The sequence below is a fragment of the Fringilla coelebs genome (assembly GCF_963513975.1).
Source record: "Fringilla coelebs genome assembly, chromosome: 21".
Classification (NCBI taxonomy): domain Eukaryota; kingdom Metazoa; phylum Chordata; class Aves; order Passeriformes; family Fringillidae; genus Fringilla; species Fringilla coelebs.
The window spans coordinates 11,943,355-12,083,151 of record NC_140047.1 but is presented as its reverse complement, the minus strand read 5'-3'; the positions used below and the strand labels follow the sequence as shown (position 1 = coordinate 12,083,151).

Sequence of the window (139,797 nt, the reverse complement as noted above, 5' to 3'; positions counted from 1 at the left end):
TGTGGCAAGTGGCCCAGGGCAGAGCTGCTGGTCTGGAGGGAGAGTGAGGGTCTGGGACCTCAGCACTGGGCAGCAGCTCCACGTGAGGCAGTGCCAGGCAGCCACTGAACATCAGAGGGGCCAGACCTTGCCACGGTGTGTCACCATGTCCCCCCCAGGACAGCTGAAACCCCTCTGTGACCTCAACCTGCTGGGACCCATTTGCAGGGGATCCTTCTTCACAAACAAAACTCTGCTGCTCCTCTTTAACATTCCATTTCCAGGCTAGCTCCAAGCCAGCTCCACAGAGACCAAGCCTGGACCCAAGGGATAACATCAGCACACCTGAGCAGCACTTTGTTCCTTGCGTGCACTAACGAAAAATTAAAGGGATCTGCTTTCATCTGTCTGAAAGCAACAATTTCCTATGAAACATCTTTAGCCCTGAGGGTGCTGTGTGTGTCTATGCCCCTCCCCATCAATATTCTTTTGCCTGCGCAAATGGAAAAAATTTGGGCAGCCCCTAGGCAAGTAATACTTCTCCAAAGGTTTATCTCAAAATAAAACAAAAAACAAAACTATAAAAAAAGTCCCTAGTGGCTGCTGCAGACTGTATGCAAAATCCACAGACTTCCCAGAATCACTTCAAATTCAAAATTCCCTGGGGAAATGGGCCTTGTTTTATAACAAGGACAGGAGCAAGTGACTCCAAAGGGGTGGAGGCACAGAAGGGAGCTGGTGCTGGTGCTGGGGGAATTCACCCACAGGCTGGGATGGGGCAGAAAAGCTGTAACAGACCTGCTCTAGACCCTGCACCAGGCTGACACTGCTTCTCCTCCCCACGGGCACCATCCCTGCCGCTGCCAGGGCTGCGCCAGCCTGCGGGCAGGCGTGGAGGCAGAGTCCACTCGGAAGGATGGTGCTCATTTTGTGAGGAATTTCCAGGGAAAAAGCCACTCTGCTGGAACACAAGATGCCTGAGCCAAGCCCCAAAGCCCTGTGCTCTGGCCTGACAACAGCTATGACCACAGAGCCGTGGTGTGCCAGGGGCTGGGGACACTTCTGCCCAGGCTGCCGCGCGGGAGCAGCCGGTGCTGCCTGCCCTGCTCTGACCCATCGCAGACATCACTCGGCTCTTTAATCTGCTCCTCACTCCTCCCCGTTATTTACTGCTGCTTAAGGCACCTCTTGAGCCTTGCCTGTAAAAGGCCTGGGTGCTTTTTGATCGTGCCATGAATCTTTTCCTCGCAGACTTCTCCCGGACCTACCCAGTTTTCCTGAAGAGCCGCACACACTCCTGCTCCTTTCAGGGAGGAGTGGGGATTACGGAGCTATAAAAGCGGAAGGAGGCTGCTTGGCAGAGCATTCCTTGAGATTTGCCAGCCTAAGCACACAGATGTTTCTCAGATGGGTGAATTTGGAGATGAAGATCTACGTGGCATCTGTCAAAGGGCTGTTGTTTCTGATCTGTGACAAACACTGTGCAGGATCCCGCCTGTTCTGCCAGGCGAAGGCTGCACACAGCAGCCCATCACTGATGCTAATCCCCAGTAATTTATGAACTTTCTTGTGCACACTCGTTTGTACCTCATAATTCTCTTGTCCATAATGAAAAATTGTCTCTGGTTGCAGTTGTCCTTCCAGAGCCAAGGAGAGCTGGAACTGCACTCAAATGCTTTTTGGATGAAGGACCACGCTTTAACTGCATTTGCTCGGCAGCCCTCAGACATACCAACAAACCCTGTGCACAGAGGCTGCAAGAGCTGCAAGAGCTTTCTCTCCAATTATTTTCTTTCAGGAGCTGGTGGGAGCAGCAGTGAGCAGCCGCTCTATCTGACACCAGCATGAGGCAGGATGCTGGCAGCATGCCCTGGTGCAGCTGCTGCAGAGGAGGGAGCTTTTTAGTCTCCAACCAATCCCCAAATGCATTCCTCATGAGGCCTTTTACCTCAGCTCGCACTGAGGCTCACACCCACCCCTGCTCGGGGCTGCCAGGCACTCAGGGTCTTCCCACTGCCAAGAGATCACTGAATTGTGCGGGTTGCAAAAGCCCTCTGAGACCATGGGGTCCAATCATTGCCCCCACACCGCCCATGGGGACTGAGCCGTGTCCCCAAGTGCCACATTTAGACGACTTTAAATCCATCCAGTGATGGGGATTCCACCACTGCCCTGGGCAGTGTCTGAAGATCCACCCTTTCTGTGAAGACATTTTTCCTATTGTCTGATCCAAGCCTGCCCTGGAAGGGTCAGCAAGCCCACCCGCCTGCCTGGTGCGATGTGATGTGATGTGATGTGCAGGGGTCCCACCATGCCCAGGGCTGGCCTGCTGGGGGGATGGCTGTACCCACCAGGCTTGGCCCCACACTCAGCCCAGCACAGCTGCTGTGGGCTCAGGAGCTTCCTGCTCTGAGCAGGGCCAGCCTGGGGACACACGAGATGAAAAGGGTCTACAAACACCGGGAGGCTTTTCTCATTGTGAATCCCAAACCATAATTCTTCACTTCGGAGTTTCTAATAAAAATCTAACTGCAAAGTGCTTACAATTGGTGTAAAAATCTGTAAATCACAAAAGAAAGAGAAAAGAACTAGGCTAGGTTTCTGAGGAGTCATGAGTAATGGATTGTCAACCTCAGTTCAGACCAGTGCTAAAAATCTTTTTAACTAATGCATTAACTCTTTCACTACTCCTGCAGATAAAAGCATTGGGGTCACAAGATGTTACAATTTCAACATCCTGTTCCAATTCATCCAGAAATATTGTAGGTGCTTGTAGGACCTCATCTGCAGAGTGAGATTTTACATTCAAAGTTGCTGAGAACATTAATTAATTGTTAGAGTATTGCAGAAGACACAGGGAACTCACGTGCCTATGTAAAAAAGTCTGCCAAAAGACATCAAATAAAGAACACACGATAAAGGGAAAGGAATTACTGGTAATTTCTCATAACAAGACTCATAGCCTCTGAAATGCAGTTCTTGCACAGAGGCTAAAAAAATAAACATCTATGGCCACGATTCATTGCTTTTTGCTCAAACAGCGCTGTCACAGGACTCCTTGAACTCCTGCAGTATTCTCCAAGATGCCTTTCTACGTGCTACTGATATAAATGCCCACAAGGGAGAGAATTGCAGCACCCAAGTCCTGCCCATCATCCCACAGCCTGCTGGACCAAGCGCCAGAGCAGAGCTCAGCCGAGAGCTCTGTGTGAGGACACAGAGCATCCTGAATGCCCCAGGGCCGCTCCTCTGCCCCGCGGCTCTCCCAGATTCCCCTCGTGGGGCTTCGATGGCAGCTGGAGTTCTGTGTCTGTCCCTAGTGCAAATTATTTTACAGTTTGTAGTTCTGAAGAGCATTGGTGCTGCAGTTGTCCCCAGACCGGCGCAGAGGCAGTGCCAGGCTGCCACCAAGGGCCAGACCAGGGTGGCAGGGTGACTTCACGCCTGGCACCTGTACCCGCCAGCATCACAGTCCCGGTGCAACACACGGGGGTTCTGAAAGGGAACAGAATCCCCCCGTCCCTGCCACTGCACACACGGGCACCCGGGCCGAGCTCGGTACCGGGCCGGTGAGTCTCCCGTTGCACACACGGGTACCCCGGCACGGGCCGAGCTCGGTACCGGGCCGGTGAGTCTCCCGTTGCACACACGGGTACCCCGGGCCGAGCTCGGTACCGGGCCGGTGAGTCTCCCGTTGCACACACACGGGTACCCCGGCACGGGCCGAGCTCGGTACCGGGCCGGTGACGCCGCCCGAGCTGCGCGGCCGCGCCCCGGGCTCCGCACGGCGCCCCCGCCCGCCCCCTAGCGGCCACGCCGGGACACGGCAGGGAAGGGACGGGGCAGAGACTGGCACGGCAGAGACGGGCACAGCACGGCACGGATTGGCACGGCACGGCACGGATTGGCACGGCAGAGACTGGCACAGCACGGCACGGATTGGCACGGCACGGCACGGATTGGCACGGCAGAGACTGGCACAGCACGGCACGGATTGGCACGGCACGGCAGGGACTGGCACGGCACAGCAGGGCACGGAAGGGAGTGGCAGAGCAGGACACGGCAGGACACGGCACCCTGCTCCCCGCGGAGCAGGGCCGGCGCATTGCAGCCCTGACCAGGCAGAACATGCCCTTCAGTACCACTCGCGACCAGGTAATGAAGAGAGCAATCAGTGGGAGATGATGACGATGATGATGATGATGATTAGATGCACGGGTATCGCTTTAAAGATCAGTAAGAGGAAACACCTTGACGCAGCAGTTTGCGAGTGTAGAGCCTGAAGTGAGAATTCCTACAGCTTGTGCAGAAGTGACAATGTTATACCTGCAGCATCACTGCTATCCTACTGAGGTTGTGCTCCTTATCTCTAGGTGCAGGTACAGAAGTGTTCTGAGCCGTTATTTCCTAGAAATCCATCTGTTAGGAAGCACCAAGGAACACTCATTCCTGCGCTCGCTGGAGCTCAGTGGCACTGTGATCTTGAGGTCTGGCCAGGATCACTGTGGGCTGCCCAGGACTGGCTGGTCCAGTATCTCAGGATGGCCAAGGCCACCCTCGGTGTTTGTACAAGTTTATCAGAGGTGATATTTCACATCAGAAGCCAACAGCTAACACGGGACTCCCAGAAACATCAGACATGCATACCCAAACTGATTGAATATTCCAAAATAAACTCTGCAAGTGTCAGGAGCTGCCGGTGCAGAGTCCGACCCGCCCTGGATTTTCCTTTCCCAGTGATGCATTGGCCATTCTGATTTGTTGTGATGTTCATTAGTACCTGGGGAATTCATTACTAAACACACACAGGTCACCTCCACTGCAGCTACTGGAGGAAACAGGCACTTCTGTACACAGTCACACATTTTACAGCTGTAATGACATCAGCAAGAGGCATATTTGGATCAGACTTAAAACTGAAAAGTCCAGGCAAGCTCAGATGCTGCAGTTGTGAGGAACTTCCAGAAATACCTTTGGCAGAGCTGGATATTAAAACCTGTGAGCTTGTTTGGTCAGAGTCAAGTCATAAACCACAATGTTCAATCACATTGGAATGCGAGGGCTGCAGCGAGGCAGCAATGCCTCTGTGCTGCCATGCCCCTTCCAGCAGCTGCTGCGCACAAACCTTCAGCAAAAACTCTGAAGAAAAAGTAAATTCTGATGCAGAGAAAACACAAAACATTATTGCAAAGGGCAGCATGACTAAAAACTAATCATCATGACACTTCAGCCTGTATGACTGAAGAACAAGGGACCTGTTGCTGAGAGGCAAAGGGCAGCTGGGCTAAATTAGCCAAGCAAGTTTGAGTCTGGATAGTGTCATTAGGAGAAAAGCAGAACTATGCCATAAACTCTAATGAATGCATTAATGGATGGCTTGTGCCTCTCAAAAGGGGAAAAAACGGTTTAAATAAAGTTATTAACACAGCCCACCTGTGTTTGGCTCTTGGACTATGTTGCTTAAATAGGCCATTAACTCTTGGAGTAACTAATCTTGAAAGTGAATATGGCCTTTCTGAAGTAGACATTTAACTACATTCATATAATTCAATTAGATGGAGCATTCTCAGTCCAAAGCAGTGCTCCTGCTTTCATCTCTAATAATGGTAAAGAGCAAACTTCATTAATATGGTGCAAAAAAAAAGAATGGCAACCAAAAATAAATTCCCGGGATTGAACCCTAAAATATAACATGCAATTTCAGTAATATGAGTTAGCATTATTATAACACAGAATTTGAATGTTGCATTTAATTCTAAAATCAGTATTGCAAGAATGATCTGAGTTTTAGGACCCTGCCTTTAAACCCACAGAAAAAAAAAAAGAATTGCTTTTAAAAAAGAATGTTATTGATCTAAAGTTTCTTTTTAGAGCACCAGGGCCCACATCAGTTCATAGACAATGCCCTCTGCTTGGGTTTTGGGAGGGGATGAGGACGAAAAAACTCAAATTGCAGCCTGTATAGGTTCATCCAGTTAATAAATAGTTAAAGCAAATTCATTAGGAAACAGGAATTTTATAGATTTAGTTAAAGGTTTCTTCCTATTTATGTCACTGAGAAATGATAAAATTCCTTTTATCACTCTACAACTTGTTAATGTTTTACCCCAGGACCACTTCATCTGTAATAAACATCTTAACAAAATATGCATCCCTAGGGAGGAACCGTTAATTTCCTTAAGGCCTCACACATGTAATAGGGTTTTATTGCATGCAGGTGCTTTGTGAAATTGCATCGACTTGTAATAAACGTCCAGTAAAGAGCAGGTAGCACCTAAAAGGGGGAAGTGTTTGTGCACCTGTCTGAGGAGAGGCCGAGCACACCCCAACCCTCCGCGGGCTCCTCCGGCGGCACCCAGCACCGCTCCGAGCCTCCACCCAGGGCCCGCTGCCTCCACGCACGGCAAGGTAAACGCTCCTGTTTCTAAAGGGTCCGACCAGCCTAGCCCAGAAATGGGAGCTGAGCTTGAGATATATTTTCAGATAGACTCATAGCTGCTTTGGCTAAAACTGCAGCGTAAATTGCAATGAATGAACAGCAGGAGAAAGGACAGGGAACGGAGCATGGCATCTCCTTTTCCTCAGTAGGGAGAAATCTGGGTAAGACCTTTCATGGAATTAATATATGTTATATTAGTATATGTTATTAATCTGTTTAGAATTAAGTAAAAACAAAGTTTAATTTAATTCTTACCAGTAATAACATACCTTAGATCTGTCAGTGACTATAGCGTTGAAAATTATTTTTTAAAGCCGTCTGAACAGAGCTGTATCTATGGTTTCCCAAGGATGCTGATTGCAGAGGACTATTCTGCTCATCACAGTAATTAACACGAGTGAAACCTCCACATCCAGCAGCAGCATGGCGTGTGCTGCAGCTGCTTGTTGTTCAAGCAGCTGCTTTTGCCAGTTCCCTGTGTTCACTCAGGAGCTGGGAGTTCCTGTTCTGTGTCACTATTCATGGTGATTCAACAGAGTTTTTCTTTGAGGAATTTCTGACTTCAGTTTCAAAATCCAGAACTTACCTAAGTAAAATCTCTTTGTATTTCCTTCCTCTCCCACATCCTCTCTTTTATTTTTTCCTTTCTAAATGTGGTTTTCCAGTAAAGGGGTATCAGGGCAAAACTGCAGCCAGAAGCCAAATAAACAGCTCTGGATACCTCAAGCAGCTCAGATTAGAAACCTCTAGGATGAGATTGGATCAAATTGGTCTGAAACCCCTCAGTGTTTCTCCTGCAGGTATCAGGAGCAGCTGCCAAGGGCAGCACCACATCCCCCCAATGAGCCCCTGGCTGAAACACAGGGGAAACTGTTTCAAAAGCTCCTGCAACATTTTTAAGTTCAAGTTAAGTTAAAATTTTTACCCAAGTGCATAGGAGATCTCTTGATCTTTAACAAGCCTATCACTAAAACACCCAAGATGCTTTTTCATTTCAAATTTGTGCATTTTAAAAAAACCCTGTAATTTTATGCAAAACTAAGAACTTAAATGTTGAGCCCAGCCCAGACGGAAGGATATGCACCCAGTCCAGAGCATCACCTGAAATATTTGTAAATGGCTGTTGGAATCTGAGATGTATTTTAGTGCATGTTTAGTTAAAAACCCCCACCTTTTCCCCAACGCTTTTCTGAGCTGGGTACATAATGTAAAAAATCAGCTGTGATGTTATTGAAGTCAAGAATTATAACAAACTAAATACTGAAATGAATATTGACTTCTGGAGTGCTGAGGAGGTGAGTAATATACTTATTACTGAGGAAAAAAACTATTCCTATCAAAGTGTGTGAAAGATAGAAATTTAGAATTCTATCTGGATAAACAATAAATACTAGGGGGAAAAATTAACAAAACACCAATTTAAGAGTAAAGACTGAAATGGTGAATTCTAAAGAAAATCTCCCCGGACTTTAAAAGCAGAAGGGAAAAAAAACCACAATAAGTAACTTCACAGCTGAGCTAAGATGTCAAAGAAATAAATAGCCCCGCAGAAGCCAGGAAAGCATTTAAGGGCATCGGTCACCCGAGCGCAGCCCCATTAGGCTCCGGGGCTGAGGGATGGCGCAGCATCCGCGGATGGCGGGGGGCTTCCCCGGGCTGGGGGCGGCCGGGGGGCTGCGGCAGAGCCCTGGGAAGCGCCGGGGCACAGCCGCCCCCGCTCCCTGCCGCGGGGCACAGCCCTGTCCTGTCCCCTCTGCGCCGCTCCCCCGGGCCGAGCGAGGGACGGAGAGCGCGGCAGGGGCGGCTCCGGGGGCTGCCAGCCGGGGGGCTCATCCCCAGCCATGGGGGGCTCATCCCCAGCGAGGGGGGCTCATCCCCAGCCATGGGGGGCACATCCCCAGCCGGGGGGCTCATCCCCAGCGAGGGGGGCTGCCAGCCGGGGGGCTCATCCCCAGCGAGGGGGGCTCATCCCCAGCGAGGGGGGCTCATCCCCAGCGAGGGGGGCTGCCAGCCGGGGGGCTCATCCCCAGCCGGGGGGCACATCCCCAGCGAGGGGGGCACATCCCCAGCGAGGGGGGCTGCCAGCCGGGGGGCTCATCCCCAGCGAGGGGGGCTCATCCCCAGCGAGGGGGGCTCATCCCCAGCCGGGGGGCTCATCCCCAGCGAGGGGGGCACATCCCCAGCGAGGGGGGCTGCCAGCCGGGGGGCTCATCCCCAGCAATGGGGGGCGCATCCCCAGCGAGGGGGGCACATCCCCAGCGAGGGGGGCTCATCCCCAGCGAGGGGGGCTCATCCCCAGCCCCGGGGGGGGCACATCCCCAGCCCCGGGGGGGGCACATCCCCAGCCATGGGGGGCTGCCAGCCGGGGGGCTCATCCTCCGCCCCGGGGGCAGGAGCGGGGCGGGGGCTGTGCGGACCCTGCTGCGGACCCTGCTGCGGACCCTGCTGGCCCAGCCCCTGCAGGGCAGAGCGGAGAGAAGCCCCCCGGGCTGCAGCCACGGTCGGAGGGCGCTCGCTCTGGGCACGACGAGACCCTGACGCGGACAGGGACCCTCCCTGTCCCGCTCGGCACCGGGTGGAACGCACGGGAGAGCAGAGCCCACTGCCCTCCTCTTCCTCACGGGCTGCGGGGCCCCTGGTCAGTCTGAGAGCCGGTGCAGCGTGCGGAGCCACAACCAGGCAGAGGGATTTCATACGGGAAAAGAAGCTCATCCTGTCAGCAGCATGTGAGCAGCTTTCCCCCAAAAGAGCCACGGGTGTTTCTGGGTGCTGCTGGTCCCAGGCAGAGCTCCGCAGGCAGGCACATCCTTCACTCGTTATCACAACAATCATTACCTCTCCGTGAGCACTGAACCCCGGCCTCCCCACTGCAAACATTCCCTCAGAAAGGCTTGATGCACTGTGTCGATTTTTCAAAGGAGAGAAACAAACACAAACCAAGACAAACACTCAGCCCCTCTGTGCTGAGGGAAATACAGACAGGAGTCAGAGAGGCAAATGTAATTAGGAAACATATGAGAAGATTCAGAAAAGTTCAAAAGAATATGAGAAATGAAATGCATAAAAAGTAAATAAAACACATTGTTTAAAAATGTTTCATATTAGACTTCCCCTATAAACATTTTACTTTTTATTTTATAGATTTCATGCTATTCTAATCAACTTTATTTTTGTAACTTCACAACTGAAACTGCAAAACTTACAGCCTGTTTTCACATTTCTGGGGTGTCCTGTCAGTCTTTTATATCTCTCTAGATGGGGGAAAATAAAGCCAATGAAGTGAGCCAAGAAATTCTAATTTCAAAACTTTTATAGAAAATTCTGCTGAAGAAACTCAGGCACCACATCATGGAAAGACCATAAAGGTTTGGTGAAAACAGTTCCAACTCCCAGAGAAATCAAAGCCTAAATAGTTTACTGTTGCTCACCAAGAGTTTGTAAACTTGTAAAGGATATTAATGAAGGTGTAAACTCTTACTGCGGAAAACCAAATCTTTGCTGTAGAGGACTGGGGTATTAAAATCAAGCAAACACAACACCTCATCTATCCTAAACCACACCAGAACCTCAGAAATGAAGCAGCCATGTAATCTGAAAAACAATTTTGAGATGCAAGGCTTTGCTGGCCCCAGTCATCTGGAGGAAGGTCCCATCTCATCTTTACAATCAAAGAGTTAACTCTGATGTCCCAGCACACAAATAAGTAAATGTGGGATAATTAGGAAACAAATTCTGCAAACATCTTGAAAGGGGCTGGAGACCTTTGATCTTTATAGAAAAGAAAACATTACAATACAGTCCAGCTTTTGGGGTCTGCACACATTTTATACCAAGGCAGAGGATGGTATCTTTCTTAAAAATCAAGTAACACCTAATTCCATCATACCCTAATTATCTTAACTGATTTCATATGTCTAAAGGTATTTCACCAAAAGATTAGAGTAGAAAGAGGGACTGACAAAATAATTAAATATGCAATTTGCCAAGCTTGGACAATATGGCTTTGAAATCACCTTTTCAGGAAGTTTTACAGCTTGTTCATTGACATATATATTGCAGCCTTCAGATTCTTATTTAAGTTCTTTTGATTACTTTAATGGATTAATACCCGAGTACCATCCATGTAAAGTGTAATACTCAAGCCTGTTTCTAATTTGTCCAAAGCTGCACTACTTTCCTTTTGGTGCTACGCTATGAAAAATACTCTGTCTTGATTTTTTTTAAATAATAACATTTTTTTTCCAAAACAGTTCTGTAAACACTGAAATAAGCCTGTATCTAGTATCCTTTTTGGTAACATGAAGTGCTTTCATGTTTTCTAAAGTTTTGGTGACTCAACAAACAAACAAGCACCCCACCAGCAACACATTAGGCTGGGCTTTACCAGAGGAGTGCACAATGACTGCTTTAACCCTTCCCGACTTTTTTTGGTGAAAACACGTACTGAATTCATGCCAGAACCTGAGGACAGGAACGGCCTCGCCACGCTCCCAGGGCTGCTGTGCAGCCAGATGGGGAAGGGTATTTCTCTACTTGCAGCAACAACAAGGTTCCTACTGGTCTCTCCTGCTCTTGCCTCCTCAACGATGCAGAGTTTTCAGGAAAGCTTTCCACCTAAAACCTATGACCTGCTCATAGAACCCATGAAAAAAAGCACCAGAAGTGGAAGCAGGGCTGCTTGCTTTCCCAGACCCGAGCTCAGGCCAGGGGTGAGCGATGCCTCCGTGGGTGAGCCTCCGACCTCCGGGGCCACGGAGCTCCCTGGCACCCGGGGGTTCTGTGATTAAACCCTCCTGAGAACATCTCCTGTTCCAGCTCCGCGGCACCTGGGGGTTCTGTGACTAAACCTTCCCCGAGAACATCTCCTGTTCCAGCTCCGTGGCACTTGGGGGTTCTGTGACTAAACCTTCCTGAGAACATCTCCTGTTCCAGCTCCATGGCACCTGGGGGTTGTGGGACTAAACCCTCCTGAGAACATCTCCTGTTCCAGCTCCGTGGTACCCGGGGGTTCTGTGATTAAACCCTCCTGAGAACACCTCCTGTTCCAGCTCTCACTGCAGCCCATGGCACCACATCTCATGTAACAGCGATGGGCTGGGGGAAAACCACCACCCCGGCTCACCCCACAAACAGCTCAGCTACACACAGGCTCACTGAGCTCTGCTACTGCAGGGCTGGGGCAGCTCCGTCACCCAGCCGGAACGCAGGGAGAACATTTTACAAAATAAAGGTAAAAGACACAGCTGAAGGGGTAACTTTTGGCCACAGACACTGGAGTGTCGCTGCTCAAACGCAGCTCGGGCCCAGGCCCAACAGATGGCAGAGAAAGGGCAGCCAGCTCCTCACCCACGAGGCAGCAGAGCCCAGCTCACCCAGTTCACACACTGAGATTCTCGCTCTGCCCTGTGCAGAGACAGCCAACCACTCAAGCACCTCAGAAAATGAAGTTCCTCTTCCTAACAGTTTTGACAACCCCTTCTGGGCTGCTCAGCCCTGCCACAGACACGGTCAGTGCTGGCACAGCCACAGCCAGTTCAAACTGCACTGGGCCAGCTTCTGCTTTCACAGCCTGTGGCACCCCTCCAGCTCAGGTCAGGTTTTGTGAAAACAAAAGCAAAGACAAGCTTTGAATATTTAAATAGAAAAGAAACTCAAGTTTACAACTGCACGAGACTCTGAATACTAGAGAGGGGAAGGTCTCAGCCATCGTTTGGAAACCAGCACACATTCCTTAATGAAGAACAGTTTTTCTCAAAATTTAACAAAACAATCTAACCCAAACCAGCACGGCCTTTGCCTCTGCCTGAAGAATTCCAGCCTAATTATAAACTTCCTCTGAAAAATGAAAAAAATATAGCTGATACTCACAGTTTGGGAGAAGAGGCAGGCAGCAGCTCAAAGTCAGACATGCTGATGGACCCCAAAACTGAGGGAAATTATGAAAAAGTGCTACTGCACAGGTGTCTCCTTTCTCGTGCAGCGTTGCACGTAACGAGCTGCACCTGGTCGCACTGGCCTCAGTGCTACTCCCAGACATGCTGGGTGTCAGTGCCCTTCATCCTCCTCCACACAGTTCTGGACTGCTGTCTGAACCACTGGGAGCTGTTTCCCAGGGACTCTTTTCAAGTTTATTATTTCTCTGTTCCACGTTACCATTTGAAGTCAGCAGAAGTGACCCAGGATTGTGAAAGGGTGCTTGTGAAAGTGTGTGAGTGGTGCTGCTCAGAAAGGCTGTGGGTTCCTGGAGGTCTGGAGCAGGGTGTGCAGAAGGGCTGCTCCCGGCTTGGCTGCCCTGGGATGCTGCTCTCCCCGTGGGGGAAGCAGTGGGTGCCAGAGCATCAGTGGATGCTGACCTGACGTCTCCCCTTCCAGGGCACAGCCTCACTGGCCACGGCAGGGCCACAGCAGGGGAAGAATAGTCCTGCTCTGATGCTGAGATGTAGTTCAGGGACTTTTTGTTTATTAGTGCTCAGAAAGTTTTGCCAAGTGACACACATTAGGGTTAAAAATATTGGTAATGTTGGAAATGTTCCCTGGAAGCCACAGTTCAGCAGACTCCTTTAAAAATAACTAATTGAACCACAACAGAGAGACACCAAACTGACCCAGTCCTTCCAGTCTGTAAAACTATGCACATGCACCATATTTCAGGGTCAATTTATCACAACATGCCCCTTCCTCACTGGTGCATAGCAAAAGGGAGAGCATGGACATATTTATAGCAGGCACTGCTTATCAGATGGTATAAATATGTCCATGCTGGAATAAATCATGGCATGGGTGTGAGCTCAGTGATCCATGGTGAGGAGGAAGTGTTGCTGAGCACCTGGGAGTCCCTCCTGGGCATGGGGTGGGCTGCCCACAGCCACACAAGGCCATCCCCAGGGACTGCAGGACACGGGACACACCTTTGTGCACTCCTTCCCACGTCACCAAGGAGCAGATGGAGAGAAGTAAAGGGGCCTTCTCTGTTTCTCCTTCTCTGATCATCCCCTGGCAGCTGTTTACCTCTTGCCAATTTGGATATAATGAGGCTCCCCAAGACAAAGGTCCTTCAGCTTGTTCTTGGACCTATCTCAGGGGAGTGATTGTGGTGGCAAGGCACTATTAAGGCAAGTCATGCTCTCCTGCTTCTGTAGAAATAATAGATGCTTTCTTTCAAACTTTTACCTGTTACCAATTTAATATCAATATCACTGGTGTCCAAATTCTAAACATCCCTGCAGGTGGAAAACCCAAGTAGACTTCCAGACAGCATGGGATTAAGAGAAAAGCCAACAAAGTGGGTTCCCCATGAGCCAGTGCTACTAGAACAGAATCTAGAGGGTCTGCAGTACAGGGACAGGCTGAGTGAGGGAGGACACAGGTATGTGCAGGGAAGTGTCTAATTCAGGATATTTATGGCTCGCTTGTACAACTGGTGTCTCGTGCAGCCTTGAGAAACTGGGATTTAAGATTTGCAAAACTGCAAATACAAATATATTGATAGGAAAATCAGTTTAACTTTCAAACAGCAAAACCTAATAATTCACAGATCATCAGGAGTCTTGGAGCAGAGCTGTGGGTAATGATGCACAGAATGTTCACAAAAGAATTGCAGAAGGTGCACAGAAAAGGCTAGATAAGGAGACTAAGGGAGCAAAATGCCAGCAAACCCCACCAAGACAGAGCGGCTGTGTTCTTGTGGGATCATTTAAGATAATGTCCACTCCTGTTCACGGGCAGTTAGGGCCTTCTAAGAATAAACTGATTAAAGAACATTTTGCAACCTATAAACTTGGTGCAGTTTAAATGAAGTCTTTTAACCTTGGAGGTCTTATTTTCCTTATTAAGAAGTAGGGAAAGGCCTTGCATTCCCTAGTTTGATCAGCTCATTAACAGACTGACAATATCTCAGGAGCTGCTGATGCTCAATGCTTTAATAATAACATCTGCTGACTTCCTCAGGGCCCGTTTCAGAAGAAATTAGGTACAGGTTTGCATGCCAAAGCGAGCAGGGATGTCATGAATCTGCATCCAGCTGGGAGAAGCAGACAGGCTGAGGAATCGCTGCTGCCAGCGCCACCGCCCAGCCAACCCCGGCCGAAGGAGGCAGGATCTGCCACCAGCCCCCTCCCCAAAGAGCACAACCCCAGCTGCCCCTGCCCCAGCACCCCCCGAGCCTGGCCTGCACAGCACCGAGGCAGGCATGCCACCAAAGGGGCTGGTAACTGCTGCGGGATTTTTTTAATCTAGTTTCCTATGAAAACAAGGTTCCTGTGATCCCTGTGTGCTTGTCTGTCTGCCTGTCCTGCCCAATAACTTTGAACTCTTTTCTTTACTGATTTAAACCAGATTTCACAGAGAGGTAGAAGTCTCAGGGATAATTAAGTTCCTAAAAGGTTCATATGAGTAGGAATTTGGACAGAAAAAGGAACTTAGAGTTAGAACACGGAACACGCTCGCATTAAGGGCTTTTGAGTCCATTGACTGGCTTCTGCCACCCATGGCAGGTCATTGCTGGGGACTGTGGGAACAGGGTTATGTGCTGGTGGGAAAAGCAGGAAGTCTTGGTGTAATTCAGAGAAGTCAGTCACAGGAAGCCACCTCTGTGGCCTCCAGAGCTCATGAAACTGATCCTCACATATCCCCAAGCTGGTACTCCGTGGGTTTTGCCAGCCCTTGGCCCAGCCCATGGACATGCCAGCTTTCCCCTGACCGGCGGGGAACTCGTTTGTCACTGCAGAATAGTCACCACCATCTCCGGCACAGGGCTATCCTGAGCATTCCTGCTCTCCCTCTCTCCCCACTCTGCTCACCCCATGCTCACCAGTGAGCAGACTTACTTGCTTGGCATAGGTGTGAAAACTCCCCCAAGAGAAGAGCACAGCCCTCTCCTCCCTCTGCCAAGGAGTAGTTGAGAAACAACCAGCTTACTCGTTTTTTCAGTGATAAAACTGGCATTGCCTCTCCCTCCCCAGGAGAGTACCTGCCCTGCTCTGCAGCACCTGGAGTTCTGGGCTTCAGGTGAGACATCTGCTACTTGATTTCAGGTTTCTTCACTCAGAGGAACCTCCAAGGATATGCTTTGATCCTGTTGGACAATGGACATTAAATTTGGGCCTTAAAATCTGTAACTGGAGCCAACCTTTTCAAGCAACACTCAGTGGAGCAGATGGCAGTGACAGCCCCGTTCCCATTACAGCCCCTCAGAGAGATGCCCCAGGGTGCTTGGGCTGTGTTGGCTGGGAGCAGAGGAGCTCTCCTTCTCTCCCACAGGTACAGCTCAGGAAGCTGCAGCACTCCAACACACGAGCTGCTGGGAAGATTGTGAAATAAATCCTGGCAGAGCAGCTGGATGAATACTCAGTTTAATTTAAGATCGAACACTCACAAGTCCAACTACAAAGTGGTCTCACTTGGGGCATTCTTGTAGCTTTTGCTTTAATCAAATAAAATTCTAGAGGTCAAATTTCACCCTCAGTAGAAGGATGTCTCAAGGTTTCCAGCATTTCTAGTGGAAAAACCGCAGAGCAAAGCCCATTTGCTCTGAGAATCGCATGATGGTTCATCAGGGCTTTTTCTCCTCGACGTGCTGCCCATTTTATTAACTTCTGCTTTGCTTTAAAAAGAGGCATCTACCATTTTGCTTCCCTAAAGAAGCTCATGTTATAATTCAAGTGTCAGGACAGATTAAGTTAAATGTGCTGTGTGATTCCCAAAGGAAAACAAACTTCCAAACATCCTCTGTTTGCCTTGTTCCATGTCATGGATTGCATTAGAGCCGAACATGTAATTCTGTCGCCTAATGTGTTAAAGTTGGCAGGAATTTTACTCTCTGTGCAAGGTGAGAAATTACTGAGCTAACAAAACATTTCGTTTCCCCCTCCTTGCGTTCCTTCTTTATGAGATTCTGAATGTGACATTTTCACAAAAAATCCCTACACTTATTTGTGAAAAATGTATATTAAAACCAAAACACATCAAATGGAAAGAAATCACAGATGGTTTTATTCACAAGCAGCAGAATTAATGGCCTTCCCTACTCTTTATAAATATTGGAAGCAGATGAGTTCATTACTATTTCACTCTAATAAAGAAAACCTGCTTGATTTTGACAAGACATCTACTTATCTAGTGTTTTCTGCTGAATAATAAATCTATTTTCTTTGAAAAATAAAAGTTATCAATAAACAAAAACCTACCTGGAAAATTTGCCAATCAAAAAACCCCCAAACATCTTCATTTCTGATAGTGCTGAAATGGAATTTGAGGGATTTTGAAAATGTCACTAATTTTCAGACTAGAAAGTTTTGAAATGTTTACTTTGTGGTTGTCTTAAATTTTTACATCTTTCAACAAAGCAAGCAGAAAAGTGAAAACATCTGAAAAGGCTTTTAAAAAGAAAAGAGTCAGCACAAGCTGGATGAAGCTGTGGGCTCCTTTATCTTCCAGAAATCCGCACACATGGAGCAGAGTTTATGAGGGTTTTTTTAACCCGGCATTCAAACACTTCCCAGTTCACAATCCTGGCTCCATCATGTTTGCCAGAGCTTCAAAGTGCTGTTGGCAGCTTTTCCTGCACTGGGATAAAACATCTTACCCAGGGGAAGCAAAAGCTGAGTCATTTTTAACCCCAAACAACATTCACTGATGTGGTCATCTTGTTAGTCATGGAAATCCCGTGTTAGCTCTGTTTGTTCTTCTTTCAACACTTATTAACCAAGGAGCGAGGAGGTTTTATTTTAAACTGCAGAAGATGTTTATCCTCCCTAGGGCCATGACAATCAGTTACATGGCTTATCCATCATTCCAGAGAAAGGAAAGGATTTTGAGAAACTCCCCAGGCAAGTTAATTTTTAAAGCTGTAGGAGGGAGAGGAGAAAAGAAAACAAAACACCACCAAAGCCACCGGCTCACAAAGCCAAAAAGAACCCTCTGATGACACAGGGACTGCGCCAGCCGCCTCCAGCCCCTGCCTGCTGCTCCCCTCAGGCACTGGGAGGATTTCCTTGGGGCAGGAATGGCCACAGGACGCCTCTCCAGAGAGAAGCCACTGCTCCCATGTCTCAAAGCACTGAGCGGGGCAGAAGAAATGAGAGATTTTCCTTAGAACCCAAATTCTGTGAATGATGGAGGTAAGCCAGCTCCAGTCCCAGCGCTGGGGATGAGGGTTCCCCAGGCAGGCCCGGGGTGTGCTGTGCTCAGGACTGAGCCCACACTCACACCCAGCAGGTGAAGAGGTGCTGGCAGGCGCCCGCAGCACAGCCCTGGCTCTGCCCGGGGCGCCAGGGGCTGGCACGGGACGGGCCCACTCTGGTTTATGTCCTCCCCACACCCCTCCTCCCCAGCCAGGACATTCAATCAGGTGCCGGTGACAACTCCCACGGCAGCCACAAGATGCTGCTTCTGAGCTTTTTGTGGAACAAGTGGTACTGCTTTCCAAAGGTTATAAAAACATATGCCTGAAGAGAATGTCGGGAACTTGGGTATTAATCTCCCTTAATTCAAAGAGCACTCAAAATAAGCGAGACAGAAATACTGTCTGGGGTGAGAAGATGCCAGAGGTCAGATTGTGCACCACTAGCTTGGGTCAAGTTCAGAAGAATAATAACTTAGCACAAAGAAAAACAATTTTCAGCCTAGTGCAGTATCAGGCTCCCCTGGCTGAGCAGCCCACCTCCCTCAGGGCTTGCTGCCCCCAGCCATGCAGGTACCAGCCTGCACTGCTGCCAGAGCGGCCACTGCAGCCCAGGCTTGTGGCCACGGGCTGAGCCCAGGGGGCCAGTGCTGCACCATGGCTGGGCTGAGGATTGCTCCTGCCAGGCTTCACCCAGTCCTGCCCCATAAAACACGTCACTTGAGTTTGTTTTGACTTTGCGGCATACCTGTAGAGCAAGACATTCTGGACACATTTTCCAAGGCTTTTTACATCCAATTTCCAAGGAAAAAAGCCCACAAAGAAGAGCAGGTTCCCTATAGCACCTCTGTAGTTCACTCTTCCAATCCAGGTAGTTGTTTCAGTCAGAAAATTAAAACACAAAAGCACACAGAATTATCTGATTAAAACAAGTTTCATTTAACAAATTATATTAAGAATACAGACAGTTATCACACAATGAAACTTCCCTTTGTAAAATACAGGAGGGTCATCTAAAATAAATATAAAACATAGTAACATTCATAAGATTAATGCACAGTAAAATCACTTTCAGTAACCCAACCATCTTACAAAACCACCTTGCAACCGCACAAAAGGTTTCTCTCTGCCATTTGTATGATGACATTTAAATCTGTTGCTGTTAGGAAACAATTTCACAACAAATGACCAGAATATCCAAAGTGTTTGGTTTCCCTGTGGTGATTGAACCGAGCAGCACCTCGCAGAGCTTGTTTGTGAGCAGAGGAGCAGCCGTGCCCCCTGTGTGCCCCAGCCCGGGCAGTAAGGCTGGGCTGCCCTGCCCTGCTGCTGGGGGTTCCTGCTGCTGGGAGGATTCCAGGCTGTTCAGCAAGGCTCCAAGGCTGAGGTAATCATTTGGGTGTAGCGAGGCGTGCCTGCCTTCGGGAGGAGCAGGAACAGCTCTGCGGCTCCTGGGGGTGCCGTGGGCACAGCTGGGGAGACAGACCCCGAGTCACCCGGGGAGCGGAGGGCAGCTGAAGCCAGCATGGGACTGCCAGCTCCATCCCATTTCCCCTCCTGCCAGGAGATTCCAGGCCCCGCACAAGAGGAGGTGCCAAGGCCCGTGGAGGCATGCCCTTGCCACTAGCACCTACCTGGCACGTGCAGTGCCCACGACAGGAATTCCCCAGGCTCGGCAGCATGTGGGTTCAGTCTGGAGAGCTCAGGACACTGAGGGAGCAGTGGTGGGTGTGAAACCAAACAAGCCCAATGCTACAGACTACCAACAACCTCCCACTGCACAGGAGGCTCCCAGGAAACCTCTAACAAACGCCGTGGGGACACGCAGGGACAGTCACAGGAAAAGTCTGACACAGTTCACTCCTATGGAACTACAGATACGAGGTGCTCCCGTAAGGGAAGACACCTGCTACAACTATTCACACTTGAATTTTATCACGAAGTTCACACTCTACATCACTTTTTGGACTAACTTCTTGCCTTCCCATATCAACACAGCACAGCCTGGCCCGGGTGGCCACAAGTCACCTTGGCACATGACCAGCTTCTCGCCGTGAGGAATCCAGGAGGCAGCGTGTCACTAGGAATTCACATCAGAAGGCGTATTTTACAGTAAGCAAACCCCTCACTGCTGCTTTTCTGTCTCTGTTGCAGATGTATAATAATTTGGCAAACTAACTTCTCCATCAGCCACAAGATTAAACTACCTAGAGACCAGTTTTGTTCTACAAATTCAAGCAAGATAGCCAAGAACATCTGGTAAAGCTCTGCAAATTCACTTCTGTTGCTTTCCACTGACTCCTCCCCTCCCCTTATGCTCCAGAAGGTTTCTCCTCAGCCAGACAACATCCACATCAGATGCCCTGAACATTTATTGCCTGGGCCAATTCTTCCACAGTCACCTCTTGGACAGGGAGGGAGATGCAGAGAGATGCTGGTACTGGCCATGGCACATGCCAGCATGGAGGACTCAGTGTAAGGTTGCAAGGACCAGCCTTGCAATGAGCTGCCGTGAGTACAAACGTTATGGAGCAGCCAATAAAACCTTCCAGTGGAAATGCTGACCTGACAGTCCTGGTCTTGGGAATTCAGCAGTGCAATAAAAAAAGCTTCCTCTGATCAGTGGACTGAGAAGTTGACACAGTCAACCACCCTGCACTGTGTCTTGCTGTGCTTCCAAAGCACTGGCTCCAAGCCCTCTCCCTTTTGGAATTGCCTAGTTTTCCAGCCTGTGGTTAGCAGGCCTGAGAGCTCAGCTGGCTCTCAGCAGGTGCAGCTTTTTGTTCGAAACACCTTCATTGTGTTTGCCCCACAGGAACTGCATCTGTCCTGTCGGTGCATTTGAACCAGGCTGTCCCCGCAGCGCCGTGGTGCAGGACCACACCAAGGAGGGCAAACTCATCTCTCAAGGTTCTTTGCAGGTGAGTCCTGAAGCAGCTTTGCTGGCCCAGTGTGAGAGAGGGAGAAGTATACAAATATATCCTGAAGATGTAAATGTCTGTCCCAGCCGCGTATCCTGCCAGTGTTTCAAGTATCCAGTGTTTCCTGTAGGTCACTGCAGAGCAAGCTGAGCAAACCTCGCAGTTGGTACAAATACTAAAGCACTGATTTTCTCTTACATAAAGGACTTGAAGCTCTGCACCCATTTCCCCAGCCATATCCAGGGAGTGTGGCACTGAGCATGGGGCTCGGTGGCTCTCAGAACCTGCTCCTTGTTGAGCCCCCCGTCCGCTGCAGCCCTGCCCTCCTGGGAAGAGGAGGGTCCAGCAGGAACTGGCAGCTGTCTCTCAATCTCCCAGTGGCAGGCACTGCCCTGGAGCTCTGCAGACTGTGCTGTGCCCTGTGCTAGCCCTCGTTCCTCCACCATGAACAGGGAAGGTCAGCTCTTGTCCCAGAGCTATGAGGAACGCACTGCTGCAAATGGCTCCTGCCTACCTGCCGTGACCACTGAGCCACAGGAGGAGCTATAAACGGATGTCACAGAAAACTACAGAACAAATTACAAGCAGAAAAATAGAAAGACAAAAGATGGATGAGATGGGCACAGCACTACGGCACAGAGTGGATTTGAACTTGAAGTGAACCTGAGCCGAATGACCAAGCTGCCATGGTATGTTCATTTGTCGACGTCGGCATCATCAATCTGGCCTTTGTGAGGCCTGGCAGTGAGGTCTGGCTTTTCTTTACTGCAGGATAAATAACAACTAAAAATGGTGGTGCAAGCTCCAAGTAAATGAGCGCTTCCAGGGGGTCACCCAAGGGCTCCAGAGCTGGTGCACAGCTTTAACTCTTTTGCCCAGAAACAATGTACATGCAACCAAATTGGCCTCTGCTCTCCAACCACCAGGCCACTCTACAGACACAGCTCCAGAAAATTATTTACCTGATCGGAAGAAGCTGAAGCAAAGATCTGGACTCAGTTTGTCCCAAATGTATTTTGTGCTCTTTATCCCAGCAGTACAGTGCAGTGCCTTAAAACCAGAAATGAATCTTTGGGCAAGAATTATTTTACTTATGTACAAATAAAAAATATTAGCTGACAGTACAAATACTGCTGTTAGTTACCACTCTGTGCAACTAGCAAATGCCAGATCAATCCAAGGGAGTGCAAAGTAGGTCGGGGCACCAGACCCAGGCTGAGAGCAACAGCACTGTTACTGTTACTATGGCAATTGCATTTCAGTGGGGCCTGGGAATCAGTATTTTACAATACAAAAAAATTGTACATTTTAACTCTTACTCCAAAATTGCCATTTTGCTGCCATGTAACTTTGTTCTACAGCAGAGACTTGAAAGAGCAGCACAGAGTCAGATGGGCACTTGTAAATAACTTATTACAGCAATGGACTTCTCAAGACACGCGTTTGTCTTGGAGCAAGCCCGGTCAGCGATCACAGGGAGGCAGAGGTCAGGGTTTAATGCATCCCACTCTCATCCTGTGCCATGTCAGTGTTCAGTGCTTCCCCATGAATGCCCAGGAAACAGGCACATCTCTTTTGTTTTAGCAGCTAGCAGGGAACATGTTAGAGAACTGTCTTAATGACGGGCAGGTGATGGCATCCCAGTTGTCAGCAGGTCCACAGGCAGCTAGGCTGGGGTCAGCGGGGCACTGCCAGGGTCTGCCAGGGCGTCGCTGCCAGCATCCATCCAGAAAGAAACACAGGATGCCTGTTGCCCTAGATGCGTATGGACAGATGGACACCCTGTGCAAAGCCAAGGTGCTTCATCTCAGGATCTAAAGTGCACCTTGGGCACCCTGCCAGTGCCCAGGGAGAGCCAGGGGCCCGGCTCCCCCAGCCTAAGCAAATCCAGTGACCACAGTGGATCTGAGACTGATCCCAGCCACAGCGGAACTTCTGTGCCCAGAGCGTGGCGGAGGGATTGGCATTCACTGCAGCTGAGTTCTGCACTGGACTGGGTGCCACAGGAGCCTCCTGCTGCAAGGTGTTGAGAGCCAAGCAGCTCCGCGGCAGCTGGCGTGGCAGTACCCAGCCGTGCCTTTCACTGCTCCTTTCGGGGATAAGGTCTCTCCATGCTCCGCAAGCTCCCGGCTGCGCTCGCAGAGGTTTGCTACAGCTCTGGATTCTGTGACTGTCCTGCAGCAGGGTTACAGAGCGGGGACGAGCAAGGGGCTGCCTCAGGCTCTCAGTCCTCAGTCCTGTACTCACGTGGAGAGGGGTCTGCAGCGGGGGTAGGGGGCAGCTGCCCAGGGGCCACGGTGCCCACGGAGGAGCGGTGTGTGCAGGGGCGGTGCAGCGCGGCGTGGTGGCGGTGGCCGGACACGGGAGGCCCCGGGATGGTTCCATCGCTGTGTCCCGTGTCCTGCTCAGTAGTATGCACGCACACACGCTCCGGCCGCGGCCCTCAGGACGGCGGCACCGGCGGGCAGCGGGTGGGGCTGGGCGGCAGGCGCGCCGCCGCGCTCTGCTCCGTCCGGAAGCTGTAGTCGTACTGCGGGGCAAAGCAGAGAGAGGCAACCTGGAGCACTGACCCACACACCACGCTGCCTGGGCCGGCACAGTGCAAGAAGCAGAAGAATGAGAGAAAAACCAGGGCTGACAACAGCTGGCCCACACAGGGCCATGCCAGGTGAACCTGCTGGCACCACCCGACTCCACATCGGTGACTCCCCAGGGAGGGCTCACCCCCTCCCCCAAAACCCCACATTAACACAAACGTGACCACGCTCATCCTGTCCATAAAGCAACTAGTCAGAAACATTCCCCCTGGCAAGTTTACTCAAGCCACTACCATCAGAAATAACATTTTCGGTTGAGAAGAGGGTGAAAATCCCTTTATACAGATCCCTGTGCCCCCACGGTGTCACTGCAGACAAGGACATCCCTCGCAGCCTGGCGTGCACTGTAGCAGTGCCATCTCGTGGCACGCTGCGAGCCGCACCCGCTGGCCCGCGGCCACCCCGACCGCTGCCAGGGCACCCCAGGACAAGCCGGGGTAGCGGTGGCTTTCCCGTGGCAGGTGGGTGGCAAAACCAACACCATATGTTGGGGCTACTGAGGCAGGAGCTGCCCACGACCGTGCCACACCCACTGCAACGGCCCGTACATGGACTCTCCTGCCATGCCCCTCCCAGTGTGGCTTTTGCGGCTCTTGGAACGTCACAAACACATCCTCCTGTGTGCTCCTCACAGCCGCACTGGGACACGGGATGTGCTGCCAGCAGGGTGCTCCGGGCAACCATCAACCACGCCGGTACTTGGCCCAGCGCTGTGCCAGCTGTGCAGGGGCCGTGCCAGCTGTACCAGGGCTGTGCCACTTCCACCCCAGGCCGACCTCCTTTTGGTGCCGGCTCGGGAGGACACCGGCGCGACGCTGAGCTACGGGAGCCCCGCTCCTGCCGAGCACACAGGGCCGGCCCCGGCGAGCCCGGCCCCGGCGAGCGACCTCCGGCGAGGCGGCCACGGGCCGGCAGGGGGCGCCGCGGCTTCGTGGCGGGCCGGGCCGGGCGGGAACGGGGCACCCGGGGCTGTACCGGGGTGTATCAGGGGCTGTACCGGGGCTGTACCGGGGTGTATCAGAGCCTGTACCGGGGCTGTACCGGGGCTATGCCCGGGGTGTATCAGAGCCTGTACCGGGGCTGTGCCCAGGGTGTATCAGAGCCTGTACCGGGGCTGTACCGGGGTGTATCAGAGCCTGTACCGGGGCTGTGCCCAGGGTGTATCAGAGCCTGTACCGGGGCTGTACCGGGGCTGTGCCCGGGGTGTATCAGAGCCTGTACCGGGGCTGTACCGGGGTGTATCAGAGCCTGTACCGGGGCTGTACCGGGGCTGTGCCCGGGGTGTATCAGAGCCTGTACCGGGGCTGTACCGGGGTGTATCAGAGCCTGTACCGGGGCTGTACCGGGGTGTATCAGAGCCTGTACCGGGGCTGTACCCGGGGTGTATCAGAGCCTGTACCGGGGCTGTACCGGGGCTGTACCGGGGTGTATCAGAGCCTGTACCGGGGCTGTACCTGGGTGTATCAGAGCCTGTACCGGGGCTGTACCGGGGTGTATCAGAGCCTGTACCGGGGCTGTACCAGGGCTGTGCCCAGGGTGTATCAGAGCCTGTACCGGGGCTGTACCGGGGTGTATCAGAGCCTGTACCGGGGCTGTACCAGGGCTGTACCCGGGCTGTACCCAGGGTGTATCAGAGCCTGTACCTGGGCTGTACCAGGGCTGTGCCCAGGGCTGTGCCCAGGGCTGTGCCAGGCCTTCAGTCCCTGGGGCTGCACCTCCCTGTCGCGATGCTGCAGCCGCTGGCACGCAATAGGCCTCATTTTTCAACACCCAAACGCATAAAGATGTCAGCTCAAACTGTTTACTAATTAACACTTAAAAAGACACAAATTAGATATGCGTGGCTAAGAGCAATTATAATCAAGACGAATCTCTCCAGTCATTGGGGAACTGAGGAAACTCCTAATTGCTGGAACCAATGTTTTAAAATCTGAAATCATGCCAGTTAGCAAATATGTTCATTTAAAGAACATTTCATGTGACTGCACTCAGGAGAATTGACTACAAACATGCAAACAAGGAAAAATATTTCTGTGTAAAATTAAAATTTTAAGCTCTTCTAGATTTACAACTTCTTCATTAAATATATTTGCAAAAAGCAGCCCATGAAAACCTGTAGCAATTCAGTGGTTAAATGAACTGCCTTCCTTATCGCTTTAAAAGGAATTATGAATATTGGATGCTCCCTTTACTAATTAGACTCTCTCTAGACTTTTTACACCAAAATGAAGACAGGGTGCACTGTGCCAGTGGCCAGACTGCTGCCCTCGCTGCACAGCACCCGCCACAGAGCTGGGAACAGCGACAGTGCCACCACCGTGGCTATCGCCTGCACCTGCCCAGGGCAGTGACTCTGCCCCACCCAGGACAGGCGGGGGTAAAGGAAAAACCACCAGAGCCCTGCTGGGAGACCAGGCAGCAGCACTGTCTGTCCTACACTCTCCTCTCTGTCCTACATTCACCAAATTAGCCATGAAGTGATGGCATGTGCTGCTTACACCTGCACTTCACCGCCTCTTCATAGCCCAGCTCTCTGAGCACTCCCCCGGGCACAGCTGTGCCATCCTGGGGAAATGAGAGCAGTTCAGGTGCAGTCCAGGATTTGCACCTATTTCCATCATTTTCCTGACAGGGTAGAGTCCTGAAATTCAGCTGCCTGCAGCTTGGAGGATGGGTGCATACATCTGCAAATGTGGTGACAGAGAACAGTAATTCTTGGAATTCTTTGGGAATATTTTTTGCAAGGCATCTTGCTCCAGGGAGAATGTTCTGGCTGCTTTGGATATCCAGAAGATTTGCTGTAATGGTGCTATTGCTTGCAAGGGAAATAAAGCCATGCTGAAATTCACAATATTTATATGTGTAGCTCTCTATGTGCAGACAAGATGCTTCATCAAGGAATATGGGCTGCATAATCATACTTTTCATTACGCTGGAACGCACACAGCTTGCTCCAGAGCAGGAGCTGTGGGAGAGCAGGCAGGTCTTGGCCTCTCCTCCCCGGCCCACAGAAATTATTCCAGTGCTGGTGTCCCCACACTTCACAGGCCTGCAAGGGCACAAGCAGCCCAGCCCTCTCTAGGCAGCCCCCAAGCTGCCAGACCTCTCCCACACCAGGCAACACACAGAGATGATGCAGAAGCAAATTCAGCAGCACACGGATTCCTCTTTGGCCAAAGGGACCATCTGCTCCCTGGCCGGCTCAGGGCAAGAGTGGGAAAGCAGCCAGGCATGTGGAAGGGCTGCCAGCCCTGAGCATCCCCTGCTCCCAGGGTCCCTCCTGACAGACACAGGCAGTCCCAGACAGAGAGGTGGCATGTGTGCCACGCGGCAGACTGCAGCACCTGAGGCAGTGGGTGCATCTGTCAGCCACTGCCCCTGCCAGGCAGCATCTTCAGGTCCACTACTGCAGCCACTGCAGTCCCACGGGGCACCTGCAAAAGGCCTGGCACCTGGCCCTGACCATCTTCTTGTACTCAGACAAAACTTTCAGGCACAAGAGGGTGGATCTGGGCAACTGGACTTAACTGGAATAAAGAAGTGGAGAAGCTTTGAGGAATCTGGCAGCTTTGCAATGTCTTCTCACTGTCTCCCTTGAACCCAGCTAGATGGCACAGGAGGAGGCCTTTGTGACCAACGGTGCCTGAAGAAGCACGTGCTGCTGAGACAAGTTTCTTCCCAGTCTGAGACGTCAGATGTGAAGTGAGCTTTGCAGAGCAGACAGCTCCTCAGCACTGTGCCACACACATCATGCAGGCGCCAGAACGCCCCCTCAGAGCCACCCTCACTTTGGTGGCTGCTCCTCCCTGTGCTCCTCAAACACTCACTCCCACTCACGCGCAGCCCAGCTCTCCCAGCAACAACTTCCCAGCAAACTAAAAACTCATGAAGATGTTTATCTGACATTGCTGAGTCAAGTCCATTTGCCTCCCTGACATGCAAGAGGCACCTATGAGTGTTCTGCCATTACCATGTATTGTTAACACATGAGAAAGAAAGGCTAACCAAGACAGACATCATGGATCAGAGAGGGCACCCCTGACCCTGGGCTTACTGCTTGACTTTATCCACCCTCTGTGACTTGGGAGAGACAAGAAAGGTATTTTCCATAAGGGAAGGGTTCTTAAGAAGAAGTGAACACGGCCCTCGTGATTTGCTCAGTGCCTGGCTGGCTACTTACCTCCTTTTCAATTTCTGCAAGGGTTTTGATTGTGATACCCAAGAGATCAACCGACTGCATCTGGCAAGAAAGAAACAAAAATGTCAAATTCAGGGTCAGGGAGGGGGTGTGTGTTTGTTTGTTTGTTGTTTTGTTCTGTTTCAAGTCAGCAAACACTCCATCACTAGAGATTTAGAGGCACCATCTGTAAATGCCGGCAGAATCCTGTTCCTCATTCCAGCAGGAAAGGGAACAGCAGACAGTGGGCTGGGGCTACCAGCTCCAGCCCTGCCCTCCCTCAGCAGGACAGCTGACACTCACCTGGGCGCTGCTCCGTGCAGGACGGGTCTGTACCTGGGTGGGCTCTGCGGCTGCAGCACGAGGTGTGAGCAGCACCAGCTGCAGGAAGCCCTGACCAAACTGACCATATGGTGGCAATGGTGTCTAAAGGATCTTCGGGGACGATTAGCACGACCTAATCTCTCTGCATTTGTCCTCACAGCAGGGACTTCGGATTTCTGGGAATAATGGCCCATAAACAACCCTCTCAGAAAGCAAGGGATGTGAAAAACTGCTGTCAGCAGGAAGAGGAAAGCAAAAAGCTGGAGCACTACTGAAAAATCAGACACAGCTGATGGCCCAGTGTTTGCCTTAACAGCTTCCTGTAAATTGATTTTTAAAAAGATGCTGCTTTAGGATCAGACAGATTTGGAAACTGGTAGCGGGATGCTGAATCTTTGAGCTCTGGATCATCAACCTTAACAAGCACTGGTCCAGTGATACCCAGAGGTCATTCTGAACCAGGAGCAGTGTTTCTGTTTGGAGCAGGCACCACCCAGTGCCCTCTCCAGCTGAGCCACAGCCAGGCAGGACCCTGGTGGCAGCTGATGGCACTGGAGCGCACTGTGCCATTACCACTGCCCTGACCTTCTGCAGGGCCAACAGGAAGTAGTAAAGCTGTTTGCACTATGCCATCCTCACAGTAGGTAAATGCAGGAGAGCTCCACCTCTGCAGCTTTCTTTACAATCACTGCTAAGAAATTAGAAATGCTTTCAGCACCAGGGAGTCCCATTGCCATTCCTATTTTTCACGGTAATAAACCTTGAAATCCCAGGACAATTCAGTTTTAGAAGCAATCTGGCAAAAGCCTTTCCCATCTAATGGGCAGCTATTGGGACATGCAACTTCAGCCCATCTGAAGCACTGGGTATGTATTTGGCCCAACAACAGAATAACTCCCAGAAGGAGGAAATTTGTCTCGATGTTTTGTGATCACTGCCCATGAAACAATGGATTTCAGACACTGGAGAACAACAAACTCACCCCTTCAGGAGCGCAGGCAAACTTCTCCGAAATCATAAAAGGCACTCCATCCATTGCTGAAAGGGACAAGACATCACATGTGACGTTTCCAGCTGCCTTCTGACATGCAACTTCACACATTCCCAGTGACAGATCAAGTATTCACAGCACTGACACATGACTGATTGCTCCCAAACATTACTGCCAGCCTTTTTCTCCCTCTAAACTGCCAATGGTTTCTTTTCATTTAAGACATAGCTGGGTCAGTCCCTACCAAGCCAGAAATCCAACAAATTCTCCTTGCTTTATCCATATACGATTTCATGGCCTCAATTCTGCATTTTCCAATTTCATGCAGCTGGCAAAGCAGGACAATATTTGAAACTGGAAGGACACACTTCTATTTATCACCTCCTCACCAAACTAGTTCAGCATTCGGTGGTGTCTGAGCGAAAGAATAAGGAACAGCTGGTTCAGGGGACCTGTAGCCCCCAAAGCAGTCGACACCACCACCTGTGTACCAGGCAGTAAGTTGCCACCACCTCGGTAGGATGATGACAAACACCCGGGGCCAAGCACCCTCCCTGGCCTGGCTGTAGTTAGTGTAAACTCAACAGTGAGCAGTGTCTCAAACACTTGCAAACCACATCTAGAGGATGTAAACCAGTGGAATATGAAGACAGACATGAGTACATGACACCACATAGCAAAGCCTCGTGTCACATGGCCCAGCTTTTTCTGTAGCATACTTAATGGTACTCAGAGCACTGTTTGCCTTTATACCATCCTGTACATTCATCCTAGGGCAATGATGTTCAGCGTTTGTGTCTTGCTATCAGCATGTCACAGGAAGCCTCCCACAAGAGGTAGTACAAGGGAGAGACATTTTTAAAACACGTAACTCAGCAATTTGCACAGAAGACTGAAAAGGGCATGTTTCAAAGGCAGCTCACACCCCAGATACACCCCCTTTATTGCACTTACACCCTTAACATCTGAAGTCTTTAAATTACAACTCTGAAAGAAATAAAACTTCAAATCAGAGCAAATTTAAGCCCTGAGAGGCCCTCCACTGATCCTCAAATACGGTTTTCTTTCAGAAAGCATATGCACTCACAAACCCAGTTCTCCTCTGCTGTTTCTAACTTCTACAGCACCACTGAGTTACCATGTTGGTGACTAACAAGGGTCATTTAAGAATACTCAGCCTTTTACATTCACTTTGTCTATTTTCAATATAAAACCCCCCTCCACTGGAGTAATTTTGTTATCAAAGGTGCTGCGTGGCAGCCACAGCGCAAAGGAAAACAAAAGGAAGCAGATGAAAAGCAGCATCACCAAATCCAGTAAGTTTTAAACCTGAAAGACCATCTGCACTTGTTATCCGACAGAAACCCCCTTTGATCAGCCACACGCCAGCTTTTGTAAAGCAATCTAAAGCCTGAGCCAGGGAGAGTGTGCACCCCCAGAGCCCCAGAGCCCCAGTCCCTGGCCGCGCGCTCCAGCCCACCCGGAGCTCAGCACACACAGCAAAGCAGCAGATAAAAGCAGGGTGAGCCAAAGGCTCCGCAGCGCAATTAGCACTCTCCTAAACAAACGAGCTTCAACAGAGCTGTAATTAAGCAGGCCTGTAATTAAGTATATGCCCTTTATCATAACGATCATGCTTAAAAATGGCACGATGCATGGAAGTGTGTTATTAATGCTGCGCTCCCCGAGCGCGGGAGCGTGTGCGGAGCTGCCGTGTCAGGCCCGTCACCAGCCTGCTGCTAAAATGCATTAAAGGCAGAAAGCAGAAAACAAGGTGCTCATTCAGCGTCTCCTTTTTCAGCCAGGCACCGGTGTCACGAGGGTTTAAATACCACCAGTTCTGGGAACTTTACAGAAATGAAGCCCTGCCTGCCCCAGCACCAGGAGGGCAGCAGCCCTCACCCCTCATCCCCTGGCTCAGCCGGGCTCCAGGAGCCCTTTGGCCACCCGGGGGGCTGCAGGCAGACAGGGGGGACCCCCAAGACAAGATGCACGGGCCGCAGTGCTTCCCCCTTGCATCTGCTCCCTGGCTGAGCAAGTGCCCTGAACAAAGCAGATGCTCTGGGGGCAGGACCCTTCTGTGCCCCCCACCTCACCTGTGGGGTCCCCTGCTCACGGGACGAGACACCCACCGCTGCTGCTGCCCAAGATGGGCTTTTCCACATTCACAAGGACTTCAAGGGTGTGCACTTCTCCCTCAAAATGGAACAAATTAAAATCGTGTTCCACAAGGAAAACTGTTTCCAATGGCTGTTCGCTGCCTTCCAGGATCAGCTCCTTCCTGAGGGTCACAGCTAATTATCTCAGGCACTGCAATTAGTTAAAAGAGTTGAAAGGAGCCAGCAGCCAAAACCAACCTCGCAAAGCCCAGCCCCAAAGGACAGTGTTCCCATGCATCCCTGCCAGCAGGAAGGGGATGGATGCCTTGGTGAGGTGTAGTGGACACGTCCCCTCATTGGTGCAGGACCACCAAACACACAACCGGCTACTCCTTCACTGTAATTTACCAAGACTTGCTCTCAGGCTCTAGTGGGGAGGACACCAAAGCATGTTCTATAATTCAGCTTGCTAGCTCGCTTAGAAATCCTTTCTTTAATCTGTGAAAGTATTGTCACCCTTCTCTAAGCACTTGAGAGATGCTGCCTTCTGTGCTGCAGACTCCAACTAAATCTCAGTTGTCAAATTAGTAATTCATCTTTCTTGAATAACTATATTTTTAGCCAAGCTACCAGATTTAAATAATCAGACCTGCCAATGCTACCCTAATTTAAACATGCTGACGAACTTTCACAGGCAGCATCAGCTAACATAATGAGTTTCTGGATGACAAAGAACTTCAGACAGTAGTTCTCTACACTACCCAGCGTAATAAGCACTTGTTCTTTTCTACAATGCGCACATAAAAGAGAAATCTAAATAATAGTTGCTGTAATTATCTTGAAAAATATGTGGTGATTAATGGTGATTATGAAAATCTGTATAATTGTTCGCTAACGCTCCAAAGATCAGATGTTCTCTTGAAGCAACCATCAGTGAAGAACTTGGAAACACAAAAGCTTCCAAGCTGCTGTCCCTGTGAGAGTGGGCTGACCCTGTGCCAGCTCAGCCCTCACCCTCCCGTGACCTCTGCCAGAGGTTCCAGGATGTCCACCATGTGGCACATGTGTCATTGCGGCTGAAAGCACCAAGTTCAACCTGTTATTTATGCAAATAATTAATTACTCTTGTATCCAACTCACAGTTTGTCATGACACATTAATGACTTGATAGACTTCTATGAACTAGTGAGCACAGGACAGCAGAGCGCTTTTATCGTCATTTAATTTAAAAACGATCCTGTGTGAAATTATCTAGTTGTGAGTGATGGAAGCATAAAGAACAGACTCAGCAAAGCTTCTTTTGGATCATTGCTTTATTAATGGTAACGTCAGGGAAATGAAAAATGCTAACATTGTCATATTTAACTCCTGGGTACAGATGAATCGCTGCCTCAGAGCCTGGCAGGCTCCGTTTGCACACTGCAGCGAGCGCTAATTCCTCACACCACGACTGTGGGGATACACAGCCACGGAAGAGTTTATACACCTTAACTCCCAAGGAAATAACAGCTGTTTCTGCATTAAATTCTCACCATAAGCTTTTATAGCTTTGGATTTCGTTATTACTCTTTTTGCATAGTCTGTTACACTGAAATTTTCAATTTCTGATATTAGATTTAAATAAATAAATAAATCCCTTGCAAAATGTTTTCCTGCATGACTGAAAATGAAGAACTGCTAATCCAAACCAACAAAAACCCAACACTGAGTGTACTACTACCACCTTCAAAATTTAAATAACCTTAGACTTTAGAAAGGGCCTCCTCTAATGCTGCAGAACTGTTCCCATTTTCCCCAGACCTGAATGCTAACTGAGTGTTTATCCTTTACCAAGAAGAGTATCTCATAAACCAGCCTACAGCAACACCATAAAACCAGCAAAGCACCCCTGCTTAGAGAAAACTTGATTTTCAGTTAAATGGCACCAGAGGAATCTGAAAGCAGATTGAGAATCAGAGGCTGGCACAGATCTCCGGCACAGCAGCACTTGGGAGGGGAGCCATGGTCAGACTGAAAGGACACACGAGAGGAGCCCCTGTGTGGTGTGGGCAGCAAAGGTGCCCACCAGCAGAGCCACTGAGCCCTGCTCACGGGAGCTCTGAAGGCCATTCCCCTGCAGCAGGAAAGCACAGCCACGAGCAGCCTGTGCCCCAGCCTGGCGAGGACAAGGGATGCTCTCTCCACAGACAAGACATGCCGGTTCCTGGGGGCTGAGCAGCCACGGGGAGCTGGTGGCACAGCGTGTGCCAGCCAGGGCAGGCTGGAGCCAGGCCGGCTGCCCTTGGTGCCCTCTTGCAGCTCCTGCCAAGCACACAGCTCTGGCTCCCAGCCGTGCCCCTCTGCTTCCCGCCACACGCCCCGGCGTGAGCTCTGCACCCCTGAGCTCTGAGCCGTGCAAGGAAGGCAGCACAGCACACCCACACAAACCAGGCACTCTGTGCCCTCAGTACAGGGGAAACCATTCAGAAACATGGAGAAATGCTTTCAAACAGTTTGCAATACATCCAGAGAAGGGTGTGAGCTTCTCAAACCCAACCAGCTCTCCATAATGCTAAGCCTCCTATTCCTGTATTTCTACACACAGAGATTTAAACAGCAACCTGAACAGTAATTTTGTGTGTTCTTTGTGCTACGGTGCACCGAGGCCCATATGGAACCACACCAAATCACTGATGGCAAAACCTCAGGGCCAAAACCAAAAGCAGCCTTTCCTGACAGCTCCTGCCAAGCCAGCTGCAACAGGGAACCTGCAGCTGTCCCAGCTGTGCTCCCCAGCTGCAGACAGCAACTCCAACATGCACACAACTTCTTTGTGTCATACAAAGAAGTACAGAGGCGCAGGCAGGGGCACAGGCAGGGGTGCAGGGCTCAGCTCTGCTTGCCCAAGGCACAAGCCCAGGCTCACGAAAGCCCCAGAGCACTTCATGTGGCTGTGGGGGCAGCTGCAGGTCCTGCGGCTCCCGGGCAGCAGGAGCTGTCCCAGGGCTGTCGTGGGGCAGCGAGGCAGCAGGGGCACAGCCAGCTGGGAATGCCCAGTGCCCAGTGCCCAGTGCCCAGTGCCCAGTGCCCAGTGCCCAGGCCTGGCCAGGCAGCAGGATGGCAGCAGCACCAACCACCCAATGCTGGTGCAGTGAGTGGGACAGCAGGGGCCTCCTGGGCTAGGGAAAGAACCTCTGCTTTGGGAAAGGTTTACAGCTTTCCTGTTCCTCTTGAAATTACTTTGATTAAAAAAACAGACCTGGACTAAATTTTCATTTTTGCTAATTTGATTGTCAGCCTTGATTTTCTCAATTTCCTGCATAGCTCATGACATGGCACAATTAGTTCTTTACTGCTAAGATCAAGCCACGAAAACACTTGAAAAAGTACCCCTGGATTTGATTATTTTCTTTTTTAAATAAAGTGAAGGTTAAGTACTGCATGGTGACGCCTAAGGAGCACCTCAGCACTGTGACTCCATCAGCACCAGAGAACATGGAGAGACTTCAAACAAGCTCTTCAAATTGCAAGTGTTTAGGAGCTCTTGATTTTATTATTTTTTAATAAAATGTCCCCTTTGAAGTCTCTGCACCACACTAAACTTCAAAGATCACACCTTAGCATGTGCTGTTTCCAAGCCACAACCCCTAATTAATTAGAGCAGAGCAGATACAAACCAGGGCACTCGCATGGGGCTGAGGCAGAGCTGGGACAGGGCCTGCTTAGAGACAGGGAGGCAAAGGCAAAGGAAAGGCAGAGGAAAGGCAAAGGCAAAGGCAAAGGCAAAGGCAAAGGAAAGGCAAAGGCAAAGGCAAAGGCAAAGGCAAAGGCAAAGGCAAAGGCAAAGGCAAAGGCAAGGAAAGGCAAAGGCAGGTACTCCTCCAGCATCTGCTCATGGCTGTGTGCTGAGGAGAAACCCAGACTCTTTTCCATTCCCTTCAGCTCTGGCTGTAAGGACAGACTCCTTGGATGTCATTAAACATGTAATGTCTGTCTGCCACGGCCGGGCAGCGCAGGCTGCAGCAGCAGTTGCAAAAATCATCTCGGGCAGCCCCACAATGGCTGCAGTGTTCCCTGGCCAGCAGCTGTAAATTCCTGCTGCTTGATGAGAGAAACATCCACACGGCTTCCAGGGCTGCAGGGTAGGGGCAGGGGGTATTAAATCCACAGGCTGCATATTGTTACAGTGTCTGGCCCCGGAAGCTTTTTCCTTAGCTGAGCCACCTACGGTGCGAGGTGGGATTTGTTGCCACTGTGGCAGTCCTAGGCTCCCCAGACTCTCCGGACAGCAGCCAGGTCACTGCCAGGGGCAGATGCTCACACCTGCAATGATGCTGTGATCCTCCCCAACAGCACCCCACACTCTCCAGCAGTGCATTGAGTGACCAACATCTGTCCCACAGGGCTCCCAGGGGAGACAAAGGTGCACGGTCTTCTCTTTACATGGTTTTGGTCTAAGACAGTCTAGTTATTTTTAACACACAGCAGCTTTGTGTTTCCAATAAAAGCAGGAGAAAGAAGCTGGATCAGCTGTCCTGACAGCACCGTGCTCTCCATTCTGCAAGCATGCCTGCAAGTTAGTGGGAATGGCTAGGAAGGATGTGGGAATACCCATCTTCTGCCCTGCAGCTCACTGACGCCGAGAACACACTCCCACCATCCAGAAGAGCCTGGACACAGACCCAAAGCTGAGGGCTGCAGAGGATGGCACGGGCACAGGCACGCGGCACTGCCCGGCTGCCCACGGCCAGGCACAGAGCCACAGCCCTTCTGCAGGAGGAGATCACCGTGCCACGCGGGATCCACAGCTTCTAATGGCATTCATTTTTAGGTGCTCAAAATCATTACTGGAACCACACATTTCTATCAGGTAAATTTCATTTGCATATGCAAATGGTATCCAAATACACTGCACCATTAATATGATCAGTAATTACATAATAATAGTCACCAATCTCCACACACATCAAACTTACAGTTTTGTAGCTATTAAGGAAACTGTGCTTTGTAATTAAGATAATCCTCATTTCCAGATGCTAATTAACTATATAATAATTAGCTTCTTTTGCTAATGCAAATGAAGTATTTTCATCCTTATTGGTAAAAGAGTTGCTTATCACTTAAAAAAGAGACAACCTAGAAATAATCCCTCCTCCTCCTTAAAGGTGAAAAGGTAACTCCATTTTTATCAGTCTCATTTGTGAATGTAAATTAGCCCTGATTAATCAAATCACAGATTAATGTGCCCATCTTGTAGCACGGCCAGTGCCTGGCGTGGCCCCCAGCCCTGGGAGGATGAGGACTGCCCGTGGCCCAGAGCAGCCCCCGGCTCCTTTTTGCTGGTGCTGGCCCTGCAGAGCCCCCTGCCCCGGGCACCAGCCCCCGCAGGGACAGCGGTGCCACCCGGCCAGCCGAGGAGCGCCGGGAGCCGCGGGGTTGGTGGCTGTGCCACCACCTGGGGCGGGGGGCATGGGGGCAGGTGCCAGTGGCAGCCTGCCACGCCACCGCGGCACGGCCCGGCCCTGGCGCAGCGCATCCATCATCTGCTAAACCAATCCACCCACTCTGCAGCACCATTTGTCATTAATTATGCTAATCAGCACACCATTACTCTCCGATGACACCACGGCACTTATTAGCCAGTTATGGTTTTTCAAAAGCACAGCTCATTGTGTATGTGAGTGCTGCGCCTGCATTAGCCTACAGGGAAGAAATGTCCAATTATGAAAAGAAAAAAATTGCTATTATCTCCCTCTAACAAACCAATTTAGTAATTATAAAAGTCTCTGAACTCAGAAGGATTTGTTAAGAAGAGCTGAGTGATGAAACCAGAGAATTTTCTTTGCAATAACTTTCTGAGTTGGAATTGAAGTGACAACAGAGAATGAGCAGTTTTTATTATCTTAATTACAACTCTTGCATCTTCACTTTAAATGATCAAAAAGCAGAATTTATCTAAACACAGGCCTATATCTGGCTTTTCCCTTAACCCATCTGATTTGTTTATTTTAACAGATATGCATCCAAACATGTGTAACATGTCACAGACCCTGAGATGGGCCTGGCCAGTTCCCAACATGCAGCTCTGAAGCGTTGGATGTTGGCTGCAGCAGGCACCCCTGCAAAGGCACCCACGCAGAGGCACCCACACACTGCCCCAGGAGCGGGGAGACCACCCCAGGAGCGGGGACACCACCCAGGACACCGCCCCAGGAGCGGGGAGACCACCCCAGGAGCGGGGACACCACCCAGGACACCGCCCCAGGAGCGGGGACACCGCCCCAGGAGCAGGGACACCGCCCCAGGAGCGGGGACACCGCCCCAGGACACCGCCCCAGGAGCAGGGACACCGCCCCAGGACACCGCCCCAGGAGTGGGGACACCGCCCCAGGAGCGGGGACACCGCCCCAGGAGCGGGGACACCGCCCCAGGACACCGCCCCAGGAGCAGGGACACTGCCCGTGCTGACACAGCTGAAGGGATGGAGCCAGGCCCTGGAGTGTCCCTGGAAAACTGGCTTTGTTGGAACCTCCAATTCCTCCACAATTCCACAATGTTGATTTGCTCACTGCAAGGAGACACCACTGGTTTTAGAAGCTTAATATGTGTTAAGAGCTCATTAATATCATCAGAGTAAATGGGCCTATTAAAACATCTTTAAGCAATATCTGAACATACATCTCCCTAAACTATATTTAATGACTGTACTTAAGATACATTATATGAAAGTCTTAATGAGACATTAGATAGCATTTTGAAGATTAAAATTAGAGAATCCATATAAAGTCTGTCCACTTAATTTAGCCTTAAGCTACACTGATGAAATACATTACCACCAAATTATTACTTCATTAGAACAAATATTTTCTAATAATTTCTGATTTATGCCATTAGTTGTCTCCATATATATTATATATCTGTATCTATATGCATATATAAAAGTATACACAAAACAATTTTCTAGTTCAAGAGGAGATGGGAGAAATTCTGAGCTTTCTAACGGCTGAGTTAATTACTTGTCTTTTTTTTTTCTATTGAGTTAAAGATATGCAGTCTTCATAACAGTCCTTTTGTGGTGCCCCCACTTATCCATTACCCAAAAGGTCATTTTTTAAACATTTGCTGTTTTGCTTTTCAAGGACCAGTGAGTTGCCTTGGGCCTGGCCCCGAGTGCCCTCTGGGCGCTCGGCAGAGGTTGAGGCTGGCGGCGGCGCAGCCCCCAGGTGGGTCCCAGCCCGGGGCCGAGCAGGGCCCTTGCCCTGTGCTGCTCGTGGCCCAGCGAGGGCTGGGACCCACCACAACTACCCAGGGCCTGACAGGAGCTGTGGACAGACCTGCAGCAGTGCCCGTGGCACTGTCCCTCCCCTGCCCTACGGCAGACTGGCCATGGGACACCTCCCCCAAACAACTGAGTCCCCGCCAAAACAAACTGCAATGAACTTATTAGCAAGAGGGCTTTATGTGTGGTTTATTTTGTATAAACAGCTTTTCATTAGATAAATGAAGCCAAACAACCTTTACAAATGTTTTCAATTATGAAATGATGCCATTGAGATATCTGGAGGGTGATAATCAGGGAAAACACCAGTGACATCTCCTGCTCAGAGCTGGAACGTGCTGCCTGCATGGCTGCTCCTCCCAGTCCCATCCCACCCAGCCACACCAGGCACTTACCAACTCCTGCTTCATTTGATGGAAACTGTAGCAACAAGACTATTTACATTTATTCTGCCCAAGCCTTCTATCCAAAAGCGCAAACATCTCATTGTAACAATTTTGCATTTTTAACTGTGTGAATTAAGCATTCTTCATAAATAACAGCCTGGTTTGCTGCACTGCAACTCCTTTTTATTAGCAGCACAGAAATGCACAATGAGCAACGTGTTCTATTATTCTTTGTCAAATCACAGAATGCTACATTAGAATAATTCTGCTGGTCAATGTAATATAGTAGATTAAATTCAACTTCTGTGCAAAACCCACTGTAAAACAGCATGATAAGAAGGCTATAAAAAATTTAATTTTACTCTAAACTCCATCAAAAAAAAAAATGGTGTGAAAAGTAATTTTGCATAATCAGTACACGCCATCTGGAACAATTAACTGATTTCTATAGAACTATGAGGATCAGTCATATCTGCTTATTAAAGATCAGAAATTATACAAGTAATAAATCCTTGAAAAAACTAAGCGTACTCCTGCCTGTCAATGCTATTTTAACTTCAAATACTGAAGAACGCCTGATAAGGCTGAAAAGAAGAGATTAATATATGCAAATTACATCCAGCATTTAAAATCCCCAACAACTGTCTCTGGTTTTCTGTCCCTTATTGCTGCCTTTATGTTTTATTCATACACCAACTCACCTGTCACTTCATAAGCTATAATATTATGGGGGGTATTATTAAACAGCATAAAGCCAAGCTTTAATTGGAAAGCTTCATTGCATTTTCCAATTATTTGGAGTAAATTAAAAGCAGATGCACATAGTTTAATAAGGAGTCTAATATCAGTTCCGGGAAATCAAAATTCATTGTCATTACTATGCTGTGATAGTTTTGCAAACTGTACTCAATTTTGGAGGTTTTGAAAAGAAAATCTGTCTCTGCAATCTGTTAATTGTCATTCGGTTAATAACTGTTTAAATACCCAAACCTCTGAGCGGCTCCCTATTTAAAAAAAATTAAACTCTGGCACTCGGCAAAGCAAAACAAACACAGTGCAGGCCACCCCAAGGTTGTGCTCCACGGGAACAGCGCCAGTTCCACAAGCTCATCCTCCTCCACCACTCCTCCAGCCGCTGGCCTTCACCCAGCGCTCAAAGGGATCACCCTTCCCTCCACCACGGCACAGCGGATGTGCCACCAGCCTGTGCCCGGCACACCTGCTCATGCATAATGTATGGATCCAGGGTTACAGCCAGATAATCCTCTCAGCAGAGAGCAGCAGCCTCCCTGGAAGGTGCTGAGTGAGCTGGGGAACGCGGGAGAAGCCCACGTGCCGAGCAGAGGGGACAGGGCTCCCAGCCCGCCTGCCGCGCCGAAGGGAGCCGGACCGCGCGAGGGCAGGGCAGCAGCCAGCCGGGGCCTCCGCCTCCCCTGCCGGCACATGGCAGGAGCAGAGGAAAACAAATGGCACTTTGGACAACAGCAGGTTCATCAAAAAATTGTCTGCCTTAAAAATGTCACTTGGGAGAGAACTCATCCCCACTTGGGGTTGCTGCCCCAGCACAGCCTGGGTAACGCGAGGCACGCTGACACAGCACAGCAAACGGGTCTGTACACCGCAGATGGGATACTTTCATAAGAAACACACTTTTTGAATCTCATTAAGTATAGTATTAAGTAACACACTTCCCTTTCTGAAATATGCAGCTGCAGCATTTTACATAAGACTCCAGCCTCCCTGAACTGCTGGATATTAATAGAGTCTTTCATAGCTGGAAGATTATCCAGGTCTCTTAGTCTAAAGACTGGAAGTTGCAAAGGGGTAAAAAACAGGCTGACTTTAATCTCAGCTTCAGGAAAGAGGTTTCAGTGCAGAATAAAGCTTGTGTCACAACTTGTCTGGCTTTTGGACCATGCTGATTAAAATTCAGTGTCACAAAATATATATTTAGTTACGCTTCTACTCTTAAAAAGCACGAAGAGTGTAAATGAAGGGATGGGGACTGACAGTAGGATGCAGCACAGGACCTCCCCTTCCAAGACTGGGGGGTCCCAAAACCCATGAACATTAGAGGCAATTGCAGAACCACCAGGAGCTGTGCTAGAAGACGAAGATAAAAGCAATCCTTGTGCACTGATCCAAAGAATAGAATCTCCCCTTTTTTTCAAAATTACCGGTTTTAGTAAAGTAAACACACTGTGACAAGTGCATAATTTAATTATCTACAAAAATAATGAAGCAAAACAATAGTTTGTAGAAATAAATTATTAACCTCTGATTAAAACACCTGTCCTCCTATACACAGAAGAGAGCTACTATGTCTTTTAAAAGGAAACAGACAACTAAGGAAGTGGCACGTGTGGCCAGATAACCTGGCATTTTGCAACTAGAAGGAAGCTGACATATGGGAACTGAAATATAACAACATCTGAACTTAGAAAGACCTCTGAAAGAGACTTCTTTTGTCACTACCAAAGTAAAAAAGAAAAAAAAAATTAGGGGGATGGGGGAGTAGATACCTGAAGGCATTTCCAAGTTAGCCCCTCCTGGACAGGAGGAATCAGGAAGCAAAGTGCTGTCTCAGGAGCAGTGTGAGAAGCAAATGCTTCCCACGCCACTGCCCAGGGAGGTGACACCTGCCCCCCGCCGAGAGCCCCAGCCTGCAGTACGGAAAAGCAGCTCCGTTTCCTTCCAAGGAATCCACTGGCTTTGATATTTTTCCAGACCATTAACATCAGTTTCCACTCTCTCTGCTGCCTCCAGGGAGCTGGACTAGAAACCTGTGTGGAGTAAAGGCCAAACGTGGCTGCAGTGCCTGCAGGAACAGCCCAGGCTCCTGCAGACCAAGCCCAGCCCAGCTCCACCTCGTGCCACAGCCAGAGCCTGGCTCACCTCACCCTGGCTGGGCTGCACCAGGCTGAGACACTCTGCCCCTCCCCAGCGGGGCTCTGCCCTGGGCTTCCTGCTGGCAACACTCACCTGAGTGACCCAGCAGGTGCAACCTGGACTGCAGCCTCTGCTCACTAATGTTTCCCTTTCCAAACTCTCAGACCACAGTTTGCTCTGAGCTTTCATAGAAAGTGTCTTAAAGAGGGCAATAAATATTTAAATATCATAAAAAACTACTTCTATATAAATATAATAAATACCATTTAAGTAAATATTTACCTCCCTAAGGTAATAAATACTGGTGTGTGACTCCAAAATAAACAAGCCAGAGCTGTGGAGAAACTGGCACCTGTAAGAGCTGCCCAGGGAAACCTCCTCCTTCACGGCATGCTGGCACACACACTGCAGCCAACGCTGCGCTGGCAGCCGGCCGTGCTTCCCTTCCCTGCTCAGCCCAGCTTCTCACAGGAAAACACCTCACACCAGTAACTTGAGATGTATGTGTCTGAAGACCACAAAACAGTACCTCTAAGGTAGGAAATATGTGCAAAGGCATTTTGGCCTCAAATGACTGCTGGAAAACCCACGGCTCCTCAGCAAAGCAAGCAGCCAGTGCTGCGGTCTGGGTCACAGCACGGGCGTTCCTTTATCATAGAAGGTAAAGTGTGTTATGCTTTTTGGGATCTGACATCTAAGCTCCAACCCATGGCTTAGACATGGTTTTCCTCCTCTTACAAGGAATGAAAACCTTCACCTGCAGCTCAGAAAGGTCTTGAACTGAACTGAGAATGCTCTGGGTGGTGAGAAACGCTGCACTTCTGGATCCTGTTTTATTTCTAAGGATTAACATGACTTGAGCATGGATGCCCAGACTTATGGATGACATATTAGTACATCCAGCTAACACCATTTCTTAAGGTACTTGCACAAATATTTTGACTGTTTGGGGCTGACAGCTAGCAAGTGTTATTTGAAAATACTACCAACAAATATATATCAAAGTATGTTCTGCTTTTGTTCTACTACTTTCCCAGCACAGTTTCTATATTTAAGTGTTCAAAATATGAACCTCAGTCCTACCCAAGGGTAACTGATCATCTTGTTATCTCCAAATTTCTGCCAGAATAAATATCCTTGGAAAGGTTCATATGACTGAAGTTGGGTTTCTGCCTATACAGCAAGCTGCAGCAAGATCTGGAAGTTCATACAATTGTTTCCTGCACAAACTGGTGTAAAGAGGCTTTAATTGCTTTATGCACACATTCTGATGGGGTTGTACAGACTGATAAACTCCATACAACAGAGTTTCTATCCTAATCAGAGAACAGGCCAAGAGAGGGGGTGAGATTATTCTGTAGTCAAATTACACAAACTTGTCTGCTGCTGCCCCAAAACACATCTATCTGTAATACAATGCTGAAGATGGCTACAGGGAAATTTCAGGGGGAAAAGAAAGACAACCCTGTTCAGCAGAATGCACAGATCACTGGCAGCAAGGGCTGGAACTCACTGCTTAGTAACTTCAGTGCTGCTGTGGTGTTAGAGCCCATCCAATTAAGTGAGGCCTGCAGAATATTTATACTCCTACATCTCTTGGTTCCTGAAAGGGTTAAAGCTTATTATTAGCATATAATTTACAGGTCCTTTCTCCCAGGAAAGAAATAATGCACGGTAAATGCCACATTCGTTTTAATAATACATGTTACAGTCTGTGCCCAACATCTGCACAAAGGTAAAGCAGACAGATTTTTTTGACATGTCCCACTCTGCCATTGAAACACAGGCTTTTTGTTTTGTAAGTGATGGAAGGTTTAATCAAGAAAGCAGGCAATTCATCAATCGAAACAAGGCTGCTCACACTGCCCTGACAGCACACACATGGTTTTATACAGAAGAAACCTGGCCACCTGTCAGCAGCACCTTTTACATCAGGATATACAAATACACTGGGTGATCAATCCTCCAGCTCTTCCCATTCATTTTTTCATTTTCTTATTGTATTTTTCTTTATGCTAGATGTTGCCCTCATTCTCTGCAGGAATAGATGGGAGACAAGGCAGGCTATGGCTGTTTATACACTATCATAAAAATTTATATACCCTTAGAGTGACTTATTTCCCTTCTATTTGAATACCATTATTATAAATAATTTTTCACTTCATTGAGGAATTTTCCTGGTATATTATTATCTGTGCCTGCCTCTCCCTCACTGGGCTTGTGCCTCTGATAAGCCAAAGCAATATGCTGGCAGAAGATGCTCAAGTCTGAAATGAAGGCAGTATGTAGTCACAACAACATCTTAATTAAACCGAAGGCCAAGAGGAAAGACTGTGCTATGAAATACTGAGCCATGTCTGTCAACAGGTCTGTCTGGAGCGAGGCATTCTTCTTCCAGCAGCTGCCTGCCCCAGCATGCACATTAAACCTGGCAGCTCCTCAGCATCCTGCTCCCAGCAGCACCCACAGACATTCTGCACATCAGCTTAGAACTAATTCTGCCTTTTGCTCTGGGTGCATGGCACGGGGTGGGACGAGGGAGTCTGCTGGGCACGAGGATGATGCCAGCAGTGCCAGTGCTGCGCTGCCATGGCTCCTGACAGGCTCTGGGCACTGCTTCCCTATCTGCACCCTGCCAGGGACTCACTCAGTACTATGTGCCAAGAGGAGTCTCCTTAACTTCCAGGTCACCCAGTGTGTCATAGCCAAGACTGGCAAGGACAAAAGAATAGTTAAAAATTGTAATTACTGCTTTCAGGACCATTTTTTAATTGACTCCAGTTTTGTGCAACCAACAACTGCATTACACAGCCCAAGGGGTAACGGGCAGCTCCAGTGAGGATACAGTCATTCTGCCAAAATATATTTGAGATACAAAGTGGGATCAACGGCCAAAATTCATTTCATCTTCCCCAAACATGCTCAACCACAGCTGGAAGTGTTGTTTTCATCGAATACTGAGAAAATCTTGGATGTCTATAGAGACCCCGCTGCAGCTTTTCATCCTACCCCCACGGACAGCCCCCCCTTCCCCAGCAGCTCCTCCTGGGCCCACGGCAGACTGAGGCCGTACTGAAATGGGAAGAGACGGCTCCTAATGGCTTTTGTTTCCCTCAGCAGCCCCAGGAACCCCTCTTCTGACCTGGGAGCCAAGAGAGGGAGCCCACAGGCAGAGAGGGACCCTGTGTGTGCTGGAGGCCCAGCTTCTGCACCCACCGCACGTCCTGCAGCACCCAGGCTGGCTCGGGGAGCCCTGGCAGCAGCCCGGGCGTGGCAGCCTGCTCCTAAATCTCCTGTTGCCATGGCACTGCAGCAGCGCTGCAGATAGCCCAGACGGAACAGGAAACTCGGGAATGGCTTCCAGAGCGCGTCTGGGGGCCGATCCACCCCGGCAAGGTTGAAGCACACAAAGAGAACTGTCGCGGCACCTCGCTGCAGCTGCTGACAGGCAGCCGTGGGCAGGAGCTGTGCACCAAAATCCTGTCAGTGCACAGGATGTGTCATATGACAAGACCCTTTCTCTGGAAAGAGCTCACAGCTGCAATAGCCATTACAACACATGCGCAACTCATAACAGTGTTTCTGGAGGAGAATGTGCAATTGGAGGAAAAATAAAGAGTTATATACTTGAAAATGTGCTCAAGTAAACATGAAGAACTAATGCTCTGTCCAGTTCTACAAGGCCTTGTTTTGTGCTTTGCCTGTAAGGATCTGGTAAAGTGTTCAGGCTCTCTGTAAAGTAGGCTCCTCCTCAGGCTGCACCACGAGCAGAGGCCAGTACATCCTGTAGCAAGGGCAGTCCCACTAACACCACACATAGCTGCTGCAGTTGGTGCAGTTGGTGCTTTCCCAGGAGAGAAAGCACAGCTTCCCAACCCCTTGCAGAATTGTCTCCTTCGAACACAGGAATACACCTTCCCTTTCATCTCCAAATGTATTAGGGCAGGACAGCAACAATAAAAACAAGGACTGCAAGGATTACGTAATTGTTACATTCTATCTCTTTGGGAACCTGAAGGTGCAGTTTCAGGCAGAGATTACCTTTTAAATAACCCTTTGATTATGGTACACGAATTAATGCCATGTTCCCATGTTACCAGTGTCACTCATTATTAATAAGAGGAACCTGTGGATGGTACATTTTGCCATCTTCTCTTCCCTGATTATGCACAGCCCACCAAACCAACTGCTGAATTTCCTAATTGTCCTAAAATCTCCTTCAGTCAGATGATGGGACTAGACTTTCATTAGGCTTTGACAGAGTCAGGTTTAAATCCAGTATCTTTCTCCTCTTGCAAAAACAACATAACAGAGCAAAACCCGTGCTAAGTGTGATTCCACCATGCCTATGACAATATTTGTTCAGGTGTAACAGTACTACAAAAAAGCCCTCCCGGAGCAGCTATAGTGGCCCAGCAGGAGTGAGAGAGGTGCAGGGCAGCGTGGCACTGCAGCTCACCTGAGATGGCGTACAGGTTGGAGTGCTGGTGCTCCAGGTCCAGGCGGGTGCTGTGACTCTTGCCCCGAAAGCTGGCGGGCAGCGTCAGCGAGATGTGCCTGCGGGAAGGGAGGACACGGCAAACGTTACTACAGAGCAGAGGATGCTGCTCCTGCCACTCGCTCCAGCCCGACAACTCCAGCCACATAAAGCAGCAAACATCAATTTTAATATTGCTTCCAAAACCGTCTACCAACTGTTCAGGGCCAGCCCCTCCACCCCGTGGAGCCCTGGGCTCGGCCAACAACCAAGGACTGCAACAGCGGCCATCCATCCCCTGCAGGGCATGCAGCCCCAGGCAGGCAGAGCCAGCACCCACAAACAGCCAGCATGGCTCTGCCCCTTGACTTCAAACCTGCATTCTTCCAACGCAGAGCCCCGGTCTGTGAGAATTCTAATAAAATGTTATCATCAACCTTCTGCACCCCATTGCCGCATGTACAAAAGTCGCTCCCTCTTCACAGAGGGGCTCAGGGCAGCGTGAGGCAGAGGGAGCAGCTCCTGCCTCACCTGAGTGAGAGCTCCTGAGCTGGGCAGACACTGAGCTGCCAGGGCAACCAGGCAGCCCTTGTGCCCCCTTGGGTGCCCCGTGTGTGAGACAGGGCCCCGTGTACTCTCCAGCAGTGCACCAAACCCATGTCCTCAGCCAGCAGATTTTATCTACCACACGAACCATCTGGAAGTTATCTGCCTTCAGAAACAGGACATGTTTTGGGAAGAACAATGTATTTTTAGCTCTTGATGCAGATGATGGTGAACAGTACAGATAAAATAAGAAAATGCAAACATCGGTCTGAGTTTGCTTGTGCTTTCCAAAGCTATTTTTAACCAAAAAAAGATGGTGTGAAAACATATTTGAATTCGGCTATCAGTTTGCTGTTTAAAACACACTCCACATGAGAGTCTCTGGAGCAGAGGCATGCTTGTTATGAACACACTTTAAAACAGGAGACCACTGCCTGTGGGCATGACACACTTCTCATTTGATTTTTAATAGAAGTATTCAAAAATATTTTCCAAGGCACCAAAGGCAGCCAGTAGAAAGACTGAGTTTCTCTGCCCTGTATGGAGAACTGCTTTCTTCTCAGCAGAAACAGTTCTGGAGTAAATAAACCAGATCTACTTTAAAAGCCCATTTCTAAGGAGAGTATTTTTTAGAAGTTTGTACCAGCTTGTGCTGCAGGAGAGGCTGACCCCTGGCCTCCAGACAATAGATGGCCACTGCAGAGAGGTGACACAGACCCTCAGCCAGGGCTGAAGTGACCATCTGACTGGCTCAGGGTGGGCACTGCCCCAGTACCAGCAGGCAGGCAGCAGCCTTCCAGCACTGCTCCAAGCCAGGTGCTCGCAGGGGGCTCTGCAGCACAGCCCCTGAGCCAGGCGAGCAGGCAGCTCCTGGGAGAGGACAGCCCACGGAGAGAGGGCAGCCCAGGGAGAGAGGGCAGCCCAGGGAGAGAGGGCAGCCCAGGGAGAGAGAGGATAGCCCATGGAGAGAGAGGGCAGCCCATGGAGAGAGGACAGCTCAGGGAGAGAGGACAGCTCAGGGAGAGAGGGCAGCCCAGGGAGAGAGGGCAGCCCATGGAGAGAGGGCAGCCCATGGAGAGAGGGCAGCCCATGGAGAGAGGGCAGCTCATGGAGAGAGGGCAGCCCAGGGAGAGAGGGCAGCCCATGGAGAGAGGGCAGCCCATGGAGAGCAGGCAGCCCACGGAGAGAGGACAGCCCATGGAGAGAGGACAGCCCATGGAGAGAGGGAGGCTCAGGGAGAGCAGGCAGCCCATGGAGAGAGGGCAGCCCACGGAGAGAGGGCAGCCCACGGAGAGAGGGCAGCCCACGGAGAGAGGGCAGCCCATGGAGAGAGAGGACAGCCCACGGAGAGCAGGCAGCCCATGGAGAGCAGGCAGCCCATGGAGAGCAGGCAGCCCATGGAGAGAGGGCAGCCCATGGAGAGCAGGCAGCCCACGGAGAGCAGGCAGCCCACGGAGAGAGGACAGCCCATGGAGAGAGAGGACAGCCCACGGAGAGAGGGCAGCCCATGGAGAGATGGCAGCCCACGGCGAGCAGGCAGCCCACGGCGAGCAGGGCGCTGCAGGGTGGGCACGGGCCAGGCGTGCCATGAGGACAGACTGCTCGCCCACGAGGCACTGAGCACACACACCAGCACGGGGCCAGCCCTGGCTGCCCAGCTCCACGGGGATCTGTCTGCTCTCCCTTCCACACGGATCCACCCTAGGACACCACAGGGAATCCCGCGGTGGCAGGAGGTGACAGAGGTGACATGGAGGTGCACAGCTGCGGACCCAGCCTCAGTGGGCAGCATCCCAACACTGCCTGTGGTGGTCTGGCGCCGGGGTCTTGACTGTGGCTGTAACGAGGGTGTCTGGAAATGATGGCCTGCCTGCCTGCTCCGGGGCCACTCGCTATCCCTGAGGGAGGACAACTGGCCACTCCATTACTCTACTGCTTCAGACAGCCAGAGGGATGTCTCCAAGAAGATCATTAGCTGCACAAGACAGGGCAGTGACTGCTGGATGGAAATCAGCTCTCCCCTTCCCTCTTTCTTTTTATAAAAGATGACATTGTAGGGAGGAATGGGAAACAAAGCCTAATTTGTTTTAAATTAATGTAAACTTTGGCCAGGATCAATATACCTTATACCTACAAACTTGATTGCATAATGCATTTTCCTTATGTGTTGTGAGAGCCAAATCATTTTGCATTGTAGAAGACAAAAAAAAAAGAGGCTGCCATTGAAAAGCAAGAAAATCCCAATTACAAAGTCCCCAAGTTCCTAAACACATATCGTGAAAGTATGTGCAGTTCTGTGGCATATGGCAAATCAATTACTAGTTTAAATTTTAAAACAAAAACATGGTAAATGTGTTGCTCAAATAATCAAGAACAACGGTTTGGTTTAGATTACAGCGGCCACTAGAGTTTTGAATACAATTAATCATCATTCCAGGCACCAGGAAGCCATATTGACACTTATTCCTAATTTGAATATTTAATTAGGGTGAAGTTCTTCATCAAATTATCACAGAACTGGGAGGAAAGCCTAAAAGATTTAAACAATTACTACTTTAACCCTTACTCAACTGCTCACCTGTGAGCACAACTATCTCCTCCTGTTCTGCAAAGCTGGAATATGACGACGCAGTGTGACAAGGCAGGATGCAAAATGCACTACAAATATCCTGGGAAAGGGGAACAGACATCCCAAAGGGCCTCTCTGGAGAGACCAGGCTGGCACAGGCTTTTGCTTCTGACTGCTTGTGCTCCTTGACCTTTGCCAGGACAAACCTTTTGGGCTGTATCTCTATTTCAGCATCAAGTGTGGCTCCTTCCAGGGCTTTTTTTGTTTGGGGCTTGTTGTTGGTTTGGTTATTTTTAATTGAAGAGCCTGCCCAGAAGCACCTACCAGGCTCTTGCTGCCCACAGCTGACCTGGCACAGTCACCTGCTCCTGCCTGGGAGGTTTCCCAGCCCTGGCCCTGCACCAGGAGCTCCTGGGGTGGGGCTGGACCCCAGTGCTGCTCCAGACCTGCCGTACCTCCAGTACCCCATAGGCACCCTCCCTCTGCACAGCCCTGCCTCCAATCGCTCAAACGCCCCTCTATGTGCTGTATTAATCCATATAAGAAAATCTCTTTTAATGAGGAGTGATATACTTATGAACTCTCTAGAGTCATAATTAGAGCAAACTAATTGAAGTTGTGTTTTGACACACTTTCCAAATTCACGGGTACTGCATGACATATTCACAGCACTACTGCTGCACACCGTGGTGACAGCAAAATCATTAGGCTAATAACACTTATTTGCATTCTGATCATGCCAGCAGCGGCCGTTAAATGCTGCCTCAACCAGCACTCGTTTACTCAGAAAGTTTCCACTGAAAGATATTAACAGTAATTATTAGTACTTTAGTGACTCTCTGACGTTAAGGAATGGCAACTCGCAGAGACTATCCCCATGCCAATTACCTGCCTTTTGAACTGTCACCAGAAGCAGCTTTGCTCCTCCCCAAAGATGAGCAGCGAGGCAGTTTGGTGCACTGGGAGGACGGACAAGTCCTGGCAAGGCCAGGCCCAGGGCTCCAGCCTTCCCCTGCACAGCTGGAGTCAAACCCTGCTGCTCCAGCACTGCTCCAACACCAAACCTATTTTTCCCCAGCAGACGATAATTTCAAGACAATTTAGAGCAAGTTTAATCACCCTCTTCACTTCAGTTGCTCTTTTATTCAGCAAATCCTAGAACAAGTCAGCATGTGATGAGGGGATCCCTCATGTGCAGGCAAAGGGGATTTGAGGTCTGTGCACATTATGGCCACTTTTTGAACATTTTCGGAGAGAAACTCACATAAAACAGGCCCAGGAATGCCTGACAGTTCCAAACCTGTTATTAAGAACTGTCTGCAGGAAGGTGATGAACTGCTTTTGAAGTGAGGGGGCAAGTACTCATAAAACAGAGCAGAGGATCACAAGGGGAAGTGCCAGATATCAAAGGATGCTTCATAATTCATACAAAAATATCAACAATCTACAGCAAAAACCCAATTGGTAAGTTGGGCTTTGGACCCAGCAGTGACAGACTGGGTGGTAGAAGTGTGACACCCAGAGCAGCATGTGAACCATCAGGCAGCAAAGTTTGATTTTTTCACAACAACCTTCAGAACAGTGCTGCAAAACCTCATGGGAATACCTTTCCAAAAAAAAGAAAAAAAACTCAAAAAAACAACCTTACTTTTCATAAACAATGATCATGCAAAGATCATTCCTCATGAAAAATGGAGAACGGAACAATTACATTTCAAGCTGTAGAAAGCTGAAAACACATCTAAAATGAGTGAATATCAGACTGTAGTTCTCAAGAAATACAATCCAACACGGAAGCCTTGCTTATGAAGACCTGAGGCGCATTTCTGAGAAAGAAGCTGCTGGGGTTCTATGAACTGGCACCAGAGGACTTGGCAACCACCCTCTAGCAGGAGGCAGTCCCGGGCAGCAGCTCGCAGCCACCGCCACAGCAGGTACCTGTGGTTCCAGCACTGGCTAGATCCCAGCTACAGCATTTCTTCACAGCCCTTAACTTTGACTGTGCTGGGGCACTGAGATGCCAGAACACCTACCTCATACTCCAAAGAGCTGCAATGAAAACCTAAACTACGAGGCAAGAATCACCTCGGGTAATGGACTTCATTCCAGACAATCTATTCTAATCGTGTAAACCAAATATTTAAATACTTTTTAAAACCTCCCTGACCCTTTCCCTAAAACAAGCAACATATGGGCTTTGTAAGCATTTCATCTCATTCCAAGCTACTAAAATATCCTGTTTCCTAAGAATCAGTGAGAACTGGGGTGCCAGATTCAGAATTTATAAAAGCCCAATGGCAGGAGAGAATGAAAAAGGGAGTGAGCGATTCTTTCCACATTCAGATGTCCCTGCTCAGCTTTCCCAGCTGCACGAAGGGAGGAGGGCCCAGCGGGTGCCTCTGGCAGCCCCTCCCCAGGGGCCTGCACCCCACGGGACACGGTGCTGAGCCCCCTCTCCAGCAGGAGCGGCCGCTGCCCGAACGCACGGCCCCAGCGATGCTCACGAGGGCACGTGGTCTGCTCAGACCAGCAACCCAAAATCAAAGGCCTAATGCAGAAAGAAGCTCCCGCAGCTTCCTCTACATGGGGATTAACTCAGATCAGAGCAATTGAGTAACTAGGACAGAGCAGCTGCCAAACAATAGAAAAAACCCCAACAAGTTTAATTTACGCCGCTTGGAAATCTGAGCTGCAGCCCATTAAATCCTTACAGGCAGAGGCTGCATCAAAGAGCTGAGACCTGGCACTGCAAGCATGAAGTGCTTATGAAGTGGCTGTCTCAGCTGAGCAGCGCCGTGTCTCGGGAGGCTGCGGCGGCAAGCATGCGGCTTCCACATCCTTCACGAGCTGCTCTCCAGAGTCAGGAGTTTTCAGATAATGAAGCAGTAGGGAAAAATTGCCAAACAGCAGAAATACTCCAGAAAGATAAATTACACGTGGTGTAAGCTTCCTGGGTTAGGAGTTTAAATTCTGCCCAATTAATCAGCGCAGCACAGCCCAGGCTCCCAGGGCAGATGCAGAGCCCCTTGCTGGGGACAGTGGTGCTGCCCAGGCAGACCCCTCTGCCCTGCAGGGCTGCAGGCACAGCCTGGCCTGCAGGAACACCCACGCTTTCCCTGCAAAACCTGTTAAACAAATATTCCACATAAAGACTCATTTGGGAAGAGCACATTGTCAGCACTTTGCCAGTAATAAATAATGACAGTCCAAACACTTTACTAAAAGCAATAAACTCAAGAAGTGTTTTGGAAAATGGTGAAAGTGATTGATTTAAAGGAAATATCTGAACACAACCACATGCATTTCAGGGTGAAAGCACAGATTACAAATCAGCAGTGGCAGAGATCATATTAAATAGCAGACAACACACAAGTTTTAGGGGAAAAAAGCTCAGTTTCCCTGCAGGGCTTATTTAACAACCTAGAGCACAGCTTCTCCAAATGGATACCTCCGGTTTGGACTTAACAACCCTATGCTATGCCCCAAAGAAAACATGCCTCCAGAAATACTGCTATAGCAGGAAGAGGACTCTCTATAAAGAAAAATTACTCTAAGATTGAAGCCTCTTCACTCAGAACACTCCACAAATTTTTCAATGCATTCTCAAAATTGGCCAAATCCATCAGGCTCCTTCTAATTACAGTTCATGGCTTTCCTTCTCAGCTGTTGCAAAGGACTCTTGTGCCTGGAAACCAACCCTACTGTTTAAACATTTTTTCCTAATCATCATTTTCTACCACTAAAACACACTGGACTGTGCCCAATTTTTGCACGTCTTCATCCAGCTGAGCTGGACGCAAGCCACACAGTCAGTGCTGTTTCATAACAAATCCTTTATGGGAACCAGACTCTGGAGAAACATGTGCCAGCCCCCCTCACCCACCCCAACCATCATGTTCAGATCTGCACAGCCTAAACACATCATGGGCATTTCATCCTTACATTTTGTTCCTCACCACCCTCACCAGAGAGGATCCATGGAAACACTCCGTCCAGGCTCCAACTTACTGTTTCAGTCTCACAGCATTTTCAACCCATCACTGCTGAGATGCGACCTCAGCCCTCATGACATCCTTGGCTTTTGGTAAGCAAGCAATTTCAAAATAGGAATGTTGTGCTGTGTTTCATGATGCAAGTGATTTGAGCATTCAAGCCACATAATATTTTCAAAATAGAATAATTGGTAACTACTTTTTAACTTGATCTTATAGGTATTTTCCAATGCAAATGATTTTACAATTAGTTGCAAGTCAGAAGGTGGTTTTAAGGGAGGGATTTAGGGCAGAACCCCACTACTCTGTGTAGGCATTCTGGCCCTCACGCCACCAGCAGTGGCTGCCCCTGTGCAATGGCAGCTTTCTCAGGATTTGGCCTTTCTCTACAACACAGCAGAACAGCATTGAAGCCCTGGAACCCTTTCCCTTACAGATGCCTCATAAAAATCTATTTTAAATGACTTAAATAAATTATTATAGCTATTTCTAAATAATAGGGTAGCTACTTAAAAAATAGGAAAGGCAGAAGGCTTCCCTTCCATTACCACACTGCAGAGTCAGGTTGGTGCATCCCAGCCCCAGCTTGGGTCTCCACACTGGCTTGTTGGGGTTGCTTTATGACCTGCCTCGATTGCACATCATCAGCCTGCAGCAGAAAGCCACAGACTGATCACTTCCCAAGCTTATACCACCAATTTCAAACCCTGCTAATAAATCAATCTGAAAAATCAGGCTTCTCTGCCTAGCAAAGAAATTCCTACATTCTTCAACATGAAGCTCCACTGGGAGCGGAGAACAGGAACAAATTGTTCCCTTTTCCTAAGGAGGGGCCAGCTTAACTAGTGAAAAGGTAACTGGGAGCTCAGAAGGAAAATGCACACATCTTGCTCTTATTCCAGGTGTTTAGGTAGAGCAATTGCTATTTGTGTATCAAAGCCAGAGCTGCACTTCCCTGGGGCAGTGCTCTGGCAGAGCAGCGCTCAGAGCCCTGAGCACTTGGTAGCTCACACTGCCCTGCTCCGAGCAGGGAGGGAAGCAGGGAGCCACAGCTGCCGTGGGACCAGCCAAGGGGGTACAGAGTCCCTGCTGCCAGACATCCCGGGAAGGCAGCTGGAGGAGCTCTGCCCTTCTGAACCTGTACACCGACTGCTGCACTGACACATCACCCAAATGCAAGTGGACTGCAGCCAGCTCTTCCCTCTCCAGGTAAATCATTAACCTTCCAGATGACAGCCTCACAAACCAAACGACTGAACGATTCCAGGGTCAGTGCAAATCTACGTTTCCAAAACCTCACACCAACAAGTGAAAGTGGTGACTGAATCCTGGTCTCTCCAAGAGGAAGATTAAATGCCTGTGACACATCATCTGCAATCAGAGTGCTCCTTTCCCCAAAGTATCCGTCACAGATTGATAACATCCACACAAAAAGTTAAGTGCAATTATGGCTGTCACTGTAAAACACACTTCGACAGCGCTGACTGACATCCTGCTTGCAGCTGACGAACTCTGAGCGGGCTGCTCAAGTGACAGTGGCACAGGCTCCTGCTGCACCTTGAGGAGGGATGCTGAACTGCTCCCAAGCCACAGGAGCCAGCTGGGCTCACGGAGCACCACAGCAGGGATGGAGCCACCACGCAGGCAGCTGCGAGGCAGAATGGCTCTGTGCATAATCACAGCAGTCAGGGACTTGCTTCCAAAACACTGGAACCAGACTCCAAGAGGAGAACATCACCCATAAACCCAACAGAGCCTGAGCTGTGGCAGAGCTGAGCCCTGAGACCCTGCTGGGGTCTGGCAATCGTGGATGCATAGGCTGGGTGAAGCAAAAGTGTGCCAAAACTCAGGTGAGTTACCTGTTACCACCGCCTCCTTTGGGGGAGGATTACACCCTGCTCCCCAAAATGCTGCTGCCATGCAGCACAACCCTCGCGCACAGAGCAGAGGTACTGAGCGAAGTTACATCAAGCTCCTTCACATAACTCAAGCCTACAAAAGCCATCCTTCAGCAGCAGGATGGGAACCTGCAAGAGCATTTCTTCAGACTGCTATTAGTGCCAAGAAGCTGTTCCAAGAGTTGGAGAGAAAAGACAGTGAAGCACTTGGTGAGCCGCACACTGGCACGGCCACGCTCCAGAGCACAGCACACCACCCTCAGCGGGCCTGCCAGGGCTGCTGTTGGAGGCCACTGAGCCAGATGCCTGTAGAAGAAAACACGAAGGAGAGGAAATGGCTGAAAAATACCATATGAAGGCCAGAACAACTATCAAACAAAGCCTCCCCTTGTGCAGCCCTGACTGTGAGCCATAAGCCTGTGACACGCAGAAGCAGCACTGCTGATGGGCACCGACCTGTGGAGCTCACACCTCTGTTACATGACAACTCTGTGATGGCCACCATCCACTGCCATCAGCACCTTACACCACAGAGCAGAGGGGCTAGTGCAGAAAAAACATATCCCACAGTAAAAACTCCTTCCATTTTAGGTTTAGTTGTACATAGGGGTTTAGTTTATATCCAGTGTTAGCAATTGTTCTGAAGCTCCCTCTTGATTCAGAATTATTCTAAATGCAGACACAACTGAAGAGAGCAGCTGAGATACCTGACCAGCCCAACAGCAGACTCTCCACAGTGCTCCATGCAGCATTGCTCACCAGTGCTTCCTCACTACTGAGGCAGCTTCAGAACAACCCACTGCTATTCCTATCAGGATATATCCACATGGAAAAAACCAGCAAACTCGCTGCCAGTATAATCTCCTCTCTCTATGGTGACATGAAAATAAGAGATCACTTGTGACTACAATCTTTCACAAACACTGTGTTGAGTAACTCACCACATTGCTGACAGTGTTAGAAAAGGCCTTCAAGTTGTCTCTGTTCCCTGTAATAATTAAATATTTGCAGGATGCACCTTTATATACATTTCTATTTCTTAAAAAATATATTGGATAATAAATAACCAAAGTAAAAAAACAGACATGAAAGATGCTTTGAATGATCAGGCTGGTGGTGTAAAAGTTACCTGTAAATCACACGTAGGGTGTGAGAGTGGAGCTGGCTACAGACAGGTGGGTTTTACTACAAGGCATTAATGTAACATTCAATTATTCCACTGCATACTGGCTGGTTTAACTCAGCCAAATTAGAATACATTTTATATTGACTATTTTGACATTTGCTTTATTTGGCAAGTAAAACAAAACTGATCCAATTTCCTTGCAGCCATTGTAAACCATAAACTGCACAACAAGAGGTTATAAAATATATAAGCCTTGTAAACACTTCTTTTCAGACTGTCACTGATGCTTTGAGCTCTAATTTCGGCCCTGTTCCCAACAGCTCTGACACTGCTCTGCAGCCTTCCCTGGTCAGCTATGAAGTGACCCTTCCACATTCAGTGATTAAGCTCTGTCTTTGACATTCTTGTGCTATGATAATTTTTTTTTTCTTTATTGTGGAAATCTGCCCAGACAGAACTCTTTGCAGAATGAAAATTAAGATCTGTGAAATCAAGACATCTTTCTCTCTGATCTTCCACAGCCTGGGCTGGCATCTAGCTTATGTCCAGCAGAGCTTCAGAATAACATCTCAGGTCCTAGTGGGACAGGCTGGAATCTCTAGAAAACTGCTGGCTTTTCATCTCTTTTGCCTCCATCTCTGAGAAGCATGACAGCATGTCTGCCTGCAGTACACCTGACAGCAAGCACTGTGCCAGGGCATGGCAGCTTACCAAGCAAAACTCTCAGTGAAAGAAACACCCAAATGCTTTGGAAAGCTCAAAGAGCCACCACAGAACCGTGGATTTCAGTCTGGGTCATGGGTGAAGGCTCAAATGTACACACCTGCCTTAAGGAGGTACCTGATAGCTTTCTGGGGAACATGCTACAGCAGTTTAAAAGCATAACTCTGAAATGACCTGTAAATCAAGATTCTAAAGGACTCAAGCAATTTCCACCCATGTGATATAATGACCTTTGTACACAAACTGGGCCTTGGAACTCCTCTCTACTTCCTTTGAAATTCCAGCTCTCACTAGCTACTGTAATGTTGTAAAGTATCTGCAGTGTAGAAAATGCCTAGTGCAAAAATACATGTACACACAATAGGCAAAAGCACCAAGGGACCCGAGGAGAATGTGCTGTCCCCTGGCAACAGCCTGGCCCAGTCTGTGAGCCTCAGCAGCAGGAGCACAATTCACACTGGGTGCTGTGCTTTCAGAGTGAATGTCAGGAGTGCAAAGTTCTCCGTTTCGTCACTGTCTGGGCTGGTTTGTTGTTTAACAACATCTCTTTGTCCAGAGAAATCCAGCAAGTAAGCTGTCAGTACAGCACTACTGGTATATGAAAGTCTACACACCAGAATATCCGTTGATACACACACAGAAATATTTCCAGTAACACAGGGGGAACAGCCTGGACAGACACCACTGCCCAGCAGTGCTGCTCCCATCAGACACCACAAGATGAGCAGGCTGCTGTGCGCACTCATGTCAGCTGCATAACTGGAGCTCAGTAACTGAGTTCAAGAAAATAAAAAACCAAGAACCAGCACTTCAAACCATGAACAGACTGATCCTGGAGATGAGCAAAACCTGTTTCCCTTCTGAAGTCTGCAGAGACACTTCTCCTTCCCTCTGGTTAAGGAGAACAATCAGCCGGGCTGCAGCTCTGGCTCACCCTTCCAACATGTATATGTTGGAAGTCACAATATCCTGCATAGTTTAAAGCAAAAGAAAGGTACAGTCTGCTGTTTCCCTTCCTCTGCAGGCATTTCCTTTCTTCTGGCTTCTTCACCCATTTTTCCTTACACAACAACAGGCAAAGGAACTTCCAGCAGGCAAATACTTCAACGAACAGCCCGTTCCCTTATCAGATTGTGACACAATCATTCCATGCCGATGCAGCACCCTGGTCTTGGTTTCCCAGGCAAGGTGAGTAACCACAAGACATGCAGCATCAAGCAGAAGGAGCTGGAATGCAGAAAACCTACCTTGGCAGGTTGGGAGCGGGCGTTGAAGCCGGTGCTTGGGCGGGAGGAGCCGCAGGCTGTGCGGAGTCGTGGTTGCGCGGCACTCTGCCCATCCGATACCAGATACCCATGCTGTTCAGCTCCCTGGGAAAGCAACACACAGCACCGGTGCTGATGCTGCACACACGCACCAGCATCGGGCACTGACGTGTTTCACCAACACCTTGGTCAGTGAGAACAAGGGTAATTAAAAGAAAAGCAGGGGTGAGTTAACTCCTACATCAAACTCAGTAACACTTCTACTTACGTGGACTTTTCTAATGATAAGCTTCTCCCCTTACAAGCTACTACTTGGTAATTACAGGAGCACAGGGCCCTTGCTTTGGTATAACTGCATTCCTGACAACAGCTTCAGAGTGAGGGGTACTTACCCTATGAACGTGTACTGAGGAGGGGCTTGCTTGGATCTCCCCAGGATTCGGATATCGCAGATCGCTGCCTCTGTAGAATCTCGAGGGATGAATTTAATGCACAGCCTCTTCTTTCTGAAAGCTACTTCTTCTGCAAAAACAACCCAGGACACAGGGTGGGTTTTATGCAAGATTAGAGTATAAATGTTATTTACAGTCTCTCCAGGTACTAGGCAGGTAATTATGGCAGAACTGGTGCCAAAGAACAGACATATGTCAACAAACCAGTCAGTGCAGTGCCATTCAGAGGGGAATGTTCTATCAGATGTGCTCTTGGCACTGCAATATCAAGATCTCCTCCTACCTGCTGCAGAGATCAGCTCCCACGTGTGCCCAGTGCTGCCCCACAGAACAGAACAGCAGGTGACTCTGCCAGTTCTGCCTGCCTCTCGCACTCCCTTGCTCTTCCCCAGTACTGCATGCCTCACTGGCCTGGACAGCCATATCTAAACATTCCTCCCACAAGCACTGCCTCTAGGAATGTACCTGGAAGCTTCTGATACAACCAGTCAGTTCATTCTGCTATGTACTTCCAACCAGCCACTTCCAACCCACTGTGAGGAGGAGCAGGCAGAGCCTGCCATGCAGAGAGGCTGAGTGCAAGAGCTGTCTGTCCCAATCTCACACATCCCAAGTGTTAGTGACATCTCCTGATCAAGTCAGCAGGCACAGAAATTATACTCCCACCATGTTTGCCCTGGTTCTTTACAAGGACAAACCAAATTCACAAAGCAGTACGTGGCAGAACCTCCCACGAGGCAGGTGTGCTGCTCTGACCTGTGCGCTGAGGGTGGATGAATGCACTGCACAGCCCTTTCTGCTACGTGTCACAGAGCAATTGTTTCCATGTTATCCATCACGAAAAACTCAAGCCCATCAGAGTTAAGGCTTATCTGTATAATGAATTCACAGCTCTTCAGGCTGTTTACCAGCACACAGACAAAATCCACAACCCACAACCAGCGCTGGTGCTGTCTGTGACCACAGCTGGCACTGGCACACAGACACAGATTTGCAGTGCTTGGAAAACAATGCTCCATCTCACCCTAAGGAGTCTCAGGGTGAGCAGGGTGAGGTTCCTGTTTGGATGCAGGCACTTGGAAAGCAGGACAGAAGTCTACTGATATACTGAAAATCTAAAGAGCAGACGCTGAATGAAAATCTGGAAACAACTACAAACAAGTGCCTGCAAAATAAAAACCCTTCATCTTAATGTGAACAAATATCTCCCAACTTAAAATATGCTGTCACTTCAACAGATGGCAAGCAGCCCTGTCTCCATAGGCTCCTCCTGTTTCATAATCCACACCTTGAGAAACAGTAATCCATTCCAGCCTCTGAAATGTGCTGCTGCCCTAGCACAAATAACCATACAGACAGTGTGAGGTGTGCCAATAGAGCATCTGTGCATGCAGCTTGCAGTTACAGTGGTGTTTTTAAAGATGGTAAATACCTGCATCCCTGAAGTCTAGTCTTCCCCTGCTTTGAAAAAGTAGGGCTTCTGTTTGAAGTGCCTAAAACTCGTTTTAGGAGTCTAGGATTTAAAGCTTCTGAAAATCTTCTCAAGACCTACTAAAGAGTACTGTATTAAATGTATTAACTGCAAGTCAGCTGCCATTTTGAGAGGAGCACAGAGACACCTGTAACCATAAATCTAACTTTGAACAAAATTAGTGCCTCTTATTTGACTTTCTCTGCAAGTACAAAGCTGAGTACTTGCTTCTGTCTACGTTGTCTTTCACACCACTTCCTTAGTACAGGCAGTGCCTCTGCGTTAAAGACTGTCACAGTCACAACCCAATGCATTTCAAACTAATGGCAAAGCCCCCTTCCACCTTTCCACCAGGACTTTCACAGAAGTTGAAGCAGCACAGTAAGGTCCAGCACTCCCAGGGGTCAGCAGGATAAGCCAACAATTCTACCTCATACCACAAATGCCCAAGAATTTTCCAGAAGCAGAGAGTGACCTGGAAGACCTTTCACTTCCAGGCCACAGGTTCCAGTCAGAACCAGATGACAGTGACTGAAAAACCATCCTCATGCGCTGCAGCCCCAGAGGAATGATTCCCTGCAAAGCAGGTTGATGTAACCCCTCGGCTGGATTTCATCACTGACATACACTGGGACCAGCCCCTCTGTGACGAGCAGTTGCATGCCGGGCACCAGCACCACTCCTGCCATCCTCTCACACTCCACTCCCATGGGGCTTGTCCCCTGCCAGCCCAATGCCCTCAGTGGAGCCACCAGACGTGGCTCCAGCTGCTGCTGGCACACGTCCCAGGGGAGCTGAACACACTGTTTGGGAACTGCTCACTTGCATGTTGCAGCGAAGCAATTCTACCTTGCAGAAATGAGAATGATATTCCCCCTGGACACTGCACTCGTGCCTTGTGTCAGCCAGCACTAACATACCTGACATCCCTCAGTTGCCGGCAGGACAGGAGCCCCCGTTCTCCCACAGCAGGAGATGTACAGTGGGAGGGCACAAACACACACCCCCTTCCTTTCAGTGCATTTCTGAACACCCCTTGGCACAGCAGCTCTGCTCCTGCTAGGCCCAGTCCACTCTTCAAACTGAAAAAGGAAACTCTCCCTTCCTGCCCCAGAGATATGGGACTCTAGCAGGTGAGTGAAGACAGACAGGCGGCCCCATTAAACAGCCTGAGGAGGACAAGAAAACCAAAGGCTGTTTTACTGCAGCCCAGAGCTGCCTCTAAAAGTGCACATGCCACCCCAGAGAGCAGAAGTGCTGGGAGCAACCCTCTGCCTGGGACACAGCTCTCCTCTGCCTGTCCACACAAGCACTGGCAGAGTGGGACCGAGGAACAGATGCCAACTTACGTGTATCAATGGTCTCCTGGATGGGCATGAAGCCTACAGGTAAAGTGTCCTTGATATCAATGAGCTTCATGTCGACCAAGACGTTGCCTAAATGACTCTTTGGAGAGAGACAAGAAACAGTTGATTATGACAATGTCACCACAAATTAAACCCCAGATCTTCCCACCTGCTGAAGCCTGAGATGCCTTGTCATTGCATCTGACCAGAGCTTTAGAAATGGTAAGAATGTACCAAGGCAACCCTTGCATGCGTCCTCTCAACAGGAACCAAATAATGACTGACTATGAGATACCAGACAACTTTCAGCATTTAAAATTCTAACACCTCATCCACTGCCATATTTCCAGATCTTTGGAAGCACAGCCAATTCTTCCCCTTGTAGGCACAGCAGCCTGAAGTACTACTTTCACCAAGCCATCCACTGAGCAGGTTCCCTCAGTTCTTACACACTCTACATTTACAAGAGCAACATGACATTTCCACGACAGTAACAGCGAAAAGCATTACAGGATGATGGCTTATGCACGCAGAGCCAAAGTTATTACACGCATTAGCTAATCAGTACTGAATAGACAGGGTTCTAGCTCCAAAGGCAGTGCGCTCCAGAAGCACAGGCCATTTGGAACAACAAACTTCATTTAGAGTCCATATGAATTCTGAACTCATGCCTTGTCCTATTAATCAAGGCTTGAAGAGCTCAGAGCCCAATTCAGAGTGACAGCCTCCACAATGGTTTAGAGACCAGATTTTCTTTGCGGTTTTCAATAAAACCAGCACTGCAGCCAATAATCTGGGGTCACATATGAAAGAACACATTTGAGGTACTGCACAGCCTCTATAAACAGAAACACAACACAGCACAATTAAATTTTAATCCCAAGCTATGAAACTGTGTCACTGAGTTTTACTATTACTGGTTGCAAAGTACCTCCTTTCGTTTTTATCTGGCAAGAGTTTTTCAGACAAACCTGTACTCCCTGATTATTTCACCGAACTTCTTACAAAATATTTATATTTGCAGGTTCTGAAATAAGGGGAGGTCAGGTGTGAGTTTATTTTTGGGAGGTCCTGCATTTAATGGTCAGCTCCTCACCAGAAGGGTGAGCAGACCTGCAGCCCTGTCCCACCAGACACAAGTGCGGCACACATCCCCTGCTCACATGAAGAGGCCAAAGACAGGCAGCCCCCACACGCCTCTGACCACGAGTTCCAGGGCATCTTGGAGCAAGCAATGCTGGATGCTGCCAAGCCTGAATGTGTCACTTAACATGGTCCTGGCACAGCAAACAGCAGACAAAGCAGTTGCTGCTGATTCATCTTTCATGTTTTATTTATTTAAGCTGTCTGTGTTACATCAGCGGCAACTTTCTGCTAAGCCACCAACCAGTCCTCAATCAGCAGCAGACAGGTAGAGAGGCGTCCCCAAAGAGCTCGTTAGCTGCTGGAACCCCGGGAGTCAGCTCTGCCAGGTGCACAGCAGAAAAGGGGACAAAGCCCCGCAGCTGTGAGAGCCACCATGCAGGGCCACCCCACACTCAGATACAGCAATGTCAGGTGCTGTAAACTGCTGACAAGGATGATTCTGCTAAACAGGCACTGCAGACCGACTCTGCTCTAACCCAGATACCTGAAGTGCATTAACTCTACTAACTACAACATTGTTCTTCAGGAGAAAAGAGTTCCCAGCCTTTTGATCAACATAACAGGAATGCCCGAATGGTAACCAACCCAAAGAGCAACACATCAGTGTCCAGGGGAGAAGGAGGAGCCTCTCACCTCCCTTCCTCCCTGATGAGGGAACTGAGGCCCCTTAGCCCCCAGATGCCCCCAACAGGGAAGCACATCATATATCCCATGTGGTCAAGAGGACTGAGGGAAGGGGAAACTTTTGCTTTAATTTATGCCTCATCAAAACGAAGAAAGTACTCTCAAACCATGGTGACCCCCAGGTTCCTGCCAGAAGTCCAACAGGCACCACCTGAGCGTATTTACACCATCTCTGCAGCCAGCAGCTACTCCTGTCCTGTAATTATTTCTGACAAGTTCAAATTTTAGGCAGCCACCGATAAACCTAATACTCAAATCAGCACAAATCTATTTAATAGCCTTCCTGACTATTCCAGGGCTGCTATTCTTGCAACTGCACATACTTCAGGATGAAAAGCACAATTATTGTCCATCCACCCCAGGAAGTGATATTTCCCATAGCTCTGCAGTTTTACTTTAATCTAGACACAGGCAGGGAAGCGGATGGAGTAAAGGCCAAATGGTGGGAACTGGCAACCCCAGCTCTACTGCCGGGACCTGTGAGCAGCCCCTGAAGCTGCCATCACTTTTCTGTTCCTGTCACAGTGAAAGCACAAGTACAAAATGGTACTTCCAGACCCTGCCAGTTGAGTGGCCGAGAATATCCAAAGCGCGACCAAAAGCAGGATTACCCACTAGATGGAGTGCATTCATTGCAGAAGTCAATAGTTCCTCCAGAAAAAAGAAAGTTTTCACAGTAGCCTCAACCAAAACCACAGCAGAATGCATGAAGCTCTTGCTGCACACAGTCTCCTCTCCTCCACAGAGAGTGTGGGCAGACAACTGCTGCTAATCACGAAGTAACTCATACTTAATAGTCAGACCAGATTACAAGAATGTGGTAGCATATGCACAACGTGGGCACATTTTCAAGAATCAGCACCAAAACCAACAAAGCAAGCAAGCTACTCCTGCAATAAAATATCTGTGATGCCCCTGGATTGAGAAACCAACGTTTCCTCCACCACCACTACCTACATAGTCTGTTTCTTGAGGAATTTGGGTTAGACATCAATCAGGACCATGAGTCTGCAGCACCCATTGCTGCACCAGGTAATGAGGGTGAGAGGCTGCTAAAATGCAAACATTCCCTTTTGTGCTTCTTTTATTGCAGAAGATTTTGTCAGCAATTTCTTTCCATGAGAAACACACACAAAATGCAAATATTCTGCCATTGCACTTTGCCTCCTTACTCACCCGAACTCAGCAGAACGCCTGCTTGAATTATAATTGGCTCCATAAAATGAATCATCATATGGGTAAGCACATACCAGCACAGATGCAAATCACACAGACACTCAACAAATAGACTTACATTCTCTTTCGAAAATGATCTGGTGAAGCACAGGTACCGTGTGACCTTGGATTTAAACAAGCCATCTTTCCACAGGTCAGCATCCAAGCCATCTGCTGTTTGTGCAACCTGCAAAGAAGAGACAGGGGGAGAGAGGAGACATGTGAGCTACGATAAAGTTAATACATGTACAGTACTTCTTCCTCAGACCTCTCCTAATTAACAGCAGCCCAAACTTTCACAGCATCTCATTAGTTTCTTTGCAAGGTGCAGTGCAAAGAACTTTCATGAGGAGGTATAAAAAGAAGTTCTAAAAATGCTCTCTCTCAGGAGACCCTTGATTAAAGATGCTCTGACAAAGGCTACTCTAATGAGGAAACTGCAACTTCAGTTACAGTCTCCAAACAATAGTTTGGAAAAGTCAGCACATTGAGGCATTCATTACCACCCTGCACACAAGGGCACACCGGGCGAGCTGTGAGTCTGTGGAGACAGCAGAAAAATTGACCCATCTCAGGATGATTTTCATGGAAAGCCATGAAGGAATTCTGGCTCCCAGGTCAAAAAGCTGCTTCCAAGCAGGTTGGGGAATCCCCGGTCACTGGTGGGTTTTAGCAGCAGGGCTGTATGTGAGGACACTCCCCACAAATGTCCCTCTCCAAGGCAACCCCACATCCAGCCAAACTGATACCACACGACAGTGCTGGGTAAGGAAACAGTCCCTGGACTCTCCACAGGAGAGACAGCATGATGTGCAGGAGAAAATCTCACTTCCAGCTGATTCAAGGAGTGGGCAGGAGGCAGCACCATGCACTGGGGAAGGGCTCTACTCTCAGTAGCTGAGCACTCACTACACACAGAGCAAGCTGGTAAGAGCCCTGGCCCCAAAATGTTTTTTGTTGAGGAAGAGAGGAGGCAAGAAGGCAAACACAAGAAGGGTAGAAGAAACAAGACTGCCCCATCAGACTAACAACCAACTGGTGTCTCCAACAGGAGGCTCCAGCATGGTCTGAAGCTCCACAGAAGCTGAACTTCTGCCTAATGCCTCTCAGATGGGGCAAACTGCTCCACGGCGGCTCTTGAAATCACACCGAGTGAGCCCTTGGCCCCAGAGTGGCCTGGTAACAAAGAGCTGACACTTGTCACCTTTGCACCATGTTTAGTTGAGGAGACTGCGCCGGGCACAGGACGCCAGAGCTGTGTGCTGCCAAGGCCTCCAGTTACCCTGAGTGCAGCAGATAAAGAGACAGCCTGATCAAAGCAGCAAAGTGCACTCACTGCTCCCTGAAGTTTGGCAACTGCTGCTCACAAGGCCCAGCTCAGGCCAAGCCATTGTACAGCACACACAGCTTTTGTGTTCAGGCTCCACAAAGAAACATGCCTGATTTTTAAACAGACACATTTTAGAATAGGATTTCGGCAAAATTTTTTGCTTTTTTTGAATTCTTTGAATTCAAATCTTTTCTGAACAGATAATTTAGGAATATGTAAAATCTACATGCATCTTCCTCCGTGATGGGTAAATCAGTCCTGGTGGAAAGATATTCAGGAAACAGTCTGTTTGGGAAAACTGCTGGCATATAGGGATGGTTAGCTTGAACTCCAAGCCAGGAGAATGTAAGCATGAATGAACTTGTCAGAAAACTCACGGGGAGAGAAAACAGAGCCATATAAACAGAAACTTCTTGCATCACCTGCTGGGCTCCTGCAAGCAAGGAGAAGCCCCAGCAAATCTCAAAGCAGAGCTGTGCCTGATCAGCATGCCCCCAGGACAGGAGCCAAGTGGGAAAGGCCACAGCAGACCAGGCCAGCAGGACAGGCACCCTAGAGCCCCAGCTTGCCCAGTCTCTCCTTGGCTGAGAGGCAAGGAACGTGCGAGACAGAGGATCCGGCACCTGGCATGGGCACAAGGAACGGTCCTTCTCCTCATGAGGCGGGGGGAGACACTCCTCACTGTGTGCTACAAACAGGGACTCAGCAGAGTGACACCCTCTAAGGTGTGACCCCCCAGTACATGCAGGGTGATCTACCTGCTGCACAGCATTCAGGGTGGGGTTACTGCACCACAGTCAGGTCTTTGGCAAGCGGGTCCTTTAAACCGCCTGCCCCACAGCGTGATCTGCCCCTCTGGCAAAGTCAGGGCTGTTCCTGCTGGGTCTGCAGCTTGCTCAGGCACTGCCCCAGAGCAAACCCCACCATGGAGCTGGTGTTCAGCCTGCAGCAAAGAACACAGCTGCGCAGGAACCACACCTCCTTCCTGTCCCAGGCTCCTGCCTCCCACCTCTCCAACCCACCCACTCAGTCTTGCCAGTTTGGTTGGATTTTCAGGAATCTAAGTTCAGACACTCTGTATATTTTGGCAAAATCAAGTCTTTGGTGCTTTAGCTGGCCAGTTGTTCCAAGTGCCAATAGTGCATTTGTTTTCTAAGCAGACACAAAGGCAATAGAGATGACGGAGTAACTAAAGTACTTCAGAGAAAAAAGACCTCTGTCCCAATTGCCGAGACATCTCCCCAGGCACGGCCACCTGCCATCTCCAGCTGGGCAGTAGGCCGAGCCCTGGGCCTCCATGTTACCCTGGGAAATGGACCTGGACATCTATAGGCATTTAATTTACACCTGGGATGAAGAACCCATGCTCCTGGAGACTTCTTTAAAAGAGAATAAAAGGGAAAATGAAGTTGTTAATTGGAGGAGGTTAAAAATAAAAGGGAAACTGGTAAAACCTATAAATAACAACCGTGTCTCAGAAAGAGTCGGTTACTTCATTGCAAAACTTGAAACCATCAGTGTAACTGCATGAGAAAATACTTCCCCATGCAACTCTGAATCCACCTGTAGAACTGAATGCTGCAAGATGCAGTAGTGACACACAAAGCCATTGGATCCCTAAGGGGACTACAACATCCCAAGAAACACTGCTGTTAATGCTTCCCAAAAGATGAGTGTGGCTCTCCTTTCTAGGGTGCAGTGTGCACCTCTTACTATGAGGACTCTACGGAGCACACTTCTGGGATGCAGCTGCCACAGCTGCCTTCCTCAAGGCTTTACAGCAATCTGCTATCAGTGCCTCATTAGGGAAATTGCATACCTGCAGAAACACAGACCCCAAGACCACCCAGGGCTGCACATCGCCCATGTCTCAGAACACAATTTCTCTGCTGCGCTGAGCACTGTGCTTGTGCATTCAGCTTCACGCTTTTGGGGGGCCAGACCAGGTTCCAGAGAAGTCATGGAGAAGTGGCAACCCAGCACATCACACAATGCTCCGGTGCACTGACTCACAGACCAGCCACCTTCACAAACACCCAGGCAAGAGCAGCACACTCATGCGTGCCACTGTCCCCTGTCACATCAGTGTGGCACCCAGCATGGCCCCTCGACAGCAGGTACTGCACAGGGGACAGGACACCAAGGGGGGCTGGCAGCACCCAGGCACACTGCTGGGGGCGTAAGCTGACGTGGTAAGCTGACGTGGCAGCAGTGCTGGGGGAAGGACAGCACACAGCAGGCACTGCCCCACGCCTGCTCCAAGGGCAGACAGTGCTCCTTGGGAACAGACAGGGAGGCAGCAGAGCCAGAGCAAAGGCAGCTCCTCACTGTGCCCTGAGGAGACAGCGACCCACATTCACCAGCATTACACCACCACCATAATTGGATTACGCCACAGGAAGACTCTTTTATCTTGTTTAGTTTAAACTGCCTTAGCGCTGCAACTCCCCATTAAGCCACAGGCAGGCTATCTGGGGTGAGCGTGCTCTCTGCCCGGCCATTTAGGCAAAATGCAATTCTGTTATCAGAAGTCTCACACTGTCCCGTGCTTCTTTATCAGGGCAAGCAGCTAATTACACAGCCTGGCTCACACAGGTAATGAGCACTTGGAAAAACACAGTAAATGTAAAAACCTCCCAGGTCTTTAAGGAGCCTTTTCACAATGCCCCCCTTGTGTCCTTACTTCAGCCTGATCCATTTTGTTTCTTCACACTGAACAAGGCATGAAATCATCCAGAGCTGGAGAGGTGTGAGCAAAGCCTCAAGTCAGCTGGCTTCCACTCCTACCACACAAGCTGTGTTGTGTGGCTGGAGCAGGATACATAGAAAGGCGAGCAGATGAACTACAGACCAAATCTTTCTCTAGATCTCTGCAAGGTCAGTATTTTATATTCCACAGTTTAGGACACTGATCCTGCTGAAACATCCTGCTGTTGGTTACACAGCAACTAATCCAAGGAACAAGCAGCTGTTGAACAGCAACCTCCCCGTTCACACATTCATCTACACTGTATCCAGCTGCCTTTTCCTGCTGCCAGTCTCCTGCCAAATCTTAGTTTAGAGGTTTGCATTCTGTCTGTCAAAATCATCCTTGCAATTTCAGCTGGATGCAAAACTCTTTGATTCCCTTTCCAGAGCTTCTCATCATCACTGCGCAGTGCTGATATGTGGGATTAAACAGCTGATGCAGGATCCATTTATTTAGAGATATAATTTGTACAATACTTAGGACTCCTTTAGGATGAATGTTACTAGGATTATTAAATTTGCTTGCTATAGTGGCCAGCTGTTTCAGTAAACCCCTTCTCCAGGAAACTAAGCTCCTCTGGAGTGGCAAAGATGAAGTAGCATATTTGCACCCACAACCCTCTGCTGAAGGAAAGCACTAAGTGCTGTGGGCCGAAAGGTGGGCAGCTGACTACCAAATGACTCCTCACAGCACAGTTCAAAGGCATGTTCTCTCTGGAAGAGATGCTGCTCCCAACACAGTAAAGGCTCATTAGTGCAGAACCAAAGCATTAAGTGCAGCAGCTCAAACAGCTCTACTTACAACATCATATCCAGTGGGTGCTCGGCTGCGGGATGCCAGCACGCCGACGCCGGTGATGGGATCCATCGGCAGCTCGGGCAAGGCATCCGAGAGGTCCCGCACCTCAGGCATCATGGACTGGTCCTGGAAGAAAGGAGCAAAATTAAAGGGCTGCCTGCTGGGCACCACACCCCAGCAGAAGCCAGAGAACCAAGAGCACACATGCATGCCACAGTGCCTGTGCTGACACACCACAGACGGCCAAGGTAAACACAGGATTAAGCCAGACACACCTTCTGCACTTTGCTTTTGATAAGAGGGTATACTTGTAGGCATTACTTTGCAATGCCAAATAGGTTTGAAATTTGGGCTGCGAGCCTCTGAGACTCATTTTGTTGCTTCCATGGGCTGGTCTCCATCCAGCAATGACAGGAAAACCAAAGTTTAATCCCTTGTCTTCCAAAAAGAGAACAAATTTCATCCCCAAGCCAGGCTGGTTGAAGCAGCTCTGTCATTTTAAACAGCTAGAAATCTGCTCCTAATGGCTTTAGGGGGAGGTTCCCCATCCACTGTGGGTGTTAAGACATGCTGGGGGTTCCCCTTGAGTCCTCAGTCCCATCACACCCCCGTCAGCCAGACTGATTTCAAGGAGCAGCACAGATGTCTCTGGCGCTGGATGCAGAACCGCACTGGCTGCAGGGAGCCCCAACACCAGGGAACACAGAGGAAGCACAGGGTGGGCTGGCACAAAGCAGAGAGGCCTTGAGGAGGCCCGAGCATCTTCCAGAAGAGACACGTCACCGAGAACGTCAAGGGAGGGAGATATGCAAAAAGGACAGAAGCAGGAAAGACCAACTAATTTTGGAGGGATGCTGCTGCAGAAAGCAGGAGGAGAGGACAAGAAAGGGGCTGAAACAACCGAGGTGAAGGATGGGTAAAGGTGCCACTGCCTCAGCATGTGATCTCCTGCAGAGACAGCCAGTAAAAGCCAGTCTTCTCTGGCTTTCAGGCAGGAATGCCCCAGGAAACCACCCCCCACGCACCCCAAGACAAAGGACAGAGCTTTGTGTAAACAAGCATCACTGCTGCACAGCCAGACAAGCCGTGAACCAGAGCTGCCTAATTCAATTCCCTCCTCAGAGCAATCAAACCCCAGCATTTCTAGGCCATTTAGATGTCTGGTTACTTACTGCTTCTAGAAAAGGTAGAGGTGAGTACTGGTGCCAGTGGAATTGGGTTTACACTTCACAATGCCCAGTCTGAACAAACATCGTGCTGCAGGCAATAAAAAAGAGCAAGTCTGGGCCCTAAGTAAATAATAATAATGTCACATGAACAGCCAGACTACTTGAGGAGTCCAAAACAGGTGCTAGTGACCAGTGGTGGAGCAAGCACTATTGCTGATGAACCAAACAGGAGAGAGGTCTGCTTTAGCGCCAGTGTGCTGGACACGTATCCAGCACACAGAGCAAAGTGAACCCTCTTCACTCCCACAGCAGCTCAAACCTTCGAGCATGACGGCAAGTGCAGCCTGAGCCCCAGCAGGCTCCCTGTCCTCGGGGTGGGCGAGGAGCACAGGACGCTGCTACAGGAATGCTGGAGGCACTGGCACAGCCATGACAGCCCTGTGCCAATGTGTGTGCCACCCCACAGCTCATCCAGAAGCTTCACAAATAATGCAGAACCTCAAACATACATCATGGAAGAAACATAACGTGAATTTAACCAAGAGCTTACAATCTGTTCTTCATGAATGTTTTCTGAAACTTCAAGTCACTCAATAGTGTGGTGACTTCTTACTACATATTGGGAGGAGCTGGGAGGTAATGAATGCTGATGTAAGCTTCTCTTAGGCCATTTTGAACTGAAATCCCGGTAAGTGATGATATTCCCCAGCGTGTTAAGAACACCACACGGCAGGCTCCCACCCAGCTGCAGCAGCACTGCAGGGAAGCAGGTCTGCTCACACGGTGCCTCTGGCCCCCACAAATGTGCCCTGATGAAGTGCCTGCTGCTGAGCGCTGCCCAGGCCGTGTCTCACCATGCTGGGGCCTGTGGAGGGAGGCCCAGCTGCCCCAGCAGGAACCTGAGCAGCTGCCAGCTCAGCCTGGGCAAGGCTGAGGACGAGGGGGTCCCTGACACCAGCACAGAAGGAGGGGTGGGTGCTCCAACCCGCAGCGTGGTGCCCCCCTTCAGCCTGCTGGCACCCTGTCCGCAGCCAGGGAAGAAGGGCACCTTTGTGGGCGCCATTTGCAGCCCTGCTCGCACGCAGGGGGAGGGGAAACGGCATCAATCCTCACTTTGTGCCGGCTCACACAAAGCCCCTCTATGGCGGCAGCGCTGGGCGTGGGGCTGCCCGCCCGGCCGCGGTGAACGCCGCGGGGTAACGCGGCACAGCACCGGCACGGGGCCCCGAGCAGCACCTGCCGCAGCAAGGGCACGAGCTGCCCCTGCCCAGAGAGCCCAGCACCTTCCTCTGCCCCTGCCTGCAGCCGACAGGGACGGCAGGCACAGCACCTGCCCGGCAAGCAAACCTGCTGTGGCCACTGCAGCACGGCCAGGCTCTGCCACACAGGGCTCTGCCCCGCACAGACAGGCTCTGCAGTCGCTGGGCAGCTGCCTGCTGTGCAGGGCAGGCGGCACTGACGTCGCATCTGGAACAGACATGGAGCAGCAGAAGTCAGTTGCACACTGGGGTAAATGTTTCTGTGAACTCTGCACAGCTCAGAGGGGAGTCTCTGGCTGGGCAATCGCGCAGATCATTAATTACACTGCACTTCTCCGTGAGAGCATCAACAAAGTTTGGTTTCTCTTCTACTGAACCTTTTAACTTAAAAATGAAAAAATAAACAGGCAAAGAGGAGATTAAACTAAGGAGCAGGATTCTATAAATACCTCTAGTAGGCAGCTTGTTACTTTAATTCTCTTTAGCAACGTGAATTTGACCTGCATGCCCAGCTACCATCACAGTAGCCCAGAACTCAGCCCAGGATATGGCTCTCAGCATCCTGCAGTAAGCTGCTTGTGCCCGCCCGCTCACTGCAGGGCTATTCCAGGAACAGGCCAAAACAATGAGAAGAACATTTTTCCCATTAGCTGGGAGCATGCTCCCTGGAAGTTGCTCTCAGCTGTGGGGCCACATCCAGTCCCCAGCACACCCCAGCAGCCAAAGGAAGCCGGATGTGAGCTCTGGGGCAGGAAGAAGCTTCAGAACACTGCAGGGCTGCCCAGACAAAGCCAGTGGGGAAAGAATGTGTTTTCAAGGAGAAAATCCCTGTGCATCCTGGCGGCACCAGCCCCAAGCAGCACGCAGCAGAGCAGGGTGGGATGGCTGCAGGGCAAGATGGACAGGATGCACTCCTGGACAAGCAGCCACCATGCTGCTGGCTCTATCCCGAATGCTTCCCAACCCTCGAACCAGACATGCTCAAGACAGGAGGCACAGTGTCCCTGGGATCTTGATGCCCAGCTGTAGCAGAGGCCTTCTGGGACTCCACTGGTTTCTGGCACAGCCTTCTTCCCACAACCCATGCCCACAGTCACACACACCACCCTGTCTGCCAGCACTGCCAAGTTTGTCTGTTTATAGCCTTTTTGCTTGTTCTGTCCCATTTCCTTGTTAGCTCATCTGCCTTTTTAAGTTTATCCTAGGCATACTTTTCTGCTGGCTCCACTGAGGTGACTGACCACACACACTGCTGGGGCTCTGGCTGGGACACATACACAGCAGAAGAACCCACTTTCAGAAATGAATGCGTTATTGTGAGTTTCTAGACCATTTTCTGCTCTCAGTGTTCCTTTTCAACAAGTTCAGCAAGTTCAAGAGCTGGTGGGTACATGACCAGATCAGGTCTTTCAATGAGTTTGCTACAGAAACACCATGCTGCCAGCAAAGCGGGTCAAGCTCTGAAGTTAAATAGCCAGGGACCTAGATGGAGAATGGTGTTATTGTTTCTTCCTCCAACTACAAGCCCTGCACTTTGACATTGGCTTGCTCTTCCCACAGGCAGAAAAGTACGAGCTAAGGCAAAACTGGAAAAAAACCCAACTACCTCACTGCGTCTCCGCAGTCTGTGGGAAATGGTCCCATAAACCCAGCAGGCACGGTGCTCAGAGGCTGTCCCCCACGCCTGCAGGAAGGCACTGCCGGCACGGCGCGCGGCTCTCCGCACCGCACACGGCCCAGCCAGCCTTCTGCTTCTGCTCATGGAACGCGGCACCGTCTCCAGCAGGAAAACAGGAACCCGCAGTGGCCATCAGCAGCGGGCCTTGGAGGCAACCATCACAAACAGGAAGAATTTCAGTTTCACGTTTCACCACCATCGAAGGCATGCCTGGAATCACCACTGCACACAGGCTCCCTTAGGAGACAGTTGCCCTGCACCAGCTGCAAAATCTACACTTTGTGACTGAATGGGATGGAAACAGGAACTTAAGTGACAGAATGAGCAAAATCGAGACCCTGTATTGCTTCACAGCGCTTCTAACTACGGACACACATTTCTGAAGTGTCCTGTTTTGAATCAAAATAGGTTTCCATACACGGATGACCATGCACCAGGACAGCAAAACTGAAATGACATTCAGTTCAGTTGGCAGACGTATGAACAGGTCCCTGGGGGCTACCAGCACCTTTAAGCCTGGGATTCGCTTTGTCAGTGATGCACATGGTACAAGAGTCAGATGTTGTCTGTTTCATCTCACACCTCCAGAAGTCAAGTTATGCCTTCGTCTAGAACGGAAGGCCATATCAGCTAAAAATTATAGGGATGACACTGCCAACCTGCTGCACAATACACAGGCTCCTTAAAGAATAGCTGAGCACGTTCTCACTCAGTTAAAATAAAATACAAAATGGAGAAACCAAAGCTTTAGCCTGAGCAGCTACACACCTGCTGATACCCAGCCTGTCTGGTTTCAGTGTTACTATGACCAAACGGAAAATGACCCAGCTCTGGGAACCTGCAGACAACACTGAAGACTGGTGGACCTTTGAAAATAGCTCCAGAAACCTCCGAGAAAGCTTGTAAGCCTCCATGATGCAAGGCGCGCGTACTTAAGACACAGGCAGCTCTGCGTCGCTGCTGCAGCCAGGCTGTATGTAAGAAGTCAGCCAGTGCCACACCTCCAGCCACGCACTGACACAGGTAAGAAACGGGCAGTCAGGTAGGCCCGTGCTACAAACGCAGCAAAAGACCACATGGAACAGAGAGGGTTTCGTTAATTCCTCTACCCGCCATCAAGAAGAATTTACAATAAATGCCGGAGCAGGTCAAGGTCACCGGGGCTGTACCCCGAGGCTGGTACCCGAGGCCGTTCCTGCAGCTACCCCAGCCTCGGAGGAACCGCCGGGTCTCACGGAGGCCCCGGGGCGCTCTAGCCCCGGCCCAAGCGCGAGGTCCCCGCGACAGCCGGCCGCGACAGCCCCCGGCGGCGCCCGGCAGGCCCCGGCCCGGGCTCAGCCCGCCCGCCCCGCCCGGCGCCGCGGCCGTGTGAGCGCCCCCGCCTCCTCCCGCCGCGCCGGGCCGGCCCGCAGGGGCTGCGGGAGGCGGCGGGCCCGGCCCGGCCCGGCCGCGGCGGCTGCAGGGACACTTAACTGTTGCCCGTGCGGCGGGCGGCGGGTCGCGGCTCCCCCGGCGCAGGCAGAAGCAGCTCCTCATCGCCCGGCGGAGCCGGCGCGGCGCGGCCCGGCGGGAGGAGCGGCGGCGGGGGAGCGGCCTGCGGGCCCGGGCGGAGCGGCGCGGGGCGGGGAGCGGAGCGGAGCAGACGCCGGGCAGGCCCAGGCCCGGGGCTCGGGCTCCGGCGCCGCCGCTCCGCGCCCACCGCGGCCGGACCGCGGCGCGCAGGGCCCGGATCCCGCCCCGCCCGGCCCGGCCCCCGCGCCGCCCCGCGCCCCCCGCCCCAGCCCCGCGGCCCGGCCCGGCCCGTCCCTCGGGACACTCACCGCGGCTGCCGCGCTGCGCTGCCGCCCGCCGCTCCGCCCGGCCCGGCCCGGCCCCGCCCGCGCCCCCGGGCACCGGGCTCGGCCCCGCCGCGGCCCCGCGGCGCCCGGAGCCACACCTCGCCCGAACCGCCCTTCCTCGGGAGCAGGGCAGTGCCCGGCCGAGCTCCGAGCAGCTTCCCCGACCCGGAGTACACCGGAGGTGCCGGGTGCAAATGGGTGAATAATTGTGATTTGGACAATGTAACCTCCTGCTTACTTCTGAAACGGGCTGCCTCGAGAAGAAGGGCAAATGGTGTCAAATAAGCTGGTTATCTTCTCAAGAATTCCCTGGGGTTGGGAGGGATGAGCAGTTTCAACACCTACCTTCAATTCATTAAGATATTTGATGTTTCACCGTGGCCTGGAAAACCAAGATCTGGCCCAAAGTAGTCAGGCTTTGCCCGGCTGGCTGGGTGTCCAGCAGCCTTCGGGTCCGCTCACAGCACAGAAAACATCCTGAACAGAGGGTCTGCAAAGGTCTGGTTCTGCTCAACCTCAACACGTGTCAGTGTTGAGGCTGACAACGCACTCAGTGAATTAGCAGATGATGTGAATCGCAGCAGCTCGTGGGACAGCAGCATGGTCCATAGCCATCGTTACACGAACCAATCCTGCAGCTGTCCTGCGCTGCCTTTTGAGCACCTTACCTGAGGCAAGGTCAACAACAATCGTCTGGAGAGCCGCGAGATGGGTGTGGGGGCTGACATCAGCGGCCTCCGGGGCCAGACAGAGAATAGGGGCTGCTAATCTAAAGCAAAAGAAAAAAAATCCTGGGGTGAAGAACTAAATAAGGGAGGGAAGGAAACACGTTAATGTGTATGTGAATTAAAAAGAAGGGCAGAACCCTGTTCCCCTTTGTGAGAGGCCGAGAAATGATGTGTGTGAAGTGCAGCAAGAGATGCTGTGAAGATAACGGTGAAAACTACAATACCAAAGAGTTAAGAACAGCTTGGTGAATTTTTTGTTAATGGTCAAGTCGCAAGCCATCCTGAAAGCTCCTATCAGGCATTATTCAGTCATTCCCTCGGAGCAGATGGTATCCCCCATCCTTTATAGAGCTGGTTTACTCTGTTTCTCATGACGCCAGAGTTTTCTTTGTGTGGGGAACCTGTCTTTGTGACTTAGAAGAGGAGAAGGCTGTCAGACACCCAAATTTGCTCCCATTGACTAATCAGAGGGTCCATCTCCATGGTCACAGGGTGTTTCCTTGTCTGATATTCTGCTCTTAACTAAAATACTAATTCCCTTTTTTTTTTTTTTCTCCTCCCCCACAAAAGATTTGGCCATCTTTTGAGGAGTTCTGTTCAGCCTGTTCTTTTCTCACCTAGATGATGATTCGTGCCTTCCATCCTGTTTGGACTGTCTCTACATTGCTTTAGCCACTCTGAGCCAACAGCCCTGCTCTTTCCTTCCGTGGGAGTCTCCAGGCTGGCTTTGCACCGCTCTGGCTCTCTCTGAGGTGGGCAAGAGCTCGGCTGCCCAGGCGATTCCCACTGGCCCAGCCCTGTCTGGGCTGTAGGTGCTGATGTGCCTGCAGGGCTGAGGAGCAGGGGAGCTCTTGGGTTTGATCCTCAGGGCTGTTTCAGCTCCTTGCTCTTCATCCTGCTGTGGTCAGCCTTCCTACCAAGCAAAACACTGCGAGCTGTGATTAGTCAGTGTTTGAGAGGCTTGTCTGGAAGGCAACGTACACATTAGTGGTTTTGTGTTCCTGTGCATAAAGCAAACAACAGAAACTGGAGTCCTGCTTCATCCTGGACGTAGTCCTGGGCTGGGACTAAGCCTTCCTCCTGTCCTGACTGGTGCTTCTCTCCAGTAAAGCGTTTTAGACTGGGGCTTGCTGAACCGTGGTAATAGGTGTTTTGAACGGTGACTCCGTTCCCTCCTCCCTGTTTGACCAAGGCTCTCTGGCTCTTACTGGTACAGCCTTGGTGGCTGTTAGTGGCTTCTGCATCCAAAGATTTAAAAATATATATATTTTGAGCGATAAGGAATACAATGCATTTTTTTGATTTGGAGAGTAATTTAGAGAGAAGAAAAGATGATGCCTGGTGGAAATGAGAAATATATGTCCCATACATAATATATGCCCCAAATGTCCTATTACAAATACAAGAAGATTTCCTGAACTGGAGAAGTTGTTACACATTACAGTGTGCTAATGCTCCCCCGTGGAGATGCTGATACTGAGAGAGTCTTTAGTGTAATAATATTAAAAATCCGAGAGTTTCAATAAGATCCTCCCTGCTACCATGGTGGTAGGAAATGAATTGATTCCAAAGGAAGACTGTAATTGCTGCTTAGTATCCACAAAATATTCAAAGATTCACTGGAAGTGTATAGCCCAATGTGTCTGTGGCATGATCTGCAGTAAGAGACTCACTTCCCAGCACGGTTTGGCTGCTGCCCTCAGAGTGGCTGCAGCACAGCCCAGGGCAGTGCTGGCACCCCTGCCCACAGGCACCTTTAAACCTCGCCAGGTTTGGTGGCTGGGAAAAGCCCTATTGTTCTCTTCCACGGGGCACTGCACGGGCTCTGAATCAGCAAATACTGCGTGTTGGGTGCATGAATCATAGCTGCACTGGAGTTGGTTAATCTATCTGTGTAAAGTTACTCAAAAGCATAAATATTTGCAAGTATAATGCTTTCCTATGAATATTTTACATCCATCTTTTTCAAAATCCATTTATTAACTCCTCTTTATTTCAGAGCACGTCTTTTCTCACGAGTTCTGCAGTCCTGTACATGCTGTCCAGTTCATGCCAGTGTTGTCTTTTCAGGACACCTAATGGGGGGAATTTTGGTCAGTCTCAGCTCCGATACTGTTGCTGTGGCTGAACAGACATGGCTTGCTTATCCTGGGTGGATGGCTGCCAGAGCTCAGATCTTCCAGAGCCCTGTTCCAAAGAGTGGTGCATGCAAGCTGGGTCTGTCAGCTGTGCACTGTTTGTGCCACCCTGCTCCGTGTGGCTGCCGCAGCACGGCAGGGCTGCAAGGGTGGTGACTGCTGGTGCCGCTCCTCAGGGCTTAGTACTGGCCAAGCACAGCTTTGCACCTCACAGTGGTTTGCTGGCAGCATTTGTGGGGTGAAGAAGGTGCCTGGGGAGCCAGTCACACAGTCATTCCAGAGGAAGCTCAGGGCTGGGGCCAGAGATTGCTGCCCACCACCCTGCAGCTCCCACTCTCCATGGGGAAAGAGAGGAAGGGGCTGTGGCTGGCCATGCTGGAGGGCAGGGCCCCTGTCCTGGCATCTCCAGCCTCAGAGCTCCTCAGCTGAGCAGCCAGATCTGCTCCTCAGTCAGAGGCTGCACCAAGATAGGAGACAGTGATCGATCTCCACCACCCTCTTTAGGTTTTGTAAAGATTTCAAGCATTTTATAACAGCAAAATCTGTCCATGTCCACACAGCACCTCTAAAGAACAACAGTGCACAGGTTTCTGCACCTTCAGCTGAGAACAGACAATATACAGAGTGCTGTGGCTAGCACAAGGACACTGGCCCAGTGCTGCTGCACATGCTTCTCCCAAGGGCAGCAGGAATTCCCGGCAGGCCCTGGTCAGACCTCACCACCAAAAAGGATCCCAGTTTTCAAGGGGAAACAAGCTCTAAAGGATCCTGCATCTGCATTCTGCCTGTAAGCTAAAGTCTTTTAAAATCCTTTGTGCTGCAGGAATTAATCTCCCCATAGCCACATTTAGCCTAGTAGTGCAAGAGTGCTGCACATTCCATGTTTTCCATTCTTGTCTTTGGAGGAAAATCAGCCTGGAGTTTCATTTCATGCTGGAGTTGCTGCAGGTCACAGCTCAGCTGCTGCCTGGTTTTAAGGTTTTTTGAAGGTAACCTGCTGCCTCTAATTTGGTGCACCAAAATATCTCTTTGCAGTAAGAACTTCCCTTTTATATTTCTATTTTACAGCCTGATTATTCTAAAAAAAGTGAGGAGGTCCTAATCTCCTTTAACTCAGACACCCACTCGGAAACAGATGAAGCAATTTTGAAAAAGCAGTTTCTTGATCTATTTCCCATTAACTTTCTCTCCCCTACTTGTTGCTAAGCACTAGATAAGTTGTCCCATATGTATTTCAGTTATGATGTACAGGACACCAATGTACAGCAATCCTACCAGAGATAACTGATTTATTTAGCACCCAGTTGTGGCTTTGGCCAGGACAGGGTTCAGCCCCAAAAGAGGTTCAGGGCATCCCTCACATGAAGGCATGGTCCAGGAGGAGAGACTGTCACCAGTTGCCCCCACAACAAGGGAAGCAGGGCCAAAGCATCCCGTCACCTGCCAGGGTCACAGGGAGCCTCTGGCCCAGGGTGCACAGGCACCGGCACTGTTTGGTGGTACAGGGATGCAATCTGGCCTCATGAGTCATGTTTCAAGGCCCCACAGCCAGGACCAGCCCTGTTTGTTCTGTGGAGACACCCTGGGACCAAAGCACAACTGCTGTTCCACCAAATGGAGGGCAGAGAGAACACTGTGCAGCTAATTACCAAGGAGAGCCACGCATCCAGATCCTCAGATTATGAGTAATGGCCACAGCACGATGGAAACCTTTGCTTGAACAATTTTGAATGATGAACACATTTGAGGAAATAATGTTTTCTTTGCAGGCCTCCTCTGATGAAATGCTACTGCTTGCTTTGCTTTCTCAGTTGGGGTGGGTGCTGCCCCCACAGCGCCCAGCCACCCGCTTCTTACTGCCCGTCCATGGCCTTCCCTGTGGGTATGTGCAGGGGAAACCCATGGATGTGGCTGTCAGTGCTGCAAAGCTGCTGACCCAGGAGCAGGCTGGCAGCAGACAGCATTCCAGTGCTGGGTGTTTGCACAAAGGAATGCCAGGCAGTCAGTTAATAGGTGACCATTTGGCAGAGGTACTGGGAAGTTTGTCACAGTTCGGCTGCCTCTGTGAGACTTTGTTTGGGGGCAGCCCCTTCTCCATTTAGCTATGCAGTACCTCAGCTCTGGTCTTCTAGCTCCTGAAAGCAGGGCCACAGGCAGCACCTCTTGTTCCTCTTAAACCGAAAGAAGTAATTCACACACTGGTTAAATTGCAGCAGCCAAGGATTTTGCACCCCTGTCTAGCCCCAAGCTGTTCCCCTGTGCAGCAGCACCAGGGGCCCCATCCCCTCCTTCAAGAGCACACTGACTCCCTTCCATGGCAATTCCCAGGCCAGCTGGCATCTTTAGACACTGCTGTTTGGCTCCTTGGCTACTGCAACTTGTACATATTAGCACCCCAGCAAGCTTCCCATCCATCTGACAGGACCTGGTGTGGATAACAATGCCAGAGTCACTCATAACTGGACAATTACTGTATCACTGGGAGACCAGAAAAACTGCAATCCCAATATCCTTAATGAACGGTCCTCAGGAACAGCCAGATGTTCCCCATTCTCACCTGGCTGTCCCCAGACAGAAGGCCACTGACCCAAGGGCATCACAACACCCTTGGGCAAGGGCAGAAACCAGCCAAATCAGTCCTACAGCTGAGAAATTTCAATTTCTTCTGGCCAGAGATGGGGCTACAAGCTCAGATATGGGGTCTTCATGGGAATACCTATATCCACCATGGCCAACTGTTCATGCAATAGCTCCAGCTCTGAGCAGCTCCGACTGTGAGGTTGGCTTAGCCATTAGGACAGGTATTGCCTTCGGTTCTTGTTGGAGCTTCCCGGAAACTCTGCATGTGGCACATGCATGACCTGTGCCTGTTCTCAGCAGGACAGAGGCCATTGCTGTGACAGTTCACTGAAGGAGAAATGCCTTGTCCCATCCAGCCCCACATGCTGCTCTCTTCATGTCCCAAATGACAGTAAACACCATCCATATCACAGTGACACTGGCAGAAAAGCTGCTTCCTGCTTTATGCTTTTCAGGCAGCAGCCAGCAGCAAGAGGCCAAAAACTGTTTTTCTGTAGCTTGGGAGCCGTGTGGGCTCAATGAGCCAGCAAACCCCGCGGCGCCGTGGCCACGCTGCTTAGCGCCCGAGCAGCAAATTACTGACAGGGCACTGCAGCTGGACCTGCAGCACTCCTGACCGCACACTGCCAGCACTAAACCTGGAGCACACCGGGCGCAAAATGTCAGATTGGCTGAAATATGCATGTTGCAAATACAGATGGTATAAAAACCTCCAGTGAGGTTACAACCTGCACGTTGGCATGTGTCAGCTCCAGCACCACGAGCAGATGAGTCACAGCCGCTTTATTCAATACTCAGGCAACGGCAAAGAGGGGAGCAGGGTGTTGAATGGGCTTTGGGTGACACCAGCTCCTTGCACACATTACTGATTCCAAGAGAAACCTCTCCCTGCTCTGGCACAGCATTGACTCTGCTCTCACCGTTGCCCTGCTGGAAGCCAGCCTAGGCTGCGGCGTTGTTTCCATGACAAAAAGTGCAAGAGCAAACGGGCATTGATCATGAAGAACAGATCCAGGGTGTCAGGGACAGGCCTCTCATTCTGGAGAATGCAGAACCCCGGAAGGCAAGAGGGCCCTGGCCACAACAGCATTTGGAACAGTGCAGCAGAACCGTCCCTTGCAAGAGTTAAATTCTGCTCCGTGGTGGGAGAAGAGCCCCTGTCCCAGGAGAGGAGAAGGGGTGGGAGGAAAGGCTCCTGCAGGACCCTGCTGCTCCCTGCCAGTTTCTGAACCTGCTTCTTGAAGAGCACCTGCGGCTGCTGCCCAGTTTGAAGTCCCACAAGCTGAGGCAGCAGTGCACAGAGCAGTGGGGCTTTCCCTGCACCCCAAAATGTGCAGAGGTACAATTCCCTCAGTGACCAGACTCCCATGATTAGCCAGAAACCTTCCATTTATGTGAAAACAAAATTTTCCCTAAACCCATGACCATCTGACAAAATGGGGGAGCAAATTTCAAACTGTCTTGCTTAGATCCAAGGCTGTGGATCCCTTCCTGCTGACTATTTGGGCAGGAGAAATGGTGGATTCATCCCAGATGTGTTGCAGTGCGTTGGAGCTGGGCCAGTCCCAGCTGGCACAGCACTGAGCACTGGAGTTGCAAGACCAAACTACCTCTTCCACCAGTTCCCAAAAGAGTTTAATGGAAACGAGGAGTGGCAAACTGAAGATACTTCCACCAAGTGGGTTCCCAGGTTTAGAGAGAAGGCTTGAGGATGCATCCACCCACCGAGAGGGAACTCACTGCACACGGGCTGCCCCGTCGAGCCGTGTGCTGTTGGTGGGGTGAACGGGGCAGCCCATGTGCACAACTTGGATTCATAGGGGGCATGGCAGCTCCAGCTGCCTGTGCCTCGCTGCCCTTGTGCAGTTGTCTGCCAGTTGTGTGTGCCGATTGCTATGAATGCCACCATCTGGTGTGCCACGTGGACATCATAATCTTTTCTTAATTACATTAGCAGTGCAATCAGTTACTGCATTACAAGGCCGGCGATGAGCTTTTAAATCTTGGTGGAAATCATAAATAATTGCACTAAGTACTAGGCGCCAGATGTGAGTGCCAACTTCAGTTGCTCTAGATAAATAGTAACCTTACAACAGTGTTAGATAACAGTCCAGTGCTGCTTTTCATGACTTAACAGTGGTTGCACACCCATTTTTTTTCAGACAGAATCTATCCCCAGTGGTGGATTAAAAAAAATAGAAAAAACACAAACCATAAACAGGATTATTTAAAGTGTGGAAATTAGAGCAATGTGGAAGAAAAATATGTTTTGGTTAAACATATTGGAGTAGATGGGTGTCAGGCAGCCCCCTCACAGTGAGCCCCTCATGACACTGCTGGAGTGTGATGAGGGCCGGCTGAAATCCAGCAGAACTGAGGGATGCCTGGAGGTACAGACAAGGCAGCAGCTGCGGTGAGAATGGCCCCAGTGGATCATCCTGGGGTGAGATGGGCTCCATGGGCAGGGCTGCTCAGCCCCAAGGTCTTCTCCTTTCAGGAAAATTTGGAAATTTTTTGTAAAAAAAGGAGTCTTGGATCACTGACAAACATTTTGCCAGTTTCTTTGGAGTCGGGTAATTCACTGAAATTCACTGAAATGATCCTGCTCGTAACTAGCTGGGGCCAAAGGAAGAGCTGTCATCACACAAGAGAAGAGGCTCACACAAGCCCCTCTGTCCCACCACCCCACCGTCCTGCTCCCAGGAAAGTGCAGGGATGCCGGCTGGAGGTGCGTGCCGAGGGCGGCTTTGCCATGGCCACCCGTGCCCACTGCAGGGAAGGCGAGCGGGCAGCCCGGCCGGGCAGCAGGAGAGGAGGAGGCTCCTGAGCGTGGTGTGCTGCCCCAGCTGCCAGCCCTGTGTGCCCTGGAGGAGCCCCCCGGGGCCCGGCATGTCCCCAGGAGCTGCGGGCCCTGCCAGCCCTGCCCGCGCCCAGCGCAGCGCCCGCCCTGGGCCTTTGTAGCACAGCAGGGCTGTGACAGTGCTGCCAGGGTGACGCAGCCTGGCCCCAGGGCTGCCATCCCCGGGGAGCTGGCGCAGGCTCATCCCTTTGCTAGATCCTGGGGGCCACAAGGGTACAGCGTCCGGCTGCACGTCAGGATCCATCTGGAAGGAGAACGGGAGATGGTACCCTTGCAGTGTTTAAATAAGCAAAGTTTTTGTGCAAAGCAGAGGTTAATGTACTTTATTGTTCAATGTCATGTTTATAGTGGATTGTTGGAGGAAAAAAATGTGATTAATTGCCCAGAAACCCACGGATCTACAATTATTTGGTTGTTGTGAACAAATAAAGGGCTACAGTATTCATCATATTCAAATGAGGCAGTAAAATAAATGATGGCATGCCGTTTATGAACAAAACCTCGCCATGTTCCCTCACAATCTGAAAATGTACTCGAAAAATTGTAAATGAGATACAGCCATTGTCGAGGGCTCACTGGTGATTTGTCTTTGTGTAATGTTTTGCAGTGCTGACCCATCACTTGCCTGTTTTAATTTATGTCACAATATGCACCTTCATTATGCACTTTATGAAAACGAAGTGCCAATTTGTAATAAAGACTTGTTTTCAATGAAATCTCCTCTTTTTGGTAGGTGTTCTGCTTTTCATTAGCACCCATTTCACCAGGCCTAGTTAAAGAGCACAGGTACAGACTAAATATGTCCGATCATTCATCATAATTTTGCTTTCCACTTTGTCACAGCTTGGGTATTTAAGGAAGATAGATGATACAAGATGTTGTCTCCTTTTCAGACTCTTTATGCTCTGGTAAGTGTGTCCGATGCAGAATTATTTTGCCACTTTATTATTTTCCAGTGAGTGTTTGTCACAGCCCGCTCTGCCTCCGGTGCGGTGCTGGTGTTTGCTGTCACTCACTGCCGGCCGCGGGGCAGCTGCGCTGGCTGCCGGTGCTCCGGGTGGAGCTCAGCAGAGCCCAGCTCAGCAGAGCCCAGCTCTGCACTGCTGCTGGTGCTGCCTGGCCATGGCTGAAGACAAAACCTTGGTGTATGTTCCTTGGGAACCTGTTTCTCCTCACCTTGGGCAGCCAGGTGCAGGTGATGGTTTGGGCAGCTCTGCTTGGCAGGAGTGTTCCATGGCACTGGGACTGCCTGTGGAGCCCATGGATGTCCCATCTCCTTTGCTGCCCAGTGCCCTTCCCGGCTGCCTTTACTGCCCATTCCTCGTGCTCCCTGCTGACCCTGCACTGCCCCGGCTGTCACAGATGAGGGGATTGCTGCTGGTCATTCGTCTCTCCAGTGGTGCTGGGATTTGCAGTTTGGGGTGCAGTTTGGTGGGACCTGGAAACAGCCCAGTTTCAGGCACCAGTGCCAGCATTGCAGGGTCAGAGCCGCCCCAGCCCCAGGCCCACAGGCCAGCCCCCACAACTGCCCAGCAGCGCTAAGGAGGAACAAATGTCTCACTGCTACTGGTAATGAGTAGCACACCTGAGCCAAAGCCCCACTCCCCCTGCCCACCTCGCTCCTCACGGCTGCCACAGCACAGGGAAGGGGCACAGCCAGGCATGCTGCACTCCAAAAGCTCTCCCTTCCTCTCTGAGCAGCAAAAGCTCTTGGCCTCAGCTGCCAAGCAGAGTGTTGTGCCTCGCAGGAGCTGGGAGGACGGCGGCTGCTGCTGCTAGATGCGGGGCTGGCTGTCCCCTGGCTGGCACCAGCAGTGGTGGCACACGTGTGCGAGTGCAGACAGGGCTGTAGAGCAGAGGTGCCAGGAGGCTGGTGGCTGTGCCAGAGCTCATTGAGCTGCAGCAGAGGTGGCCTGGGACAGGTCAGGGGATCAGCCCCAGCCTGCTCAGGGCAGCAGAGCTGCTCTGCACAGCTCAGCTCAGGCAGCTTTGTGCCTTTAATCCGCTTGTTGCCACATTCCTGTCTGGCCCTTCCCAGTCTCTGCTTCCCAGGCACGTGGGCGCAAGCTTATTAGGACTCATGATGCAGCACCAGGTATTTTCATCCATCCCAGCTATCACCACAGCCTGTTCTTTCAGGAACCCCAACTTCACAAGTACAGGGGCTCTCCCCAGGCAGCAAAGGCAGGAGGGGAGAGAGTCAGGGCTCCCCAAAGGATTCTCCTCATATCTGGAGTTCTCCTTAATATTTAAACATTCCCCAGCAGAGGCACAGGCAGTGCCCCTGGACAGGGAACAGCATTTACTTCATGGCAGAACGGAGAAGGAATTCATTCAGCCATTGCCTAGGGTTTCTTGGCCAGCAAAACCAGAAGATTCGTGTTTAACCTCCTGAGTCTGTCAAGGATGACCCCACAGAGCCCTGCCAGCCTGGCAGGGCCCCACAGCAAGGGACACTTCGGATCGTGGGCTGGTGTTTTGTTGCCATACCTGCAAGGATTCCTGCACAGCCCTGAGCAGATAGCATGCGCAGGAGGGACAGGGGGACAGCTGGGGGGACATTCTGCAAAGGCCACAACTAGGGCCCCAGCCCCATCTGTGCAGCAGGAACAGGACTCTTTAAGGTGATGCTTTGAGCTGGATGGATGTCACCCAGGGACAGGGGCAGGTGCCAACCTCCAGGATAGGTTGGTTCCTCCACCTCTGGCAGCTCTGGCAGCTCCTTGGTAAGGGAGTACCAACTGCGTGAACACATTAATTCTATTCCTAAAAGTCTGAGGAAACAACCCCCATTAGCTCAGCTCCCAGTTCTGCTCTTTAGGTATCATATAATTTAGATTAACATTTATTTTGCAGATGCCACCAAATTTGACAAGATATAATTATTTTCAACAAGAAAAAGTTGATTTTTTGGCTGCTTTATGAGTGTGGGGCTGTTCCCAAGCACTGATCCTGCAGCGTGCTGTGCTGGGCTGTGGTAGCTCCGTCCCCATCAGCATGTCTGTGCTGATATTTGCCACTCTGAGGCTGTCCTTGAGCAGCCCCTGCTGCCATCGGGGGACAGCGCCTTCCCAGGTGCCAGAGCGGTGCTGGGCTGCCTGGTCCTGGCTGCCGTTCAGGATGGAGCAGGCTGGGCACCGGGGGTGCCCGGCAGAGCCTTACCGCCGCCAGAGTGACTGCAGGGTGACCCTGGGAGAGGGCAGGGGAGGAGGGGGTGCGACAGGAAGGGTGCAAGCGAAGAGCCTCCCTGCAGCACATGCCAACTACGTGAGCCTTGTCTCACCGCTTTGGCCTCTCTCTGTCCCCGTGTGGCCTCTCCCTGCGCCCTGCAGGCTTATGTACATGGGCCACAAATTCCCCCTAAGGTCCCAGTGCCTCTCCTGTCCCAGGTGCCCCCCAGCCGAGTGTGGCCCTGTTCCCCCCGTGTCCTCAGTGCCTCCCGTGCTCCCACCGCGTCCCTGCTTTTCCCTCCCTGCCCCGACCTCTTGGTGCTCACAGCGCCCTGAGTGTCCCTGGTGCCCTTTGTCTCCATGGTGCCTCCGGGCCCCGTGTCCCCGGTGTCCCTCTGTCTCTCCCGTGTCCCCTGTCTCCTCCCGTGTCTCCTCGTGTCCCCCCCGTATCCCCCGGTGTCTCCTCGTGTCCCCAGTGTCCCCCTGTGTCTCCCGTATCCCCCCGTGTCCCCGGTGTTCCCCGTGTCCCCCCGTGTCTCGGCGCCGCGCGTGGCGCTCGTTGTCCACCAGGTGGCGCTGTCGGAGGCCGCCGCCGCCCCCGGAGCCCCGGGACGGGCCCGGGCCGGGACCGCGGTACCGGCGGGGAGCGGAGCCCGCAGCCCGCAGCCCCCAACCCGCAGCTCCCTGCCCGCAGCCCGCAGCCCCCTGCCCGCAGCCCCTGCCCGCAGCCCCCAACCCGCAGCCCCCAGCCCGCAGCCCCAGCCCGCAGCCCCTGTCCGCAGCCCCCTGCCCGCAGCCCCCAGCCCGCAGCCCCCAGCCTGCAGCTCCCTGCCCCCAGCCCGCAGCCCCAGTCCGCAGCCCCCTGCCCGCAGCCCCCAGCCCGCAGCCCCCAGCCCGCAGCCCCTGCCCGCAGCTCCCTGCCCGCAGCCCCCAGCCCGCATCCCCCAGCCCGCAGCCCCCAGCCCACAGCCCCCTGCCCGCAGCCCCTGCCCGCAGCTCCCTGCCCGCAGCTCCCTGCCCGCAGCCCGCAGCCCCCTTCCCGCAGCCCCCGAGCCCGCGGTACCAGAACTCTTATTTTATTTCCTCCAATAAGCACTTTTCCGTAGCGGGAAGCGTTTCCATTGGAATGGGAACACTGGCGGGTGTCAGCTTCGATGACACCTTTGATGGGAGAAAGATTAAATCACTTTTTTCCTTTCCTTTCCTTAAAATTAGGTTGATACAGTGAAATATTCAATATAAATACAGTCACTGTTCTTGCTTTAATTACTTTTGATTAAATTGTGTATAATATTAAATATTTCACATTATAATTTATATTATGTTGTAGTTCATAATATATTTTTATACATAAAAAATTTGATCACATGGAGAAGGAAGGTCACATGCTTCTAAATTAAAGTTTGTTCGCTTTTTTCCCGCATGGTGAACATTAAAGTTTTGTTCCAATGTAGAGGAGACTGGATGTCATGGTGCTGGTGTGTCCCATGGACCAGGAACACGGGTATCTGGCCATTCCAAACCACTGGTTTCCCGGTGGTTTTTAGGCTGACATGGCTCCTGAGGCCAGCCTGGCCCCGGGCAGTGGCACATCCCCACCGATGTGCTCTGCCCCCAACTGCCTCCCCAGTTCAGCCCCCCCAGACGCAGGGTGTTGTGTGGAATGGTCTCAAACATCACTTATTAATAATCACATATTATGTGAGATGCCCAGTATTGATTTAAACCCAGGGGCAACTTTTGGAAGAGCAGGTTTAATTTATAGAAACTCTGATGTCTGATAGCAATAAATAATTAGGTGATCGCAAGAAAAGGGATCAGAGGGCTCTACCCTCCGACTCCAGCTGGCTGCTCATGTCCTGCTAATAAATTGGTTAATAAAAGGAGAAAGAAAGCTTGGATTCTGGGGTTATAAAAACAAATGACATTTTTATGTTTAGTGGACAGGAAGAACTGGGAAGGCAGAGAAGTCAGGCGGGTGCACCAGGAATCACTCTGCGTTCACCATCTGAATTTCTTAATGACATTCTCATTAAAAGTTCTCGCTGCCAAGTGCTGTTTGCTTTGCCCTCAGAACTGCCTGCATTAATTAAAGTAACTTGCTTGGAAGTTGTGTACCTCCAGCGTGGTCCCCGTCTCTGCGCAGGCTGCAGGGGGATGCCGCAGCCGGAGCACGGGCTCTGCCTCACCCACGGCCACGCTGGGCTCCTCTGCCACAGGCTCCCTGTGACAGGCGCCTGTCAAACCTGCTCCGGCAGACGTTTGGGATGTTCATTCCCAGTACATTTTGATGCATGGTGTTTTCTGCCGGTCTGACGGGCAGAGCCATGCCCATCCCTGCGGGCGCCCTCCTGCGTCACCTCCCACTGCATTCTGCAGCTGAGCGCTGGCAGCACGTCCCTGCTGCCCCCCGAGCCGGGATGAGCCTCTTGGGTTCCCGGTGATGCCGTCAGCCCCTCCACGGCGCCGCAGCCAGCGCAGTCCCAGTGCTGTGCACACAGCCGGCCCTCAATAACCTGCAGCCCCGAGCACCCGGGGCTCTCCCGCTGCCTCAGGGCAGGACCAGCTCCGCCACCTGTGCTGGGCCTGGCACGGATGGGGAAGACCCCGGGTTTGCAGCGGGTCTGGGCAAACAGCACAGCGTGTGCAGGGCCCTGTGAGTGCCGGCGGGCAGCCCAGGCGCACAGCTGGGTGGGCACAGCTGGATGGGCATGGGAAGGCACTGGTGGGTGGGCAAAGGTGGGTGGGCGTGGGCAGGTGGGCGCGGGCAGGCACAGCCCTGCAGCCAGCCTGGCCTCCTGGATGTGCTGGCAGACTGACCCCTCGCTGCCTGCCCCGCGCCCTGGCCTGGCCCAAGCCCTCAGCCCTCCTTCTCTGCCAGGAAAGCTGCACGTAAAGGCCCTAAGGAATCGCCTGGCTGCAGTGAAAGATCTTCAGGGCAAGAAATCAAATAAAATCTTCATAGTGATGAAGTGAAAAATAAAACATGGTTTAAGAAAATGGTCCTTTTCTTTGCCACTGCGGGGGGAGGGGGTCCGGAAGGGAACACAGACAAAGGTGCTGAAGGTCTCAATCATCCCACTGCTTAATTATTCTGTCTCTCAGAAGGCATCTCCAGGCAATTAGAATAATCATTCATGCCTGTGCTTTACAGGGACTCTCGCATTCTTCCCGTGAAGCATCAGAGCTGGATTGTAATATTTTTTTAAACTTTAACAGTGACCTGCAACTAAAAGAAAAATAAAAGTTTTTTGAAATATTAGTTTAATAAGACATGAGAATAATATTAAGGATATGAGCCTCCCTTATTTATTATTTATATGTATAGTGTGATTTAGAGATGCACTTGAACCAGGCAAGTCACTACCAAAGAGTGGATCTATCCCTCTCTATATATATTAAAAAAACCTACAATATTCGCCTGGAGATTCTGTCCACATATTCGGAGATTGTGATTTAACATACACAGTTTATCAAGGCTGGTGTGCTGCACACAGAGGCTGGGGTTTTATGTAAGGGTATAAATAATCAATGCACATAGCAACTTTAAATTACTGCTAATGTGTTTTACTTATGTTCCCACTAGAACAATATGTGAAATAACAGGGAGTTGCTAGGCACACGCTTGACAAATAATATCCATGCGTTTCCATTTTTATTATTTTTATACATTTCTTATTAAGCCAAGTGGTGCAGTTCATGCCCATGCAGCCGCCCGGCCCTCGCTGCCAGATCACAGTGGTGTGAGCTGGAGAGGAATGCAGCGGGGCTGGCAGGGCTGGGCTGTGACACCAGAACCAGCACTGGCACTGGTACCGGCACCGTGGGGCTGGCAGGGCTGGGCTGTGACACTGGCACCAGCACCGGCACCGTGGGGCTGGCAGGGCTGGGCTGTGACACCAGAACCGGCACTGGCACTGGTACCGGCACCGTGGGGCTGGCAGGGCTGGGCTGCGACACCGGAACCGGCACTGGCACTGGTACCGGCACCGTGGGGCTGGCAGGGCTGGGCTGCGACACCGGAACCGGCACTGGCACTGGCACCAGCACCGTGGGGCTGGCAGGGCTGGGCTGCGACACTGGCACCAGCACCGGCACCGGCACCGTGGGGCTGTCAGTTCTCCAGCAGGACCATCAGTGAGCAGCTCTGGCTGCAGCTGTGTGGGCTCACAGCAGTGAAGGGCTCCTGCTCTCCTACACATCTGCAGGTTTCCCCATTTGCTGCTTCTGTCCATTGGGGTATTGGCACAACAGGGCAGCTTGTAGACCTGCTCCATGAGCTGCTACACCCAAACCAGAATTCACCTTTTCTCTTCTGTCATTTACCTTATACAGTATCTGTGAACATCTCTGCTGGACCAAAACATGGACCCCCAGGAAGGGATTCTGAAACTGTCCAAACCCCAGCAGTACCTGGACAATGTGCCATGGCACTGTGTGGGCAGGGGGCTGGCACTGGGAGCAGGCAGTGCCGCCCCAGGCAGTCTGTGCCAAAGGCTGGATCCCTCCAGCAGCATCTGCTTTGGCAGCACACACACCGTGAAGAGAAGGGCAGCCTCACCTGGCATGCTCGAAAGAGGCCATCCACAGAAATCCCAATATTAAACATGGCACTAGTAGGAAAGCACTTGACTAGGAAGGAGGACAGATTTGCTCTAAAGCATGTAATCATCTCATCTGCGTGCTCTAGAGCTCTTACAAAACCTTCTCTGCACTAAAGCAATGGGTACGTGAGGAGCAGGGAGCACTGCTCAGAGCCTGCCCCCCCGCATCCACAGCCCCCCCTCTAAACCCCAGCAGGGAGCTTTCCATTAAAACTACTTAGCAGACAATAACTATTTCTTTGTAAACAAGTCTTTGAGTGTTTATTACTATGTCACCATCAAAGCCATACAGCTTTTTACTGTGTTTAATGGAAGAAAATTAACAGAGTGTTTTGAAACCCACTCCACATAGAGATGCAAATGGATTTCCCAGGGCACACAGGCTGGAGCTGTCCCTGGAACTATCAGGTGCCCCCTGCACATTGCCACAACCTCCATTGTAGTGATACAAACCCCCTTCTCTGCATTGTCCTCACAACCCAAATGTCATTTCTTGCAGCAAGAGCAGAGTCCAGCTACGCCCTGTTAATGTCAATTGAAAGACTTAGCTCAGTCTCCATGAGAGCTCAGGCAGCCCCAAAAACGATACCCAGGTGAAATGAGTGTCACATGGGACTGGCAGCTCACAGGACCTTTTTGTTGGGGGTGAAATAACAGCGCCAATGAAGAGTGTAGCTGTGTTATGGAGAATATTAATTTGGGCAATGTGATGATCAAGATTATCCTTAAAATGTATTTCCAAAGAGTGGGCAGCTGTGATGGCCCAGTGCAGCAGCAAGGGGCCACCGAGGGCTGGGCCAGGCCAGTGCCACCCGTGATGCCACTGTCCCTGCCAGGCACACTGCCTGGGGCTGGCACCAGCCACCATGGCACATGCCCCCGTCCCCACACAGAGGGAAGGGACGTCAGCCCTCAGCACAGGACCTGGCACGTGGGGAAAACACCCCATTCCAGGGAAAAACAGCTTTGGATCTTTAATTAAAAAACAGGGTTCACAGCACTGGGGCATTGACTTCCACCAGTTAATCTCCATCACTTCATTTCACCACCAACTTCCATACTCTACAAAACTGCTGGAGACAATTTTTATTGATTGCTCTTCAAGCCGTCAAAAGCGTCCCTGGCTGATCATATGTTACCCCCAGACACCTTGTGCATTTCAGATAATAACTTGGTGCTCTACAGAAGAAATGAATTGGATGTGCAGTCAGTAACTGTCCAAGTGAATCATGTTACTATATGTCAGCAGCCCAGGCTCTGACTATCATTTTAACAGAGAGAAATCCGCTATTTTCATGGCTGTTTGAAATTATTTTCCAGATGAATAAGATATAACAACTACTACTTACAGTAAAGAATAATATGGGGAATCTGTTTGCTACTTGGAAACAAATCTTTCCAGTGTAATGTTGTTTAATATTATTTAATCTGTAACTATGAACATGAAATTTTGAGACTAGCTTTCATGTAGTACAAAAAGCTTGTGATGTGGGGGAGTGGGAAGCTGGAGTTAGTATGGGTGATGGGTGGTATTTGCTCTCTTATAACTGCAAATACAGTAATTCATACAGAAAATGGAACATTGCTAAAATGAGGTTGACAATGATGCATCCTGTTGCCAATCATTGGCAGTGAAGGTTTATTTTGCATGAACAATTACCATGTGCCAGGCTTACTTCCTCTTTCCGGGGTGTTCGGAGTGTGTGTTTTGCTCGGAATTGCTGCAAATAACTGCAAATGGATTTTGTGAGGTTGAAAAGAAGCAAATAATTTAGAAGTTCTTACCAACCTGGGAACTGGTTATTTATACAAGCCTTGTTTTTTCTGTAGAACCCGCTTAGAGCGTTCTCCAGGCCTGACCCCGGCAGGGCACAGCCCCGGGCTCTGGGCACCCTGGGGCTCCCCGGCAGCTCCCCAGTGCACGGGCAGGGTGATGGAATGTGGGCACTGTCAGTCCTGTGGCACTGACACATCTGCTGCAGGAAACCCCCACCCACCGCCCGGCGCAGGAGCAGCTGTCCCTTTCACTGCCTTATCTCCTGCTTTACAGAAGACTAATGAGAGGGATTATTTGACTGATATCAGCCTGCTTTCCCAGTCCATCACACACAGTTTCCCCCCTAAGAGTTTCAGACTCCATAAGTGGCTTTATAGCCCCACCTCAGGCAGACACCTGCTGCTCCTGACCACTCCATTCCACCCCAGCTTCTTGTAAAAAGGACATTTCCTCAGGAGACAACTGCCCAGCCACTTCTGCAGAGCCTCCCAGAGGCTGAGCCCAGAGGCAGGAATACAACCCCCAATGCCTGGCTCAGCCCTGGAAATGTCCCCAGAACCAGGCGGCACCATCCTGGGAGAGAATGGCCAGGTCCTCACGTACACAGGAGTTCTGAGACCCCTGTCACAGCTGTGTGTTATAGCAGGCAAAATTATGGAAATAAAGAAAAGGAGGTTTGGTGGCATGGAGAAGGTCTGGGGATGCCTGCAGCTTGGTTCATTAGGGACGAGGGTCCCAGCCATGCTGAGCTGCAGCTCATCATCTGTACACAGTGGAGTCCTTTTACTGAAAGGGTTAAACACATCATGAGCCATAACTGCTGCAAAATAGCAATTCACTCCTTGGGTGGGTGAAAAAAAAGGTGGTTGAGGCAAACCATATTTATTCTGATGAGTCCTGGAGCTTGCTGAGTCCAGAGGCAGGACCTATTTGCATACAGATTTGCATGCATAGCATGAGCACAGCCATCCCAGCTGGGTGCTGGGAGCAGTTTGCCACCCCTTACTGGACTGGTCCAACACCAGCTCAAGAGCCAGTACGCTGGAGAGGTGATCCCACCCAAATGTGGCTGTAGGGCACCCCAAGCAGAGGCACCTTTTCCATGAGTGTCCTTTTCCTGCAGAGCCTGTCCCAGCCCAGGCTGGGGGCACAGAGCAGCCCCCACACGGTGGGATGGGGTGGGACGGGCCAGGCACATGACAGAAGTGTTTTGGATCTGGCACGATGGAACACCACCAACTTCCCTCCCTCCCTCCCTCAGTCCCTTCCTCCCTCCCTCCACCCTCCCTCAATCTGTTCCTCAGCTTCTCAGCTTCCCGCACTGGTCCCTGATGTTCTGTCACAGGCTCCCGGTGGGAGCTGGAAGCAGAAAATGGTCCTGCCACTCGCGTCGGCTCAGCCTGCTCATGTTCCAGCTGGTAAGTCATAAAGAAATGGTAAAACACAACCCCCTCAGGGCTGCTGGGAGCTGGATCGAGTTTTTCCATCTCTCCCCAGAGACTGCTCTTTATTCTCACACTGACAAAACTAATGGCCTTGCTGGTCTGACAGTGACAAAGCGGCCAGTGGCGTCAGCCCCACCAGCGCGGTGTCACGCGTGACGGGCCGGACCCCCGTCCTGCTCTGGGGACAGCCCTCAGCCTCCCGGGCTGACACAGGCCCAGGCTTCTCGCAGCCAGAGATCATGGTTGCAGATAAATATTTAATTTTTAAGAATGAAATCCTAATTACTGCACTGGCTTGCACAATGAGACTGTAAAGCAGCCTCCCCACACTCGGGCAGGTGCAGCGGTCGGGGTCTTTGCACCCACCTGGCCCCACTGCAGAGGGGGCTCCCCTCACAGGCAGCCCCTGTGGCTCGCTGTGTTCTTAGGGGGCTGCACTGTGGAGGTCCAAGAAGAGCCAGCCACGCCAGGTGAGGCAGTGGAGAGAGGTGGCTGTGCCCTGGCCTGGTGGGTCCCTGCTGGTGCCACTTGGTGAGGTTAGGCTGGGAAGGGGATGCCTGCACACGTGTTCCTCCATCATTTAATCTGGAGTGATGCATATAGAAATTTAGATCAGGCAGCTTGACATTCCTGACTGCTGAGGCTGTGAATCGATGGCCTCTCTACTCCCTGCCGGGGAGATCGATTCCCCAAGCACAATGGATTGGTTTCATCACTTTGGTTTCACCTTGTCAAAGTCATGTCTGATTTACTTTAGTCTGGAGGGCAGCTTTTAAGTATTTCATTGCATTTTGTAATCTGGCTGTGTGCCTTTTCTAGCCACACTGCCCTCTGTGAGGCTAGGGTGCTCCTGGCACCGGGCTGGACAGCTCTACCCACAGCAAACAACCAGCTTGGTCTGGGCAGGCCAGCTCAGAGCATCCCTGTGCGGGCAGCGAAACATGGCCAAGACTCAGAAGCAGCTAGGAAACCTTCATGGGATTGCTGTGCTCTGGAAGAGTCCTGGGGCTGTCCTGACAGGGAGAATGTTCAGTCCAGTGGCTGCATTCAGGTTGGTTGAGAAAACAAAGTTTTGCAGTTTTGCATCCTTCCCCAAAAGACATGAAAAGAGAACATGTTACTGGAGCTGGCATGGCTATAGCTCTCCCAGGAGTGATGCAGCCAGTCCTGCAAGCTTCCTGGTGTCTGGTTGTTAGCAAAATCATTTTCCTGGTGCTTGGTTTGGCCCAAGTTCTGCTTTGTCCAATTATACTCCTGGGTGAGTTTCCTGAATGCAAGTATTGATCCCTCTTCAGACAGGTTTTCTGTCTGGTCTCTACATTACCTCTGCTCTTCTTCAGGCAATCCATTATATTTTTATAGCCATGGGTATTATTAATCAATATACAGTAGCAATCTAATTGATTTGTCCAAGGCTCTCTGTCTGCAGCCATTGGTGATCAGGAGGGTCAGGCTGTGAGTGCAGCTGGGGAGCAGGCGTGAGGTCCCCACGAGGTGAGGGGCAGCTCCAGGCCCCTTGCAAACACCTCCATCACACTCCTCCTGTGGTGCCTGCAGTGTCATACTCTGACCCCCTCCCCGCTGCTCATTACCATTATTTATCTCTCATGGATGCATCTGGAGGCCACTGGAAGGGTCAGGGAACATTTGTACGGAGAATTAGCAGTAATTTTTCAGGGGAGAAATATATATCTCCTGCTTTATGCAGAGCTCGGTGGGGTAAGTGGGCTGGGAGCCGAGCTCCTCCCTCCACCTGCTCCATCTGTCACTGCTCCCACACCACCAGCACTGCATCCACTCTGCTGAGATGGATGCCCTCAAGTTCTGATACTCTCACGGGCAACAATAAATGTTTGTGATTGGAAAGGCCCCTGGGGATGCTCCAGCACTCCCACGATGGTGGGAGGGGGCAATTCCGTGTATGCAGAACGGGGAGCCCAGCCCAGCTCAGCCCCACTGCAGCCCACGCCAGCCAAGCAAGGCAAGGGTGGCTGGCAGCACCCAGCTGGGCCAGCACAAGGTTGGAGCCAAGTGGGCACACAAGGGTTAATTTGGGAAGATCTGTGTTGATAATAAAGCTGCTTTTTTCCTGGCGATGATATGATCGGAGCAGGGTTGCTATGGCAACAGTGGCTCTAGAAACCCCCCGACTGCCGTGGCTGCTCCCAAGCCACGATGTGCCCACCCACCACCCATCCCTGCCTACATCCGCCCTCCCCTGCCCACTGCCCGACCCCAAGCCCACCAGCCCATCCCACAGCCCGCCCCGGGCTGCCCCCACTGCTCCATCCCCTGGGCGCCTCCAATCTCCCACTCACACCCTGCCCCATACCACTGCCCCATCCACTGGCACCAGCCCAGGCCCTGCTTGGCTCCCAGGGGTGCCAAGGGCCCCAGGCAGCCGTACTGGGATGGGACAGGTCCCTCAGTGCAGCCTTGTGTTAGGCCCTTCCCACCTGCCCTGAGCTGCCCTCTGGGCATGGCGATTCTCGGGCCCTTTTCCTACTCCTCTAAGTCCAGCTTTGCTGTGTCCCCCATCTGCAGCCACCAGCGGCAGGGGGCCCACAGGGTGCCCTGGTGGCCCCTGACTGTCAGGAGCTGGCCAGGACCACCAGCCCCACGATGGCACAGGGCTCAGCCTGTGGCCAGGTGCTGCCAGGGCCTGTGCCCCACTCTGCCCCCGCTCCTGTGGGCGCTGCCAGGGCCTGTGCCCGGCTCTGCCCCCGCTCCTGTGGGTGCTGCCAGGACCTGTGCCCCGCTCTGCCCCGCTCCTGTGGGCGCTGCCAGGGCCTGTGCCCTGCTCTGGGCCTGGGCCTGGCTCCTGTGGGTACTGCCAGGGGCTGTGCCCTGCTCTGCCCCCGCTCCTGTGGGTGCTGCCAGGGCCTGTGCCCTGCTCTGCCCCCGCTCCTGTGGGTACTGCCAGGACCTGTGCCCTGCTCTGCCCCGCTCCTGTGGGCGCTGCCAGGACCTGTGCCCCGCTCTGCCCCCGCTCCTGTGGGCGCTGCCAGGACCTGTGCCCCGCTCTGCCCCCGCTCCTGTGGGTGCTGCCAGGGCCTGTGCCCCGCTCTGCCCCCGCTCCTGTGGGCGCTGCCAGGACCTGTGCCCCGCTCTGCCCCCGCTCCTGTGGGCGCTGCCAGGACCTGTGCCCCGCTCTGCCCCCGCTCCTGTGGGCGCTGCCAGGGCCTGTGCCCCGCTCTGCCCCCGCTCCTGTGGGCACTGCCAGGACCTGTGCCCTGCTCTGCCCCCGCTCCTGTGGGTGCTGCCAGGGCCTGTGCCCTGCTCTGGGCCCGGCTCCTGTGGGCACTGCCAGGACCTGTGCCCTGCTCTGCCCCTCTCCTGTGGGCGCTGCCAGGGCCTGTGCCCAGCTCTGGGCCTGGGCCTGGCTCCTGTGGGCGCTGACACCACCCCTGACACGGTGCTCCCTAAATCACGCACCCTCCTTCCTCCTCTCCCTTCCTCCCTTCCCCATTAATGAAATGAAATAAATTTTCCATTTTTAAACTTGAAGTTTTAAAAAAGAGCTGCAATTCTGCGCACATGCAATTCCCAGCGGGTGGGGAGAGCGGAAGCGGGGCCCTTGTGCTAAATACAGAACAAAGCCTTCTGTCTGAAAATACCTACGAGGAGCTAACAAATGCTAATGACAAAATAATGTATGGGGGGTTTAACGCTGGATGCTTTTTATCAGCAAATTAGCACAGTTATTATGCTGCAAATGCATTTAACAATAATTTGTTTCAATAACTGTAGAACTGGTATTTTAAAAAATATACACCATATTTAGAACACTTCATCCATGAAGGACCATTATTGTTTTTTCCTCCCAAGAGAGTTATAAAGGTCTCTCTTACAAGTGAAAGAAATACAATCATCACCCTTCACAGCTCAGTTGCTCTCTTTTATTTTATTCAGAGCCATTTAAAGTTTGTGGTTTTAAGGGAAAAAGAGCAAGTGTCTTTAAAGGGTCAGGGCTGGAGAGGGTTGGGGGACCCAGGTGCAGGCTGGGGTTTGTCTGGGACGGCAGGTGTGGTGGGTGGGGGAGCCCAGAGCACGGCATGAGCAGGATGCTGGCGCGGGGCAGAGGGCAGGTGATGTGCCTTGGGCACCCCTCGGGCCCTGTGCTGCTCACCTGGCACTGCTGGTGTGCTGTGGCAGCCCCATCCCCGCAGGCCCTGCAGCAAGGTGGGAACAGGGCAGGGGCACAGGGCTGCCCGCGGGCAGGGCAGCGCGGCTCTGCAGCAGCCCCCTGTTTACAGCCCAGCGCCACAGTCACGAACCATTAAGGAAGGGAAACAGCTACATCGACGCTCACCCAAAGTGGATTCCTGAGTAAATCAGCTGCTTTTAAAATTTCACTGAGCATGAAAGTTCACCTTTAAAATACACATAAACCACAGCTGTTCCCAGGGCATCTAAGGCACAATCCCAGGGGAGGGGATACATTCAAATGTGCAACACAAGCACAGGGCTGTCAGAGAGTTGGGGCTGCATCCATGCCTTCAAACCCTTTCCTGCTCTAGGCAGTCAAAAGTGGCACCCAGCACCCATGAGCAGGCAGCCATGCGCTGCTGCCTGCAGAGCTGCAGCTCGGGGTGCTGCTGCCAGCTGCACACAGGAAATGCTGAACCAGTTGGCTTTCTGGGCTGTATGGGAGCAGGATCCTGGCTGGGCTGTATGGGAGCAGGATCCTGGCTGGGCTGTATGGGAGCAGGATCCTGGCTGGGCTGTATGGGAGCAGGATCCTTTCTGGGCTGTATGGGAGCAGGATCCTGGCTGGGCTGTATGGGAGCAGGATCCTGGCTGGGCTGTATGGGAGCAGGATCCTTTCTGGGCTGTATGGGAGCAGGATCCTGGCTGGGCTGTATGGGAGCAGGATCCTGGCTGGGCTGTATGGGAGCAGGATCCTGGCTGGGCTGTATGGGAGCAGGATCCTTTCTGGGCTGTACGGGAGCAGGATCCTTTCTGGGCTGTACGGGAGCAGGATCCTTTCTGGGCTGTATGGGAACAGGATCCTTTCTGGGCTGTATGGGAGCAGGATCCTGGCTGGGCTGTATGGGAGCAGGATCCTTGCTGTGGGCAGGCTGCAGCCCAGGCAGGAGTGAGCACTGCTCCCTTCAGCAAGGCCAGGGCAGGAATTCCCAGGAAGTGCCAGTGCAGCACTTCTTCAGTCCTCTGGAGAGTTCTGGCTGCTTGCTGGGGAGCCAGCTCTGCTCTCAGCTCACCCAGCGAGCACTGCTGGCTGATAAAATCAAACAATAACTTCCAGGACAGTCTACTCACACCATAAACAGCTGAAAGAAAATCCATCTCTTCTCCATGCAAAACCACTGATGAGTTCATGAACTGCGCTGGGCAATAAATCACTTGTGCTTATGCAGGAGAGCCGAGGTTTTTGGGTTCCTAATAGGCACTCTGACAATGTGATTGCTCCATATTTCTCTGTAGCTGTCACCTTTGCAGGCCTGTCAATGCTCCTAATCTTTTTTCATTGCAATGTCAAGTTTTGGGAAGTGAAGAGGTGGAAGGTGGGATGGGATGTGAGCAACGCTGGGACCAGTTTCCTGAGGCACTCCTGGAGCCCTGTCCCTCTGGCCAGGAGCCCACCCCTGGGCTGTTTCTGCTGAGGGGCCTTGGGGTGGCTGCAGCACCCCAGGCAGAGGGGCTGGCACCAGCTCCCAGCTCCCCTCTCTGCCATCCTCCCCCTCTCCCTGCCCTTTCTCTCAATACCATCCTCTGCCTTCTCCTCCCACCAGACTCACTGATGCACAGGTTCTGTTCCCATGGGAAGACAGCCAGTGCTGAGCCACCAACGCAGACCAGAAAACATACTTTTAATATTCAGCATCTGGATAGACAATAAAAACTGGGACAAATAATCTAGTTGAGGCAATTACCTTAGCATAAATGTATATATTATTTATAAATGGCTTTGAATATATAAATAATATTGATAAAATTTGCATGAGTAAAAAGAGACATAATTACCAAATGATGCCTTAGAGCAGTGTATCCTGCTGGCTGCTTGCTGCCCTGATTGTGATGCAGTGGACCCTGCCCCAGTCCTCTTGTCCTGCTAAAAATATGACATACACATTTACCTGAGCTCAAAAAATTGAGCCTTAAACAAGGAAACCAGTTTAGAAAAGTCAGCACTGCCCAAGCAGCTTTGGCTGAGTTTTGAGTGAGATTTTAGGATTCCGTGTTTCCTGGGGATGTAATTCAGGACAGGTTTCAGAGATCTGCAGAGACAAAAGTGCATTATCCAGCAGCTGGGGGCCATGGGGCTGTGGCCCTCAGGAATGCTGGGGTGTCCCTGCCCTGCTGCCAGCACTCATCACTGTCCCCGAGTGCCACAGCCCCACCTGCTTTTCTCCTCCAATGGAAGGGCCAGGAAACTCTATGGGCTTTAACTGAAACCACAAGTGGCTTTTGTAAAGTTAAATTCAGCAGCAAAGGGAGCACATAAACAGTAGAGCATAAAGAGGAGCAGTGAGCTGAGCACTTGCTGGTGCCCGAGCCGTGGCGAATGAAGTTGTCTGAGCCTGGCGTGTCCCACACGCGGCTCTTTAATAAAACTGGCTGAGATTTGTTGATAAGCCTGAAGCAAAGTCAATGTAAAGTGTCAATCCTGCCTGTTCACAGGAGCCTTTGGGGGTCAAGCTGCTTCCTCGCTATGATGGTCGTATCACTGATATGTCAGCCGTGTGTTAACTGTTTTCTTGTGGCTCCTGCTCAGATCACACACGAGATGCAGATAAGCCAAGGCAGAAGGGCTGGGGCCAGGCTGTGCCGTGCTGCTCTGTGCCGGGCTGTGCCAGCCCTGTGGGGCCTTGGCAGGCTGTGCTGCAGCCACTGGCCAGGCCTGGGTGGCACTGACACTGACACGGAGCAGGGGAGCCGCAGGCACTAAACCCCACTTGGCCCGTGGGTTCCACCACCCATGCCAGGCTGGGCCATGTGGGATGAGCATCTAATGGCTGCACAGGATGCACTAAGTGAAGCTGAGAGAGAAGAAATCAAAAGAAGTGGGGTTTAATTAAGTACCAACCAAGATTTATGCAACTTTCTCTCACCATCATAAATATTAATAAGGAGCAAGTGGTGGCTCTGTGTGGCAGGCACTGTCGAGCCATGAAGGGATGTTAATTCCAGGCTCTTTGAGATGGACTAAGCGTGACACAGAGCCTCTTTGATTTGGAATATTCCTTGAGTTTAAAAGTTAAATAACATGAAGGGGGATTTAGTGGGTAGTAAACTATTAGTGAGGCTGGGATTTAAACTCCAGTACGCATGTCGTGTATTTCACGATTGCCAAACTGATTAATGGCAGCATTGCCAGAGGAGCTCCTTTGACAACACTGGGTGCCCTTGGCAGGACCGCAAAGGCCGGACTGGCAGTGCTGGGATGTGGGGTCACTGGAGCTTGAGTGCCTTGGGGGGCTGCAGAGGGGGCCCCAGGGGTGGGGAGCAGGAACAGGGACATCCAGGGCCACCCCCAGTCTCGCACAGCCTGCAGGCAGGTATTAAAGGTGACACAGCCGGCCTGAGGGAGGACTTGCAGAACCCACTAAATCTCCAGCCATCCCTTAAATAAAACTTTATGCTGGCTAATAAATTTTAATGGCACTTGTCAGTGCTTGATACCTGCAATCATTCAACAGAGGAGGAGAAGCCCCAGTGCTGGAGCATGGGTGTGCCATGCGTGGTGCCCACCATGCCCGCTGTGCTGTCCTCTCCACTGCTGCTTGCCACGTCCACACAGAAACAAGAAAATCCTGCAGCTCCCTCTCTCCCAGTGGCAAACCATCCCCTCCTGGTGTGCACTGAGGAACAGGCATCTTCTAGAGCTGGAAAATAACTGCCTAAGGAGAGAAGCAAAGGGCTCTGCAAATGTCTTTGAGGACAGAAAATAAAAGCTTCTGCCTTTGGAACAATGCCATTTTTGGGATTTGGGGGGAAATTATAAAGAATAATCAAAAGGTTTTCAATTTTCAAAAATTGCTTTTGAGGCCAACAGGTTTCTTGGATTTCATGGAAAAAAACCCCAATCATTAGTCTGGGAACTTGTTTTTCATCACTCATTCAAAACACTTTCCAAACTTTACTCAGAATCCTGAGCCAGGATTAACACCAGAGTTTAACAACTGCAGCATCTCTCGGCAGCCTCCTGTGGATGTGGGGGCCCGCTGAGGCCTGGCTGCAGGGCTGAGGCAGCACCTGCTGCTGAACAGCAGGGCAGTCCAGCCCCGTGCCAGCCCTGCCGAGGAACGGGCTCACAGGGCTGCCATGGGCTTGTGCCATGGGCTTGTGTGATGGGCTTGTGCCGTGGGCTTGTGCCATGGGCTTGTGCCATGGGTTTGTATGGTGGGTTTGTGCCATGGGTTTGTATGGTGGGTTTGTGCCATGGGTTTGTGCATGGCACAGGCAGCAAGGGCGGAGCACGTGCCGGCCTGGCCAGAACAGGCAGGAGAGAGCAGATACCTCCAGAGCTGAAATGTGGGAACAGACTGGATTTAACTTGAGCACAGGGGAACAACATGCAAGCAGCAGATCCTGTGGAAAGGATCAGCTCGCTCTGCGTAATAGCATTTCCTTCCTCCGCTCCCTCGCCCACTGCCGTGCAGCACGGCTGCACACTGAGATTTCATGTAATTTTGTTTTAGTGCAGAATTTAATGTTAAGTTTAAATATGTAATTATCTTTAATTGAAATTACATCCATGCTTTTCATTAACAAGATGCACAGAGTGAGCCGTGTAAGGCAGCGCCGTGCAGGAGCGGGGCTGGTGCGGGGCTGTCCCGGCCGAGTGTCGCTCCGAGCGGATGCGGGGAGCCGGGGGACCCCCAGCCTGCGCCCCCCGCCCGGCCTCGGCCCCGCAGCCCAGGGGCGTCCTCCCCGCGCCCCTTCCCGGCCCTGCCCGGCGCCGGCCGCGGGCTCTGTGTGCCGCGGGCAGCCCGGGGGGCGCGGACGGGCGCTGCCCCGGCGGCTGCCCCGGCCCCGGGGGCTCCGTGCCCGGCCCGGAGCCGCGCGGAGCCGCCGCGCCGGTCACCAGGGGGTAGCATCGGCCCGTGGGCCCCGCTGCCGCTGCTCGGCTCGGCTCGGCACGGCGGCTCCTCCCGCTGCCCCCGCTCCTCCCATTCCTGCCGCTGCCCCGGCACGCCGGGTCCCGCCGGTGGCCCCTGTCTGTCGCTCTGCCCGTTTCCCCGCTCCACCCGCAGCTCCCGTTCCCCTCGCTCCTGCCCGGGTTTTGCCCGTCCCAGGGCCCAGCCGTCGGGTTTTTTTCCAAAGCATTTCGATAAGTGTTCCTAAAATCGCATTTCCGTAAGGGAACCTAAACCCGTATTTCATTGCGGGCCCGACCCCCGCTGTCACGTCGCATAGGAAAAAACATCCGTTCCCAGGTTCGGTCCTTTTCAGACCGTAAGGTCAGCGATTCAAGTGGACGTTAAACTAATCCAGAGAGACAACGCGGTTATGACTGTCTGGTGGCTCTTCTGGAAACCTCCATATCCTTTCGAATTGCTAACGGAGATCAGACCACCCACCCATCAGGGGCTGAAGCCTGTGCTCCCCCCTGGCTGCTGCCCCAGACCTGCCTCCTCCCCCCAGGGCACAGAGATGGGTCCTCTGTCTGCACCAACACTGTGCTTGGATCATTCATGTCCTGGGGACAGCCAGGACAGGGCAAATGTGGCACCAGTGCTCCAGAGGAGCTCTCCAAGAGTGGCCAGTCTAGTGCCAAGCTTGGAAAGGCAAATGAAGAGACCCCCAGTTACCAGCTAAATTTAAATTTCTCTCAACAATTACTTAAAAGCAAGGAGAAGGACCTTGCTGAGTGTGACTGATCACTGCACTTCATGAACCATGAACTTGGGTCTTTGTTTCCTCCAAAGCAGTTCCTGCATCTTCTGCAAGCATGAATCCAATGGATTTATACTAAATGCTCTTCAGCCTTGTTAGCAACAGCCAGTAAGACAATCAGCACTTGCTAAAGTCCTGCTCTGACAGTGCAATCAATTAAATATCAATTAATCAGTTAATCAGTACAGAGGATACACACAACAAGGCTATGATGGCCAGTTTCTAACCCTGCATGTTTCATGCGAGTCTCACACATGCAGCTTGACAGAATTGTTATTTTCTTGAGAGGGGATTTCAGACTGGGATTTCCAAACTGTGGGGCAGAGCTGGGCCAGCACTACCAGGGCATTCCCACAGGCACTCATGAACGCAGCTAAAGAGCTTCCTTCCTCCACATCTCCAATGTTTGCACCTTCTATTATACTCATTTTCAGAGAGAAAATTGCAGTGAATTTGTAGAAATAGGTGTTCAAGTATTTTGGAATTTGCTCCTGAAAAGGATGAAACTAAATTTGCCGTGGAAGCTGTCTCAAATTCCCAGCTGTGGCAATAGGACAGATGCCAAAGCCATGGTGTCCCAGACCTTGCTCTAAGGGTTCTGTCTCTAGAGCACTCCTTGTTCTTTCTGCCTTTCTCCTTTGCTCCGTGACCTTTCACACTAGGACGTCTCCCCATCGGTGTCCTTTCACCCTATGAACCCCTGAACACTTGTCCCAGTAAAGCCAGGACAGGTGGCCCCAGAGACCTTTTCACCTCGGGTTTGTCCTGCCTGTGCCTTAACCTGATTTGGATGTGTCTGTGATGCGAGTGATACACCTACCCAGAGCCCAAGACCTCCAGAAGCCACTGCTCGTTTCCATAGACCCCCATAAATGGATAACTGGCTCTTTTAATCTTGTTACTAAATTGTAATGGAATTATCCCTCTAATCCTTTGGAGCAAGAGCAGAACTCAGCCACCAATATGAAATTTAAAAAAAAAAACAAACCCTACAGTAATCATAGATTTTTAAAGTATTTATTTTGTGCTGCTCTCAGATAGGCTGTATGTAAAATTTTATTTCTGAGGAATAATGTCACATAGTGTACATTGTGGCTGCTCTGTGATTAAGTCCTTTTTAATCTGCCATGTGTGTGGAGGTGCAGTGCTTTCCCATCACAGCTCCCTCCTGCCAGACTCCCCATTAACGGCGTTACGGGATTATCAGGAAGAGGTGGAATTACCCAGCTACAGGAGGTTTTTGCTCTGATCTGCTTAGCAGCCCAGGCCATTCCAGGGCAGGAGGGCTCAGCGTGTAAGCCTGTTTCCTTCTCAGGACCATGTGCTCCTCACTGCTCTATTTTCTCACAAGAAACTTTCTAGCTGGTAAATCTGTTTAGAGGGATTGGTTCCTGCTGCTGCTCTGTCTGTCTGTCTGTCTGTCTGCTTCCTCACAGGCAGGAGCTGCCAGGTTGGGCTGTTGGCACTGCTGGCAGTGGGATGGGAGGCAGAGATGGAGCCAGCAGCAGCGCTGCGAGCTGGGGCTGCCTGGGCATTGTCACAGCAAAAGCACAGCAAAAGCACGTTTATCCAGAAACCACTGGCAACAGGAGGGGGAGTGCAGCTGGCTCTGGAGCCTGAGGTACCTGGTGCCATCAGGAAAAGGCAGCTGGTGCTGCTACGGTCAGTGCACGGAGCCATCCTGCTGTCACCCACACCCTGCTGCCTCCGTGCTGCAGTAACAGGTTCTGCTCATCCCTGCCCAGCCACAGCTCCAAACCTCCCCTGCGAGGAAGCTGGTGAGACAGAGATGGGGACTGGGCAGAGGAAACTGGTGACACAGAGAGGGGGACTGGGCATGCAGCCAGGCCAGGCCAGCACGGCTAGAGGGGCTTTGCTCCCCACAGCACAACCCTGATGGTGAGAGTGCACAAGGGAAATCACCTGGCTGATGCAGGAACATGCCCTGGGAACAGACAGGACATGGCCAGGAACACATCCCAGGCTCGCAGGGGCATTCCTGTGACACGAGGAGGAGCGAACGCCATGTGAGGAGCTCCAGCCCTGGTTTGCTCCCGCCTGGCACGTGGGCGAGGCAGGCAGTGGGAGAGCAGAGGGTTAGGGACGTGCCAGCGTCCTGTCACAAAGCATTTGCTGACCTTTCCATAAATATTCCTCAGAAAGGCTAAGTGTCCGGGTCAGTTCCGAGGTGCCGTGCTGCGCTCAGTGCTGCGCCGGGGGCTGCTTTGACAAACGGCAGCTGAGCCGAGCACTGCAGCCCAGCCAGCGTGTGGGGGCTGCTGATGGCACTGCCTGCCTAGGCAGGTGAGGCTTTAGGGAAATCAAGGCAATTCTGCCCTCAAAAAAGTGAATGCTGCAGAAAGCAAGACATTTATGAAATGCTGCTTCCCATTTGATGGCTTTGCCTGGATTTTCTGACCCTGAATTAAAGAGGTCTTCTCTGTTCCCATTGAAAACACCAGATATGAAGTGGAAAGAGTTTAGTGGAAGGTCACATCACCTGACTTAAAACAACATTACGTGAGGAGAAAAAAAGGGCTTCACCGGCATGATTTAAAATGTGAAGTGTATTCCCTCTTTTTTTGTCATTTGATGGCAGAAATTACAACATGGAAATGAAAGCTTGGAGATTCATACAGTGAATCGAATAGCCCAGGCCCTGAAAAAACGGTGTTGCTACATTCAATCACCCCATAAGCACAGTCTGTCAGCAGGATGTACTGTGGCTGGCATGCACTTTACCAGTTCTAACTATCTGCAAAAAATCTGGTGGCTTCTTCCATCAGCTTAACTCTGGGTCACCCTGGACCAGCTTGCAGTGGTGAAAATGAAGCAGATTCGATAGCACCTGGTGACAAATCCACAGTGTGTCTGAGCAGAGGAGGTTGCAGGCTGCACCAGATGAGCTGGGCTGGAGCGGAGCAGCTGCAGATGCTGCTCCGGGTCCTCGCACGCTGCCCTGGCCACATCTGTGAGCAGGCAGTCCATGGGGAGGGAGGCAGGGCAGAGCCTTGCTGCACCACGAGCCTTCAGCTTGCTTCCCTTTCCATGCCAAGCAGCTGGCACGGCAGAGCTTTCCCGAGCTCTGCTCCCGCTCCGGCTCCAGCGCTGTCTGCGGCTGTGCAGGCTGCTCCCTGCCCGGCTCCCTCCCGCTGTGATCCCCCTCCTGCTTCCCGGAGATGCTGGCACAGACGCTGCGTTTGCCAAAGGTGGTGCTGGAGTTCAACACCCCCACAGAAATGTGGGAATGCTGAGGAGGCTGGCAGCAGTGGGGGCTCGGCGTGCCCCTGCTGACAGCAGCCCGCGGTGGGCTGGGGCTGTTCCATGACGCGTGAGTGCAGGAATGCTGTGCGTGGGAATGCCTTGGGCCCCAGCCTGCAGAGATTTATGGACGCGCTTAACTCTTAGCAGATGAGAAATCCCATTGGGACTATGCATATGCTACAGGTTAAAGACAGGCATAAAGCTTTGAAGAGTCTAAATCTTGGATTATAAAGATTATAAATTTTCAGAGGACGAGGACAGCCTCTGTCTGGATGGCAGCAGGGTCCCGCAGGTGAAGGACAGGTCCTGCCTGCAGCTGCACCACCTCACCTTCCTTCCCTGGTGCGTTCCTGGTGGCAGGACTGCCCCAGTGTGCAGCCCCTCTGGGTGCCTGGCATGGCTGAGGAGGGGCTGGGCAGGCTGGTGCTCATGGTGTGGTGTCAGGGAATGCATTCCTCAGCACACCGGCTTCAGCAATTCAGAGGAAAGGGAATGCAATGAGAAACAGATGATTTATCCTTTCCTGGAGCTCATAAACTCATGATCAGGACCGTGGAGCGAGTAGCAGGCAGCTGGTGACCAGCAGAGCCTGTGGGTGACCAGCAGAGCCCGTGGGTGCAGGGCTTCACGTGGGCACCTAGCCTGCTGCAGCAAGACCAGGGAGAGCTGATACAGCAAGCACTGAACACAAAAGCTGGGGCTGTGCCCGAGCTTTGCCAGAGCAGCCCTGCTCAGGTGCCAGGCAGCAGAGCCCACGGTGCAGGTCTGGTGTTGGGTGTCCCAGCTGGGCCCAGGGACCCAGCCCTGTCACAGGGAACGCTACAGCATGGGAGTGCCACCAGCTTTGCTGGGTACAATTTCCAAAAGATGGGGCAAGGCGAAACTATTTCCTGCTATTCCGTACTTTTAATCCATATTTTCACAGCTCTGTCTGTCCTAAATCCCAAGCAGATGGTGCAACTCAGCCCAGCTCCTCAGTTTGATGATCCCCGGGGCCTTCCTGCAAAGTGTACATTTCAAAGGATAATTCCACGAGCACTTCTTACCCTTATCTGGAGCCTTTTGAGCACCCATGTCCTTCATCCCTCTTCACACAGCCCCGCCCTGCCTCAGCGCAGCTTCGGCCGGGGTTCCCTTTTCCATTTAAAAGCTTGGTGGAGTCATAGGCTCTTATGGCCTTTGAAGCAAAGGGAGCTCTGAAGTGCAAGAACCAAAAGAAAAACAAAAGGAGGAAAATCCCCTTATGACTTCCCTGATTTATCCTGCAGAAACTGGGGCCACCCCCAGCGTCTGAGCAGGGTAAGCTGTCCCCCATCCTGGGGTGACACGGGGGGCAGAGTTTGCCCTTCGCAGAGGAGCCCCTTCCCTGCAACCACAGCCCCTTTTTGTGCTCGAGGAGCATTTCTGCACTAACAAACCCCGTTTGATAATTGTGTTGCGAAAGCCTCACTCTGAATATTTAATAGAATTATTGCTAGTTATCAGCACGGGGAGGTGATAAATCACCGCCGCCTTTGCCCACCACCAGCCAGAGCCATTAGTGGGTTTCAATCATGGTTCCCACCCTGCCCTCGGGCTGGATGACCATGAATTAAAAAGAAAAACAAACAATCAACCTTCCCCCCCATCACCCGTCTGGCTCCCCCGGCTCCATCCCGGCAGGAAATGAAGGCGCAAGCGGCGGGGCCGCGCTGCGGGCTGGGTCCCGCTGCCCCCGGCCCCGCTCTGCCCCCTCCGTGCAGGAGCGAGGTGATCTTTTAGCTGCCCTTTGTCTCGGAAAAAAAATTAATTCTCATTTGCATTACCTCGACTAAATGTCACCCACCGATATTTTGTTAGACATTAGCAGTGCTGGCAGAGAGGGGCACGGGATAATTGCGTTCTGCCTAGCGCTGGGATTTACATAATTTCAGACAGCAATTAAAGAATCCCTGGGAATTTTTTTTTTCCCTTCCAACCTCTCCTACAAAGAAAGTGTTCGTTTACATTAAGCGCTCAGCTCCTCGCTGTTCATTTGCATAAAATTAAAGGTTTTTGTGTTCTGGAACAGCAGGGTAACATTTAAAATTCCGTTTCAAAAAGCTCACCTTAGAATAATAAAATGTTAATATCATTTCACGGACTGGAGAAGGTTGCCAGCTGCCTTTCACTTCAAACTTTTACCCAATACTAACTGTTAGGGTGGGTGATATTATTATTATTTTTTTTGTTAAGATATAAACTTTCTTGAAAAAGTGGAGGGCTGTGAATGTGCCTGTGGATGGGTCTCTGCAGGGCTACTCCAGAGCAGAATGTTTGTTTACTCCATAGTTTTTTAATTAAAAAATCATGCAAAAGAGCAGCAGCGGAATATTATAGGCTTTAATGTGCCGTCATACGCCATACTAGGAGAGGAAATGCAATTTGGACCGAACCCCGTTCATTTGCATCCACGGAACACCGGTGACTTCCCCCGGGGCTGCGCTGCCTCAGGGGCGCGGAGGGGCCGGGGGGAAGAGCTGAGCCCCGCTCCTTGCTCCCGGCTGGGGGGGTCCCTGCAGGCCCCCTCCCTCCTGCAGCCCCCCCTGCAGCCCCCCCTGCAGCCCGGCGGGTGGGGCTGGCGAGGAGCAGCCCCTGGCACCCACCCCCGAACACCCCTGGAACTGGGGCTCCCACCCCCGAACCCCCCTGGAATTGGGGCATCCACCAACCGCACCCCCTGAAATTGGGGCTCCCACCGCCGAACCCCCTAGAACTGGGGCTCCCACCCCCGAACCCCCCTGGAATTGGGGCATCCACCAACCGCACCCCCTGAAATTGGGGCTCCCACCCTCGAACCCCTGCCCTGCCCTGCCCCTGCCCACCCTCACCTGCCCTGTCCCTGTCCTTGCTCCCCCTCACCTGCCAGCTCTGGCTCTGTCCCTGCTCACCCTCACCTGCTCCTGTCCCTGTCCCTGCTGCTCCTCACCTGCCCCTGTCCCTGTCCCTGCTCCCCCTCACCTGCCAGCTCTGGCTCTGTCCCTGCTCCCCCTCACCTGCCAGCTCTGGCTCTGTCCCCCGCGGCCACCCCCGGCCGCCAGCCCTCGCCCCGCCCGGTGTCCCCGCCGTGTCCCCGCCGTGTCCCCGCTGCTTTCCCTCGCAGAGGGACTCGGGGAGCAGGCGAGGAGGGAGCGCATCTTCCACCTGGCGTCCTCTTGCCTGCCACCATTTGGGGCTGCTGTAGGATTGTAGCAAAAAGCGTTTCATTAAAAATGAATCGGAATCCCAGGCGTTGCGGGAGAATATGGAGCGCAGGCGGCAGTCCCCGGTGCCCGTGTGGGATTCCTGCTTCAGGCTCCAGGCCGCTGGAGCTCCCGCCCGGCCGCGACGCTGCCCCGTCTCCCAGCGGTGTGCACGGGCGGTCTGCACCTTAGCGGTGGCACCGGCCGCAGGCACGCTCAGGCTCACAAGCACCCAGCTCTCCGGAAACCTGCTGTGAATGTTTTCCAAACTCCTCTGTTTTCCTGGGAGGTGGGAATGATCCCGGCACAAACGGATACAGAGCAGATCGGCGCCCTGTGTGCTTCAGAGGAGCGCTCGCGGGCGGAGCCCGTGCCAGTCCCGTGCCAGCCGGTGTCCTTGTCACCTCGGCTGTCCGGTGCCAGGACACATCCCCGAGCTCCGGGCTCTGTGCTCCTGACACGCTGCTCCTGGCAGGCTTTGAAAGCCAGCACTGAGCCCAGCTGCTGTGGGGGAACAAAGCAACAAGAGGCAGCAAAGCTGAGGAGGGGGAATGAAAGGTTTTACCTGGGGAAGACTGGGGTAACCCCACGAAGCAAATTTAAAAATGTGAAGGAAAAAGATTTGCTTTGGAATTTCTCTTAGGAAAAGTCATAAATTCCTTTTACATTTTTTCATTTCAAAATTTGTTTTCATTACTTTTACATTATTTTATGACATCAGTAGTAGTGCATAATGTGACCTGTCATATCATGTCAAGTCATGTCATAATATGCATAATAGTAGAGAAGTGCATAATATTACATGTCATATTGACATAATCAGAATATTCTATTATTATTGACTTCATCAAACTAATTATAAAAAAGCATGAAATACTTTGCTGAAGAAAATAAGATTTAGAAGGTGCAACCTATAAAAATTAGTTATTTCCCTTTGCAGCCACATTTTTAGGTATTTTTAATGCATTTTTATGAAAATATTTACATTAGCATATTACATCATGTTATGCACAGATGTATGCAACTCCATGGAAAAATGGAATAAGATAAATTAAAACAGTCCAAGTCAAATTTTCTGCTTAAAATGATTTCATTTTTTTTTCATAATAGACAATTCTCAAAACAACAGTCAGCAAATTCTTCTATATGTGAAATCTAAAAGTGCCTCTTATGAAACCCCTACCTGGGAGCAGCAGCTGTAAACAAGACTGTGTGTGTGTGTCCAGGGCCAGGAATGGAGCTGGGGAGGGGCTGGAGCCCCAGCAGGGCCTGAGGGAGCTGCCAGGGGCTCACCTGGAGAAGAGGAGGCTCAGGGGGGCCTTTCTGGCTCTGCACAGCTCCTGCCAGGGGAGGGGTTGGGCTCTGCCCCCTGGGAACAAGGCACAGGACAAGGCAAACAGCCTCAGACTGCGCTGGGGACGTTCTGATTGGAGTTTGGAACCATTTCCTTGGGGAAGGGCTGCTCAGGCATTGGCAGAGGCTGCCCAGGGCAGGGGGGGAGGCACCTTCCCTGGGGCATTTAAAAGCTGTGCAGCTGTGGCACCTGGGGACGGGCAGCTGTGGCACCTGGGGACGGGCAGCTGTGGCACCTGGGGATGGGCAGCTGTGGCACCTGGGGACGGGCAGATGTGGCGCCTGGGGACGGGCAGCTGTGGCACCTGGGGACGGGCAGCTGTGGCACCTGGGGATGGGCAGCTGTGGCACCTGGGGATGGGCAGCTGTGGCACCTGGGGACGGGCAGCTGTGGCACCTGGGGATGGGCAGCTGTGGCACCTGGGGATGGGCAGCTGTGGCACCTGGGGACGTGGGTTTGTGGTGGCCTTGGCAGCGCTGCGTTGGACTGGGTGATCTTGGAGGGTTTTTCCAGCCTCAGTGATTCCATGAGTCTCTCTGGATGGATCCTGCAGAGCTGCTGGCAGCTTGTGGTGCCTGGGGAGGGCAGTGCTGGAGGGGTCCCTGCAGGTGTGACATCCCACATGGTGCCCTGGCTAGCCCCTGCCCCTCGTGTGTCACAGCCCTGCTGCACACCCTGAGCCCCCCGGGGTTTCTAATTGACTCGACACCTTATAAATTGCCAAACTTGTTTGTGATTGCTGTGAAGAATGGTACTTTAAAGGACTCAATATCTCTATATCTCCCTTTGATAAACATTGGCTTTCTGAGCTTAGATCTTATTTATTTACCCTTGGAGCAGGTTCATTACTATGTATTAGGTAGATATGACATATTTATGGAAATATGGGGACTCTTTGTGGAATATATTAAGATTAAATAAATCATTGACTATGTGGTCAAGAACTACAGCAATCCTGATGAATGACTCCATGATATTTCTTTTCGGATCCTTGCATAATTTTAAGAGCCATCCCCTTTGTCTCCCTAGACTCCTGCAGAACTTCCTGCGCCCCCCAAACACGCTGGGGAAGGCAGGGTATGCGCCTTCCACGAGAGGAAGCCCCAGGTCCCAGGTGGCCTATGGGGAAAGCACCTGAGAGACTGCCAGGCACAGTAAACCCACCCCTGGGACCCTGCTTAGCAAGCTGAGAAATGGTTCCAATTTGGTTATCCCACATCCCAGCCTCTGTGATCTGCCGTGTGCATCCATTAGCCAATAAATTTACATATCTAATGACACATTTTCCCAAATTAGTGATAATTACATTTAAAGCAGCTATTTTGATACAAACCAAGGAAAGCCATGGCTAATGACATCAATGTGATTTCCTGTGTCCCGTGGCCTCAGCATAAACCCTGGAGATGGGCAGAGCACAGTCCATGGAGCCAGAGCTCCCCGGTAGCTCATTGTCTTGGGCTGTTCCTTCTGCACCAGGTACATCTGCTTTCCAGCCCCTAGCTGCCACTGCATACCTGCTCTCCTGGCTGCCCTCCTGGGCTGCCAGGGTCCTGCAGGGCCAGGCACAGGCTGGGCACGTGCCACGTGTGCCTTTTGGCTCAGGACAGCTAACAAACACCTGCAAATACTGGGGGATTCTTAAGGGTAGTTAAGTAGCAAACTATCTGTTGATAATAAAATTTGCTTGCTTCTCACAGATATCCAATTTGCCTACTATCCAAAAAAAGGAATTGGGTGTCTGCTTCCTAAATTGTTTTAATCTCTGGCAAAGAGTGCTTCTGGCAGAGTCCCTCAGCTGGAAAATAGGAAATGAGTTAGAAACAACAGACAAACGTGAATAATGCAGAGCTTAAGATGTCTGATCATGATCTTGAGGAGAGAACTTTAAATAGATTCCTCAATCCACCTGCCTGTGATCCCCTGGGAAGGAGTGCACTCTTCCTGGGGAAATGCCAGGTCAGGTCTGGCAGCGAAGTGCACTCTCCCCTCAGGGTGGGAGCAAGTGGGGACGTGGTGGGGGGGCCTTGGTGCCACCTTGTCAGGCCCGGGGGATGCCCACGGTGCTGGGGACCGGCACGATCCCATGGGCTTGCCCAGCCTTTAACAGGAGTGTTTAAGAGGATTGTTTCCAACCTTGCCTGGAGGGTTCATGCACATCCCCCTGTTCTGAGCCCCTGGCGCTGGCCACACCTGCACAGGTGCTGCCAGCAAGGGCTGGTGGCTCTGGCTGCCCCCAAGACACCCACCCAGGCGCCAGGTGCCCGCTCCCCTCACCTGCCCCTCCTGTGCCCAGGCTACCTGCGCTTCCCTGCCATCAGGCTGCACCTTTGCTTTAGCTTTATAAATATTCTCTCAAAAGATCCTCAGATGTTTTCCCACAAAGCATGAAAGGATTGCCAGAAATCATGAGATCGTGGGGAAAGAAAACCTCCTGCTGGCGTCCTGCTGAGAGGCTCTGTGTTCTGTATCTCTGCAGCCACATTCACCTCTCTGTGAGGCTAACTGAACTCTCCCATGCCAAGAGGCCCCTGGGCATGAAGGTGCCCCCCAGGCCAGGACAGCCCCACAGCAGCCTCCTCCCCAGGCTGGCCCTGTGCTGTGCCCCAGGCTCGGGTCCTGGCACCAGTGCAGCTCACCCTGACATCCACCCCTCTCCTGCTGCAGGGTCCTCCCGAGCCAGCCTGCTGCTCTCAGAATGGATCCCATTCCTCTTCTCCTCATACTCCTCACCCCTCCCATGAGGATCGGGATCTTGGTGCTGCACGGACGGCAGTAGCTGCCCTGAGCCAGAGGAAATGCTCCTTCCCATCATGCTAAGTGAAACAATTCAAACCGGGAAAATCTTGATAAAAGTTTAATTAGGAAAACGGACTCCATCTGTAACGTATCCCTGTTCTCCCCATGTATTAACCCTTTTGCCATAAATCTGCCACCCTTGAAGAAACCTGCCTTCCTCACAAAACCTACTCAGGGTTCACATTATTTTAATCAGTTAGAGGGGTTTAATACATTATTGATTTTTAGGAGAATTGAAAAAGCTCCCGTATTAAGTCCAGGTTGCTTATTCTTTCTGTATATGACATTCAGGTACTTGTGAAAAATTATACCAATTATGAAATCAGCCATTTACTGCTTCAAAGTGCAATCAGTTGTCACACTGGAAAGCACTTGCTCCTGAATATTATTAGTTGGGCTATGTGCACAGGAAAGTGCTGAGAGGAAAGACTTTAACCAAAGGGCAATTGCATGAAATTTACTTAGAAATAGCTATTTATCACCCTTGGATTTCCTACTGTTCAAATCCACTGCAGACACTTTATGGAATGAAACAGCCATCTCACCAACGTAACTCAGCCAACTGAGGGGTTTTTTCCTCACTGACATTAAATGAAAAATTTAGAAGTCATTGTAACAGCTTAAAGATGCATTATCCTTTTTGATGTGCAATTTTAGCTTCATATCAAAAGCCATATAAAATAACCCCCGCACAAACACAAAAAAGGAACTTTTAAAAGTTTTATGACATGTAGTTCATCTTACCTTTTATGCATCTACCAGGCACAGCTTCTCCTGCTGTTCTCAGAGACCATTGCGTGATTACCACGATGGGGGAGAAAATATTGCCACAGCAGCAGCAGAGGCAGCCAAAGGAAGGGTTAGGCTCTGGAGCCCGGGAGACAGAGGGGAAGCTGAGCCTCACCACGGCAGCAAACGCCTCCAAAGGCAGCGCAGAGCTGCCCCTGAGAGGAGCCTTCAGTTGTGTCACAACTGCCACCATTAATGGGCTGTGCTGCAGGCACTGGAGTGAGAGGGAACATAAATTACAGACTGGACATTCAGGACAAATTTCTTGCTCGGTACAGATGTCTTGTCTGCTTGTTTTCCAGAGCGAACAAGAATTTTGGAAAGCAAGGGCAGCTTCTCAAAGCAGGAATGAACCTGGTCAGCCCGGGAGTGCTGGCACAGCACCAGGATCGCGCAGGACCAACAGGTATTTGATTACTGACAGGTGGGGCCACTGCTCCTGTCCATCTCCCTGGCTGCACACACACCCAGGGTGAGCACTGCCGCCTCACACACCTCATGTGCACGGCAACGCTTCCTCCTCTTCCAATTCCTCCAGATAAAATGCAGAACAGGGTGGAGCAGTTGCCATGTTGGAAGCGTGGGCAGTGGGCAGCCTGGATACAGCACCAGTCGCCCGGGAATGCAAACAGTGCTCCATAGGAAAATGAGAAAGCAGCTCTTGACCCACTGGGTCCTTGGAGACTGAACCAGGAGAAAGATGCAGCCCCCTGGCCTTGGGATACGGCTGGCTTGTCCACAAGAACCATGTCTGAGCGGGCCTAATGCTTTGGAGGCAGCACAGAATGCTCTGGAAAGGTCCAGATCTGGGCATGTAGCGCAGTCTCACCCCGCTCCAGGCAGCAGCTGGATCTCCTGCCAGGTGGATCAGGGATCTGCAGGTACCACAGGTGAGGGCTGGGCACCCACTTCTTGTGCCATGAGCCGTGCTGGATGAGCCAAACAAGCAACGAGGACGGTTTGTGTTATTTGCCACAGTCAAACCCCACACTCAAGGAAATAGGCAACTTCCAAATTATGCTGTTCTAGAATTTCAGGTCCAAATGAAGAAGGGGAGAGGAGATGCTCAGGGGAGCTGCTGCTCTGACACCAGCACTGTGTGTGGGCACCACAGTGTCAGGCATGGGATGCTACAAACTGCAGCAACAATACTCCTAACAGGTGATGCCAACCAAGCCCTAACAGCCAGCTTTATAGCACAGAAATAATGCAAAACCAGGACACTTATGATATTGTAACTTAGAAAAAGGATTGTTATAAGACCATTTAATTTAATAAATAGTAAAGTATTTATAAATGAACCATTTCATAAAGTGTTACCAATTTCTCACACACAATAATATGATTTGCACAAACATTTGTCCTTGAGGCAATAGAAATTTTCTTTGCAAATCAATCCTTACAGGGATTGTAATTAGTATCTGCTAAGGCAGCTCACTGTACCTGTAGCTGTGCTGCTCCCATAAAAGCCCTGATTGCTGCAAGCTCTCACACAAAGCTAACGACACAGAAGGAAAATGCACACGTTGTCTAGACTATTCATTTTAATCAGGCAAGAGTGATTTTTTGTGGCCCATTTGATATGACTTTTACACAAGATACAACCTCGCTCCACAGGGGCTGGCAGAAAAGGTCAACACTGCTGTATAAAAATACATTTAAAGAAGGAGTTTAGAGAAGCAAAACCTGCAGCCATGGCCCAGCATTGCTCAGGCAGAGCTGCAGATGTTGTGTCTATCTGTGTGATTTCTGAGAAATTTATAGATCTACCAGTTTTTATTAAATGCACAAAATTTAAAAAAAAAAAACGAGGACTCATTTTCTGCCCAGGATCCATAGGGACAAAAGCCACAAACCAGTGGTCCCTACTCTGGGACATGCCACCCATGGGTGCCCACATATCCTCTGGTGGCTGTCACCCCTTGGCATGGCCACAGCCACACTGGGAGTAGTTCTGCACCGACCCCGACATAGGGACAGGAGCCCTCTGGCCCCTTGGCCACAGCGTGAGTCAGGGGTGTCTGTCTGTCTGTCTGTCTGTCTGTCTGTCCGTCTGTCTGTTGGTCAGGGGTTTGCCTGGAGCACCCCACTGTCTCCAGCTGCACTCTAAGTGCCCCCAAATTGCGCAGCAGGAGCTGGATTATTCTGTGAATAAGGTCTGAGATTCCAGCTGTAGGTCTGAGTTCCAGCTTTAATCATGCCATTCATCATCATTACCCACAGTCACTCCACTCGCTGCCCCAAAGGCAGCGGCAGGGGCAGGGGCTGATGCTCTCTGTCCCTTTCTCCCTCTGAAGGAGGAGAAGCCAGGCATCAGTAAGATCATTGATCTGGAGCATTCCTGTCCTCCTGAGCAAGGAGGAGGTTAATTTATCACAGGTTGGAGAAAACCCAGTCTTTAAATTCTCTGCTTGCTGTTAATTAAACAAAAACCAACTGTGTTTGCTAAGCCTTACTCCGAGGACCCAGCTGCCCCAGCTCTGCAGCTGAGTGCAGGCAGCCTGTCCTCCAGGCAGAGCTGTCCTGGGGGACTGGAGCAATCCCTCTTCTGTCCCCGCTGCAAAAGCACCAGGATAGGTGTGGCTCAGGGCCCTGGCGCTCCCCTAAATGCATTATCTGTGTAGGACACTGGGGGCACGGGGAGAGGGTCCTTTGGAGAGGGCAGAATCTCCTCTGTCTGCAGAGGAAACGCCAGCCCTGCAGCCACCTCCCAGTGCAGCCACAGGTGCGCAGAGCAAAACAGCCAAGTCCATCGCTAACCTGGCTGTGAGGCTGCCTGGAGATTTCCTCAGCATGCTCCAAGGTGTGGGGGAGAGATTAATCTTAATAATTACTGTCCTTAGCTTGCCTGGCGCCATCCAGGCGCCGGCCTCCCCTGGAAGCTGCCGGTTTCCCCGTGCCCTGGCCTGCCCTGCCCAGGGCTGCTCCAGGGGGCTGCACCCAGCCTGCAGAGAAACCCTCCATCCCAGCTGCCAAGCTCGGCAGTGCCTCGAGGCTTTTCCCCTCCTGTCCATGGAGTAAATGAAGTGGGGAGAGCAATACAGTGCGCACTCGCTGAGACTGACAAGCTCGAGCCTCTCCTGGAGCTGCTGTGCTGGTATTAAACAGACAAGACAAGCTTGCAGTCAGTTATCGGCCAAAAAAATAATGAAGGAACAAGTCAGCAGAGCAAAGCCAAGTCCCCCGGACCAGCCAAGTGGAGAATTTAATTTCGCACAGGTTCCCGGCAGCAGCGTCTCGGTCCGCGGCCGGAGCGCTCCGCCGGCTCCAGCTCCCCGGCCTGCCCCGGGTGCCCCCGGGGGCTGGGGGTGCCAGGGGCACGGGCTGGGTGCCCCCGGGGCTGGGGGTGCCAGGGGCACGGGCTGCCCCGTTCTGGCTGACTGCAGCAGGGCTGGGTCACCGTGGGGGCTGGCTGTGCCTGGCCCCGGTGCCCCAGGGGATACCCACGGGTCCCTGCACGGCCACAGCTGGGCCGGGCACAGAGCGGCAGGGAGCGGCTCCACAGCGCTGCCAGGGCAGGGACAGAGCTGCCAGAGCAGCGCCAGCCCAACCAGGGCAGGGACAGAACTACCAAGAGCAGCTTTGGCACCACAGGTCCCACCAGAGAGTGGCCTGAGCCAGGGAGTGGCCCTGTGGCAGGGAAAGCCAGTGTCCTGGTCCTCAGGCCACCAGCAATTCTTCAGTTTGTAAAGATGGTGAGGAAGGAAGCCAAAGCAATCCTAATGCCAACAGAGCTACCTGCACCCATTCTGGGCTCCTTTCATCTGAATGCTTTTCCATCCTTTTGCTTCTAGAAACACTTCTGCTGTCAGCGTCATGGACAGCTCTGGGAAAACAGTCAGTGGTCTAGGACTGCCTCAGCAACAAACACATCCAGAATTAGGGATAAATCAGCTGCCAGGGAGAGTGAGCACACTGTCTGCTGGTGTGGACTAGTGTGGTGTTACCCATCCCAGGGCAGAAATATGGCACTGAGCTGGAAACTAGCTGGGAACCAGCTTTTGTCTCTCCCCCTGTTCCAGCGTGTGCAAGGGAATTTCTTCTAGGGGTTTTTTGTTTGCTTTGGTTTTGGTGTTTTGTTTTGGTCTGTTTTCCTTACATAATCACAGGTGCAGCCTTGAAGAGCAGGAAACCTACAAAACTCCTTGTCATGCAGGGACAACTATGGTATCTCAGCTTGGCCAAACACACATCTCTGGGCTCATGCACAAGTTCCAGATCCATTTCTGGAAGCATTTTAAAGTTCAGTTCTGAGAAAGAGGTAAGATTCTCCAAGCATGATAGATCTTTCCAAACAGGTGGCTAAGGAGTGTTAAAATGAAGCTCACGGCAATTGAGTCAACAAAGGTCAAGGCTCCTGTGGCCAGCAGTCCACCAGCTGTCCCCACACTCCAGCTGCCCAGTGTCACTGCCACCCACCTGGGGTGTCCCACAGCCCTGTGCCCCCCTGCTGCCCAGCAGGCACCCTGCTCTCCCTGCCCTGCCGAGATGGCAGAGCCAGGGCAGTTTGTCCTGCAGGGCACAGAGCCAGGATGGCAGAGCCAGGGCAGTTTGTCCTGCAGGGCACAGAGCTGGGATGGCAGAGCCAGGGCAGTTTGTCCTGCAGGGCACAGAGCCGGGATGGCAGAGCCAGGGCAGTTTGTCCTTTCAGAGCACAGAGCCGGGATGGCAGAGCCAGGGCAGTTTGTCCTTTCAGAGCACGGAGCCGGGATGGCAGAGCCAGGGCAGTTTGTCCTTTCAGAGCACGGAGCCGGGATGGCAGAGCCAGGGCAGTTTCTCCTGCAGGGCACAGAGCTGGGATGGCAGAGCTAGGGCAGTTTGTCCTGCAGGGCACAGAGCTGGGATGGCAGAGCCAGGGCAGTTTCTCCTGCAGGGCACAGAGCTGGGATGGCAGAGCCAGGGCAGTTTCTCCTGCAGGGCACAGAGCTGGGATGGCAGAGCCAGGGCAGTTTCTCCTGCAGGGCACAGAGCTGGGATGGCAGAGCCAGGGCAGTTTGTCCTTTCAGAGCACAGAGCCGGGATGGCAGAGCCAGGGCAGTTTCTCCTGCAGGGCACAGAGCCGGGATGGCAGAGCCAGGGCAGTTTCTCCTGCAGGGCACAGAGCCGGGATGGCAGAGCCAGGGCAGTTTCTCCTGCAGGGCACGGAGCAATCCCGTGCCAGCTCCCTGCAGCCGGGCGGGCAGTGGCTCGCAGGTGCCAGCAGCGCTGCCAGCAGCACCTGGGCAAAGCGACACGGGAACGAAAGGCTGGTTCTGCCTGGGACAAATCAGGCAACAATTTTCAGCTCCACACAAAGATTTGCAGCCAAGGTATAAACTCCTGGAAATGCTGACAGCCCCTTTGCTCCGGCAGCGCGGGCAGGTGCCGTGATGGATGCGCGGGGTGACCTCCCCGGCAAAGCCGCCCGGCAGAAAGCGCCGCGGCTGCTCCACAAACAATTAGCGAGCGAGTGTCCTGGTGGGGAGAGCACGCTAACGAGCGAACGGCCCGCGAGAGCTGAGCAAGCATCCTGCCTTCCCCCCAAATTCCTCCTCTTTCAGCCCCGGCTCTGATCTATAGCATGACTCACTGGAGCGCCAGTAAAGCTTCAGAGATTGTTATGCTAAATGAGAGAAAAAGTAATTGCCTTTTCCCCATCTAGAACTCCAGATATATAACTTGGAGAAATATAATTAGCTGCTAACTTCAAAGATGCATTGGAATTTTTGTAATGGGCATTGAGACCATGTATTAAAAAAAGCTAAAAGAAAAATGATACACTCCTTGTTGTAAATGGAATAAGACTTAAAGGTTTTAATTAGGATTCACTGTGCATCTGCAGCTGGGAAAACAGGAGAAATAGGAGAAATGCCCTGGTACTATCTTCCTGCTTGAAAAACACATATTGTGTAAGGAGCTTTCTGCAAAAATAATTGTGATAAATTTTTGATTTATGAACAATAATAATCTATTATTAAAAATAAACTCTTCTTTTTACTCTATTTAAATCATTACAAACAAAGGGAGATTTTTGCAAAAAGACCTGGGGGTCTTGCCTGTTTGGCACGGGAACAGGGGCACTATCACCCGGCACGGCCACTGCAGCTCCTAGGAGAACATGGAACATTGGACATGCATCTGCCTGCAGTGTCCTTTGTGACCCCCTGCCCACAGCACGGGTGCCCAGAGACCCTCAGACAGCCCTGGGAGCTGGGCAGCTCGGGAGGGCTCTGCACAGCCCGGCCTGGGGCAGCACAGGCTGTTTGCTCACAGACCTGTCTTGGTTCAGTGTTTGGTGCTTGGTGAACAGCTCTGCACATCTGCTTCCCCCGCCAGCCAGGGCCTGGCAGAGTGAGCAGATGCTGGAGGGCACGGGGCTGGCTGGGGGACAGGCTGGCACAGCGGCTGGCACGGGCAGTGTCCCTGGCTGGTGACATGGGCAGTGTGTGGCACGGGCAGTGTGTGGCACGGGCAGTGTCCCTGCCTGGAGGCACAGGCAGTGTCCCTGGCTGGTGGCTCAGAGTCCCTGGCTGGTGGCACAAGCAGTGTGTGGCACAGGCAGTGTCCCTGGCTGGTGGCACAGGCAGTGTCCCTGGCTGGAGGCACAGGCAGTGTGTGGCACAGGCAGTGTCCCTGTCTGGTGGCACAGGCAGTGTCCCTGTCTGGTGGCTCAGAGTCCCTGGCTGGTGGCACAGGCAGTGTCCCTGGCTGGTGATATGGGCAGTGTGTGGCACAGGCAGTGTCCCTGGCTGGTGGCACAGGCAGTGTCCCTGGCTGGTGGCACAGGCAGTGTCCCTGGCTGGTGGCACGGGCAGTGTGTGGCACAGGCAGTGTCCCTGGCTGGTGGCACGGGCAGTGTGTGGCACAGGCAGTGTCCCTGGCTGGTGGCACGGGCAGTGTGTGGCACAGGCAGTGTCCCTGGCTGGTGGCACAGGCAGTGTCCCTGGCTGGTGGCATGGGCAGTGTCCCTGGCTGGAGGCATGGGCAGTGTCCCTGGCTGGTGGCACGGGCAGTGTGTGGCACAGGCAGTGTCCCTGGCTGGTGGCACAGGCAGTGTCCCTGGCTGGAGGCACAGGCAGTGTGTGGCACAGGCAGTGTCCCTGTCTGGTGGCTCAGAGTCCCTGGCTGGTGGCACAGGCAGTGTCCCTGGCTGGTGGCACAGGCAGTGTCCCTGGCTGGTGGCTCAGAGTCCCTGGCTGGTGGCTCAGAGTCCCTGGCTGGTGGCACGGGCAGCAGCGCTGCTCGGGACCCTCCCGAAGTGCCCCCAGCCCGGGGTTGCTGCCCACCCCAGCAGCCAGGGCTCCCAGGGAGGGCTCTGGGGGAGCTGGTCCCAGCAGCCTGGGAGGAGCTGCCACCCCCGTGTGCTGTGTGGAGGACATGATACTGAGCACTGGTATTACAATTTATTTCCACTAGTGAGTGAATTGCCCATAATTCATGACAAGTAGAGCCTCGAGTGATGATGAAGGTCAGCCCATCAGATCTGGAAATAAATTGTATCCTATTACAGCTCCTATTAGAGGTCTATTTATAGCAGGGGTTTGCAAACTCCTGGAAGTTGGGAGGGGTTTGGGTAGGATTTTTGCTTTCTGCTTGGATAGGGAGGGTATGAGGACATGAAAGACTGATCTAAACAACCTGTGCTGCTGACACAAACCAGTGCCTGGGGTGGAACAGCCTGCTGGCTGCAGAGGGACTCTGGGTCTGGAGCTGACATGGGGATTTAGGGGGCCTCGGGGCTGGAGGCACAGCCAAGGGGCAGGGGAAACTTGCATGGAAAATGCAGGAAAAAGCAGAGAAACGTGGATGCTCTGAGGAGGCTGATCTAGAAAATGCCTAGATTATGCTTTTACGGTGGCAGCACGGCTTGTATCTGCCGAGAGCAGAGCAGTGCCTCTCTCCTGTATTTACCCCTCTATTTACCATGCCACTGTAATCCCCAGGTGATAGATAATGTGCAGGATGTAGTTTGCCATGGAAACAGAGCCCTGGTTCTTTACATTTTTAAAAAGATTAATATTTCTCAGCTTGGTTTCATTATTCTGATATTAAAAATCCTCAGTTATGCAGCATTCTGTGATGTGCCCTTTTGGGCACAGCTCTGCTGCGGGCAGGATGCCTGGGGACAGGGGGCTGTGGGAAAGCAGCTGGTGGCACCTTGGCAGGGGCTCTGCTGTCCAGCTGCAGCCCAGGGGTGTGACACAGCGATGACAATGCTCTAGGTGCAGAGGAACAGAGCTGCTGTGCCCATTTCTGCCTCTCCTCTGCATTCCAGGCCTGCAGCTGCAGAGAGCACCTCAAAGCCCAATAAAGGCCAGAGCATCTCACCCCTGGCAAAGGAGGGATGCTAGATTTTAATGTTGTCCTCTATCTCCCTGAAAATCCTTGAATTCCCAGGGGACTGGGGGCAGAGTTGAATTTCCATATTCTATTGAAGGGCACAGTCTGGGGAAATGAGGGGTACTCCTGTAGGCATGCAGCAGCTTTTCCTTCAGCAGGGACTCCCCAGATGCCACCATTGATGGAGGGCAGGCAGGTGTGCCCTCAGACAGGTGTAACCCCTCTGGGAGAACCTGCTCAGCTTCAGGAGCATCTCTCATGCTGGAAATGCTTGAAGTCTAGTTCCTTAAATGCAAAGAAATAAGAAAAACAGCTGTCTTTTAAACCTCATAAATCTGTACAGTAAAATGTTTAGGCAAAACCATATTTTATTGTTTTTGCTGTCAGAAACAAAGAATTAAGGGCCATGTGACTCAGTAATTGCCATGGACTTTTTTTCTGACAAGAAACATTAAACTTAAAACTGTATTAAAATCATTTGACAATTTTTATGCTTTAACAGCTGAGAGTGAATAATGTTTTTTGCATATAAAACACTTTCTCTTGTCAGCCTATAAAACTGTCAGAAATAAATTCATCAAAAAAGATTATATAATTAAAAGTCACTACTTTTCTTTCTCTAGTTTAGTTGGAATTATTTGTTTGTCACTTTTTCAGGACTAAATTACGGCGTTCAGAGACGACTTCCTTTGTTCAGACTATTGTGAAATGTATGATTCTTACAAAAGGAGCCCAACTTTCTCCTCTAATGTATCAATTCAATATCACTTCTTAGAAAATACTTTCAGATAGTTCTGTTTCTGAAAAGTGATTTTATTCTGCAGAGGAGCAGGACCAGTAATGGAAAGCTTCCAAATGTAGAAATATTTTTTATTATTGAGCCGCATATAATTTATGGGAAATTGCTGAATTAATTTTAGCAAAGTAAATCACTAGCACTTCAAATTGCGAATTCTCTCTTACAGTGAGAGCCATACAGGTGTTTCCAAGCTAAAGGAGCACTATTGATTTTCATGTTCCAGGGCCAGGAGAGGCTGGTGGGCTCTTGTGGCCCAGCTGGGTGTGTGGTCTGGGGCACAGTGCCTTGCCCAGGTGGGACCCAGCTCCTGTCAGGGCTGGGGGTGCCCCTGGCAGGGCTGTGCTGTGGGCACAGGGCTCTGCAGAGAGCATCCCTGGCACTCACCCACAGAGGTGCCTTTACCTGCCACCAGTCCCTGCCAGCTGGGAGAGCTGATCTCTTTTTGGGAGAAGGGGGGGACAGCCCCTGGGCAGCCAGGCTCTGTGAACAAGCTGTCTCGGCTCCTCACGCTGAGAAACTGTGAGCTTGTCAGAGCTGGGTGGGTTTGGGGTGACTGGGTTTTCAAGGCTGGAGATAATAATGGTTTATTGATCTGTTGTTAAGTTATTGGAGCCTTAATGGAGGCAATAAACTAATAGTGCCCGTTGCTGTCATGTGGCTGCATCAGCTGGGAGCCTCCCTGGCACGCAGCAGGAGGCTGGTGGTGGCCACCTCTGTGGTGACCCCAGGGCCAGGCAGCATTTTGTCCTGAGGCAGAAAGGTGCTGCTGTCAGTGGGAGCAGAAGGGTGAAGGGGTGCTGAGCACAGCACAGGGCTGGGCTTTGCTGGCTTGGTGCTGTTTTTCAGATGTGACAAATCAGGAGATCCAGAAGTGCTGTGAGTGATGATTTAATAAATGGAGGGGGAGTGGGGAGAGGGGGGTTCATGCTGGGATCACTGTGACTGCTGCTCCCCCCCGGGCTGGACAGGTCCCACCCGCCAGGAGCCGAGAGGAGAGGCTGAGCTGCTGAAGTATTATCTCTTGGTATGGTAATTATTATTTGTGATTAATCCTGCCCATGCTGAAGAGCTGTGCAAGCCTTTTTCAGAGGGCTCATCTTCATGCTTGCTTCTGCTGTTGGTGTGTAATGCAGACTGACGGGAGCTGCTGCTGGAGGGAGGCAGACAGAGGTGTCTGTGCCACAGAGCTCTCCATGGCAGCCTGGAAACCTCCTGCAGGAGTCAGACCCCGCTAGGCTGGGCTCAGGGTGGCTCAGGGGCACTCGGTGCAGCTGACCTGTGGTTAGGGTTAACAAAGCCCAGCTTCCCCCCCTTCATCCTCCTGCCCACCCAGCACGTGCACCATGGGCATTGCTGTGCTGGGCTGCCCCAGCAGCCTGAGAAACTGCCAGCCACAGCCCCAGAGCTCAGCCCAGGGCTGCCAGCCTCTGCCTTGCCACTGTCCATGGCCAGCCAGGAAATTCTTTTGCTGGCAAGATATATTTATTTGTGGAAAGCTGGAAATACCTGGGAAGTTTTCTGGACCTTCAGTAGCTCTACAGTCATCATTTAAACAAGTTCATGCTCCATTAAAAGCAGTTATTTAATACAATAATCATTCAATTAAAAACCTCTTGAAGCGCCTGCCAAAGCCTATTTGTATCAATACAATATTTTAATTGTAAATAGCAAAGTATGGTCCTGCCAACTGCGATTGTCAAGGAAACATTACCAAAATGAGTGCTCCATCTCAGGGAGGCCCTGGCAACAGAGCAAGACCTGGGCAAGAGCTGGGAGCAGCTGCCCTGGGCAAGGAGCACCTTCCAGACCCCCTGTTGCTCCCTGGGCAGGGCAGCCGGGTCCCAGCCCCCTGTGCTCCCCCTGCTGCTGCTGGGCACAGGAGTGCCAGGAGCCAAAGGGACTGGGGCACAAAGAGCCAAAGGGACTGGGGCACAGGAGTGCCAGGAGCCAAAGGGACTGGGGCACAAGGAGCCAAAGGGACTGGGGCACAAAGAGCCAAAGGGACTGGGGCACAGGAGGGCCAGGAGCCAAAGGGACTGGGCTGTAGGAGGAGGGAGGAAGGCAGGAACTGTCCCAGCCCCTCAGCAGGGCCCTCTCTCTGCATGACAAACTCTGCCCTGCTCCCCATGGCACCGAGCACAGGCTCAGCTGCCCGGGGAGCTCGGTGCAGCAGGGCAGGAAAGCTGCAGCCCTGGTGGGATCCCTGCTGCCATGTTCCTGGTCCCACACCCTGCATTTGCCTCGTTGCAAGGTGCCATCACATAAATATTCCAGTCACTATCGCTTACTGTCAGACCCAATTTAGAAAAGTACCTGTCTGTTACAAATATTTTATAGTACTTGAATATGCAATTTATGTAACATGCCCAGCAAAAAAAATCCATTATACAGTTTTGTCTGATTGAAATTCTGGCATCGTAACAGTAGGAAAAAATTAAATTATTCTAGAAAGTTGCAGTCTATTATGAAGACCTAACTGCTCTTCTCTGAAAAAGCTGCTGCTGCCTCAGTGGTGCCAGCACTGTGATACGAGCACTGCGTGCCCTGGCTTCACTCCCACGTTGCCCAAGGAAAACTGGGCTTCCCTGAGCACACAGGCATTTTGTTCCTTCCCAGGGCTGCCTCCTGCGGCCCCCCAGCCCTGGGGCTGGCCGGGGAGGGCTCTGCTCCTGCAGGAAAACGGGCTCACAGCACATGGGGCTGAGCTCGAGAGCCCGTGGAGCTCTCCCTGCCCCCTGCCCTTCTCACTGATCCTGGCTCTCCAGCGGCCACCGGCTGTGGGCAGTTTCTCTTTCCTGTCTGGGGTTTGGATGGTCTGGGCCAGTTTCCTTCTGCCCTTTCAGGGGCACTGGGACTTGCAGAGGGTGGAGGAGAATCCCAGCAGGTTGGGCACCCCCTGCTCTGGGCTGTTCATCAGCGAGCCCCAGGCAGGGCAGAGCTGCTCCTTGCTCCCAGGCTGAGCATCCTGCTGCCACAGTTTAGCAGGGCAAGAGGAAGGAGCTTATTCCTCTGCCACCTTTTCTGTATTCCAAGCAGCTGGAATCGGGGACAGCTCGTGGTTCTGCTACTCTGGCACCAGCTGCCATTGAATTCCCATTACTTGTGTCTCTGGCGTCGGGTTCATTTACATTTTGCAAAGTTGCCTCTCTTTTACCTTGCACTGATTAGGTCTGTCTGAAGTAAATTACTGAGTTCATTGATCTGAACAGTTTTATTTCAGCTGGGGTGAAGCACACCCAGCGAGTGGCCTTGGCAGCAGCCCCCTGCCCACAGCCCCTCCCCTGAAGGCAGCCCCACAGCCCGGAGCGTCCCCAGCCAGGGGAGGGGCAGTGCTGTATGGAGGTATTTGAAATTGATGTCCACTCCTGCAGTGAAACATGTCTTCAAGCGTGTTTTGGGAGGAAAAACCAGGTCAGACTAGAGCGGAGAGTATTTATTTCCTCTGGGACTCTGTGTGTTACCGTGGTGTATTTTATGGATAGAGGCGGGCCCATATGTCCTGGGGAAGGTGTTTGGCTCAGCAATGTGTTAACAGTTAGTGTGCTAAGGAGCCCTTGTTTGGGTACTTTAGTTTTGACATTTAAATGCATTTTTCAAATACAGTGAGATGAATGTGATGTCACCAGGGAGCCACGAAGGACTCTCAAGCATAAAAGCAGACGGTTGGGTTTTAATCTTTAACAGCACACTGGCCTCTTGTTCCTGAAGGTCCCTCAGCAGAAGCTGTGTTGGGCTTTAGGTACCCACAATATCAGGTTCTTTATCCACTTATGACACTCTATGTGAAAGAAAAATGTGTGTCATGCAAAAGTGATATTTAATGCGGCTCAGACCTTATTTCGTTTGACCATGGGAAATCTGGAGGCTAAAGATCTTTGTGGGCTTTGGCAACAGGCACTGGGTCAGACACAAAGGGTCTGGACTCAAGTGTTTATTTTTATTGACTTGTGCAGAATGTGAGGATTTTATGGTTGGACTCTGCGGAACAGTGACTGGTCCAACAGGAGCACCAGGGAAGGAAAGAGGGGAGGAAGGAGCTGCCCTGGTGCCGGTGCAGGGTGCAGATCCGGGCTGGAAACCTCAGGGAATGCTTCAGGGCAGGTGATCCCCCAGCCCTGAGCTGAGTGCTGGGGCAGGGCACTGCCAGCCCACAGCCTGCCACCAGCCTGGGCTCACACACACAGCAGCACTTCCCTCCCAAGGAGCTTCTCTGCATCCACACCTCCCCAGTTTGGAAACATCTGTAGCCTGGGGTTTTCACGGGGTTTTATCTCTGGGGAAAGATCACAGACAAACATGAACAAGCTTTTAATTATAAGATACTGATTGTTGGTTTGCACAGCAATATTTATTCAGTAAATTGCTAATTAATGCAAAGAAATATCCATGTGACATCAAATATTTGCTTCCATTTACACTACAAAATTTTATTTTTCACCATGATGACAGTAAATGAGATTTGTGAGGACAGGAAGGATAAGGGTAGAATCATGGAATTGTTTAGGTTGGAAAAGCCCTCTGGGAGGATCAAGTCCAGCCACTAACCTACATCCCCAGGCGCCACATCTAAGTGTTTTTTAAATCATTCCTGGGACAGTGACCCCACCACTGCCCTGGGCAGCTTTTGGTAAGTATTCAGGAGTAAGAAATTGCTGTTAGAAGAGCCCTTTCCAACAGCTGCATTGGATAGTGAGAAGAGACACAAAGTAGTCCCAAAGTGTGTGAGAAATTCAGTGTTAGGAGCACAGCCAGAAGTTGCATGGGTTTATCTGACCTTGCTGAGGTGACCTGCAGCTGCCCTGTTGATACAGAGTAATTTATAGACACAATGAAAAAGCTGAATTTATGCCCTGATCATAGGAGAGAAATGCTACTACGTAAAATTGGAAGTAGCTTTTGCAGTATATAGCTAAATCTTTAATTTTTATAGCAGCTAAGAGAAAAATAAGCTTGCATACAGTACACATGGCATAAACTGACTGTAAATCCTGGCCCTGTGGAGAGCCCCAGCAAGAAGCTGCTGACTCCCCTCCAGACTGTTGGCAGAGGTGCCAGAGCTGGTGGCTCTTGACTTGAGCCAAAGCTGGAGCCACCAGGTTTCTCCTGGCTCCCTTTGCCCAAACTGGGAATAAGGAAAAATGGGAAACAGGCCCTTGCTTTGGGATCAGCCTGGCTAAGCAGGAGCCACTGGGCCTCTGAGGCTCTGCAGAGTGTTTGTCTCTCCCTCGTGTAGAATAAACTGCAAATGAAAATGTCCATTTGTAAACTAAAAGTCCCATTTAACTGTCAAAAGGAAATTAAACTTTTTCAGGGCTTTAGCTACATTTTAAAGCAGAAATTATTCACTAAGTTCAGGTCTTCCTGACCAATGTCAATCCCTCTGACTCATCAGTAAATTCCCTATTTGTTATAGGAATTAGCTACATAAATTTCCAGGCCATCTGGCTGGCTACTCATCCCTGCTACAGCCTGAGCCTGGCAGCAGGAAAAGATCCAACTGCTTTCAAGAGTCTTCAGAACTGGGGATTGGGCTGTAGGGACTTGCAAGGATTGTGTAAGATGTGAGACACTTAAAAATAAAACCAAAAAACTTTCAGATCCCAAAACAGCTGCTGAGTGTGAAGAATAGGAGGAGAAAAGGGAAAAATGGAAATTAATTCAAAATACGGTATATATTTCAAAGGTATTTGGGTTATTTTCGTTCCTTTATTTTCTGCAGCTCTTCCTGATTCTTGGCTATTGCAATAACATCTGCCAGGCTCCAGCCCCCAGGCCTCCCGAGTGCCACGCTGGGCTGCTGTCCCTGGTGCTGTCCCTGGTGCTGTCCCTGCCCTGCTGGTTGGCGTGAGCCAAACTGGGGACCAGCCTTTGGCTTCAGGGAAGCACTTTCCGAGGAAATTCAGGAAACACTTGGAATGCCTCTGTCTATTAAAGAGTGACATTTAGTGTTGTAGTTTGAAATATGTTTGAAGTACCACACAGCATAAAGGCCCTAAGGGGACCCATGAGCCAAATGAGATTTCCATGTCAGCACCAGTCACGACCTTTCCTTTACTGCATCTGCTTAAATACAGAAAACACGTTTTTGTTGTAAAGCTAAGTCAAAACAGGGATTCGGAGTAAAATAAAATATATACTTAGGGCTGCCCTCGGGGACCTTTTTAATGGTTTCATATAAACCAATACTCTGTTTACAGTAAGATATCTCTCAGCTGAGCACCGTGCTTCCCAGGGGCAGCAGCAGGAGGGGCAGCAGGGTGGGCAGCTCTGCCTGGGGCTGGGCAGGGTCTGCATGCAGTGCCACCCTCAGGGGGACAGACACCTGTCTGGCTGCTGGCAGGGTGGTGTGGCTGCACGGGGTCAGGGAAAACCCTGCAGAGCCAGGGGAAGCTGCCTGTGCCTGTGCCTGGCTGGCAGGATGGGCTCATGGAGACCCTGTGCACACACCTGGCTGGCAGGATGGGCTCATGGAACCCCTGTGCCCACACCTGGCTGGCAGGATGGGCTCATGGAACCCCTGTGCCCACACCTGGCTGGCAGGATGGGCTCATGGAACCCCTGTGCCCACACCTGGCTGGCAGGATGGGCTCATGGAGACCCTGTGCCTGTGCCTGGCTGGCAGGATGGGCTCATGGAACTCCTGTGCCTGTGCCTGGCTGGCAGGATGGGCTCATGGAACTCCTGTGCCTGTGCCTGGCTGGCAGGATGGGCTCATGGAACTCCTGTGCCTGTGCCTGGCTGGCAGGATGGGCTCATGGAACCCCTGTGCCCACACCTGGCTGGCAGGATGGGCTCATGGAGACCCTGTGCCTGTGCCTGGCTGGCAGGATGGGCTCATGGAACTCCTGTGCCCACACCTGGCTGGCAGGATGGGCTCATGGAGACCCTGCAGAGCCAGGGGAAGCTGCCTGTGCCCGTGCCTGGCTGGCAGGATGGGCTCATGGAACCCCTGTGCCTGTGCCTGGCTGGCAGGATGGGCTCATGGAGACCCTGTGCCTGTGCCTGGCTGGCAGGATGGGCTCATGGAACTCCTGTGCCCACTCCTGGCTGGCAGGATGGGCTCGTGGAGGCCCTGCAGAGCTGGGGGAAGCTGCCTGTGCCTGCACTGCTGCCCAGGGCTCCTGCGGGTGCTTTAGAGCAGCACAGCCTCACAGCATCCCTCACAGCATCCTTCACAGCATCCTTCACAGCATCCTTCACAGCATCCTCAGGCTGCTCCCTGCCCTCCCGTACCTGCAGCAGCTTCTGCTGCTCAGGTTAACACCTGGAGAAGGTTTTTGGAGAAAAACAGCCTTTCTGGGGCTGCAGCTGGTCAGCAGTGAGGCAGGGCAGCAGGGAGGACCTCCCCCTCACCGACTATTGCAAACAAAGTGCTAACTGTGAAATGTTTGAGCTTGGTATCCATAAAATTACTTAGTAAGCACTTTGCCCGAGGCACAAAGGACTGGCACAAAGTCTGTTCCAGGCCATTGAATTGCTGTCAGAAGCAATCCCCCACCCATTAATTACCGTGTGGCAGGTGAGGGCTCCGAGCCCACCGGGCTGCTCAGCAGTGATGCCACGGCCTGGGCGAGCCTGGTAGGACATTTCTGCTCTCACAATTCCACACGAGGTGGAGAAAGGAAGCCAGCTGTAGTGGCCTTTTCTACAGTTGCTGGGGTTGCTGCCACCAGCCCCAGCATTAGGAATCCCAGCAGCTGCTGGAAATGTTTGTGGCGCCTCCCAAGAAAAATGCACTTTAGTCAAGGGACTCTGTCAAAAACCTTGCTGTGCATTATTCACCATTACCTTGTTTAGAAAAGAAGTCCTGCAGGCAAAGAGCAGTGACACCGTGTCAGGAGTGTGGCACACCATGAAGGGCAGCCTCACCACGGGGGCACCTGCCTGCCAGCAGCCTCTGCCCAGCCTCTTTGGGGGAGCACAGCTCAGGGGTGTTGGCAGAGAAGCCTAAAATCAGATTTGAAATTCATCTTGATGACTTCTATCAGAATCTGGTGTTCAAACATGCTTCCCTTTCCCCAGAAGTGTATTGGGGTGTTAGCAGGGAGCCTCAGCTGCCAGAAGAGGAGTGAGCAGGGAGGCTGGGAGCTGTCTGAGCTCCTGCAGACACCAGCTACAACTCCCTGCCCTTAACCCTCTCAGAGCTGCCTGGAAAACCAGGGGTTTTACCGGTGATGTTAAAGCCAAAAATGCCCTGTTTGGATGAGCTCCTCCTGCTAGTGATGCTTCCTGCCTAAATCCTGCCAATCTCTGTAATCCACTGATCACCAACCTCTCCGAGTTTCACAGCTACTCTGAAACCAGCCAGGCAGAGGTGGGGATGTTGTGAAAGGTGATGAAGCTCAGTAAATGATGCATTTAGTTATACAGAGTTTATACATCATGAATGATTTATTCGTTTATAAATACTCCAAACTTCACATACATATTCTTCTGGTTGTTGAGTTTCTTGTAATTCATTGGTTCATTATTATTTAATATGCAAGTTATGTCATCCAAGAAGTTAAAAAAGTACCTTTTCCACCTGCTTTGTTGACTCTGTTGGCAGAGCAGAAGGAGCAGGGTCTCCAGGCAGCCCTGGGTTTCTCTAGCTCTGGGTGGGAGGGCACTGGAGCCACCATGGGTTTTCCAAGTGTTCCTGCACTGGCAGCAAGAGAACACGCTGGGGGCAGGAATGGCCACGCCGAGGTCCGTGTGTTTCCTTTTCCTGGTATATCTTTGCTTCATGTCTGCCTAAAAATGTCAGGAGAAACTCAGAATCACCTGAGCATGAGCCAGGTGGCAAACCCACCACAAACAGTGGCCTGGACGGGAGGGTGGAGGGGAGAAGGCTGAGTTCACACCCTGAGAGCCCCGGCCCAGGGTCCTTCCAGCACGGCTGGGACAGGACTGTCCTGCATCACGGCTGAAGCCAAGCGGAAAGGAACTGACACTGGCAATTCTTTCATGTGCTGTTAGTGAACAGCCATCAGAAGACATTGACACTAACTGTGGGCCTTTTAAGAGTGTAATGTATTAGCAACTTGTCTCCTTGAAAGCTAATGACAAATGCCTTGTTTAAAAGGAAGATCAAAACATCAAGAAAAATTAGATTAAATGGTTATGAAACTCCCAGTGGAGGACGCATTTCTCAGAAGTATTCCCTGTTGAACCTTGGAAATCTGTAATTATTTCCCCTGCTTACTGCATTAGTGCTGGGAAGTGTTTGCATTGCTGCAGCACAGGATGTTTGCACACGGGTGCAGCACAGAGTGCCCTGGCCTGGGGACCTGGCGCTGGCAGGGGATCCCTGTGCCAGGGGAGCAGTGCCAGGGACACAGGGGTGGGAGGCAGGGACACAGGTGGGTGGCAGTGACACAGGTGGGTGGCAGGGACACAGGGGTGGGCAGCAGGGACACAGGGGTGGGTGTCAGGGACACAGGGGTGGGTGGCAGCCACATGTGGGAGAGGGCAGGAGCAGGCAGGCACCGTGGCCCTTGGGCACCAGTAGAGCCAGGAAGAGGGTTTCCAGTAAATACTGAATTGGAGATGGCAAGGGCCCATTTGGCTGGGGCTGGCTGGGTTTGCAGAGGTTCAGCCTGCTTGCAAGTGAGGCTGCCCAGATTTCTGGTGGCCGTGGCCTGTGAATCCACAGCAGCGTGTTTAGCATTTTTTCTGGGCAGAAATGTGCTCAGGGCTGCCAAAGACTTTATTTCAAAACAGGAAGAGCATGAGCAAACTTTGTCAGAATTTCTCCTTTGCTGGAGCAAAGACAATTGAAATGGTACATTCCAACTCTCACCCAAAGAATGTAATTTACATGTTTTTAATGAATTTCCCTATTAACACATGGACATCAGGAACTGGAAATTGCACACTGGCAGTAGTGTGCAATTTCGAGTTCCTGACCAAACTGTGAAGGACTGACCATCCGTCTTTCCAGTTACAAATTATTTTAATATCTAAGTAAATGAATGTTTTCCTTCTAATTTTTGGTGAAATAAGATTTGTAGGTTTTTGCTGCAAGTAACTGCTGTAACCATGTATTTGAATACTGAGCTCCTGCACAGAAGTTTGGTGGTGAAATGGGATGAGGGTCTGTCTTGTGGAGCACTGCTGGTCTGCTCAGGGATGGAGAGCTCTGCACTGGCTGGTGTGTTTGTAATCAAAGTCAGCTGAATTAGGCTCTTTCTCTCCTATTTCTATGTACCAATTTGAAGAGCTCAGATGAAAAGTGTTGCATTACACCAGCACCAATAAGTCACACTATCTGTGTTGTGACACACAGAATGTTATTAATTGTCAATCACAAACCACCAGGCTTGTCAAGATGTTCTCTTCTGAACAGGCTGCTTTAGACCTGAAGTGATTTTTAATCAAATGTTAATAACACAGCATCTGTCAGTGGACCATTGGCATCATAAAATAATAAAAAGTTAACATATGACATGGCAAATTCTAATGTTTTCATTTTTACTTCTTTCCAATTATCTGTGGAATTTCTGCCAGAGTGAGAAGTGTGCTGACATTATTACATGCAAAACACACTGCTGAAAGATGAACATGTCTATTAAAGCCTGTGCTCCCCATCATGCCAGCTCCCAAAAGCACCTTCCATCTCTGCTCCCAGGGCCTGCTGCCAGAGCCTGCCCGTGCCTGGGGCAGGGGGTGCCAGCCCTGGGGAGGGCTCCCTGCCTGCCCCTGCAGGTGTGGGCATCCTGGGACACCCAGGGGCTCCCTGCCTGCCCCTGCAGGTGTGGGCATCCTGGGACACCCAGGGACTCCCTGCCTGCCCCTGCAGGTGTGGGCATCCTGGGACACCCAGGGGCTCCCTGCCTGCCCCTGCAGGTGTGGGCATCCTGGGACACCCAGGGGCTCCCTGCCTGCCCCTGCAGGTGTGGGCATCCTGGGACACACAGGGCTCCCTGCCTGCCCCTGCAGGTGTGGGCATCCTGGGACACCCAGGGACTCCCTGCCTGCCTGTGGGCATCCTGGGACACACAGCCACAGGTCCCTCCTGGCCCTGGCAGCCCCCAGAAGCGTGCAGGGAGACCCGCAGCCTCTCCCTCCGTCCCCAGGCCTCCCCAGTGCCCAGGATTTGGACAAACACGTGGCCTGTGCTCACCCCGACCGTGGGTGGGTCGGGCAGGGCTGGTGGGGGTCAGGGCATCCCTTCCCCTGCCCCAGCACAGAGCGAACAGGAGCTGGGGCAGGAGAGCTCCATCTCTGTCCTACGCTCCCCTCTGGCAGCTCAGCATCGCTGCCAGCTCCCGCCAGGGCTGCCTGCCAAGGGCTGTGCTGTCAAACACCCACGGAGCACCAGGGACTGCTGTTCCCAGCGGCACTCCCGGGCCAGCCCCGGCAGCGGGGCTGGGAGCGGGCACAGCGAGCGCGGGGAGGGAAGGGACCGGCAGGACCGGGGCACGGGGGGACGGAGGTCCCGGGCTGCAGGACCGGGGCACGGGGGGACGCAGGTCCCGGGCTGCAGGGCCGGGCCCCGGCTGCCACAGGGCCGAGCAGCTGCCCGGGGGACGGCGAGGGGTGCCCGGCCTGCAGCCACATCCTCGGGGACACGCGGAGTTGCAGAAGCTTTGAAATCTTAACAAGAGAGCTCAGTGCAGCGGGAGCGTGATTGTTATTAATGGTTTGTGTTACAGGATAAGCGGTGCATAACAGATCTGCTGCAATATCAAGTATTCCATCAGAAATTCATCATTTTGAGGACTTTGTCAAAAGTAGGCTGTGTATGCAGTGTATACAAATCTGCGGGAGCATAAAGCGATATGGAAGTTCCAAGCACCTGTATATTTAAAATACACTCAATTTCCTTTCCTAAATGCATTGTTTTCACTTGAATACTTCATAGCGTTCAATGGATTGCAGTTGCTTTGTCTATAGATTCAATTTGTGTCTCTGGACAGAGTTTGAATGGATTTATTATATTGAAATGCAATTTTGCAGACATAACCTTATATCTGACCCGTCATTACTTATAATGCTAAACTTTGATATGTTAATTCTGCCTTATGTTTTTATATGTTTTATGACACTTGGCTTAAACATTTTTAATCTACATATTGGTTTATGTCCACCTAAATTATTGTTGCTTGCGGGGACAATGTGCACACAAGATCTGGCAATTCATTATGCTGGCCCCGCTTAAATGAATTTCAAAAATTTAATAAAGTTCTCCCCCTCCTTCCATTGTGTTCAAAAGCTCCAGCAAAAACACCAGTCCAGTGTTATCAAATCACAGAAGAAGAATAAGGTTAACCTCGAACAGCCCGGCCGTACCGCAGACCCCGAGAAATGTCGCCTCTGATTAACGCTGCTCTCTAAAGCTCCACGTGTCCCCTCGCTGGGAAGGCGGTGTGCCCGGGCCGGGAACCGATCTGTCCGGGCCGGGAAGCGATCTGTCCGGGCCGGGAACCGATCTGTCCGGGCCGGGAAGCGATCTGTCCGGGCCGGGAACCCATCTGTCCGGGCCGGGAACCGATCTGTCCGGGCCGGGAACCGATCTGTCCGGGCCGGGAACCGATCTGTCCGGGCAGGGAACCGATCTGTCCGGGCAGGGAACCGATCTGTCCGGGCCGGGAACCGATCTGTCCGGGCCGGGAACCGATCTGCTCGGGCAGGGAGGGAAGGCGGTGTGCCCGGACAGGAATGCCGCTCTGCTCCGGCCGGCTCCGCGCCACCGGGGCACCCCGGCTGTCCCCGGAGCAGCCCGAGTGCCACAGCGCGATGCCACCAGTGCTCCCCATCGGGCCAGCTCCACCTGGGCTGTCACCCAGGGCTGGGGCCGGCGGAAGGGGAGGGACGGCGACATCAGCCCCCTCGGTGGCACCGCGGGCAGCGCTCCCGGTCCGGGGCCGAGGAGCGGGGAGGATGCTGCTGCCGGTGCCGAGGAGCGGGGAGGATGCTGCTGCCGGGGCCGAGGAGCGGGGAGGATGCTGCTGCCGGGGCCGAGGAGCGGGGAGGATGCTGCTGCCGGTGCCGAGGAGCGGGGAGGATGCTGCTGCCGGTGCCGCTGGCCGCCGCAGGAGGAGCAGCCACCCCTCGCCCCCTTCCAGCTCCGAGCCAGTGGTTTTGGAACGGGACAGCGCCCGAGGGCGGCCGGGCGGGCTCGGCACCGGCTCCACTGCGGGGACACCCGGCAGAGCCCGGGAGCGCCCATCCCCATCCCCGGCCGCGCCCAGCCCCTGCCCAGCATGTCCCTCCACCCCTTGGCCTTTTTCCTGCCACAATGTCATGAATTTTTCATCCTTGATGAACTTCAAAGTCTTTTAATGACTCTTCAAGAAAAAACAGAGGGGCCAAAAGTTGAGCAAAGGGAGATGATTAAAGGACCTTATTAAAAGCAACCTTGTAGAATTCTCCACATGAAAGAGAGTGCCATTATGAGGGCTTATCCTTATAAATGACACTTCGCTTTTGCGAACATGCCGAAACCTGATTAGAGTGACAAGCACTGAGTGATACTGCAAACCTGTTAATAACATGAAAATTAGAAGAGGCTCATGCAAAGAAGGGAGATTAATTTAGCCCGAGTACATCTCGCGCAAATTGCAAAGTTGTGAATATGTTCTCAGATAATGAGCCTTCGCAGTCATCAGCTCACTTGTCATTTTCTGTAATTAATGTTAAGGAAGACTCCTTCCTGATGGTTCGTATTACTCATATACCAAGAAAATTTCTTCAGAGAAATAATTTACATTTATTATCATCGGTCTGTTTGTGTGGTTTATTTCGCTGCAGAGTAATTTATTGCAGCACCGTTTCACTTGCCTTGATTAGTCGCTCGTCAGCCTGAAATGTAATTTTTTTTTCCTGATGGCAACGTCTGAAAATTGACAGTGGTGCAATACTCTTTTTAATCTGAGAATGTGTTTTCTTAACTTGAATAAACTTTTGGGCTGGAAGTTGAATCTACTTCCCAAGTTGAATTACTGTTGAATTACTGTTAGAAACTCCAAGGTTTTTGCTCTCTTAGGTCCCCCGGCTGCACGCTGGACTCACCACCTCTGCTGTGGGTGCTTGGCAATGTGAATGTGCTATAGTCAAAGTACTTTGCTCCAAGAATGAACTTGTTATGGGTTTGAAGAAGTGCATAATGGGCTCCTTACCTGGTCTCTCCGACTTCAGTTGGGATCTGAAGCCAACAAAAGCCTTCTCAAATCTTACAATTGTTTTCCCTGGATTTCAAATTTATTTATTTCTTTTATTACGAACTTCTTATTTTTATCCTGTCTTAAAAAAAAAAAAAAAGCAGTTCAGCTGTCTGACAGAAGCAGCAGTTAAATTTTGTATGTGTCCTCTTGACCTGCCTCGGCAGTTCCCCCTTTGGCAGCAGCCACTTGTACATCTGAGCAGTAAAACTGGGAACTCTTTTTCCTCCCAAACATTGCAAACACAGGAGCAGTTAAAGTGAATTACTGACCTCTGAGCTGCAAATGAACCAAACGTTACTGATTAGCGTTTTTAGGCAGAGATAATGATTTTTTTTATTGGAGGCCTTCATTCCCAACAAGCTTCACGGAACACTCTGTAGGCAGCGACTGCCTGTGCCAGTTAATGGTAATCCATATTTATAAAACTATAGTCCATCAAAGTGGGATGAATATTTTAAAAGCCATGGACAAATCAAATTGTCTTTGTCAAATTGCACGCTCTCCACATCAAATGTATTTTATGATTCTTCCTTGTACATGAGCCAATGGGATCCCTGCACCAGCTGAAAGCTGCCTGCCTAATTTTTGCTTCTGTAAACAGACAAGTCTCTGCTGTTTTAAAGAGCTCAATGAGCTGTGGAGATTGACATTTAAGCCATAAAATTGTACTTTATTTGATGAAGTTAACAAATAATGTATGAAGTAGATTTATTTGATGTCTCTGTGAGTAGTAGTTGGTTCATCCTTATAGGAACAAATGGACTATTTTTGAAGGATTTTGAAGTTGTGGGCAGCACACTGGGGAGGGGAGCCTGGGCTGCTTGGGAGGAACACTCCGAGGAGGATGAGCTCAGGGGCCCTGGGCGCTGGCAGAGCTGTGCCATGCAGTACCCCCACGCTGCCATGGAGAGGAACAAACCCAGACAGGTCCCAGAGGAGATGCTGGGTCCCCACACAGGGGTCTGGCCCCGCTCCTCCGCAGCACTTCAGGGGTATCTGTTGTCTTTTACCAGAGAAACACTCCAAGCAGGAAGATCATGCATGGTGCTATGTAGG

The 139,797-nt window shown here is 51.4% G+C and overlaps 1 protein-coding gene across 8 annotated transcripts; it reads right to left on the bottom strand.

The window, feature by feature from the left end:
• Positions 1–18,277: 18,277 nt before the first annotated feature.
• Positions 18,278–74,962, bottom strand: MVB12B (multivesicular body subunit 12B). 8 transcript variants are annotated; one of them, XR_014616673.1, is made up of 11 exons: positions 74,546–74,720; positions 68,970–69,092; positions 64,169–64,276; positions 61,048–61,144; positions 58,168–58,297; positions 57,758–57,880; positions 45,639–45,736; positions 28,539–28,594; positions 27,236–27,295; positions 21,421–22,988; positions 18,278–18,396 (listed from the first exon to the last, which is right to left on the bottom strand). XR_014616673.1 is itself a non-coding variant. In XM_084219939.1 (11 exons), exons 3-11 carry the CDS (start codon positions 69,081–69,083, stop codon positions 22,902–22,904), a joined length of 873 nt encoding a protein of 290 aa, XP_084076065.1. In that variant the 5' UTR covers positions 69,084–69,092; positions 70,139–70,223; positions 74,893–74,962; the 3' UTR covers positions 18,466–22,901. The 8 variants fall into 8 exon arrangements, 6 of the variants coding, with proteins under 6 accessions (XP_084076065.1, XP_084076066.1, XP_084076067.1 ...); XR_014616674.1 differs by lacking the exon at positions 18,278–18,396 and having other exon boundaries at positions 18,466–21,508; positions 22,706–22,988; XM_084219939.1 differs by lacking the exons at positions 18,278–18,396; positions 74,546–74,720 and adding exons at positions 70,139–70,223; positions 74,893–74,962 and having other exon boundaries at positions 18,466–22,988.
• Between the last annotated feature and the right edge of the window lie 64,835 nt (positions 74,963–139,797).

Bases quoted from the DNA above. Each gene is read 5' to 3' on its own strand.
- MVB12B (XM_084219936.1), bottom strand. From the start codon at position 74,608: ATGAGGAGCTGCTTCTGCCTGCGCCGGGGGAGCCGCGACCCGCCGCCC. The intron at 64,277-68,969 runs GTAAGTAGAGCT...TCTTCTTTGCAG, and splicing joins CACCCACTGGATATGATGTT to GTTGCACAAACAGCAGATGG. The intron at 57,881-58,167 runs GTAAGTACCCCT...TTGCTTTCCCAG, and splicing joins CCTCAGTACACGTTCATAGG to GGAGCTGAACAGCATGGGTA.